This window comes from Petromyzon marinus, chromosome 36 (assembly GCF_048934315.1).
Source record: "Petromyzon marinus isolate PM22_M1 ecotype Great Lakes invasive population chromosome 36, UKy_Petmar_22M1.pri1.0, whole genome shotgun sequence".
NCBI lineage: Eukaryota > Metazoa > Chordata > Hyperoartia > Petromyzontiformes > Petromyzontidae > Petromyzon > Petromyzon marinus.
In genome coordinates this window covers 4,359,064-4,468,186 of record NC_133702.1, presented here as the reverse complement: position 1 = coordinate 4,468,186, position 109,123 = coordinate 4,359,064, and the positions used below count along the sequence as shown (strand labels likewise).

General features: G+C 47.9%; 3 protein-coding genes across 4 annotated transcripts; 2 read left to right on the top strand and 1 right to left on the bottom strand.

Annotated features, from left to right (window-relative positions):
• Nucleotides 1-9,047: 9,047 nt before the first annotated feature.
• MGLL (monoglyceride lipase) lies at nucleotides 9,048-49,308 on the bottom strand. Of its 2 annotated transcripts, XM_032966672.2 has the most exons (8): nucleotides 48,780-49,308; nucleotides 33,238-33,344; nucleotides 21,789-21,925; nucleotides 19,416-19,526; nucleotides 17,894-17,983; nucleotides 14,020-14,235; nucleotides 10,371-10,483; nucleotides 9,048-9,527 (listed from the first exon to the last, which is right to left on the bottom strand). In XM_032966672.2, exons 1-7 carry the CDS (start codon nucleotides 48,896-48,898, stop codon nucleotides 10,379-10,381), a joined length of 885 nt encoding a protein of 294 aa, XP_032822563.2. In that variant the 5' UTR covers nucleotides 48,899-49,308; the 3' UTR covers nucleotides 9,048-9,527; nucleotides 10,371-10,378. The 2 variants fall into 2 exon arrangements, with proteins under 2 accessions (XP_032822563.2, XP_032822562.2); XM_032966671.2 differs by having other exon boundaries at nucleotides 9,048-10,483; nucleotides 48,780-49,305.
• A 3,295-nt stretch (nucleotides 49,309-52,603) lies between these two features.
• Nucleotides 52,604-78,931, top strand: KBTBD12 (kelch repeat and BTB domain containing 12). Its single transcript, XM_032966673.2, has 9 exons — nucleotides 52,604-53,758; nucleotides 55,539-55,912; nucleotides 57,648-57,854; nucleotides 58,858-59,049; nucleotides 60,190-60,581; nucleotides 60,962-61,268; nucleotides 62,046-62,196; nucleotides 68,927-69,124; nucleotides 73,554-78,931. Exons 2-9 carry the CDS (start codon nucleotides 55,565-55,567, stop codon nucleotides 73,724-73,726), a joined length of 1,968 nt encoding a protein of 655 aa, XP_032822564.2. The 5' UTR covers nucleotides 52,604-53,758; nucleotides 55,539-55,564; the 3' UTR covers nucleotides 73,727-78,931.
• A 6,941-nt stretch (nucleotides 78,932-85,872) lies between these two features.
• On the top strand, nucleotides 85,873-102,916 carry SEC61A1 (SEC61 translocon subunit alpha 1). Its single transcript, XM_032966674.2, has 12 exons — nucleotides 85,873-86,091; nucleotides 89,121-89,188; nucleotides 89,896-89,961; nucleotides 90,379-90,457; nucleotides 94,734-94,865; nucleotides 95,400-95,509; nucleotides 95,950-96,103; nucleotides 97,221-97,381; nucleotides 97,956-98,153; nucleotides 99,584-99,775; nucleotides 100,581-100,657; nucleotides 102,410-102,916. The coding sequence occupies exons 1-12, from the start codon at nucleotides 86,085-86,087 to the stop codon at nucleotides 102,594-102,596; spliced, it is 1,431 nt and encodes a 476-aa protein (XP_032822565.1). The 5' UTR covers nucleotides 85,873-86,084; the 3' UTR covers nucleotides 102,597-102,916.
• The last annotated feature ends 6,207 nt before the right edge of the window (nucleotides 102,917-109,123 follow it).

Below are 109,123 nucleotides of genomic sequence, written 5' to 3'. Positions count from 1 at the left end.
CACGTGTTAAACACAGGAAGATGTGGGGGCGGTAGTACCTTGTACACTACATTGCCATGTATCTTGCAATTTTGGGCAGTGGGTGCACGATCTTGCCGAAGGCTCTGCTGTCTATAAGTACCAGCTATGCTGTACTGGTTGCAAGTGGGATGCTGTAATTGTGTGTGGTTAGTCCATGGGCCAGAGTGGATGCTGTGCATCGTATTGGTATTACCCAACACAGCACAACGTTACTTATAGACGTTATTTACACGGCAATGGAAGGGGCCGTCCATAAATGACGTCACGCACGTTTGGGGGGGTCAGACATTTGTGACGATGTGTGACGAGGAGGGGAGGGTTTGAGAAATGTGACGTCACATCAAAATGCGCAACTTTAAATAAATATAGAATTGTTACAATAACACTCCTACAACATCAGAGTGCAGCACCACATTAAATACGCACTACAATGACAATAGTTTAAAGCGATTTGAAGCATGTTTTATTTTCAAAATGTAAATATGGTTGGGGGGGGGGGGAAGAGCTTTGTGACGTCATATTTGAGGTGGGGCCTGACTTTGTGACGCCGTGTGATGAGGGGGGGGGGTCAAAAACCGTCCAAAATCGCGTGACGTCATTTATGGACGGCCCCTAAAAATGGAACTACAGTACAAGTTTAAATACGTTTTTTTTGGGGGGGGGGGGGGTGGGACTGCTTTTAGTGTTTAGTTTGTGTGTTTTTACCCCACACCTCCAATGGGCACGGTTGGCTACATACGGTGCGAAAGACATTCAACGTGTGCCGTTCGTGGTGTCCTGGAGCACCGCGAACGCAGCAGTGTGGGAGCAAGCAAGAGCGGTAGGACTCCGATCCTTGCTACTCCTACCGAACTGCATATCCCATCGTTAGCCACCAAACGCCTGTCTCTTCAATATCCCCTTCACAATCCAAGCGTCATCGCTATTTTCCCATTGTGATGGTGGCTAAGATGATAATCACGACGATGATGTTTGTGGCAACGACCTAAAAACAAACAAACTGAAAGAGCGGTTCTGCACGATTGATGTGAAGGTGATTGTCACAGTGTGACTGTGTTTTAGTGGCTCGCGACGTGTGTCTGTATTTTCGCGGGTTGTACCGCGTGTTCTTCGGCGCGATGTCCGACGTTTCGCTCCGCGTGCTGGGAGCTACGTTCGAGGAACGTCGTAGCAACACTTCAGTGGCCGTGCCGATCGACACGCAGTGAAAGTGCAACTCAAGTAAGTAATATAAAAAAAATAACTTTTTTTTAAACACGCTTTTATGAAATGTACCCTACTAGTAATGGCAGAGCTCCACGACTCCAAGAAGTGGCCCCGAAGCTTGCCATAACGTAAGGGGCCCGTGGTCAATTAGACCGAAGCCGAAACATAACATATAAAAAATAATGTTACAAAAAAATATATATTTTTATGATAGTATATAGTATTGTCATCAGTATGACATAAGTATACCAAGTTTGCAGTCGATACCACATTGGGAAGTGGGTTAAAATTGAGTTACAAGATTTGAGGATACGACAACAAACCGAGTGAGTTTAAAGAAAGCGTGTAATAATTAAAACTCACCGCAGAGCTGATGTGCGGCAACAGCAGCTCGAATCTGCGCAGTTTTTACTTTCTAGCGAGTCACGCGGTGAATGGTTTGCATGGGAATCTGGATTTGAGTGGGGTTATGTGGTGTATAATCGAGTGCAGAGAGTTGGGGGTTTTTTATGGGAAAGATCTGGGGTACAACTGAGACCCCCCCCCGCCCCTAACCTCAACTCTATGAGGTCGTGGAAAAAAAGCTGAAATTCCTGACCACTTGTATTGGCAGTCTGACTCAAGGGCCCCGCATATTCCACACAGTCTGTGCTGGGCTGTACAACAATTATAAAAAAAAAGCCTACAACGGGTTTTTTTTGTTACAGCCCGGCATGTATTTCATTAGCGACGTTTCCATGGAACTGGGGGTTCCAGTGTTTCAAGTTACAACAAAATGAACTCCACAATAACGCAAACAAACACGACGGGGGGATTGGTGGCAACGTTCGTTTTCTCTCCCCGTAATGTATATTGTGCGCAATCATCTGTAAATAAATACTGTACACGTAAAATAGGAGCATGTGGCACAGAGCGGAGACTTTTAAGTAATAAAAAAATGTGTTGTAATGTTTAAGGCTTACTTGGGTGTCTCAGAGAGGCTCATGCCGTGGTAAGAGGACTGTTGAGACCTTGAGATTAAAATCCAACTTTCGGCCACCCATGATCAACAGATGTGAATTGATAGTCTCAGCTCCAGTTATCGCTGACTGCATAGAGACGCCATCATATGTGTCTGATGTGGAAATTAACATTTTCAATTTTGATTGACCACATGATTAAAGAGTATTTATTGCAGTTCGTTGCTACAGTAGGACAGGTGAATTGACTTCAGAGGTAGTTATGGGATGTCATCTTCTGGGTAAAATCCCATGACACGGGGTGACGCGCTGGTCTGCGAAAGCTCTGAGCGGACATGTCTTCATTGTGACTCGATACAGACGATACGCTTGGCATGGGAAAGAAAATAGTAAATCGAATGTTTTTATAGAAAAAAAACATCAACAAAATGTCCCCCTATACAGTATTATATACCCGATAATGCTCTGACAAAATGAGAAGTTATATTTATTTTGCTTTGTTAAGTTAAATTTCTTTAAAGGGCCGTCCATAAATGGCGTCACGCGATTTTTGACGATTTTTGACCCTCGTCACACGGCGTCACAAAAAGTCAGACCCCCCCTCAAATATGACGTCACAAAGCTCTGCCCCCCCCCCCCCAATATATATAAAACATGCTTCAAATCGCTTTAAACTATTGTCATTATAGTGCGTATTTAATGTGCTGCTGCACTCTGATGTTGTAGGAGAAAACATTTATTAAAAAGTCTATTTAATTAAGTAGAACGTGTTGTCTATATTTATTTAAAGTTGCGCATTTTGATGTGACGTCACATTTCTCAAACACCCCCCCCCCCTCGTCACACATCGTCACAAATATCTGACCCCCCCCCCCCCAGGTGCGTGACGTCATTTATGGACGGCCCCTAAGCGTAAACACAGCGGGAATAAGTCATTGCGTAGGACCACACCGTGGTAACTCACTAGATATTGACCCCGCAGAGCAGCGGATGACTCGTGGATGACACCTGACTGGGATTAGGGCACACCAACTTCCGATCGTGAGCCAGCCACGTTGCCCATCATCGAGTGGGAGAACGTGAATACTGTTGTTTCAAGGTGATCTTCTTACCTGCTCGTTACCTGACGATATGGAGTGGCGCCAGTGTATCTACAAACACGGATGAATGTTTCGCTTTAAAAAAAACAAAACATAAACATCCTGAAGATTCAAAAACATTCCTCCTTGTTTGGTTGACATTTGACTGATTCCATCAACTTCTTTGTTGTTATTCTTGAGCATGAAAGGTAACGGCTTTGCCACGGCTGAGAAGGGAATGTGTCAAGACACACACTTACGAAACGATTTTTTCTTTATTTTACCAGGCAAGGCACACTCAGGTATATAGGTCTTTTTTTAGAATAGATCTGGCCACAAATTATATCTCAACGAAGTGGCTTATCATGTGGAAATGTATAGCAGCCAACTACTCTCAACGCGTGATGTTTATTCTAAACGTGGAGGGCAAAACCGGAGGACTCTGAGAAAAGTTCACGCGACCAAGAGGGAGAGAAAAAGAGATGACACCGCAAACTCCAAATAAACTCGCATCAGGGTCGGGATCGTACCCACGACCTCCTGCATAGCCAGGCTAGGTAGTTAACATCTCCTAGCCACCGGGGCACTGCTGGGTGGACAGAGCCAGGAGGGGAGATTTAAGAAACGTGCCCCTTGTTTGAACTGCTGCTCCATGAGGTCGGACCTGCGACGTCTGGATTGCAAGTCCAGTGTGCTGACCATTTAGACGGCATCCTCATGGTGCAATGTTTTTATATTCCCCACATATTCTTGTCTTTTTACATGGGAGTGCAGTAATCACCCTGGACCTATTGCGCTGTTTCTGTAACTTAATTTTTGCCACGAATGCTTTTCCAACGTAATTTGTCCGCGTCAGCTCACATTACAGAAAATATATTTTTCTGAACTCTGCATTGTTTACGTTTGTGCACCGTTTAGTATTTCTTTCCCAAACACAGTTGTTTTTGCTTTGATTTCGAATCGCTTGCTTTTGTTCCGATTAAATTTTATTAATCGTCGTCCACTACTTTACTTCTTTAGTTTAATGCGTTTAAATTTAGATTTAAAATTTAAACGCATTAATGCGTTTGTCATGTTTGTCACCCAGCTCCCCTCTTACAAATGGTGTTGTAAACTCTCACACGGTGAAACAAAACACACTTCAGGCTGCCTGCAACACGTTTATGTGCATGAATGGTGACGGATGAACCGGCTGCGAATTCTGCCCAAGAGCCGTCGTTGACTTCATCAAGATCCTCCCCACCCAGCGCGAGTCTTGGGCTGATGTTCGTTGCAACCCCCGGTCCTATTAAAAACTTTACTATCTTTTTTTATTTCACCATGGAAGGCGCCACTGAGCTCCATAGCTCATTTTTCAGAAGCGACCTGGCTATCCACAAATGATATCCCAAACGCAGTGGCTTATCATCACGTGGAAATGTATAGCAGCCAAAAACTCTAAACACTTGACGAGTCTAAATGTGGAGGGGAAAAGCCGGAAGACCCGGAGAAAAATTCACGCGATCACGGGGAGCGAGAGAGAGACACACAAACTCCAAATATATAGCAGCAGGCGTCCGGGTCGGGATCGAACCCACGACCTCCTGTATACCAGGAGAGGTAGTTGACATCTCGCCACCGCAGCGTCCACGCGAACTGATGATGGGCAATAGGGGCTTTGCACGACGTTGACATGACACATGACGTCGCGAATGGACTCTGGCAGAGACAAGGCAGCGAGCGGCAGCCTAGGGGCACATTCCGTCAAAGATACGGGAACCATGTGAACACGGCAAACAAACCCACGGCCTCAATATACCACCAGTACGAGGAGCCCCCACGTGTGGAACAATGATGGCAAGGGTGCCCAGATATTGATATAGAAAAAATCAACAAAGGTAAGGATCCAATGTATAGCCTCATAAGTTGGGGGAATGAACTGGTGTCTCTGGGTTCGTAGCACTAACCACATACATTGACATGCACAAAGTACACATTCAATCTGTTTGTAGCAAGTGAGGTTGCATGCATCTCCGATGAGCACGGCTAGCTACGTACGGTGCGAAAAAAATGCATGCATTTGAATAAGGTGATTTCCTGTTACTTAAACATGCAACCCCAGCAAATCAGACCGCTTTTATAACACACACACACGTGCACCCAGGGCGCATGGGTTTGTGTCGGTTGATTAGATTCACCCCCCCCCGTAAACAATGGTAGGCATGCAACGTTGGCCCAACGTTGCATGTCTACTGGGACAATTGTGTACATACGTTTGTAATGATAATAGAGCCTGCATGCGGTGTGAGTGCACTAGTGGCCACGAGAGGTAATGACAGGGGAGTCAGCCTGCAGTGCGAGTGCACTAGTGGCCACGGGAGGTAATGACAAGGGAGTCAGCTTGCAGTGCGAGTGGACTGGTGGCCATGGGAGGTAATGACAGGGGAGTCAGCCTGCAGTGCGAGTGGACTAGTGGCCACAGGAGATAATGACAGGGGAGTCAGCCTGCAGTGCGAATGGACTGGTGGCTACTGGAGGTAATGACAGGGGAGTCAGCCTGCAGTACAAGTGAACTAGTGGCCACGGGAGGTAATGACAGGGGAGTCAGCCTGCAGTGCGAGTGCACTAGTGGCCACGGGAGGTAATGACAAGGGCATCAGTTGTGAGTGCGAAGGGACTAGTGGCCACGGGAGGTAATGACGGGGAGTCAGCCTACAGTGCGAGTGAACTGGTGGCCACGGGAGGTAGTGACAGGGGTATGAGCCGTGAGTGCCAAGGGGCCGGTGGCTACGGGAATGATCGAGAAGGCAGCGTGGTCAGGTGAGGGAAGAGGACGGTGGAGTCTGTCGGTGGAGCGAGTGTCCAGAGTCAGCGAGAATGATCGAGAAGGGGGGCGTGGCCTCGTGTCGGTATATAAAAGGGAGATGCGTGGGAGACTCGGGGCTGTTGCAGTAGGGATCTCTGCCTGATGTCAAGTGAACGTGTCTTCAATATAGTGTGTCAAGTCGTCATTACACGTACGTAGAAGTGCGTAAGCATCGATTGGTATGTTGCTGTGTAAAGCGTTCACGTGACCCCTTCAGTCACTAGAGGCCGCTAAATTCAACAAATTTCAGTAACTGATTCTTTTGTGACCCTGAATTGTTGAAATTCGTTACATTACTGGGGGAGTGGTGAATCACTGAAACCTCGATAGGGCCAATATGACATGGACTGTTCAACACTCATTTGAAACTTCATGAGTAAGAGGGGGGGAAAAGAGACTTTAAAGTTACGGTCAAGTGACCCATTTTGTCACTAGTAACATCACTGTGACCCGCTACTCTCATACCGTTGAATGTAATCGATGCAGCGATATCACTTGAGCACCATGGCAGCCCCAGTGAAAACATGTTGCAACGTTGGTACCAACCCAACATTTCACGTTTCCCCGGAAACCATTGGGCTACTGTTTGTTTTCTCATCAGCAGATCCTCAAACTTAGTTTGAACCTGACTGAACTAAACTCGGAAGCAATACTGACAGCAGGCTCACGTTAAAATGGTCTCATGTCCAGATAAATAGCACTTGTTTTCGGCCACATGAAACCATTGGTTACAATTGAGTTGCAGCACCTCAGGTGTTACCAGTTTTTGTATGTACATTTAACTTCTTTCGCACCGTACGTAGACAATCGGAGGTACTTTGACCCATGGACTGCTACCAACTAGGTATGTGAAGGCCCGGTCCATAGATCGTGAAATATAGAACTACATGTGTATCATCAATCACATCGTCATCATCGGCAGGCGATGGCTGCCCAGTGTCCCTTGGCAAGCAGCAACATCTGAATGCAAATATCAACTACAATTATATTCTTGGTTCTTTCGGTAAAGTCACATAGAAGGGAAACAATAAAATAATAAAAATATAAAACAATAAAATTACCACGACGTTTCGACTGCAACACAAGCAATCATCATCAGGTGTGAAAACCACAGCAAGAAAGTTTTGTGGTTTTCACACCTGATGATGATTGCTTGTGTTGCAGTCGAAACGTCGTGGTAATTTGATTGTTTTATATTTTTATTATTTTATTGTTTCCCTTCTACGTGACTTTACCGAAAGAACCAAGAATATGAATCCCTGCAGTCACGAGAGCTTTAAATCAAAATCAATTGCAATTGTTTAGCTCCCTCTGGTGGATGTGAGCATAACGTAAACCAATACATCTGCAAAAACATTGATATGCAGCAAGTTCAGCACTTGGAATAACTAAAGTTCATAACAACTATGAAAATGTATGCTATCACTAATCAAGATATTTTCATTAACCAAACTCATTTTGAACATCTCTGAGAAAAGAACCCTCACGTCGTCTTTCCAGGTCGGAGTTCAGACAAACAGGGGGCACGGCCAAAGGTGTCATGGAAGATGGATCCATGATGTTGGAACTCATCTCACGGAGGGTCTGTCGCTGGTACCAGCGAGACGGCCTTGTAGGACGACGGTCGTGTGTATGTTGAACTTCTTCCGCACCGTACGTAACCAACCCTGCTAATTAAAGCAGTTTTAAATAAATTTGTTTTCAATCTAGGTGTATCATTGCCCCCTCCTGGCAGACAAATGTCTATTTGCAGGCGAGGTGCTGAGTCACCTTGTGCCCACAGGGACAGTTGCCTCTGGGGGTGCCCCCTTTCAAACGTTTGAGATGAGATGGGATGTGAGAGATGCCCCCAGAATAAAGGCCTCGATATGAAAAACAAACCATTATCGTATAAGCACAATCTAGATACAAATATTGTCAATATTATACAGTACCAGGAGACGGTGGTCTACTGAGTGTAGGGCCTGAGATGGATTGTACGGGGTAATGAGTTCCGAGGGCACGTCCATGGATCGCCTTAAATGTCAGTTTCTGTATCCATGTTTTGAAATTGATGCATTGTTACATACATTAATTAATGAAAAATACAATAGCTAAATATGAATTTGATTTCATTAAAACATACAAATCGTGTTTCAGACAATTGTTTACCAAATATCTCCGCTTTGAATATCAGCGATATGGCACAGCAGGCCGGATTCAACAATGGACTAAAAACGGCCCAAACAAAAAAAAATATCCCACCATCGCCTTGAAAAGATCCGTTCATGCAGCATCCAAGGAATGCTTTTGCCCGTCCCGTTAATTTACATCGATGCCGACGTTGCACACCGCAGCGGCAAAGCGCGAGACAACACGTGCGGTGGCAGCAATGCCCCGTGCAGGAAGCCTCAGCCACGGCACGCAGAGAGCGCCTCACTGCACGTGACTAGGTGGCACGCGTTGCAGTCACCTTGCAAGCGCTCCGAACTCAGGGGTGTAATGGTGAAATCGATTCGTATTAAATTGCGAATCTAAACATAGCCGATATTCAATCGTACGTTGCCATATGGGGGGAGCAGGCGTTCGGTAGATAGCACATGGGACTATGAACCATGCGCGTACCTGAGTTTGATTCCTGGCCACGGCTAACATCAGTGCTGCGTGATATTCGAATGTGTCCCCTGACCAGCGTGATGAAGTATGGTCAACCCCCCGCCCCCCCCATAACCCATCACTGCATTGGGAGGCTTGGGGAGGCCTTCATCCAGCGGTGAATTGACAAGACATTATTGTTATGGTGTTGCATTAATGGGGTTCATGTGACCCTTGAAGCCATTAGATGTCACAATGCGCTTAATTCGTGAACCTTGATTCACCGTTAACCCTTCATGCCTGCACGATGATCGCAGAAAGACGAGCCTTCGTAAGGATCCGGCAAATAAGATTCCACGCCAGTGCCGGTTTACCCTTTATTGCACAGTCCATGCACAGTCTGTGTTTTATTTTATTGTCAAACAAACGGACGCTTAGAAGTATTACACAGAGTAAAACACACGCGAGGAGGTTCCCTACACTGTGGTCAATCCGATAAGATACATTCAATAGACAGAGTTACACCGATCAAGTATGGGTAGTGGTACTTGGGTGCCTGGAGTGGGCTATAGGTGTAAAAAAAAAGTAGTGTAAAAATGGGCAATGATATGCAGTCTATGTATTTCACTAAAACATCGTAAAAGCTGCACATGCCTACGTGTATATCTAAGAACAGTACAGTAATTGTAACGTCACCTACTGCGTAGTCTATAGTTATTGCTTATATATAGCGACGGTTACATACAAAAATACAAACAGATCGTACACCTTGTTTTGCGTGAGTGTGTACTTTAAGTTTCCCGAGGAGTTATTCACTTCTTCGTCGGGCAGAGTCTTCTGGTCCTGAAAGACGTTCAATGGGAGAAGATCTGTCAAAAGGTCTGTCACCAGCACCAGCTGGATGGGCTGTTTGGACCGCCAAGATGAAGGAGTCTGCCGATCGTAAATGCCCGCGGCGGTTTGTATGGTGTGACGACTTGGCTAAGATATGCAAACATCCAGTTTATCTTAAACATCAGTATCGCCACTTTCAAAATGACGCATCAAGACCTTTCAATGGATATAATCAGAAAAGCAATAACAATCGTGTAATTCAGAGTGTGCCCGAAGTTCCGCGGACATGAATGATCGTGGCTCGGACCCAAGAGGCGTGTAGCCAAGCTTAGGTGTCCCTCGAAACCCAAGCATTAGAGGTGTGGGGCCTTTAAGAGTTGGGGCCTTCAAGAAAGAGGTACTGTAAATGGGTCAAACCTTCATGGAGATAATGTGGTTTTGTTAAGCAAACAAATATATATTTACATTCGTCCATTTGCCCGGTTGAGATATTTGAGGCGGTGTAACTGGTTCAAATTCCTCCGTGGTCATTTTTGCAGCAAATTATTTGAAAATCACTTTGAATGAGCCACCTGTGAAACAATGTACTCTCATTTAGCAATTAAAATACATTGATAAGCTTAAAATTTCGCCACATTATCTGGTACGAATTTCTGCACTGTGACCGTGAGACCTCGATAGGAACCAATTCCCGCACCTCTGATTGGCACGGTTGGCTAAATACGGTGAGAAAATAAGTTCAACGCACAATCCCCTGGAACCCAAACGCCGATGCCAATTTTCCCAGCCGTCCGGGTCAATTCCCAGGTCAAATCGAGACAGGTGGTAACGGCGGGCGCAAGGCTGTGTGACCTGGTTTGTCAGTCTGGCAGTCGCGCCATAATCCACTGCTGTATCTCCCGCAGCACGGCCTCCTTCACGTCGGGCAGCTCGCGGTGCAGCACGTGGTACGCGCCCTCGTACATCTGCAAGAGCCGCGCGCGCACACAAACACAAAATGCAAAGGTGTTGGTGTTCTACATGTCAACATCAGAGGGCTTGTGATTAAATTAAGTCAACTAAAACTAGAAGTGGCAAATCTTGACCCGGACATTTTTTTGCCTAACAGAAACATTTCTCACTCCTGCCGTCAATGACTTGCAGATTACGATTGGCAACTACAACCTTTTTCGGCTTGACCGAGGATCTAAAGGAGGTGGAATTGGCATCTATGTTCGTAATACTATTGCATGTTCATCAGCTCACTCCTTGTTTAAACAATGTTGCCTTGAAGGTTTGGTTCTCAGAATAACTCTCCCAAATAATCAAGAGATATTGGTAGTGTGCTGCTATAGACCGCCTAGTGGGAAGGATGTTGAAGCTGCATCTGCACTGAGAGAGCTTTTTGGGGGCCTCCCTAAAGGTGAAATAGTTTTAGTGGGTGATCTAAATTGGAATTGGCTAAACCCGCCGGCCGTGGCCACAAATTTAACAGATGAATTTAACCTGTTTCAATTAATAAATGTCCCCACAAGACCCAACGTAAAAAATTCGGGACAGCCAACTCTGCTTGACGTCCTATTGACAAATGCCCCTCACAATTTCGCACTGACTGGTGTTCTAGGTAATAACCTTAGTGATCACTCCTTCATTTTTGGGGTGAGATCATCAGCCAGACCCAAAGCCCCCCCTAAATTGGTTGAGAAGCACTCTTTGAGGCACTTCAGCACTCAGGCATTTACTAATGATGTGCCTCACTCGGATATTGACAAGGTCTGTGATATCCCCAACCTGACTACGTTTTGGGAGACTTTCAGGTACACGTTTCTCCAAATTCTTAACAAACATGCTCCGTTGGTTAGATTTAAAACTAAAGGCAAAGCTCATGAAAACTAGGGACAAGGCTTGGGCATGTGCTCAGAAAAGTAATTTGGTCAATGACTGGCTTGAATACAGGATTTTAAGGAATAGATGCGTCAAAAAAATATGGCATGCATAAAATGCCTACTTTTCCTCAACTCTCCTGGAATCACATGGAAATGCCAGGATTTTTTGGAAAACAATCAAATGTATTGAAAAGGCATCCAAAACAGACAATCTGCCCGTTGAGCTTAACCGAAATGGGGAATATATTTCAGATCCCCAAAAAATAGTTGACAATTTTAACCTTCATTTTTCTGAAGCTGATAATCTTTTTGATAATGTATTGGGAGTCACCCCTGCTCATGCAAATTCCTACACCCCTGTCCAAACATTAAACGAATTTAGTTTCCAGCCAATCCACGAAAGTAATGTTCTGAAACAACTGTCCTACCTCAAAGGGTCCTCCTCTACCGGAGCAGATAGTATTCTCGTCTTTGCTCTACTAACTGATGGTCACCTAATATACAAACCTATAGCCCATATTTTCAACCTGTCCATCAAAGAAGCATCAGTTCCTCTAGAATGAAAACATTCCTATGTCCGTCCACTTCACAAAGGGGGCCCTAAAGATGATCCCAATAACTATCGACCTATCTCAATTTTGTCCCCATTGATGAAATTTTTTAAAAAATTATTTAACTACCAAATTAGCAGTTTCCTGTCCACCAATAATCTACTACATTTAAAACAATCTGGGTTCCGAAAAAAATACAGTACCACATCTGCTGCATTAGACTCTCTGAATCAAATTTACAGTAGCCTTGATAATAAGCAGTACTGTGCCTGTATTTTTCTTGACCTGTCCAAAGCTTTTGATACAGTAGACCACAACACCCTGCTTAGTAAACTAAGTTGCCTCGGTTTTTCCGAAAACACAGTAAAATGGTTAAAAAATTACCTCTTTTCTCGCACCCAAACTGTATTCACAGATGGTTGGAGGTCAAACAGTGTTAAGATAACAAAAGGGGTTCCACAGGGTTCCATCCTCGGCTCCCTCTTGTTCTCTCTTTATGTCAATGACTTGGGCACTGACCTGGATCATTCCAGGGTAAATCTTTTTGCAGATGACACGATATTGATTACTGCTGGCCGCTCTCCGGATGACGTGATTGCTAAGCTCCAGGGTGATTTCAACAAACTACAACATCAGCTAGTTGCTCTTAAACTAGTCCTGAATACCTCCAAAACCAAGGTGCTATGCTTCTCACCGGGACTAAAGCAGGAAGTTATTTTTCCCCAATTACATTCCTTAAAGAATTATCAAATAGAGCAAGTCAAGATCTATAAGTATCTTTGGGTCATCCTGGATTCAAAAATGAATTTTGAAGATCACATTGATTATATTGGTCAAAAGACAAAAATAAAAATTGGTTTTCTGTATCGACACAAGCACTGCTTCCCCCCTATGTTCCGTTTGGAATTGATAAAAGCTATCATACTGCCTCTACTTGATTCCTGTGATATCGTGTATAAATCAGCCACAAGTACTGTACTGAAGAAACTTGATTCCATCTATCACTCGGCCTTAAGATTTGCATTGAACTGCCCATATAGGACTCACCACTGTGATCTCTACATTGGGTCAAACTTAACATCTCTTAATGTTCGACGGCTTGTGCACCAGATCTTATTTATTCACGATGTACTTACAAAAAAATCCGCAGACTACCTGCTGGATCTCCTCTCTGTTTCAAAGAACAAATTTGACCTCAGGTCTTCGCTCATTTACCAGCTTCACATTCCTTATTGCCGTACAAAAACTAGAGGAAGGGTCTTTGCTATTGATGCCCCCAGGGTCTGGAATGCTATTGCCAATAAACTGCAACTCGAATCACTACCTATGAGATCTTCACTCAAAACTGCTCTAGAGGAGTTGTACACCCCTAGCTGCCACTGCTATTCAGTGGCCTAAAATAAAATGTTTTGCTCCGGATGACTGCTGCAAAGTATTATCTGTATTTTTATTTAGTGTGCTGATCTTAAAGGTGCATTGAAAAATGTGATACTCCGACTGATGCTCCTGTTGTTGTGGAGTGACTCATGCAGCCAGCTATGGCTCTATGGTTTGGTGTTACATGTTATTTATGTAGTTTATTGTTAAAAATTCGGTCACAGTCCCTATGATCACTGTTACATTGCATTTATGGCTTTATTTTGGTGATTTCGAAAACGTCTTTTGGTTTGGCCATGTTTTTGTTTGTTGTAGTACGGAGTTAGACTGATGGCCTTAATCTAAGTTGTCTTGTGGTTGTTGTTGTTTGACTTGCATCCCACTGGGATTTTTGCACACAGCGTTGGTGTACGGTGCTTTTTCAGGAATATTTTGATGTTTTTTTCTTGGATTTTCTGTTTTGCACAGTCACACATAAAGTCACTTTAAGACGTTTTCTTGTTCATGTTTTTGTTTTTTTGTTTGTTGCGGTTACACCCGATTCAAGAGCCAAATGGCTCACAGGGCTATGCCCAAATAAATGGAACTGAAATGGAACTGAACAGACTGTTGGGGCAAGTGCCGTTGGCGAGTAGCACCTATGAAGGCCGGCACGGTACACGGATCAAGGGTAGGGTAGCCAGGGGTTAAGAGAAGGTCGTGCCTCACCCTGATGGTCTTGTCCGTGCTGGCGGCCTGGTCGTACAGCATCTGGGAGCCGGCTGGGTCGCACAGCTGATCCCTGCTGCCGTGCAGCAGCAGGAACGGCCACGACACGCTGGGCATGAGCCGCGCGAGGAGCGACACCGTGTGGAGCAGCCTCACGGCAAACGCCACGCGCACGCGGCCGTGGTAGACCAGCGGGTCCGACGCATAGTCCTCCACCTGCCGCACACACGCACCGACACACACACACACACACGCACACCGACCCACACCGACACACACACACGCACACAAACACACACGCACACACGCACACACGCACACAGACACACACCGACACACACACACACCCACACCGACACACACACACGCACACAGACACACACCCACACCGACACACACACACGCACACCGACACACACCGACACACACACACACCCACACCGACACACACACACCCACACCGACACACACACACGCACACCGACACACATCAACACACACACCCACACCGACACACACACGCACACCGACACACACACACACACACACAAACACGCACCCGCCAAAACCGACACGCACAGAGACACACACACCCACCCACACCGACACACACCCACCCACACCGACACACACACACCAACACACGCCCACCCACACCGACACACACAGAGACACACACATCCACCCACCCACACCGACACACACCAACACACGCCCACCGACACACACAGAGACACACACATCCACACACACCCACGCCCACCCACAGCGATGCACATCGACACACGCTCGCCCACACCGTCACACACAGAGACACACACACCCACGCCCACCCACACCGACACACACAGAGACACACACACCCACGCCCACCCACACCGACACACACCGACACACACTGCCATCGTTTTCACGGCCACTCTGCACCGAGCCGTGCCGGGCCAGAGTATATTAATAGTAATTTTCCCTGAATATTTGTACTCCCAGTGGCATTAATATTTGTTATGTATGTATGTACGTCGAACTTCTTTCGCACCATACGTAGCCAACCGTGGTAATCGAAGGTGCGGCCGAAGGACAACAAACTAAAACACAACAATCAGTTCTGAAGAAATGAGATTTCAATTTAGATTACATAAAAGTGTACAGCTCCCGTGGATCCTAATATCGGAAGAGCGTTCCAGACGGCCGCAGAAGCGCATCTGCAAGCGCGCGATGCGGTGACCATCTTTGTTCTATGGTCAGGCAATGCGAGAATTTGTTCTCCCCTTACTTCTGAACCGTCGGTCAAGTCACTCGCAATGCGACCGATCTCAGCAGATCTCGGAAGCTCAGCTAAGCTTGGATAGTGCGTGGTAGGGTGGCCACCACGAATGCGTACAACAGGTGCCCGAGGCTACCGTGGGAATACGTTGTCAGCAGAGAGCAGTGCAGAACAAATACACTCTTGTTCTGCGCTACGCTACGTCCGTGTTACTTGTCTTCACCAACCCACACTCATCAGCGTGGCGAAGTATGGTCAAATAACCCTCTCGATCTGCATGGTGTGGAGAAGTCATCATGCAGCAGTGGATTGTTCTTATTTATACCGTAAGGGGAATTAATCATTTGTGCCCAGCAAAGAGCGTTCGTTCGGGTGAGGATTAGGTGACACACTACTTTTGGTTCAATTTAAAGGGCATGCTGGATGGGCAACTATTTCACAAGTAACTCAGGAAAGTGGCATTAAATTAGGGGTTTAATTGAAATGCACGGATATAGACTTAGACGCAAAGAAAGATTCATTTATTACGGAAAAATATGATTATTCGTAAGGGGAACCAACATTGATTCCCCATTGTAAAAAATACAGTCCAGGGTACTTCAAACATTTTTTTAACACTTATATGGGACGAAAATAAATGTATGTTAATAGCTTCAAAAAGTCAAAGAGTCTCCACGTGTTCGCCATCGTTGTCAACACGTGTCTGGAATCTTCTCCAGGTGGTCTCCAGAGCCTGGAGGCAACACATTTCTCGTGGTATTGTTGCAAATTCTTCGAAGTGTTAACATTTTTTTGATGCACACTGTATTTACAAAATGTTGGTTCCTTTGGGGATAGAGCGGGCAGCTTTGTAGCAAAGTTCCCATGGCCCATGGGGAAGTGGCGAGAGGGCCTGGCTTCACTCTACCTCCCCGGCTCTCACTTAAGTCGTCACTTTTGGTCGGAGGGTGATTTATTTTGACCCAATTTTTACTCTTGTGCGGTGGCTGAAATACGTTGCCACGTTTCTGGTTTTCGTTAACAGCGTTCCCTCGTTGTACACGAGATTTCTACGCGTTATTTTGGCTATCCGTGAATCGCGTCTGGAACTCTACACAACTTCTGTATCGAGAGAGAAGGAAAGCGATGAGATAAAGCGACGAGAGAGAATGTAATGCGAGAAAGTGTTGAGTTAAATTGATGAAATAAAGTAATGAGATAAGGTAATTAATTTAGTAACTATTATGGAATACTTACAAATTTACTTTATTTTGACTTAAAACTTTTGTGACTGCAGGTATTCATATTCTTTGGTTCCTTCGGAAAAGTCACGTAGATAGAAAATAATAAAAAATAATACAAATAATACTAAGAATAAAAAATAAAAAATATGTTTTGATACATTTTCATTAATTATTATTTATATTATTTTATTTCATTATTTTCTATTTACGTGACTTTACCTAAAGAACCAAAGAATATAAATTTACTTTACGTTTACTATAGCCAATTTTTATTTATTGTGTTATTTTAATTTTCATGGAAGGTTATTTAATCAATAAACAATTATTTAACACTTTAACATTAATTTTTATTTACTGCATGATTATGGTAACCAATTTTTAAGCTATTATAATGTTCACGTATTTAATAGTTTGTTTATTAATTTAAGGTAATTCATTTGATAGGCCAACATCATCATCCACGCAATGTGTGATTCGCGAGCATCTCCGGAACGTATCCCTCGTGAATAACAAGGGAACACCGTACCAAGGTCTCCGCTTACAAAGCATCTATGAAGCATATATGGGCCTTCAGCTTGGCACATATTTACATTTGTAGAGGGGCTCTCTTGAACTTTCTCGAGGTGGGTCCCTGGCGCCGGTCGTGGCACGAGCAATTCACAGCTCTCGCCACGACTGGCGACATTGATTTCCAAATTGTAGATATGGAAGTCGTATTGTCTGCTGCTTATTTATCGTGTTACTTATATTCTCTGCAATCACAAGAATAATACATTCGTGTCCAGAATCAGAATATGTATTTATACAAGGGGGAATCCGATCAGCTCTGAAGCTCTGTTTCACAGATGTCTAGTAGGGACGGGTCAGATCGTTACAACAACAAACAGTGCAAAAACACGATAGGAGTGCAAAGTATAAGAAATGTAAACAAATAACTTAAAATATATCAAAATAAAACGAAGCAATTTTTTTTTAATCTTACCAGGTAAGACCCACTGAACTATTAGCTTATTTTTGAGAAGTGACCTGGCCACAAATAATAGTTCGACGAAGTGGCTTATCAAGTGGAAATTTATTACAGCAAAATAATCGAGATAATCTATTCGCATGTTTCGAAATGTGGAGGGAAAAACCGGAGGACCCGGAAAAAAAAATCCACACGACTACGGGGAGAACACGCAAACTCCAAATATACAGGCGTCATGATCGATGCCCCGACCTCCTGCATACCAGGCGAGGAGGATAACATCACAACACCGTAGCGCCAACGCTTAAATAAACGAACAATAAAGTATCATTATTGTCATCGTCAGCATAACTGTCGGCTGCCTGTTACACTTGCAGCATCCTCCGCACGTTGCGCACCCTCCACCGTAAATGATCTTACCTCTCTCGCGTCTCGGGAGAGCAGGGAAGGGTCGAGAGAACCCAGCGGGAAGTTTGGGCAAATGCAGCTGAAGAACTTCGCCATGAGCACCTGCGGGGGACGACGCACAGCGTGCAACAATCCGCCGGCGTTCTTCAATTGCGAGGCTCGCGGGTCACGGGCAGGCCCCTGGTGGCCTTCGGTGCGGCCCAAGACCCGCGGCCCCTCGACGATACACAAACAGTGAAAACACCCCCCATCATAATCATCATCATCGTGCTGCTGTCAAACCCCCACGATGGTTTCACATTTTGTTGATGACGACTTACCGGCGAAAGTGCCCTCACATCCCCACCCACCCCTTCCTTTCTGAAAATTAGTGAAGAACACCGCGGTGAAGTTGCAGCAAACTGCCGACACTTTACTGAACAGCAATTCCCCGTAAGGCGCTTTCGTTTGGCGGGGCACGGTCCAGCTCGACCGTGTCCTATCGCGGGAGGTAAAAGGCTATGGCCTGCAATGAAACTCGCGAATGCCACCGCTGGCTGAAGGACCTCCGCTCGAGGAATTCCCTCCACAGAGTGCTTTGGCCTACTCTTCCACGCTGGCCGGACGTCTTGGAAGAGGTGGCAGTACCCACACTTTATCCCACCCGCGTGCAAACCTGCCGATCGACGAAAAGTTGGTTTTACCCACGCGTCAGGGCTCATCTGCTGTTGCTGCACCCGAAGGGGTGAAATGTCGTCATCCTGGCTGTCAGCATCGCCGATTCCACGCCTCCATTCAAGTTCAGCATCAAGACTTCCCTGTCCAGGACTGATTTGTCTCTGCACCACCAATCGGCTTCATTGACACCTTGCCATACCACTCGTTCTCAGCCACAGCCCTCGTTCCCTTCTTCCTCGCTCCGCATGTTTCCAAATTGATTACTCCAAATCTCAGCTATTGTATAGGCGAGGGAAGACCTCACCACTAATATGCGTCTCCAACAGGAGCGATTTCATCTGTTTACACTTGGTAGTTTAGATATTAAGTCGAAACACCAACCACCATAACGAGCGTTCCCCCTAATTGTACAGCATCATGAGATGCGGCCTAATTTAAGTCACACACTATCCTCTTTGGTTCTTTCGGTAAAGTCACGTAGGTATTTCTACCCACGTGACTTTACCGAAAGAACCAAAGAGTATGGATTCCTGCAGTCACGAAAGCTTCAAATCAAGATTAAAATACACAGTGTGTGTATAGATACAGTATACATAACTGCTCAGTATTGCAAAGTATATTCGCACAGCCGTGTGTCAACCCATTGCTGAATTAAGCCCTCCGCACGCTGCCTTGGCCACGGGAGTTGTTAACTCTACTTCATTGTGCCGCTCTGTGCGCGTTCAGTGTGGCTGGAAGGCAGTGAAAGGGGACGCGCAGCCCGGGACCCGGTTCGGTCACCCCCCCCCCCCACCCCCCGCTCTCTCTCTCTCTGTGTGCGGCACAGCGAAGGATCACAACGAGGAACTGGGGGGGGGGGGGGGGCGGTGAGACCTGCCTTGCACGGCGTGGCGAACTCCTCGCTCATCTTCAGCAGGGGCGCAATCAGCACCACGCCAGCGAACTCAGTCGTGCGCTCGCAAGCCGCCAGCACCGATACGGCACCGCCCTGTGCACACACACGCGGGACACCGCACCCGTCGACCCCTTATCAGCGCCCTACCTTGTTACAGACCAATTCAGACCTTATTGGTCACCCCGTGGTGCCCTTACAAACCTCAACGTTCATCCCACAAAGTCCCATCACAAGGGAGAAACACAAACATTATTGTTTTTGCCCACATTGAAATGGCTGTACACAGTATGGATCTGAAAACTAAATTTCCCTGTACAAGAATCCAGGGTAAACCGTGTGGGTTGACAGGTATGGGACACAGATACTCCCTCACCTCACCTGTGTAGCCGACGAACAGATCGCAATCTATTACATCAGGCAATACGCCTCCTGCACTGCGGCTGTGACCGTGTGTCCGTCTATACCGGAGGGAGGGGTGAGCTATGATTGTCTTGTATTGTCGACTCATTCTGCATCGAACTATGACCCGTATTTAATAAGAGGGCCCTTGCCTAAAAACATCATGGCAGTTCTCCAACATGATAAGCCACTTCGTTGAGCTATCACTTGTGGCCAGATCGCTTCTGCAAAATAATATCATAGCTTAGTTGGTTTGACATGGTAAGGTAAACATAGTTTTATATAGATATTTGAAAGTGATTTAGTCACCTTTGCTATACGTTGCACTCCTATGGTGTTTGTTGTATCATTTGTTGTAGCGTCCTGGACATCTATGAAAAAGAGCTTTATAGCTCATCGGATTCCTCCAGTGTAAATACATATTCTGATTCTGGTTAAAGCAACCCTGACTTTGCAGATGAGATACTCCGACGAGACAAAGGCGAAAATAAATAAAAACATGCCTACTATGTTGACACTGCTGTCATGGGCATTGCATCTGACATATCCACGGTGGTAGCGCGTGAGGCTGTTTGCTGCAGAGCTTTGCAATTCGTATCTGGCAGGCCGTCCTGGTCATCGCCGCCGGTGATGCGTGAACCATGAAATACTCGGCGTGCCATCTGCTTCACACGTGGACAGTAAAGACCCCGCCACGTCACTGGACATTGTGTGCCGGCATCATCTTCCACATTTGCCGAGTAAAGAAAATATAATATAATTACTTGAAAATAACTCAATTGGAATCGCACTTCGCAATATCTCACCCCCCCCCCTTTCCCTCCCCTACCGTGGGACGATTACAGACTGTGCCTGTGGCACCACAGCTCAATTAGTATCACTCGCGAGCGGGCCGTGAGCTGAGAGCGATCGAGCGAGAGCCTCTACCCCTGCTGCCCTATATTTGGAGTTTGCGTGACCCCCTCTCTCTCTCTCTCTTTTTACGATCAGAGGAAACAAGAAGATGCTCGGTGTAGTCGGCACTTTGCTCCGTTCATCATTTCGTTTTTCTGTGTTTTTTATGCTTTGCTTTATGTAACCACCCCCCCCCCCCCTTTTAAATGAAAGACCAAACAAAATATTGTTTTCTTTTTTTTTCTGCTCTCCTTACCCCTTCCCTCTCTCTCTACCCCCCTCTCTGCCCCTCCTCTCTCTCAACCCCCCTCTCTGCCCCCCCTCGCTCTCTGCCCCCTCTCTTCCTACTCCATTTCGCGCTCTCTCTCTCTCCCATGGATTGTCTCCGGGTCCTCCGGTTCCCCCCTCTCACCCTCTGCACATTTAGAATCAACGTGCCCTTGAGAGACTATCTGGCCGCTATAAATGTCCACGCGATGATAAGCCGCTTCGTCGAGCGATCATTGGTGATGGCCAGATCGCTGCTGAAAAAGTGTTACACAGCTCAGAGGGCCTCATGTGGTATTTTTTTTTCGTTTTAAATACTGTAGTGAGTGAGCGAACGAGCGACCGAAAGGGCGAGTGAGCGGACGGGCGAGTGGGGTGTGTGGGTTGGGTTGTGTCAGTGTCGGATGAAGTTAGTGCGGGGCCTGTAGCACATGTTATAAAGGGGCCCTAAATATATAAAAAAAAACTAATAAATATTAAAACACAAATTTTTACCTCGGATAGTAAAGTAATCGCCTCTATTTATTTATTTATTTGCTATACGGCCAGATAATACGACAAATCACTAACCTTAAACACCCAGTCGTTCATAAAAGTTGAAGGCAGTATAGTACTGTAGTAATAGAGCAAGTGCAGAATCAGTGAACCGGAATTGATAGCTTGAAAGCATTTAGCGCGGGGCCCTTGAAAGTGCGGGCCCAGTAGCTACTGCATATGCAGCTACTTTTGCTACGAGGATAATCCGGCACCGAGGTTGTGTGGATGGATGGGCGCGTCGCCTCGCGTGCGTCTTGCCAGGGAGTGTCCGAGAAGGAAGCAGGGCAGGCGAGGGTGCGTGCCACGCACGCGCCGCACGTGCTGGAGGCAGTCGCGCACGTGCATGTCCACGTGGATGTCCGCCAGGCGCACGCGCGTGCTCCGTCCGTGACCCACTGCAGCACGCGCACAGCAAAGCGCACGCACGCGCGTACGTGTGCGTGCGTGTGTATGTGTGCACGACGTTCGACTTCTTTCGCACCGTACGTAGCCAACCGTGACGATTGGAGGTGCGGGGGAATTACAACACATTAAACGCAAAAAAGCAGTAGTAAAGAAATCAGTTTTCAAACGATATATCACGCGGGCAAAGACCTCCCGTGTAGCCTTAACAGACTGCTGGGGCAAGTACTGTCAGCGAGCACCTATGAAGGCCGGCACGGCACACGAGGGGGTGGGTGGCCAGCACCACGGCTGGCCGTCTTTATCTCCCGAGTGGCGATATTTACCAGGTACTCATTCGAAGCTGGGTCGAACTAGGGGAGGCCCACGACCGGTTCAGATAATCGCCACTGGTGTTGGCCGTGAGCGGAAATCGAACCCGGGTCGCCAGGTTTGTAGCGCAACGTGCTAACCGCTACACAACCGCTACCCAATCCTTCCCCACACACATGAATACATGCACATAACACCCATGAACACGTGTGTTTATGTGCACACACACGTTCACACATGCAGGCACAATGGCTTTGACATCTGAGTTCGTACAGTTGATATAGTATATCTAGAATAGAATGCCCAAGTCAACTAATGACAAAATATTTAATACCCCAAAAAAACAACTTACAGTGAAAATTCTACGTTAGATGATATATTGAAACAATACATAGCAAACGTTGTTTTAAATGTTACATATATATTCAATATTACAGCATATAGATATCCACGTATATTGTGCCAGTAGTGTATTGGGTTAACATTTAAGTTAAAGATTTCCTTTCCAGGAAAAATGAAAAATGGGACACATGAAATATGAAAATATATTGACCCAGAAAAATCCCAACGACTGGAATTTAACAAATGCTATTCTCAATCGGTAAATGTCTCTGCTGCAAAACGGACGGCGAGTCCAATGTCTATCCATGATGCTGACCGCATTGCTTGGATTCGTAGAGACAGAATCATCGGGCACCACTAGGCCTCGGCAGGGTAAGGTAATTTACCTTTTTTACCGGGTAAAAGGGTAAAGGTAAAAGTGTCGACATACCAAGGGGTAAGGTAAAGGGTAGGGTAAAGGTAGCGCGGAAGAATAACCCGGTAAATACCTTATTTAGCGCTCGCTAAAAGCTCTGTGGCGCAGTCCAAGGCCTCCATTTAACATTGGAATTATCGAGAGTATTCTATAGATGAATCAAGCGCTCTGCCTAGCATTTATCTGTTATAAACCTTTTTCACGTGTAGTACCCCAGTAATTACCCTGTAATTGGGTAATTTGTATGGGGTAAGGGTAAAAGGTAGGGTAAAGGTAGGCTCATTGCTTTTGACCTTTTACCTTACCTTGCTAAAGGGTTAAAGGTAAGGGTAGAGTTATTGTATTGTGGTAAGGTAAAAGGGAGGGTAAAGGTAGGCTCGTTGTTTTTACCTTTTACCTTACCGAGGCCTAGGCGCCATAGTGGCGAGATGTTAACTACCTCGCCTGGTATACAGGAGGTCGTGGGTTCGATCCCGACCCTGACGCCTGTTGCTGTATATTTGGAGTTTGTGTGTCTCTCTCCCCGTGGTTGTGTGGATTTTCTCCGGATCCTCCGGTTTTTCCCTCCACATTTAGAATCAACATTATGCGTTTAGAGTATTTGGCTGCTGTAAATTTCCCACGTGATAAGCCACTTCGTTGAGCTATAATTTTTGGTTAGGTAGCTTTTACAAAAGAGCTATATAACTCAGTAGGCCGCACCTGGTAAAATAAATATAGTTTATAGTTGAGTTTACCTCCAGCCATGCCAACGACCAGGTCACTGACGGGTTCCTTTACCCCACGCTGTGTTCAACTGCCAATATTGTGGAGTGCAGTACAACATTCCTCTACCTCCTCCTTTTCTCACATTGCTTCACTGTGGAACTTCCTCCAATCAACACTTTTCACAAGTTCCTAGAACCTTGCCTAATTCAGGAAAGGCGTTAATTCCTATATGATCTACTATCATTAGTGCTACAAGTTACAGGATTTTTAATTCCTTCCCATCGTCTCTTTTCCGAAATTCCCATAACCTTGCTCGGTTGACAGAAATGGATTGATTCTTATGTGATGTACTGTGCTATTATTAGTTCATTTAGTTGCGAGATGCTTTACGTCATAGCCCTTTGGGCTTTGGCTCAGTATCTGCGATCTTAATAATAATAAAAAATGAATCAAACCACGTGTTCCGTAAACGATCGACACAGACATCACCAGTCAGGAGGATGTTTTAACAATGTGGGGGAAAAAAATTGGGCCCAGTGTATGATGGGAACAAAATTGGAACAAATGAGAAAATTACGGGGTAGGCCGACTGAAAACCACCCGCATCTACAAACGACCTTGAAGAGACAAACCTGTAAATGAAGCGGTGCTGATGGAAATTGACGTGGACCTTGGGGTTTGGGCCTCACGCGACCTCTGCGCTGTAATGAGTTGATTAATGGTGGCGGGCATTCTCGGGTTGGGTTCTGTCACCCCGGCGCTCTGAAATAGCGGGCAGGACTGCCCCCGTTCGAGGAGCACGCGTGGTTGAATTTATGAACATGCATTACATTTTAAACTATGAATGTAAAGCGATATTTTTTGTTGTTAATCGTTGCAAAAAACTGATTTTAATTTAATAACGAATATAAAGAGTATATTATTTTTCGGATTGTGAGGCTTTGGTGTGTGCGTGTCCTGTTAATTGTTGATGATCTCAACAGTGAGTTAATGGTCTCAACCAATTCATCAGTGACTGCACACAACAACACCATGATGTTAAATTGCGTTTTTCACCACATTTTCCAAATGCCAACTCTTGAGAGAGAGAGAGAGAAAAACACCCCTAAGTTTGCCCAACGTGGCATCAACATCGCCACTGCATGGTGTGCAGAGACATTGCAGCGCCCCAGGTCACTCTCAGAAGTCCACGCGTGATGACATCGCCGTGCGTGCGTGGGCCGCTCTCAGTCACTGGGTGATAGCACCGCGCTCTGCGAGAGTTATGAATGGACACTTATTCCTCTTGTGACACCGTGGACGCGATTGTAATGCAAATTTCGAAAAGACAAATTGCTGAAGAGGGCCCAAGTGCAGGCCTACTCGGTTTCGCTCGAATATAATACAATATTTTTGCCGTTTGAAAAATTACGGAAATAGAAAATATGAATTACCTATCGACCCGACGGTTTGTGGGATACATTAGGTCTGATATTCAACGAAAACTAGAGCCGTGTTCCCTTCATGTCATCTAGAGAAATGCTAATGAACCAGAAATAAAGCGTAAAGTTATCTGTCGAAGGAGACATCACTGCGTCAGTGAGTGCACAAAGTAGCGTGGCTAACGATGATGAGCTATTTGCTCTTCAAAACTATGAAAATGTCACACGCATTATTCAAAACAATTCTCCAATTAAAAGCATGACACGCCTGCAATGGTCTAATTAACTGACAACTTCAGAGCTGAAATTAAAATGTATCGTTTAATTAATCTTAACATGACCTGAAAAAATAATACACAAAGATTGTATATGTTTACAAGTGCTTTGTAAGAGCGAACTGCATGCAGGAGGAACATTGTCCATGTGTGTTTTGTGTGTGTGTGTTTAGAGTCAAATCTAACCACTATTTTTGTGTGTGTTTAGAGCAAAATCTGAGCACTCTTTTTGTGGGTATGTATTTGTGTGTGTGCTTGTGTGTGTTTTGTGTTTGTGTGTGTGTGTATTTTTGTGTGTCTGTGTTTTTGTCCGGCAAAACAACCTCCCACCTCCTCATTGGTGCCCGACGGTAACGCTGTGGTGAGCAGTGCCATGGGGGGAGGGTCAATTTCGATTGGCCATTCCCCTCATGGCGATTGTAGCCACCACAGCGGCCAAAGGGAGCTCTGGACGGGTGTGAGAGGCTGGTAACCCCTCTATCTTCAATTAATTACCACTAAACCACGAACAAAATATACAACTAAGCTTGTGCTGGAGGCCCCGGGGGGACAGGCGTCTATGACGTCTCCTGGCCAAACCCCATTTGGCAGAGCCAGGAGACTGAATCCTTACCCTCGGGGTTCCTTCAGAAACAGCAAAAAACACTGCATGTGACCACGTGGAATGTTCGAACACTCACTGCGGAGGAGAGGCTGTCACTTCTCTGTCGGGAGCTGGACCAGTACCGCTTGGATCTCTGTGGCATTCAAGAGGTCTAGTGGACCGGCTCTGGCTCCAGCCACAATGAGGGGTGGACAGTCGTCTACTCGGGGCAGAAGACTGCCAAACAATAGGGAGTGGCTCTTCTTCTGAACAAAATAATGAAGGGAGCATGGAAGTGTGGCGATGAGGTGTGGGAAGCTGTAAGCACCAGGCTACTTTGGGCTCGCCTTTCCATTAACCAGAGGCGATGAGTGGCGGTCGTGGTTACTTATGCCTCCACCGAAGATGAACATCAGTGGAGGGATGCAGGAAAGGCCGATGAGTCAGATGCCTTGTATGACCTGTCACAGGTGCTAGCTAAAGTGGTTCCTCGGGATAGAAGTCATCCTGTTGGGTGACTTTAATGCCCGAGTTGGTCATGATGCTGGCACCTGTTCTGGAGTGATTGAAAGGCATGGGCCAGATCAGCTCAATAACAACGGTAGGAGGCTGCTAGATTTTTCCGGCATTGGCGCATCCACACAAGATCATGGATGCATGCCGGGTTCAAGCAAGAACATCTGCTTGACTATATAGTGATGGAACAGCGGATGCAGGCCCATGTCCTTGACACCAGGACCTACCATGGAGCTGATCTGCCAACTGACCATTGACTTTTCATCTGTAAGATGGGCCTGCCATTCTTCCACTCCGGTGGTGGGTGTACATCCAGGACCGAATTCAAGCCCATAGTCGCCTGGTCTCAGCTCACTGATGAAAGTTGCAAGCAAGAATTTCATCATTGCTTGCAGCTGGGGTTGGCATCGTCCCCCGCTCCTCCTGATGTCGAGGGGAAATGGGCGGGGTTTAGGACTGTGGCTCATGCAGCTTCAATGGCTGCTTTTGGTTCACGGTCCAGACCTCCCCAGAGACCCTGGCTGACAGAGGACGTGTTCAGGCTGGCTGAGAAAAAGCAACAGGCCCACTCATTATCTACAGCATCCCACGTCAGAGAATGAGGAGGCTTACCGCAGCCTTCGCTCGGAGGTTCGGAGAGCCGTAAGGCGCTGCAAGGATGGGTGGTGGTCGCGGTTTGTTGAGGAGATGGAATCTGCCTCAGTAGCCTGCGATCACAAATCGCTCTTTACTTCCATAAAAAAAATTACTTGCAGCACCATACCTATTACCATCATTAGGGTAAAGAACGGTGATCCAAACTCCGACCCCCAGGTACAGGTTTGCAGATTTGCTGAGCATTTTTGTGAGGTCTGGAGGAGGGGAAATCCCTCAGCCTGGAAAACATTATGGGGCAAAGTGGGGATGACCTTGCTGAGGCTGCTGTGCCTCAAATATGAGAAGAAGTCACCCCTGTGAGTGGCTAGCTGAGGTGCCGTCTGTTGAGGAAGTACTGAAGGCGATCCAGAGTCTGGGACTAGGAAAGGCACAGGGCAGAGATCATCTCTCAAGCGAAATGCTGAAGGAGGGTGGCGTTGTGCACAGATTGCCCTACATGACATCATAATAACAGTCTGGACCACTGGACGGGTTCTGCAGAATTGTAAAGATTCCCTGGTGGTCCCCCACTTTAAAAAGGGGAACCGCATAGACTGTAACTACAGGGGCATCTCATTCCTCAGTGTGCCGAGAAAGGTCCCGGCAAGGATTATTCAACATCGCCTTGCCAGGCACGCTGAGAAGAGGCTTGCAGAGCCCCAATGCGGTTTCAGGAAAGGGCGGTCCTGCACAGATGCCATATTTTCTGTTCGTCTGCTACAGAAGAGGTTTCTGGAATTCCAACAAGACCTGCATCTCTGCTTTATTGACCCATCAGTATGCCTGATTCTAGTTTGTGCTTTCGGAGTCCCTGACTCTCTGCTCTCAATCATTAAGGACCTTCATGATGCTGAGTGGCCCCGGGTAAAACTACCTGGCTGGGAGTCGGAGACATTCCCTGTTAACCTTGAGTGTGACAGGGATGTCCTCTGGCTCCCACATTATTTAGCATCTATTTCGACCACGTAGTTCGTGAAGCCTTCGATGGCTGTACCAGAGAAATTTCCATCTGGTACAGATACAATGGGAGGCTGATCGATGCCCGGGTGCGGTCAAGGGATGGCTCCCTATTGTTCAACCATGTTATGTATTTTTCGATTTAAAGCTTTCGTGACTGCAAGGATTCATTTTCTTTGGTTCTTTCGGTAAAGTCACTTTACCGAAAGAACCAAAGAACATGTTACGTATGCCGATGATCTGGTAATTACTGCTCACTCAGAGGAGGAGTTGGAGGCACTGCTTCTGAACCTGGAGCGTACCAATAAGAGGTGGGGTCTTACCATCAGCCCCACCAAAACTAAGCACCTGCCTGGGAATTTTGTATCATCAGACACTCCATCCCCTCACCTCCCAATTGGTGATGGGGCAGTTGTGGAGAGAGTGGATAGTTTCCCATACCTGGTCAGTGTGCTCATGACTGGCTCCGGTTTGACAGCAGAGGTCTCACTCGAATCAGTCGAGCAGCATTATATTTTCATCAGTTGCATAACGCTGTGTGGAAGCTACCTGGTCTGTCACTCCATACGAAGCTTCAGGTCTTCTCTGCCACAGTCATTCCCTCTATTATCTACTCTTGCGAAACCTGGACCCCCCTAATAGAACATCTTCGCCGGTTATAAACACTTAGGCTGGCCTGCCTACGATCCATCCTGGGTTTAACCAGTTTGGATGTGTGAGAAGCTCACAAATCCTTGAAAGATCTGTACAAAGTTACATCGGTGAGCTCCTCTGGCAGGCATGGCTACATTGGCTGTGTCATGTAGCCCGCATTCCCAGCCACCGCATGCCTAAACAGCTTTTGTTGCGGCCAGATAGATGGGGATAAACGGGCGCGGCATGGGCTAGAGAGGAGATGGAGTGATATGGTACAAGTGGATGTGGAGCTAAGTGGACTTGCCAATGACTGGTACCAGCGGTGTCAAGATCGGCCTCTGTGGAGGAGGCTCGTGAAGGACGCTACTGGGCAATTGGAGGCAGTCGCCCTCCAACAACAACGGAGGGTAGAGGAGTGACGCTCACAACAACGAGCTGAGCGCCGGATGGCTAAAACACAGCACGTTGGCACGGTCGGGGGCACAGGTGGTGCATCAGCCAGTCATTTCAGTCAGTCGACCCATGGCACCCGGGTCTGCCCTGTGACCTCCTTCCAGGGGGCATTCGACACTTGGTCGCAACATGCACATAGCCTGGCACAAGCACCGTGATGGCGAATGGCGATTGTTGTTGCTGTTGTTGTGTTTTTTGTGTGTTTGTGTTTAGAGTCAAATCTGACCACTGTTGAATATTAATGAAATGATTTCAATCCAGTCGCAAGAGCCACAGGAACAGCCGGGCTTGAGCAGTAGACACGCGTGTGACTCTTTGAGGTGGCCTGGTGCGACATTGGTGGCCTGGCGTGGCATTGGTGGCCTGGTGTGGCATTGGTGGCCTGGTGTGGCATTGGTGCCAACAATCCCTCACTTCGTCGAATTGTGTGACCTGGATTCAACCCCACGTTTCTGCCACCGCTGACAATGACGTGCCGCCGTTGGGAGTTGGAGTTGAACAGCACTGCCGCTGCTGCCTGCGTTCACCGGGAGTGCAATTGATTAATGGCAGTGGATGTAATTTGACTGTAATGCCTGATCGTGATGAATTCTCATTGTTTATTAAGAGGCAGGCGGTGTATTTCAAAATAACACAAGATGATGTTATTGATTTAAATAAATGCTGACTTTGATGTAGTGCCACTTTCTTGCAAAATGCATTATAGAGTTCAAGGTTGATAATTACAGATAATTACCGATCATTAATGGTGCAAATGATTATGGGTCTGTTAAAAAAAAATAATTTCCCACAAGTCATTATATTGAATAATCGCATAATTATTTTTAATTGGTAAAAATTGTCAACATTACTGCATTTTTGGGGAAATGAAATAAAAGTATGTACAAAGGCAAATTCGTTGGTTTTTCCGGCTGTGTTGTACGGCTCTCCGTTGTGGTTCCGAGGTGTTACCGCATGTTGTTCGGCGCGTTGTCCGACGTTCCACCACACGTGCTTCTGCGCGTTGAATGTCGTGTCAAGGAACACGTGAACCAACCCGTGAACGCGTAAAAAAAGCTGTTTACGAAGTTTGTCAACGTAGCAAGCCACACGTGCAGATGGGATCACACAATGAGATTCTATCCCATAAGAGGGTGTCCGATTATTCAAACAGAAGCCAGCGCCAACTTTAATTTGTTTAATCCATAATACAGTTTTTTGGGGTTAGATCGCGTAAATATAAATGTGTCCTTAACCCCGACACCACCCAACACAGCAAATTAGTAAAGGTTTGTCACCTAAACGGAACATGCTAATTCGTTACTAGTACAGCACACCGGTGTGTTGGAGAGTACATCCACAACATTTAAAATCTGAGTACGACGTTTCGCCAGTAATTACAACTAGCATCATCAGGCGACAGCCAGATGAATTCGTTTCTCAATTATCTGCAGACCCTGTGATTACTTATTGATCGTACTTCACAAGATAACAGCGTCAACTGAAGCAACAATTTTTTTTATTTCCCACCAAAGGTCGCTCACCGGGAGCAATGCAGTGCCTGCCCAAACCAGGGGGGTTCTGCAACCATTGTTTTTTAAAATACACATGTTGCCACACTATATTAGCTAGGCAAAAACAACAACACTGCCCTTCGTCTCCCGAGCCGGCCCTATCAATGAACTGCCACACAAATGGTTTGACAGACTGCAAATAGAGAGCGGGAGGCGCTGTGGGCGATGTGCCTATTACAGCAATGGCCTAAAAGGATGGATAAGGTAAGAGTTAGATCGACAATTGTTTAGCACCAGGACTGGGGGAAATTATGGCCCATAAGCTAGACACGGCTGATGACTTCGTTGTATTGGGCCTGCTGCCACGTGAGGCCTCGTATTTGGAACGGCCCTGAAACAATGTGTATCTGACGTTGCGAGCACCTTAACCGCGCTAATCGTGTTCTAGAGGGGAATATTTTTCACCGGGCAACGCGGTGCGTCTAATTTGTTTTAATTACGCTCGGTCATTTCTGTTTCTGCAAGGGCCTCTTTACGCTCGGTTATTATTGTATGACGCTAAGGCGTGTGTTGATGTTTGTACAATTGTGGTGACTAATTGCGCCTCTTCCGACAAGAAAGCCAGCATCAGCACTAAAGGTAAGTGAAAATAAAACTGAAGAAACAAATCTCTTTACTGTATGTCATTGTATTTTGTTTAATTTAGTATACAGTATTTTTACAATATACACTATTTCTTATTATTTATGAGTTTAATAATGCTTTCCTTTTTTTTAACCATAATTCGAAACACTGGCCGTATGGGAATTACATTCCTGTATAGTGTGCCGACTTGCGAACAATTCGACTTGTGAACGTGTCCCAGAAACTAATTATGTTCGTAAGTCGATTATTAATTGCACGTGGTGCTTAAGGAATATTGCACAGCTCATAAACGAGGTATTTAACGGTCGTAAATTAAACACATGCGAGTCAAAAACAGGGCAAGCGGAATATTATTCATAATAAAGGTTTTTGGGTTAGATCGCGTTTATTTATAAATGTGTCGTAACCCTCCACCACCTGACACGGCCAATCAGCAAAAAAAGTGTCACGTTGACAAAAGACAAATAATTCACTACTTTAGCCCACCGGTGTGTTGAAGAGTGAATCCACATTTACAGTTTGAGTACGACGTTTCGCTGGTAAATACATCCAGCATCATCGGGCAATTCGCCAGAATGGTAAAGCCCTCGCTTGCTCCCGGTTTTATATAGAGCAGCAGGGTGACGTCATCACTTAATTCATATCAGGTGCAGTGATTAGAGGCCAAGGGGGGGGGTATTGTAATTATATAATCGATTAGTAATCCGTCATTGGTTATGATTAGTAATGAGTTGTAGATTAGTAATTCTTTAAATCAAAATGTAATGTGTATTATTTAATAATACGCTTCCAGGCCGCACTAAGCCGATAGCTGTCAGAGCGATTAAAGTTATTCTTGTTCCTCTCAATTTCAATGGATTCTCTTAGTCTTTGCCAGTAATAATTAGTTTTACACACCACTGCAACATTGTCAAAATCAATTGAGTGTCCTTGTTGACAAGCATGTTCTGCCACTGCCGACAGTTGTGTTTGAGATAATTTAATATTTCTCTGATGCTATTTTAGTCTTACGCTGATGTTACGTCCCGTCTGCCCAATGTAGCAGCTGCCACATGAACAATTAATCCGATATACACCTTCTGTTGATAGTTTAGGTAATGCGTCTTTAGTGCAAGATACTAGTTTTTGAATTTTGTGTACTGTACCAAATCTTACTGTAATGTTTTGCTTTTGCAAAACACGGGCTAATTTGTCAGTTACTCCTGAGATATATGGAATTTTTATTGTTTTAACAATCTGGTCGCTTTCAGCAGTATTGCTTTGCGATCGTGATTTGGCATTCAGTGCTCTGTTAATTTGAGCATTATTGTAGCCATTCTGTCGTAGTGCGTCTTTAACGTGTTTAATCTCTCTCACTAGACTCTCACCATCTGACACTGTTTTAGCCCGATGTATGAGCGTCTTGATAAGAGTGGAATATTAATAAGTTAGGAACATGTGCGTGTAAGCTCTGTATATTAGTCTATAGGTGACATAAACACACGCAAATCCCAAGATACAGTGCAAACATGTGGGAGCGATACGCGCCAGGAGAAGTTACGTCGAAGTGCAAGTAAGCTCCGTGTTTTAGTTCAATAGGGAAGTAAAGAGGTGGAGAATGAGCAGCCTTCCACTGAGTGAAGGTTGTCTTTCGGTAGCAAGTCTTGGTTGATGGAGTGCAGGGTACGTGGAGGGGAGTAGAGTGAGATGCAAGAAAAGAGGTAGGATCGGGTGCGTAGGATGAAAAAGTGCGGTGGGACGGGAGAGGTGGGAGAGTGCGTTTAGGAGAGCGGAGTCATGGACGAAGTGTCTCGTACCTTGACCGTATCTGAACACGAGCAGCGAGCATATGAGAGAGCGGAGTGACACAGCAAGAGTCTCGAGCATGGAGCGTGTGGGAGAGCGGAGTGACACAGCAAGAGTCATCATCGCACCGTGGTCGTGGCCGAACACGAGCAGGGAGTGCCGAGTGAGCGTCTTGGCGAGCTCGTCGTAGCGACCGCAGTGCTCGCCTGCGCCGTGCATCACGCACACCAGGCCCCTGCACGCACAAACAGGCGGCACGCCGCGCGTCTCACGCGGGCCGCCACCTCGCGCGGCGATCGTGGCGATGGGCAGTCGAAGAAATACGCGATGCTTTAAAAAAATGTTAACACTTGTATGGGACTATCGTTTTTAATGGGAAAAGAACGGATGATGATCAGGGCCGGATTAAGATTTTGTAGGCTCCTGGGCTGCAGGTACTGTGAGGCCCCCAGTAATATTTTAAAAGGGAAAACAAAGTTAAAGAAAAATCAAATGTATTTTTACAAGGCTAACAACAAATACAAATTCAGCATTCACAAATGAAATCACTTTTCACTTCATCTCTGGAGGCCGCTCCAGCTGGCAGAGGCCCCTGGGCTGCAACCCCTGAAGCCCCCGTGCCTTAATCCGGCCCTGATGACAATACACTGTAACACGATAACAGATGTTATGTTAATAGCTGCAAAAAGTCAAAGAGTCTCCCAGGTTTTTCCCTTTTATTTGGCAACAAAACAGTTTCTGTTAAGATGTTAAAACACCAAAATGAAACTTTTTACAAGGAATCATGTCCGCATTAACCACAATACTTGTGGTCAGAATGCAAACAAAAAACATACTCTGATAATTTATGCATTGTCCTTGAAACTGATTGGTCCACACCGGAGACAGCTTTCTTTTGAGCCTCGTCTCAAACGGTGTTAGACCAGAGGACGCCAAAAGGCGCACACAACACAAAGACAATGCACGATCAGAGTAATGACAGCTCGGGTGAGCATCTACATCATGGGACCTCCTTTGCCAGTACAAAAATATGATAATAGGTTTTTCCCCTTGTTTCTCGCAACAAAACAGGTGTTAAGATGTTAAAACACCAAACTGAAACCCTTTGTTGCCAGAAAAAAGGGGAAAAAACTATTATCATATTTTGGTACTGGCAAAGGAGGTCCCATGATGTAGTCTCCCGCTTGTTCGCCATCATTGTGAGCGCGTGCCTGGAATCTTCCATCACATCTCTTGTGGTTATTGTGCCAAATTTTCAGAAGTGTTGACGTTTTTTTTTTCAAGCGCCCTGTGATCTTCCCGAGCAGACTCGCCCGACAGGGGACTTGATTCATGAATGGTCGCGTTATGGTCGCGCTGTATTTTTCGATTCCTTACGTGACGCCGTTGCGTTGGTTTGTACTTGCTACGTTGCTGTGCTTTATTTAATTTGCGTGTTGAAGTAGAACTTTAACACGCAGTAGGCTTTCGCGTCCAATATTATCCACAATGGAGGGGGGGGGGGGGTTAGATCGCGTAAATTAAAATGTATCGTTAAACCCGCCACCACCAGACAGCCAATTAATACGGTTTGTTACATGAACAGAAAATTACAATTCCTTACTTATACAGCACACCGGGTGTGTTGGAGAGTAAAGCCACAACATTTACAATCTGAGTACGACGTTTCGCCAGTAACTACAACTAGCATGTTGTGGATTTACTATTAACGAACTGGGACCTTCTGTTTACGGGACAACCCTTACTAATTGGCTGTGTCGGGTGGTGGCAGGTTTAACGACACATTTATATATTTACGCGATCTCACACCCAAAACCCTCTATTATGGATGTTGAACTTCTTTCGCACCGCACATGGCCAACCGTGCTCATTGGAGGTGCTAGGGGCATGACAACAACAAACATAAAAAAACATCGAGCAGAATTCGTCTTTTCTTTTTGTCGTCTTGCTGACCCAGATGACTCTTGCAGACGAGACTCATCCTGGTCTCTTAAGCTCTCACGGGGTTTACACAACATTTACTTTAACACCACACGTGCAACAAGCAAGATAGCACAACATCGTATTCCGAAACCTCTGCACAGCAGAATATGACAACATGTTTCTTGTGAACAACTCAGCACAGGATATGAATTCATCACAAAAGACAAAGATCCCCCGTATATCCTTCACAGACTGTAAGGGACAAGTGCTGTTAGTGAGCACCTTTGAAGGCCGGAGGGGTGTGTTAGCCAGCACCACGCCCGACCGCATTTGTCTCCCGAGTGGCGATGTTTGCACACCGCACCAGGTACTCATTTGAGGCTGAGTAGACCTAGGGCAGGCCCAGGCCCGGTTCAGATAATCGTCACCGGTGTTGGCCGTGAGCGGGAAGAGAAGTTGTGTCGGCGTGCGAAGCCACTGCAGCGCCGCTCCCCACAATAAAATGATCACAACCACACGCACACACACACACCCACCTGTGAACATCAACACCACCAGCCTCTGAATGCCACTCGCACATAATCACAAGCATCGCGAGTCAATGAGTCACTCTCTCACCAATGGCAAAACAAAACAAACATCGGATTGAATTCGCCAATGGACTTCATCTGCTGAATATCGTCTTGTGGTAATTACAATTTTTTTTAGATTGACCGTCATGCGAGGACCATTGCTCTCACGAAGCGGGGTATAGTAGGACAGCGGTTGTACTTTGCAGGAGACCGGAGCTCACTCGAAATGATCTCAGAGATAGCCCTGCGATATCTACTACCGTGGGCCATTCTCTATGCACGTTGTACTTCTTTTGCGCCGTACGCAGCCAACCGTGCTAATCGGAGGTGCTGGTGGGGGGGGGGGGACAACACAAACTAAACACAAAAATAAGTTTTAATAACTAACTTAACGGTCGTGTTGCAGAGACACTTATATCATCGTCGTACTGCTCTCCGTGAGAGTTCCGCCGAACGCATTTTTGTTGTTGTTGTTGTTATTGTCTCACGACGTCCGGAGCGCGATCGGGAGTTAATACAAAAAATTGCGTAAAAAAATCACAGAAAAAGAGCAGCCGACGGGTGTGCGAAGGAAGCGCAGCGCGCGGGGTTTCTTTCCCCCCCCGCTCGCGGTGCGAGACAACGCAGGGCGGGGTGCCGGCATCCTCACGAGCGAACTGCGCGAATTGGAAGAGCGCGCTGAAAGGAACACGATCAGGTCGCGACGCGCGTGAAAACGTTAAACAAAAAAAACACAAACACACACGCAACCCGATATTTGTGCTTCTCAAGTGATGGAATTTTAATGTCATGTTTGTGTGTGTGTGTTTTTTTATCCGCAGGCTTTGGAGACCATCAACTCGCCGCACTTGAAAACCAGGCTTAGTCTTGGGCACTCGCCTGGAGTCGAACCCCGAACCCCGGGGGTCTCAGCAGTGCCAGAGACGAAGATATATGAGTTTTTAGCAATATCCACTAATGGACACTTTCATCAACAGATAACGAAGCGAACGGGGCCTTGTTTCATATAGACGCCATCAACATATGGATGAACGTGTGTGGCTGTGTGTGGGTCTGCAGGGTCCCCCCTCCCCCTCTGACAAAGCTCTGATTAATTCCACTCCTTGGCAGAGCAAACATTGGAATGATGAGGGATTCTTATCGAAGGTTGCTGTTCAAATATGCATTCATTATATATAACGATTTACTGTAATCGGGGTCGCTTGCCTGTAACCCTTGAGGGGAAATGGGGCTCGGGAGATAAGCCATCAAAGAGTAACCTAATTTGCCGTGATGGTTTCTGTGATTAATTCATGGTGGGCATTAATGATAAAGTGTGGCAGCACATGGCATGAGTACTGTAACTGGGTATCTGCCACTAATACGTGAGGATGTTAGAACTCTTTGGGGATCGTGCATAAACCCGGCCTTGATTATCCGGACTGGAGCCAACATCTAAACCACATCTAGCTTAATAAAACATTTTTTTTATAGCTTTATCGGGGTATGAGCGCACGTGCGATTTCATCACCAGGTGTTGCTCGAGCCTCGCCTCCTCACCGATCTCCGTCGACAACAAAGGCAAACATCGAATTGGGAACGGTAATGCACGGCGTGTTGAACTTCCTTCGTGCCATACGTAGCCATTCGCGCTAATCGGTGGTGCGGTGCTGTGCGGAACGGGGGGGGGGGGGATAACGAACTAAACACAACAACAAGCGGTTCTAAAGAAATTAGTTTTAAATCTAGATAAATATAACACGATGGTCAATGTTACCAATAAGTGGAGCTCTGAAGCTCACAGACTGCGACTCTCCACCCACCCCTTGCTGTAGGTCAGGCGGCTTGTTCAGCAGCAGCATCAGCACAATAACACAGAGAGCCACTGATGTTAGCCGTGGCCAAGAATCAAACTCAGCTTTCTATGTTCAGAGTACAGTGCGCTAACCATTGTGCCACCGCTCCACCCTTCTTCGGCTATCTTTTGTGCATTCAGAGGGAATGTTGCACCGGTTGCACTATTTAGCACCCTCATAGTCAACTCGATTGGGCACATATCGCATTCCCGCACGATGCAGTAGGCGAGAGAATATGTGGCTTTGGGAAATGGATTTTCTGTAAAACTCTTGTTATTTGCAGCCTCAAAAAATAATTATTCCGCTAACAAAAAATACCACCACAACATCAAAGGATATGCCATCAAATGACGCGACTTAATTCATTGTTAAGGACATAAATACTGTGTTTTTTTAATGTGCACATCAAAGCGCTGTGTTTATGCATAACTTACGAGCAAAGCGTGCGGTGTGCGATTCGGCTGCCGGCAAGACTGGAGGCTGGGGGATTTCCTGGGGTGAGATTATTAGGAGCAGGAACTGCGCGTACGACTCGGAGGTATAAAGAGCGTGTTCTTGTGATGAGAATACTGAAATTGCACCGCACATATATTTTTTATTAAAATCCTGTACATATCTTTAAAAGCCACAACCGCTCTCTGTAAAATGATATGTAAGCAGAACGCCGTGCTGTCTCCACGTAAAAATGAAAAAAAAAAGTTTGAGTCTATCGGCCTCTCCAGAACGATATTATGCAGCAGCAGTAGCATTTGTTTAAACAAGCAGGCAATCTCTGGACTAGTTCAAACTCTTCTGTGTCTCGTCAGCAAAAGTGAGGCCTTGTTAAACCACCACTCCTGCTGTGCTACCAGACGGAGCCTAATAAAGTGTGCCTACTACAGGCGACAAACCCACGCTCACAAATCACCCCGCGAAAGCTCAGCTATTCATCGTCACTAGTACGCGTGTGTAACGGTGTTTTACAGAAAAATACGCACGCCTAGTTTTCAACATTTTTGTGCATTCCCCCCCCCCCCGACTGTTCTGAGTTTTTGCTTGGTGGATTTCGTTGTAGTTGTTTTATCCTGCTCTTGTCACCAGCTGTCATTGGCGAGAGCGCTCCATCCAAACAATGGGGCCCCATTGAAGGCGGCCCCCAATACCAACATTGTATAGAAAAACGCAAAATGAGTCTGTTAGAGTATGAAATGCCACCTTTGAATGTTAACTAGCCGTGGCCTTAATACACTCCGCAGGAGTTCCCGCTCTATATGCTCTTTCAGCTCATTGGTAACCCGCACCCCACCCACCATTGCCGATTATCAAGTGCTTAATGACCCTTATGGGACATTGGGCCAAGCAGATGTACTTGGAAAGATTGGGGTGGAAAAAGGTGGTAAAATTAGCATGAGGAGGCGAGCCGGGGTTGAGTGGAGTGCGGCAAGAAATCTGTCGACGAGCCACGCATGGCGCTCACCAATGAGAACTGGGGACCCTGGGGGTCACAAGAAGGCAGACACCGTCCCGTAGAGACACACAGAGACAGACACCCACCCGTAGAGACGCACAGAGACAGACACCCACCCGTAGAGACACACAGAGACAGACACCCACCCGTAGAGACACACAGAGACAGACACCCACCCGTAGAGACACACAGAGACAGACACCCACCCGTAGAGACACACAGAGACAGACACCCACCCGTAGAGACACACAGAGACAGACACCCACCCGTAGAGACACACAGAGACAGACACCCACCCGTAGAGACACACAGAGACAGACACCCACCCGTAGAGACACACAGAGACAGACACCCACCCGTAGAGACACACAGAGACAGACACCCACCCGTAGAGACACACAGAGACAGACACCCACCCGTAGAGACACACAGAGACAGACACCCACCCGTAGAGACACACAGAGACAGACACCCACCCGTAGAGACACACAGAGACAGACACCCTCCCGTAGAGACACACAGAGACAGACACCCTCCCGTAGAGACACACAGAGACAGACACCCACCCGTAGAGACACACAGAGACAGACACCCACCCGTAGAGACACACAGAGACAGACACCCACCCGTAGAGACACACAGAGACAGACACCGTCCCGTAGAGACAGAGACAGACACCCTCCCGTAGAGACACAGAGACAGACACCCACCCGTAGAGACACACAGAGACAGACACCGTCCCGTAGAGACAGAGACAGACACCCACCCGTAGAGACACACAGAGACAGACACCCTCCCGTAGAGACACACAGAGACAGACACCCTCCCGTAGAGACACACAGAGACAGACACCCTCCCGTAGAGACACAGAGACAGACACCCTCCCGTAGAGACACACAGAGACAGACACCCTCCCGTAGAGACACACAGAGACAGACACCCACCCATAGAGACACACAGAGACAGACACCCACCCGTAGAGACACACAGAGACAGACACCCTCCCGTAGAGACACACAGAGACAGACACCCTCCCGTAGAGACACACAGAGACAGACACCCACCCATAGAGACACACAGAGACAGACACCCTCCCGTAGAGACACACAGAGACAGACACCCACCCATAGAGACACACAGAGACAGACACCCTCCCGTAGAGACACACAGAGACAGACACCCACCCCTAGAGACACACAGAGACAGACACCCTCCCGTAGAGACACACAGAGACAGACACCCTCCCGTAGAGACAGAGATAGACACCCTCCCGTAGAGACACACAGAGACAGACACCCACCCATAGAGACACACTAAGACATGTACCCTAATAGAAGTGCTGTTGGTGAGTACTTGACTGTGTATAAAAGGCAAAAAGCTCATCCATGAAGCCTTACAGACTGCATTGAGTAAGTGCCGTTAGCGAGCATGAAGGAGTAGCTTGGCAAGCACCATGCACAACACAACCACCTTTGTCTTCCCAGTGCTGATGTCCGTATAAAGCACCAGGTACACCTTTACACTAATGTTGGACATGTAATCGATTGACCATAATTTTAAAAAATACGCGTTGCTTTCACTTTTACTGTTTACAAAAAAACAATCAGCACAGTCGCCAAATAACACCGTGGCCTTACGAGAAAAACATATAATGTGACGTTTCGGGCAATGGCCCTTCTTCATAGCGCAATGCCCCGATTCACAAATGCGATGGAGACGTCACAGCGATACACGCGGTTATCGGTGGTTGACCACCTGCATGTGAAATTACAGCTGTTGCTCTGCGTCTACATCAGCCACACAGAGGAAGTAGCAGTCTGTCAGTATCTCCCGTCTCGTCTTCTGGCTCCCGCCAGTAAAGTAGTCCTCCTTCTCTGCCATTCATTGCAAGAGTTACGGTTGGCAATGGAATTCAGGCTCCCGGATTTGAAATTCAGTTTGCCGGATTTGGAATTCAGGCTACCGGATTTGGAATTCAGATTGCCGGATTTGGAATTCAGGCTCCCGGATTTGGAATTCAGATTGCCGGATTTGGAATTCAGGCTCCCGGATTTAGAATTCAGATTGCCGGATTTGGAATTCAGGTTACCGGATTGAGAATTCAGATTGCCGGATTTGGAATTCAGGCTCCCGGATTGAGAATTCAGATTGCCGGATTTGGAATTCAGGCTACCGGATATAGAATTCAGATTGCCGGATTTGGAATTCAGGTTGCTGGATCTGGAATTCAGGTTGCTGGACTTGCACTAATCATGACGCCACCGCTGTCGCACACACACAAGAACTTTCGCATACAAGACAAATATCCCCCTTATAGCCTTAACAGACTATTGGGGCAAGTGTTGTCAGCGAGCACCTATGAAGGCCGGCACGGCACACGAGGAGGTGGGTGGCCAGCACCACGTCCAGACCGCCTTTGTCTCCCCAGTGGCGATATTTTTACACACCGCACCAGGTACTCATTTGAAGCCGAGTCGCAGACACACAAACATGTACATACATCCTCTGTTCAGCTTTGTAGATCATAAGGACAATTGCTGTTAATAATTTAGTATTATTTATTATTTTTTCTATCTACGTGACTTTACCGAAAGAACCAGAGAGTAATCATTTAGTACTTAAGAAACACAAGCAGGCATGCCCATAAACACACACTAACATTCAGGCACACACACGAACACACAATCACACAATACTACAATACACATGTACACACGTAAATACACACATTTTCTCAAACAGACACACACGGAAACACAATCTGACAGTGACACACTTCTAAAAATACCCGAAATATAAAGCTTTCTATGTATAGTAGACTGCTGGGGCAATCCAAAGGGCTCCAAAGCACGTAAGTGGGCGCTCCCAAAATGCGAGTTTGTTTCCGTATCACCGTTCACATTTTCGCAAATTTATTTTCAAGGTGAACTCAGACAAGGGGACCACAATGCACTTCTTCAGGAACTGCTGATGGTGTTGGTTTTTGCTGTTGTTGCAAAATGGCCAAAAGGCCGATTCGCTTGTTGCACGCTTTTTTGTGAGTGGTTTAACAAACAAAAAAACTCACGGGCCAAGGGCCCTGAGCGATCGCCGATCGAGGCCAGCAAACCGGTGCACGATGGTAATCGGTGTGGTCAGCACCATGCGAGCCACGTGTCTCCGCAGTGCTGTTTTAAACAATTAATCGGGTACCCATTTAAGGCTGAGTCAACCGAGAGGAGGCCCAAAGCAGTTAGAGACATCACTTCGCCACTGATGTTAGGCGAAGCACTCACTGCTGCACCACCGTTTAACGCATACACAAGGCAGGCAAATGTTGCCCGTATAGCCTCAACATGATGTTGGGGCAAGTGTTGTTAAGCGAGCAGCACCTTACAAATTGTGAGCAAACACTCCTACACACGCTGTCCAAGTTTTTGCTCTGAAAATGTCTTGTCTCGTTTTAGCCGATGCATTGAAAGCCCACAAATGTATCCATTCTCTTTGGATCTTTCGGTAAAGTCACATAGATAGAAATAAAATAAAATAAATCACTACCTACGTGACTTTACCGAAAGAACCAAAGAGTATGGATTCCTGCAGTCACGAAAGCTTCAAATCAAGATTGTATCCATTCATCATTTTAACGCAGGTTAAATTATAGGGTCGTGTTTGCATGGCAATATCATTCGCATTGGAACCATACGCCATTCGGATAATTTCTAAACTAAACTATATATTTTTTTTATTTTACCAGGTAAGGCCCACTGAGCTGTATAGCTCCTTTTTTCAAATGCGACCTGGCCACAAGTCATAGCTCAACAAAGTGGCTTATCACGTGGAAATGTACAGTGGACAATTACTCGAAGCGCGTGTTTCTAAATGTGGAGGGAAAAGCCGGAAGACCCGGAGAAAAATCCACGCGACCACGGAGAGAGACGCAAACTCCAAATTTTCAGGCGTCAGGATCGGGATCGAACCCACGAACCTCCTGTATATCTGGCGAGGTAGTTAACATCTCATAGCCACCACGGCAATTATTTTGTCCCATCACTGTCTTGGAGAATCTTGACTCAAGACAGATTTATAGACGCATATAAAATGTTTCGTTGTAATTTTAAATTGAAATTTCTGTATAGTTGGGGTGGAACAAATTACCCGTCTGATGAGTCAACAAATTTCTGCAATACGGGGTCGCTTCTCAATTTAAGAATGTTTAAAAATTTGACTTAAAACTTTTGTGACTGCAGGAATTCATATTCTTTGGTTCTTTCGGTAAAGTCACGTAGATAGAAAAATTATAATAAAAATAAAGCGAATAAAACCACTAATGTAGACTGTAGCCTGGTTGTTAACCTCGGTGAGTGTACTGGCAGGCTGTAATGTAGACTGTAGCCTGGTTTTTAAGCTTAGTGAGCGTCTTGGCAGTCTTTAATGTAGACTGTAGCAATGGTTATTAAACTGAGTGAGCGTACTGGCAGTCTATAATTTAGACATGCTTTGGTTCTGTCGGTAAAATAATAAAATTAGAAAAATAAAATGCAAAAACCACGACGTTTCGATCACAACACAAGCGATCGTCTTCAGGAGGTTTTTGCTTTTTATTTTAATTTTTCTATTTTTTTGTTTCTATCTACGTGACTTTTCCGAAAGAACCAAATGATTAAGAATGTGTTCCGTGTTTAACATTGCGGTGAATGACAGCGCCTCTGGCGGCAGCCGCAGGGGTCACGCGAACCTTACCACACGCAACTTAATACGAGCCAAAAAAAATGTAAACCCCCACATCGATCTCTCCAAGCAAAATTCGATGCAAGTTTCGTGAGCTTACAATTTTTTTTTATATTAATCTTCTGACTCAATGCATAAGCCGCGCTCTTAATTAGCAGCATTTATATTTTAGACCCTGGTGAATGCACCCTTAGCGTGATCAGTGAACGGGAGGCTACTGCAGAATCAAAAACTCAGATTGATACGAACTGGTCTCAGCACCCAGTGAGGGGCTATTGACGGACGTCTCCCGCTCATCTGTTCGTACAGCATCTGTTGGACATCGCAGCTACATGCAGTGCATCATCACGCGCGCACGATACACAAACTACACACACGAGCCAAACGATTTATGAAGCAGCCCCAAGCATTGAACAGAACGACCGTGTACACCACGTGCGTATTACCGCCTGTGTTGATGATGACACACTATCTTATATATGTAAACATCTAAGATTAATAACACCGCAGGGTGTCCAAAAATTGTATCATCCATTACGAAAGACATTATCAGCGAGGTCAATACAACTACAAAGACAAATAACCCCCCCCCCACCCCCCCTACGGCATGCCAAGTGCTGTTAGCAAGCACCTATGAAGGCCGGCACTGCGCACGAGGGGGTGGGTGGCCAGCACCACGCCCGGCCGGCCGCCTTTGTCTCTCCAGTGGCGATGTCTGCGCTTCGTTTAAGGCTGAGTCGAGCTCGGGAATGCCGTAGACCGGTTCAGATGTTGGCCCTGAGCGGGGAATCCAACTCGGCACAGCGGGTTCACGGCGCAGTGCGCTAACCACTGCATCGCTCACCAACACCCCCCTCCCCGCCCACCACTAAAACTGGACGCATGTTATCTCGCACAAGTCTCGTCAACCTAAAAACGACGACATGGGCGACAGTCGTCGCCCTGTCGAGGTTTTGAAGACGGTGCCCCAGTTGGTTCCACCAGCATCTCGAGGCTGCGATTGTTTCAAGATGCTTCTGTGATGCTGCTGCTGAAGATCGATCTTGTTTGGTTGAAACCTCAACGACAACAACAACAACAACAAAACCCTTACGAATTTGAGAAACGTGTTGACAAAATGTCAAGCACGCAGTTCGAGCTGCCCGTCTAATTTCACTTATTCGATCATTATAACGGATGATCACTCCTGTAAATGTTTTATTTCAACCCCGTACTGACTTATTTTTGTCGGGTCCTGCTCTGGGTTTGTTTGGCCAGTTCCTGTCATGTCACCTATTGGAGTGGTTCCTTACGATAACAATGTAGAATTTCCATCATCGAGCTCAGAACTGATGGGGGGGGGGTAGATAGCCACTACCCGATGATCGATGGAGCATGGGGGCATATTGATGTGTGGCCGCGTGTGTCTAAGAGAGCGTCATGATTACAACATTATTATGGATTTGTGATTGCACGAAACATACATCAATTTATGTATGAATCGATGCTGTTCGATTCATATATGTTGAACGGTGTCTCACGGGTTCACGCGACTCCTTACAGCCACGAGTGGCTGCTACATTCACCGCAATGTTTGCGTACAAACAAATGAACTCTTGGGCGAATCATTACATCTCTGTTGTATCTGCAGATGTACACAGATTATGTAACGTGGCTATCTAATAATTTAGACGATTAAGTTCGAAGTAAATATTTATGATTTTCTAGAAGGGGGGATAAAAAAAAACAGACGTTTGGCATAAACACCGTCCAGTCTACGCTTATCATCAGAACAATACAACGAATATATTCAAATAATAAAGGGTTTTTTTGAGTTAGATCGATCTAACCCAAAAACTTTGAGCATGAATAATATTGGTCACGAAAGCCTACGTGTTAAAATGAATATATTCCCATTTGTATCCCAAATTCATTGCCTGCAAGGGTGATTGCTTTCCACGCATCGAACGGGGTCAGCCTCACGTTTCTAAATCGCTGAAAGTTTCGCGCAAACGCTGACAAATACTGCACAATCGCCGTCACCATTGAACCCAGCAAGTTCGCCTCTCGCGGAGTTGAGGACGGTCAAAACTAAAAAGTCAACGAGCAAAGAGCCCTGCCGCCGCTCATCGGTGGTGGGGTCGTCTCTGGACTAATGCGGGGGTCACCGGTGCAGCAGAGGGGCCTGGCCCGGATAAAAAAAAATAAAGAAACACAGCCAAAGCAAAACAGATGCAAGCTACGATTTGTAACGGGCGTGAAGACGTAGGAGGTATCGACTCCTTGAACAGCCTCCTCAATTAATCCGCCAGCGTGCCTCAAGTTCGGGGCAGATGATCATGTAACAAGGCAGGAATGGGTCTTGGATGGGGATGTATCCCTTATTTAAGTATTGATCAAAGTAATCCGAAAATCGGGATGAAATATGACATTAAGGATGATCCGAGACAAACAAAAAGTGTTTGTGTCGAATTGATTCCCCCCCAAAAAATGACGAAATTGTAAATTGCATTAATTGCATTTCCCTCACTTCCGTGCGTTACCTCAGTTCCCTGCTTCTCCCGCCAAACGTGGCGCGGCATGAGGCGACGTCACTAATGTTAACACAAAGACGCGTTGTACATTAACACAAACGGGAAATTAAAAAAAAAATTGTCATTTGAAAGAAAAAAAAAAATCAAAAATCAAGAAAAAAATGTTCATATCCGAAACTCATCCCTCGTGATGGAATAACAAACTTCAAATGTTTTTCATCTTTTATTTTCGCGAGCGCGGTTAACCTGCAACCCCCCAGGTAACCGAACCTTAACCGCATTGCACACGCCATATACACAATGCCCCATTGCTCCCACACCGCTGCGTCTTGCTGTGAGCCTAAACAAATCGCTAACGTCCCACGGGGCACGCCTCACTTCCTGCACATTTTCATCGCATAGAGGGTGAGACAATGCGTTCACCCGTGACATTCACGTGGGGAGCTGTGGTTCACATTCATCTGCACCCCCCACCCCCCACGTCAACTCCGCTTAGCGTTACCGCCGAGAGGCAAACACCGTGCGGAGCCTCACGCACCGTGCAGAACATCACACTCCGTGCAGAACATCACACTCCGTGCAGAGCCTCACAGTTCAGAGCCTCACAGCGCAGAGCCTCACAGCGCAGAGCCTCACAGCGCAGAGCCTCACAGCGCAGAGCCTCACAGCGCAGAGCCTCACAGCGCAGAGCCTCACAGCGCAGAGCCTCACAGCGCAGAGCCTCACAGCGCAGAGCCTCACAGCGCAGAGCCTCACAGCGCAGAGCCTCACAGCGCAGAGCCTCACAGCGCAGAGCCTCACAGCGCAGAGCCTCACAGCGCAGAGCCTCACGCTCCATGCGGAGCCTCACAGCGCAGAGCCTCACGCTCCATGCGGAGCCTCACGCTCCATGCGGAGCCTCACGCTCCATGCGGAGCCTCACGCTCCATGCGGAGCCTCACGCTCCATGCGGAGCCTCACGCTCCATGCGGAGCCTCACGCTCCATGCGGAGCCTCACGCTCCATGCGGAGCCTCACGCTCCATGCGGAGCCTCACGCTCCATGCGGAGCCTCACGCTCCATGCGGAGCCTCACGCTCCATGCGGAGCCTCACGCTCCATGCGGAGCCTCACGCTCCATGCGGAGCCTCACGCTCCATGCGGAGCCTCACGCTCCATGCGGAGCCTCACGCTCCATGCGGAGCCTCACGCTCCATGCGGAGCCTCACGCTCCATGCGGAGCCTCACGCTCCATGCGGAGCCTCACGCTCCATGCGGAGCCTCACGCTCCATGCGGAGCCTCACGCTCCATGCGGAGCCTCACGCTCCATGCGGAGCCTCACGCTCCATGCGGAGCCTCACGCTCCATGCGGAGCCTCACGCTCCATGCGGAGCCTCACGCTCCATGCGGAGCCTCACGCTCCATGCGGAGCCTCACGCTCCATGCGGAGCCTCACGCTCCATGCGGAGCCTCACGCTCCATGCGGGGCCTCACGCTCCATGCGGAGCCTCACGCTCCATGCGGAGCCTCACGCTCCATGCGGAGCCTCACGCTCCATGCGGAGCCTCACGCTCCATGCGGAGCCTCACGCTCCATGCGGAGCCTCACGCTCCATGCGGAGCCTCACGCTCCATGCGGAGCCTCACGCTCCATGCGGAGCCTCACGCTCCATGCGGAGCCTCACGCTCCATGCGGAGCCTCACGCTCCATGCGGAGCCTCACGCTCCATGCGGAGCCTCACGCTCCGTGCACCACAGGCAACCCCCCCGCCCCACTTCTGTGTAGACTTTAACAGGCTCGGCGAGGCTGTGTTGGGTAAATAGTTCTCATCATTGTGAGTGCAGTTTGTTGACCAGAGTTCTCTTGTGGAGGTAGTTAGACGGGTGATGTTTTCTTCATGACCAGGTGAGAGTCGAGTGAGACTCGAATTCGTACCAGCGTAGGTCCTGATTTCACACCAAATATGTAGTAATATAATTCACACGATTACGTGTAATAAATGTTCAAAATTACAGTGACATATTTGGAGCATTTTTATATTGCAGTGGTGTTTGACAAGGGGAGAAAATAAAGGCAACCAAACCATTCACTGCAACACACACAACGATAACTATATCTTTGCCATTTCTCATACTCTGGTCATAGAACACAAAGGAATCCAAGTGGAGTTTGGTTTTGTTTTAGAGCCGCGACTCCCATTCACAGCTGCAGAAGCGGGAGTGAAATATTCCACAATCCCTATGGCAATGGCGCAAATATCCATTGAGCGATCACACTCGCCAACCAGCAGAGCGATACTCAATGACCGGGTCGTTACCCCGGGCGTGATGATGATGGTGGTAATGATGATGGTGATGATGGTGATGATGATGGTGATGATGGTGATGATGATGATGGTGATGATGGTGGTGATGATAGTGATGATTGTGATGATGATGGTGATAATGGTGATGGTGATGATTATAGTGATGATGGTGATGATGATGATGGTGATGATGATGGGCCGAGTCAACCGCACCGGCTGAGACTCAAACTCGCGTACCTTCCATCTGGTGGGTTCGCGCCTTGTGACCTCTGCACCTACTTGCTGGATAAGACTCCCCCCCCCCCCCCAACGGTATCGATACCTCCTGAACGATATCCACAAAGGAAATGAGACAATGTACGGATGGAGGCGACGGAGCCACTCACCTAAGTTCGCCCCCTTGCCCCAGGTCGGGCTCCCAGTAGTGGCAGTGCAGCCGCAGTCCGTCCCCATTGGTGATGAACGGCTCCGGAACGTCCTCCCAAGCCTCGCCCGGAGACATCATCTCCCTAGCACGGTTGGCTACGTACGGTGCGAAAGAAGTCCAACACACGGACACACACGCATACACTCTCGGGGCGGCACGCTCTCTCCGGCACGAAGACAGCGTCCCGAGATCGCCCTTGGTGTCTCTCCTCTCTCTCCTCTCTCTCTCTCTGGTGCGCTCCCGGCTCTCTGACCGCCGGCTTCTGTTTGGCACTACACTTGGAGCGCGCCACTTATAGCGCTCCCCGTCGCCTCTCTCTCTCTCCTCCTGCCTCTCCCTGTCCTCCTCCTCCTCCCGCACCTCCACACTCTCTCTCTCTCCCTTCTGCCGGAGCTACAATGCCTCCAGGTTTTGGGCGAAGGAATTGGAAATATTAGCACGAGTAAATAAAAATAGTGAATTCAAGGAGGGATAGGAATTCAACAAAGCGGGGCGGGGAGGTGGGGGAGGGGGTCCTGTTCCCCTGGAGGGGGATGCCTCTGTGGGAAGGGGGTCGGTGACATTTCCCTCCGCCCCCCGAGCGCGCATTTACAAAGCAACATCATTCTTTATTATCCACGTCATGACACCAATCTGAAGAATCAATCTCAATCACATGCCCCCCCCTCCTCCCCCGTTACCTACAACCGGGGCGACATTCCGCTCTGAAATACTTGCTTTTGAACGTTGCGTTTTCATATCCGGTGTAACATATCGTGGCGGCACGAGTTCTCGGCGTGTGTATCAGGGTGATCTAGTAACAACAGATGGCCGTGACCAGTTGGGCGATATTAAACGAACTGAATATATTTTTTTATTTTACCAGGTAGGGCCCCACTGAGCTATATAGCTTTTTTTTGAGAAGCAACCTGCCCACAAATGATAGCTCAACGCAGTGGCTTATCGTGTGGGAATTCATAGCAGCCAAATACTTTAAATTGAAGACTAATGTTCGATAATGAGGACCAAAGAGCCTTGAATGTTGGTGCAAATATAATTAATTACTGTATACGCGAATAATGCTAAATAACACAAATCTGAGAAAATATGCGAGCCCCTACAAATGGCAGTCTGGGTGGTTATTAAGTTCACTCACATGGAAGTCTCAACCTAAAGTTCTCTCCATTGCTATAAGCCTCATGTGAAACACAATGACGGGTGGCCTTGAATACCGGACTAATTCAGTATCGGGGTGCCCCAGTATCCTCGCTTTTTAAACGAATGTTTTTATTTCCATGAATAGCAATTTAAATTCCATCTCCACGTCGGCCCACCGACATATTTGATGGCGGCACTTTTATATAAATGATGGAAATTCCACACTCCTATGGCACTCCCATGTTAGTCTTGACCACCAGATATTTTATTTTCTTAATGATCAATGACATATTTTTTTTTTTATTTACAGGGATATCTTCACCGCATCTCAAACCATTTTGTCGTAGGTTCTTACTGAGGGCATCTGGCCATTAAAAAAAAACATTTTATGTATGGAAGAATACGAAAATACCTCCACAAGCATCAACCGACTCTCTGCACTGCCTCCTACACCACTCATTGTTCTGCAGCGAGATGTCTCCTGCACGGCGTGGCTACCATCTCCACACGGTCCACCCACCCGCACCAATAATGCAACTTTAACAGGCAAGGCAACATCGTTGCCTTTCGCATTACAAAATACTTGAGCAGTTGAGCTTTTTCTGTTACTCATCCACATTTACATTTCAATTTGTGTTATTGGTGTCACGTCATCGGACATTTGGAACCACCTTGTGTCAGAGAACAGTCCTGGTCGACGACGTCACGTAGCTACTTTTAAGGTCAAGTCTCTTTATCCTTATTCCGTATGAAGAGTAAGAACAAACAATATTATCACTTTGGCAAGTCAATAAAAACAATAAAATCATTTTTCAGGGGCCATCATATGCCAAATAAAGTAAAAAATACATAAAAAGTATTTGGTGTTGTGTGCATTCATCGTTAACCAAGCTGAGACCGTAAATTCCCGACACCTGCTCACACAATATAATCATGGATGGCTGAAACTTGCAGCATTCAAACCCAGAATCTAAGCGTTTGTCTGCTTGGTGTCTCTGACACAACATCAGCCCGATGAACCACCTGGTCACCTCCTATACCGTGGTGAAAATGGGGTGGCTGGGCAGATAAGAGCTAGAGATCGGCGTGCTGAGCCAGCAACGTTGAGATTCTGGGATGAAAAGCTTGGCATCGACTTGTGATTAAAATCTGGTTCTCAAGCGTCGTGAATTGGTGATAGTCCAAGCAACGTTACCAGTCACTGCACAAACAAATAGCCGCGTTAAATTTGGTTATGGATTAGTACGGATAAAATTTAATCTCTGAGAATTACCACGATCGGTTTGACTGTCATGTGAGAAGTATTGACTCTCATGTGACAGTGTGCGTGGCAGAGTGCTGATCCTTACTGTGTGTACCAGAGGTCATTTGAAGGGATTTCAGAGATTGCTCTGTGATACCCACTTCTGTGGGCCGTTCTCTAAGAGGAAAGAGTTGCACTACCCTACGAGACATCCAAAAGGATATTTAATCTCATGGCGTCATGCCCATGGGACAATGGGGTTACATTTGGGGACACATTACAAAGGAAAGTAATTTAAAAAGGAAACAAGTGAATACATGTAAAATGGCAATCCTGTAGATGGCCATCTTGCCCCACCAAGTCAACCCTCAAGTGTGATTCAAAATACATGGCATGTTCCCATATTAAATGAAAAGGGTGGTCATAAATATTTTAAAATACAATGCCTCTTGCGCGTGAAATTATATCACGTCCGTCCCCCACTTTACCATCCCCACCATCGCTGTCAGGTGTCATTCCACAGATTGAATCCCTTTTTTGGGAATTCGTGAATGTGTTTGTTTTGGAAATCAAACGGCGCAGGCAACTGTTGTAAATGCAACAATTTTCTAACCACTCCACGCCCCTGCCAATAAATTCTGGGGGGGGGGTCAATGTAGCATGTTCAAGTGGCTGCAGGGCTTACATGAATCAAGCAACGTATTCTACACACACCACACACGGATTGAAAGTCATTGATTCTTGCCAGCTCTATTGGACGCATGCATCGTGGGTGAAAGAATCGACTTTAATTTATGAATCGATGCTACATCCTTAAAACTATGGCAACCATCTAGAGCAGAGGAGGATCTTAAAACTTCCCAAGGACGGTCCAGAAATGTCAAGCCTTTTAAATGAGGTTTTTTTACATTCACGTATTTTCTCTGGTAAAAATCAATAACGTACGAATTTTCATGGTCTCAATGGGGTAGCGATTGCTCTAATCATCCGTTCTCCTGTTGTATCCGCGCTAGCCAGATGTTAACTACCTCGCCTGGCATACAGGTGGCCGTGGGTTCGATCCCGACACTGACGATGCCTGCTGTATTTTTGGAGTTTGCGTGTTCTCAATCCCCACGTGCATTTTTCTCCGGATCATCTGGTTTTCCCCTCCACATTTAGAAATATGCATTTAGAGTATTTGCTTATTTCATTGGGCTATCATTTGCATCCAAGTCGTTTCTGAAAAAAGAGCTCATTGGGCTTTACCTGGTAAAATAAAAAATATATAGTCTATAGTTCAGTTTATCCGCCACTGACCGAGGACCTAGAGTGATTGTTTTCAGGGGCTGGCTGAGCGGCTGGGGAGGACTGGCGTTATACTGCACGTGTGATGTACAGTTTGTGATGCTGTATATCCGATTGGTATGTTGTATTAGAAGACACTGTGCCGTTACAATGTATGTTGATGGTTTTAGCCACACAATGCATTAGCAGCAGCTACCCGCAATGTTGTAGGAGGTATGCTATGCACAGAAGTAGTTTTCGTATTTCGTGTGATGTTCTGGAGACCTGTCCAGAGACTGCTACGCCGGTTGCAACGAATGAGGAGTCTTTTGAAAACGTACGATATGCGTGTAGTTTATTGGCGAATGGGGTTACATTCGTGACAACATTTCACCTTTGATCCCTAATTTCTGAGCAGTCTAGCCTGGGGGGCGCTGCTTAATTATCAGCTCTTCCGTTTACCAGGTGCATGATGATGAGACTCCAATTAAAATATAAAAAAAATCCTACACCTTATAGGTCGATGCCATTGGGTAGGTGAGTGTGGGGAGCGGCAGATTGTCTGAACCGGTCGTGGGCCTCCCCTAGGTCTACTCAGCCTAACATGAGCACCTAGTGCCGTGTGTAAACATCGCCACTAGGGATACAAAGGCGGCCGGGCGTGGTGTTGGCCACCCAACCCCCTCGTGTGCCGTGCCGGCCTTCATAGATGCTCGCTAACAGCACTTGCCCCTACAGTCTGTTGAGGCTACACGGGGGATCTTTGTCTTTGGGGAAGGAGTGAATCCGTCAACCCAAGTTCGATTCCTGCTCACGACCAATATCAGTGGCGAACATTTGAAGCGTTCCTGTGCCTCCCCTAGGTCGACCCAGATTCGAATGAGTACCTGGTAAACATCGCCACTAGGGATACAAAGGCGGCCGGGCGTGGTGCTGGCCACCCACCCCCTCATGTGCCGCGCCGGCCTTCATAGGTGCTCGCTAACGGCACTCACCCCCAGCAGTCTGTAAAGACTTACACGGCGGGGAATCTTAGTGTGTATCCGGTGTTGGTCAACGCAACAGCAATGCGAATGCGAAAACAGATGGCACGCGCCCTGTTAGTAGCCTCATGCCAACCTCGCTGATCTGACACCCTGGGGGTGGGTGGGTGGTGTTGTCTGCGCGTGTATGCCCACGGTGTTTTTTTATTTTCTCGCGCGAGAACGAAAACGTCCTACGGACGCCACTCGCCGCGTGCGCTGCGAGGCGCAAGGACTCAGCAACACCGCTGCGCCAGGAGGGACGAAGAGGTAGGGGCCCCAATGCGGGTGCCGTGGACACGCGACGCTTCATAGTCCACAGCGTCGATGTTGTTATTATTCTGTCCTCCTTGGTTCTTTTCGGTGAAGTCACGTGAGGTAGGAATACAATGAAATAAATCACGACGTTTCCATCGCCACACAAGCGATCGTCATCGGGTGGGACAACTACGGCATGAGAAAAATTACCCAAGAAAAAAAAGCTACGTGACTTTACCGAAAGAACCAAAGAATATTGATTCCTGGCGTCACGAAAGCTGCAAATCTCGATTGTTATTCTGTCCCCAAGGTACGGAAGTCGGGAGATTCGTACTGGTGGTGGTTGTGGTGATGTGTATTCTGTGCGCCACGGGGGGCGGAGAGACAAAGACGGCCGGGCGTGGTGCTGGCCACCCACCCCGCTCCGCGTGCCGTTCCGGCCTTCATAGGTGCTGCTCGCTCACAGCACTTGCCCCGAAAGTTTGTAAGGGCTACACCAGGGGGATCTTTGTCTTTGTGCATTGCTGCTTTCCCCAATGTTACACGATGCCACGCTGCTTTTTTGGATCACAGTCGTTTACGGGGCTCGTGTGATTGTGTCCTTGAGCTCCTTTCACGCGGTGGATGATGATTCTTATACTGATATAAATGTTTTTAAAGCGTTTTAAGTTTGAGCGTTCCGAACCATTTCCGAGCCAGCAAAATCGTAACCGGGGCTGTTCTGAACAAGAAACCCATCCCTGCCACGCCGTATGTACGGAGCCGCAGACAGAAAAGTGTTCATTATTTTTCATTTGCGTGCCCACTTTCTTTACCAGGCCGGGTAACGAACAGATGATTATGTTAATCGATGTAATTCGATCGCCGTTTTGTATTGCGTTGTTTTTTTTAAGTTGAAGTTGCGTTGTGTGTGTGTGTGGCCTGCATGAAGGCTAGCTGTCTCTGGCTGATCTCGTGATGGTTTAATGTTACAGCAAACTGCCCCAGTGCATGTAGAATTTATTTTTAGCATTGGCTGTTGCGTATCACATTACCCAGCCCGAGTATAACCGTCCAGTCACCTACTCACCCCTCCCCTATTCTCTCCTACGCGGAGAACTTCAACTCGCCCCGGGCTCTGCCAAGTGGCCACATAAAACTGCTATGGCCACGTGAGAATCACATGTGTTTCCAAAATTGTTTCAAAGCAGTTTAATAATAATACTACTACGACATGATTTTTTTTTATTTACCCAGGAAGCCACACCGAGTCCAAGCACTCTTTTTCAGGAGAGTTCTGCATCGTTTGTTTTTATGTTCACATTAAAAAAAATGTATTAGTAGATTAATAGTGAGTGTTTATATGCATGTGAGAGGAAACCGGAGCACCCGGAGAAAACCGCACGTGTGCGAGGGGGTAACACTCTATCCCAGGTAGAGAGTAGTCCACATTTGCTGTTACGTCGACTGCTGGCATGCCAGGGTATGGCACGTCGACGCCCAACGGGAACGGAGTTTCGTAAAATCTGCGTGGTGATCCACCAACCCTGGCCTCCACAGTGCTGGATTACCTGCGTGTGCCACCACCGTCCTTTCCATTCTCAAATGAGCATAGCGATGCGATCCACGATGAAAATTCCACGTTACTGTGGCAGGCGTGGTGTCTACACATAGCAAAACCTCTGTTGACATCGGACAAAGTGGTACTTAATAAATGTGTGTTTTTTTCCGGGTTAGATCGCGCAAATATAAATGCGTCGTTAAACCCTCCACCACCCGACCCCGCGTCCCCACCCCAACCGCTGGAGCGCAGGGCTTCTTTCTCCCCGAGGTTTTGGCATGGCCCAGTCGGGAGTGCATCGCGAGCCCCGGCCGGAGGTGCCCGGGTCGGAGGCGAGCGACGGGTGCCGCTCCAAGCACGGCCAGTACCTGCTCGAGCAGCTGGCGCGGCTGAGGGACGCGCGCGAGCTCACCGACGTGGAGCTGCTGGCGGGCGCAGCCTCCTTCCCGTGCCACCGCGCCGTGCTGGCCGCCTTCAGCCCCTACTTCCGCGCCATGTTCACCTGCGGTCTGGCGGAGTGCGTGCGCCGCGAGGTGCGGCTCCACGACCTGGCGCCCGACAGCCTCGCCGTGCTGCTCGACTACATGTACACGGCGCGCCTGCCACTCTGCAACGCAAACGTGCAGGCGAGTGGCACGCCCCCTGCCCCAACACCACCATCACCCCCCCCTCGGGCCCCCCAGCGCTCCGACACCCCCCTGTTCCGTTGGCACTTCCCGGCCTAGTCAAGGCGGGGGTCCTCGCGGTGCAGGGTGTGTCCCCCCCCCCCCCCCCACTGGCCGTTTGCCGTGCCGAGCCGGTACCGGAGCCGTCTGTGGGGCCAAGCAGGGCCAGGGGGCAGGTTTTGCGAGAGAGGCGTTCGACCGCGTGTGACGCCGGTCGGCGGTCGGTGCGCCGTGAGGACGCCGCGGCGCCACGGTGCCGCGTGCGACCGTCTCCGGCGGCGTTCGTTCGGCGGGGCATCATCAGCGGCGGCCCGGCTCGGCTCTTGCGGTGGGAAAAACGGCGTCGGTGCTGTCTGCCTCCGACCCGCACTGACAGCGCGGTGGAGTACGGTCAATAACACTCCGACGACCCGCACGGTTCGGAGGGAGTCCCTCAACCCAGCAGCAGATTGGCGAAAGGTGCTGTACATGCCCTGGTCGCAACCACGATTCACTTTGATGCCAATCCACTCGGATCAAAACTTTTCCCCAGCCATGCCCCATCCCACGAGGATCCGGCCCGAGATTTCTAAAACGCCGGCGAGCCGTGAGCGAGCGATGAGAGTCTCGGCGAAGCCTTCTCCAGATTTGTTGTTCGGAATTAGAATCTCTATTAAGGCCCGAGGAATCCCATGCGCTATTATGAAGTAAAAAAAATAATCACAGATGTTCAGTAGTCCCCACAGATGTCCAGTTCATCGGGAGGCTTAAACAGTCGCGGCCTGACGTTGAAACTCGGATGGGACGTTTCGTTGCGGGGAGTGGCGGGGGGAGGCACAAATGAACCACGATGCCTCGCTGATCTTGTCAAGCAGCATAAGCCATCACGCGAACTCCGGTTGTCATCCTCGCAGCAGCGGCGGCTTTTGGCTGACCATCGAACAAATTCGGTCGCCGCATCGCGCGGTTTCACACGCGCTTCTGCGGCCGTCTGGAACGCTCTTCCTTCGAGAAATTAGGAAGCCACTGGAGCTATGCACTTTTATATCTAGATTAAAAACTCGTTTCTTTGGAAACTGCTTTGTGTGTTTAGTTGTCCTTCCCCTGCACCTCCGATTAGCACGGTTGGTTACGTACGGCGCGAAAGAAGTTCAACAACATACATAGCGGACAAGCAATGCCCCACGATATATCAAGTGGCATACTACGTAAGACTTATTTATTTTGAAGCCTAAATAGAGTTCCTTCAGACTATGGAGAGCTATTGCAAGGGAGACAGACCTGGGGGCAAGTGCTGTATGGCACACGAGGGGGTGGGTGGCCAGCACCGTGCCCGGCCGCCTTTGTCTCTCCCAGTGTCGATGTTCGCACACCGCACCAGGTACTCATTTGTGACTGAGTAGACCTAGAGAGAGGCCCAGGACCGGTCCAGATAATGGTCACTGTGTAATGGTTACTGGGTGTTGGCCGTGAGCAGGAATCGAACTCGGGTGGATGGGTTCGGAGCGAAGCGCGCCTACCGCTCGCCAAGTTCAACAAAGACAAAGATCCCCCGTGTAGCCTTAACAGACCTTTGGGGGCAAGTGCTGTTGGCGAGCAGCACCTATGAAGGCACGGCACGTTCGACCCACAAAGGCACACGCACGTACGCACGCACTCTTGCGATACGTGCGTTCGTGCCGGGGGGTGGGGTGGGGGTGGTTGTGTGCGAGCGCAGAGCGTGGCGACGGGCGCGTTCCTGCTCCAAATGGACGGCGTCTTCGCCGCGTGCTCCCGCCACATGCTCGACAACATGGAGGCGTCCAACTGCGTGGGCCTGCACGCGTTCGCGCGCCAGATCGGCGCCGAGCAGTTGGCGGACGCGGCGCACGACTTCCTGCGCCGACACTTCGCCGAGGTCTGCCTGCACGACGAGATCCTCGAGGTACGCGAGCGAGCGAGCGAGCGAGCGCGCGTACCGTTGGTTCCCCTCCTCCTCCTCCTCCTCCCTTTTGTTGTTGTTGTTGATGGGTCAGATCGCGCAAATATGAACTGGAATAGGTGGCGCGCGCACGCACGTGTGTGTGTGTGTGTGTTGAACTTCTTTCGCACCGTACGTAGCCAACGGGGCTAATCGCAGGTGGGGGAAAGCAGCCTAGGCCATGGCGAGATGCACACTGGACACGTCGTCTGCCAGGCGTGGACACATTTAGTCCGGCGAATAGAAATGTGTCGTCAAAGCCGCCACCACCCGACGCGGCCGATCAGTAAGGTTGAGTCACGTGAACACAACGCGCAAGTTCGTCACGACGCGAGCACGGTGACGTTTCGCCCGTCGTTGCCTCGTGCAGGTCACCGAAGATGATTGCTTTCGCGTGCTTCAGTGGGAGTTGGTTCCAGCGAAGGGGAGCGAGTAGGGAGTAGGAGTGCAATGAGGTGGGGGGCAGACCCATGTCTACATAGGGGCCTCTTCGGTCGTCCTCCTCGTTTCTATTCACATTTCTCACCACTCCCCCTCTTTGGGGCCGTCCATAAATGACGTCACGCGATTTTGGACGATTTTTGACCTCCCCCCTCGTCACACGGCGTCACAAAAAGTCAGACCCCCCCCACCTCAAATATGACGTCACAAAGCTCTGCCCCCCCCTCCCCCCCAAAAAAACATGCTTCAATTCGCTTTAAACTATTGTCATTGTAGTGCGTATTTAATGTGGCGCTGCACTCTGATGTTGTAGGAGAAAACATTTATTAAAAAGTCTATTTAATGAAGTAGAACGTGTTGTCTATGTTTATTTAAAGTTGCGCATTTTGATGTGACGTCACATTTCTCACCCCCCCCCCGCCCCCCTCGTCACACATCGTCACAAATGTCTGACTCCCCCCACCCCCACCCTCCCCTAGGTGCGTGACGTCATTTATGGACAGCCCCTCTCCCCCGTTATCCGCAGGTCAGCGCGGATCAGCTGGAGGCGCTGATCTCGTCGGACGAGCTGAACGTGTCGCGCGAGGACCCCGTGCTGGACGTGGTGCTGCGCTGGGCGCGCTGGGACCGCAGGGCTCGCGCCCCGCACTTGGCGCGGCTGCTCGCACGCGTGCGGCTCACGCTCGTCAGCCCGGACTGCCTCAGCGAGAGCCTCAAGGTGACGACGTCCCCCGGGTGACGTCGATGCTTGCGAGAACGATGATGACGACCACGATGATGACGACCATGATGACGACGACGATGATGATGACGATGACGACGACGATGACAATGATGATGACGATTAAGATGATGATAACGAAGATGATGATGACCGTCATGATGATGATGATGGTGATGACGATTAAGACGATGACGACGACGATGACGATGGAAGTGCCATTGCGGCGGGTGTTTCAACGACCGTACATCCGTGCAGACACACCGGCATGCCGGACGATTGTGACACTTTCAGGCCATGATGCACTACGGCAAGGTTCGGGCAGTCATTGCTTTACACTGGCCTCCGTGCCCGAGTTCTGTCCGTTTACCCTGCAGACTCTGTGTTCATTTCCTGCTTTACAAACACGGCGGCACATCGGGATCTACGGATGAAACGCGTCTTACAGATGTAAATTATAATTATTATTATTGCTTATCAATGGGAGATCTACGGTCCGTGTTAAGCGCACATTGTCGCTGAGATGAATCTGCTCGAAGTGGCTCATCGGAAGGCGCGAGGTCAACTTTTGGTGAGGATGCGTCGAGCGGCGTGCGGCGGTTACGTGCTGTCCAGCAGCAGCAGAAGCAGCAGCAGCAGCCGCAGCAGCAGCAGCAGCAGCAGCCGCAGCAGCAGCAGCAGCTGCAGCCGCAGCAGCAGCAGCAGCTGCAGCTGCAGCCGCAGCCGCAGCAGCAGCTGCAGCCGCAGCAGCAGCAGCATTTGCTTAAACAAGCAGGCAATCTCTGGACTGGTTTCAACTCTTCTGCGTCTCGTCAGCAGAAGTGAGGCCTTGTTAAACCACCACTGCTGCTGTGCTACCAGACGGAGTCTAATAAAGTGTGCCTACTACAGGCGACAAACCCACGCTCATAAAACACCCCCGATAGCTCGACTACTCATCGTGACTAGCACGCGTGTGTAACGGTGTTTTACAGAAATATACTGCACGTACGACGAATTTTCAACACTTCCGTGCATTATTATCCCTCCCCCCCCCACCACGATTTTGAGTTCCTGCTTGATGGATTGTTTTGTTAGTTGTACTCGCCAGACGCCAAGGCTCACAAATGGAACTCTCTCTCCCGGTCGCGTGCTCAGAGGAGCACGGTGCTCGTGAGCGACGCCGCTTGCAGCCACATGGTGTCCGTGGCCCTGGAGTCGGTCGACTCGAGCCGAGCCACCGTCGCCGTGACCCCCGGCGCCGGCCTCCGCTACGGCATGGAGACGTCGGACGTGATCGTGTGCGCCGGCACCGACGCACGTGGCGTGCGGTCGCGACGCCCGGGCTACGCCGACGCGTGCTTCTGCTACGCGCCGGCGCTGCGTCGCGCGTGCTACGTGGTCTGCCCGCGTCAGGGGGAGGCCCTGGCGGCCGTTCGGGCCGGCGTCGTCACGGCCGACAACGACATCGTCCTCGCCGGGGAGGCCGGCTTCACCAAGGCGGCGCGCCGCGGGAGGGGAGCGCCTCCCGCCGGCGTCGAGTTCGTGAGGTGAGGGTATGGACGAGTGGGCTGGGATGGTGGGGTGGTGGTGGTGGTGGTGGTGAGGAGGAGGAGGTGAGGGCGTGGTGGGGTTGGTGGTGATAGAGGAGGGTGGGTGGGTGAGTGGGCACAGCTGGTGGTGCATCTGCCCAGTCATCTCAGTCAGTCAACCCATGGCACCACCTGGTTCTGTCCCATGACCTCTTGTCAGCTGAGCCTGGCACAGGGGACATCACCGTCACTTAGTGGCGGATGGCGGCTGTTGCTAGACAGGAAGCGAGGGATGAGTTCGGCGGGGGAGAGGATTGAGCATGGAGGAAGGACTCATGACGGGTCCACACCGAGCACCTGCGAGACACGACGGCCGCGCGTGACTGTGGCTGCGACAGGTACCGTGCGTCGAGCTGGGAGCACGTGTGCTCGGCGCCGTACCGCGAGCTGTATGCGCTGGCGGCGGCGCGCGGTCACCTCTACCTGCTGGGCGGCCAGGTGCAGGAGAAGCAGCGCTACCTCGTCACCAACGCCGCAGAGCGGCTGCCCCTCCCTTCGTCGGGAGGAGGTGACGGAGGAGGAGGAGGAGGAGGAGGGATGACGCAGCAGTGGCGCAGTGTTTCTCCGCTGCCTGTCATGCTGGCCTCACACGTGGCCCTTACGGTCGGCAGTTACATCTACGTGATGGGAGGATGGACACCGCAGGTATAAGGGTAACATCAGTGTCAATTCACTCATTTATGCGGGACCCCCCCCCCTCCCCCCTCTCAGGCTTTCCTAGATTGGGCCAAACATTCTCACGCAAGGCCGTGACGATAAAATTCACGAGTTTCAGAAAGAGTTTTCCTCGATAAATAATAACGTCACTGGATTATTCCTTAGAATGATGGTGAGGTCAAGTAAGGACTTGGAGGCACAGGTACGAGGGGTTGTAGGGAAAAGGGGGAAATGAAGACACCGAGACATCGGAGTGGTGTGCAATAACAGATCATCTCCGGGAAATATCGGGAGGATTAATTAATGCCATTATTGTGGTGGTGACACAGACTTTTAACGCAGAGGAGATAATGTCCCGAAATGGGATCCTGTCGAGCGTCATTAACTCCACCGAAATTCATTATTTCTCGTGTGAGGATAAAAAAAAAACCTAATTAGGTACGCAGAGTCGTCCGTGAAACTTTTTTCTCTGAAGTTTGCGAGTTCAAATTGTGGCCGAGCGTGAACTCAGCCCACCCTGAGTTAACGCTCGGCCGGTGACACAAAGAGGATGCCCCCTCTGGCAGTGTCAACATGGAATGTCCACCAAAGGGCTAGCAGCGTCGTGCCATCGGCTCGTCGCAGGGCTTCCCCCCGACCCCACGCGGCACGCCCCTCGCTTGTCGCCACCTCGAGAGTCGGCGACGCCCAGACACCACACGGTGGGATCCAGGGTGGGGGGGGGGGGTGGTGGGGGTGGCGTTTGTTTGAATTTATCGCCCGCAGCTGGAGCGCCCGGACGAGGAGCTGGAGCGGCTGAGCAACCGCGCCTTCCGCTACGACTCGGAGCGCGACCGCTGGCAGGAGCTGGCGCCCATGCGCTTCTCCCGCTACCGCTTCGGCTGCGCCGCCCTCAACGGCGAAATCTACGTCATGGGCAAGTGCTGCGCCGGCGAAGGTCACCTCTCCTCCTGCCCCGTGTGACCTTGTCACGGGCTGTGGGGGGCAAGTGCCGTTAGCGAGCTTGTGCCCAATAAAGACCGCCGCAGCACACGTCGAGGGCGTGCGGTCAATACCGCGCCCGGCCACCTTTGTCTCCCCCAGTGGTGATTTTTACGCACCGCGCTGGGGGTACTCACTTGAGGCTGAGTCGACCGAGGGGAGGCTGAGACCCGTTTCGGAATATCGTAACTGGTGGTTGACCGTGAGCCGGGAATCTAACCCACGTCGCCGGGTTCGTCGTGCGACGTGCTAACCGTTGCACCACCGCTCCCCGCAGTGCGTGTGCAGTATTGCACACGCACGTACGCATGCACAAAGATCCCCCGTGCAGCAGTGTTTTGTCGAATTAGGTGAAAACCCCAAATAAGAATGTGATCGTTGTTGTACATTGTTCACCGTGGCTGAGACCATGAACTTGCTACGCTCAAATAATTAAGTTAATCACAGGTGGCAGCCTGGATTCGAACACGGCTGCATCTTGCGGCTGATTTGTTACATTTATTTTACATGCGCAGTATATCTCTGCGAAACGATGTGGCATTGAAAAAAGAAGCCCTTTAAATTATATACATACAATCACATTTCAGAATACGGTTGATTCTCGGGCGGATGAAACCCTCATTCGAGCCCAGGATCTCAGTGGTTTCGGCCCAAGAGATCTTGACCCCCTTGAACCACCAGGCCACAATTAATTTAACATTTGATCTGCCGAGTCCTGATCAGTTTATATGACCATCCCGGTTTCAAACGCTTGGGATGCCGAGCCCTTGGCTGTCCTTAATACCCCAGTGGCGTTCGTCCTGCAATTCCAGTCTCGCATCGCCTATCCTAGTGCTTAAATTCCCATCAAAGGAAGACCCCGCTTATGCCCTCCCCCTCCACCCCCCCTCCAAGCCTAAGCTTCAACCGCGCAATTAAATGCACCTCCTAACACCGCTGGATATAACTGTTGGAAAATTGCTGCTAAACCGACCGGAAAATCAGTTGCATTTTTTTTTTGCTAAATAGCCAACTTCTGAGAGTGAAAATCCGATATGATGCATTGGTGTGCCGCTTTCCCCGTGACAGTTGGACACTGATGAATGGGGGCGACTCGGAGCCTCCGTTCCGCGGCAGCGACGCGCAGCCGGAAAGAATTTGCGCGGCATGCGGTGTGAGCTCGGCGTGCGAGCGTGCGCGCGTGTGCGTGTGCTCGCGCGCACGTTTCAGCGTGCGGTGTACGCGGGACATTTTCCAGGGCGAAAGGAAGCTAAACCGCACACAAACGGTGCGGTCAGGTCGCACGCACCGGCGGACGCAGCACGCGGAAGCGACCCAGAGCCGCGAGTTCGTTCGCGATGAGCTCTGGGGGTACTGCATCGAATGTTGCTACCAATGAACGCACGCTTGGGTCGTTTTGTTTTATTTGTGCGTGTTTTTTTTTTAAAGTAATCCAAAGGTGTTAAGCTAAAGCTGGAAAAAAAAATCAGTTTAGTAAAACATCATTAGCCTATGCTGGGGTGATTATCCGGGCACGTTTTTGGGTGCGACTGACATTTCGGCTGTCCACGGTTGATCCCAAAGGTGCCGTAAGTTGCAAGCAGCGACACGCGAAAACGACACGCGCAAAAGAACAACAAACACTTGCAAAAAACGCATTTCGAATGAGCCGCGCCGTTGTCGTGACACGGCCGGCTTTTCGAGCCCGCACGACGATTACACTCCACGGTGATCGCTGTTTCTCGTCATTTACAGATTTGGCCCTAAAATGCCGACCAACCCAAACGCGCGCACCACAAGCGTGCTTCAGCCACCAGCGCTGCCGACAGGCACTCGCGTTGGTTGTGCAGCCTAGCTGCCACGCGCTCACCACACAACCGTGGTGCCACGCGGACGCTTGCCGTACTGTGCACCTGCACGAACTAGGATTCGTCTGCTCTGTTCCAAACTGTCCCTGCGAGTCATGTGCCCCGTCGCACGAGCACTGCCGACGAAGCTCACCGGCAGGCGCGCCGTCAGCGACAAGTTTGGTTCGCGGTTGCGGGGCGATCAGGCACGGACAGGCGCTTGAAGCTTCTGCCGGGTTGTCGTTAACTCGAGGTGATGGTAGACGCCGTTACAACTCCGTAGGAACCCCCCCCCCCCCCTCTTTCAAAGCGCGAGAGCGGCATCCGAGCCTGGGGGGGGGGGTGGCTGCTCGACTGAACTCATTAGCCGCCGCGCGCTCTATTTCCGTCGGCGCAATGACTCCAACGCGTTTTGCTGCGCGATACAAAGTCAAACAAGAGGAGCGCTTTGATTGCAGGAGCCTGCGGGCGTGTGTGTGCGTGTGCGTACGCGCGTGTGTTTGTGTGTGTGTGCGTGTGGGGAGCGGTAGTGTAGCGGTTAGCGCGCTGCGCTATGAACCTGGCGACTCGGGTTCGATTCCCGCTCGCGGCCAAGACCAGTGACGATTATCTTAACCGGTCCCGGGCCTCCCCTAGGTCGACTCCGCCTCAAATGAGTACCTGGTGCGGTGTGTAAACATTGCCACTAGGGAGACAAAGGCGGTCGGGCGTGGTGCTGGCCACCCACCCCCTCGTGTACCGTTACCGGCCTTCATAGGTACTCGCTAACAGCACTTGCCCCTACAGTCTGTTAAGGCTATATAGGGGATCTGTTTTATCTTTGTGTGCATGTGCGTGTGCTTGCGTGTGCATGCGTGTGTGTGCGTGTGTGTGTGCACGATTAGAGCGCCGCGCTGTCGTTCACCCTGCATCTGCGCGAACATTCGACCGGACTCGGCGGTTGTGGCTCATGTCATATTTCATCGATCGGTCGAAGTTGCGTGATCGTTCAAACGTGGTAGCAGACCTGGAATTCAATGCGCAACGAATTCTCAAAAGCGGTGGCCGGCAACAATGAAACATAACTCCCCCCCACCTCCCCCCACCCTTTTAAGTAGGCGACTCAGCCACGATAATTTTGCTACGGCGGCAGATGGTGCACTCCGTCACAGCTCAATCCACTGCTGGTCGAACGCCTCGGCCCGGCACTGTGGTTCTTTCGCCACATTTCACCATGCTGGCCAGCGTGGGTCATTGAGGAGGGGGTGGAGAGGGGGGGGGGCGACGGCGGGGGAGGGGTGGCACGGATGGGTTCAGACATCACTCGCCGTTCGATGCCTTCGCGTGAAGGGCACTTGCGGCTGAGCCGCATCCTCCGCGTTTACCGCTGCACTCGCTTCGTCGCGACGCTGTGCCACACGGGACCTTGCCGCAGGAACAACGAAATGCGTGTTGAACTTCTTTCGCACCGTACGTAGCCGACCGCGCTGACCGGAGGTGCAGGGGAAGACAAGCAAACTGAATGCAAAAAGCAGTTGTCAAAGAAGTGGGTTTTCAATCTAGATTGAAGAGCGCATAGCTCCGCTGGTTCTCTAATATCGGTGTGGGAAGAGCGTTCCAGACGGCCGCAGAAGCGCACCTGAAAGCGCCGCGCGATGCGGTGACCGTCTGTGTTCGACGGCCACCCAAAAGCCGCCGCTGCGAGGATGACAACCGGAGTCCGGAGTGTCGCGTGCTGATGGTTTGTGCTCCTTGACGAAATCAGCGAGGTATTGTGGTTCATTTGCGGCAAGCACTTTGTGTGTGTGATGAGTGCCACCTTAGAATGTGTTCGTTCGGCACCACCCGAAGCCAATGCAGCTCGGGGAGCATTAAACGGACGTGGTCGGATATTGCAGGGCCTCCCTGCCTCTCGCCCCCTCCCCCCTTTGTAGCCTGGGCCCACTGTGGTCCGGTGCAGTTTCACCGCCTGCGCACTCGAAACCCACACCACCACGGCGAACGAGACGTTGGCGCTGAATCTGTGGCGGCGTTTGCCGGCACCAGGGGTTAACGGCCCCGTCGCAGCTCGTAATCAGTGCAGCATTGTGTGCCCGATTTTCTGACAAACGGGCGTTTGATGAGTGGGTGGCGTTTGCAAAAAAAAAAAACATGAAAACGCAGCAATGAAGCTTAGTTTGCCCCCCCCCCATTCTCCCCCCCCCCCCCCAATTTACACTCCCCCCCCCTCAACTCCCCGAGAGCTGCAAGAGAGGGGGTGGTGTGGGGGGGGTGTGGGGGGGTGGTGTGGGGGGTAGTGTGGGGGGGTGGTGGTGGGGGGGGGTACCCCAGGAAGATTAAACATATTCCACCACCCACGAACCGTCTCATCCCACAACCCCTGGCTCATAAATCACCGCAACACGTAAACACGTCAATTAGGGGCTTTTATACCGGGACAACAAAGGTTCGTGTTTGGTGTTCGCACGGCGCGTCTAAGCCAACGTTATGGCGGCACACCGGTGGCGCGCGGTAATTTCACAACAAATATCGCGACAATTATTTGTTTTTCCGCGATTCTCAATCCCCCCCACCACCCCCGGGTCAGAAAATGTTGCGGGGTGGTGGTGGTGATGGTGGTGAGTCAAAATCAGTTCTCGTGATGTCGTAAGGGGTCGGAAGACGTTCCCACGAGCCGGCTGAACACGAAGGGTCACAGTCTGTCGCCGAATGGCAGCACCCAGCCGTGACCACGCTCGGCTGCTCCGTGTTCTAAAGGCAACATTTGACTCCTCGTGCCCTCGACTTGGTCGGACGGTGCCTCGATTCGTTTCCGGAATAACTCCTCGGCGGACGGTGACATCAAAAGATTATAGACTCGGGGTGGTGTCACCACCGCCACGTTCCAACGGGAAAGCAGCTGCTGAATCGAAGTGCAACTTCTGATGGGGCGTCTGTCCGCAGCTCACTTCATGGGCAACAGCGACACCGTCAGACTGCTGTATGAGGACCGCTGTGTTATGCTGCACCGGTGGACCGCACATTCGTCCAAATGCCCACACTCCGCGGAGGTGAAGCAGTGACGGATTAAGTTAGTGCGGGGCCTGTAGCATATGATGTTATAAAGGGGCCCTAAATAAAAAAAAACACGTAAACATTAAAACACATTTTTTTACTTGCATAGTAAAGTAATCGTATTTTTTCATTTGCTATACAGCCAGATGATACGACAAATCGCTAACCTTAAACACCCAGTCGTTCATAAAAGTTGAAGGCAGTATAGTACTCTAGTAATAGAGCAAGTGCAGAATCACTGAACCGGAATTGATAGATTGAAAGCGTTTAGGACGGGGCCCTTGAAAATGCGGGGCTACTACATTTGTAGTAGTAGCTACTACATTTGTAGTAGTTGTAGTTACTACATTTGTAGTAGCCGTAGCTACTACATTTGTAGTAGTAGTAGCTACTACATTTGTAGTAGTAGTAACTACATTCGTAGTAGTAGTAGCTACTACATATGCAGCTACTTTTGCCACGAGGATAATCCGGCACTGAGGTGAGGGCGTGTGAGGTTACATCATGGCCTGCGATTACAATGCCACCAACCCTTTGACGTCACTTCGTTCATTCTGCTCGATCCTTTCCCGGCTGTCAAAAAAAAACAAGTCTCTGTTGAAATTCGATGTATTATTTGAACTTTGTTTAAATATATAGATTATAGAAGAACGTCGTAAAGCATCGTAAATACATTGTCAGCCGTGAACGCGACTTAGCAACAGAGCAGTAAGGCTGCACTCGCGGCCATGACGGTGGTGGAAATTCCACGTTCTCATGACAGGGCCAGCCTGTGCATAAAATGACCGCTATCATTAAACAATTAAAAATAAATATTGACAATATTTATCAAATATATGCACCACCGCTCACCGCTATTGTTATGACTACAACTACGGAATTGCATCCACTAGGTTTTTATTGGTGTGTCTCTTTAATAGCCTGTGAATTATCTTGCTTCGTATTGTGCGTACGCATGTTATACTGAACTTCTTTCCCACCGTACGTAGCCAACCGTGCTAATCCATAAATAAGAGACCGTCCATCTTTTGCTTCACTTGTTTCGTAGATACATCCGTAGGCGGTGTGCCCTGAGGTTGTCTGACACGTTAGAAGCCTGTGTTACAAAACAATAAATCGTCCAGTCACTCCGCCGTGCAGGTCGCTGTGTAATGGTGGCACCAACGCAGCGATGATAATTATAACAATCAAAGACAAACCACTGTGGGCTGCACTCCCGTCAACGGAGGAGGAATATCCAAACTACACCAACTCTCTCCCCTGAACTCATGAAGTCCTCTCCAAGCTGGAAGACCTCGACGTTAGCGCTCATGTTTGTGTGACACTGGGGAGCGCTGCGCTACGAACCCGGCGACCGGAGTTCGATTCCCGCTCATCGCCAACATCAGTGACAAATATCTGAGTCGGTCAAGGGCCACTATTAGGTCGCCTCAAATGAGTACCTGGCGTGGTGCGGTGCGGTAAGCATTGCCACGAGGGAGATAAGAGCAGTCGGCGTGGTGCTGGCCACCCAGAATCAGGATATATATTAATACTGGAGGAATCCTATGAGCTATACATTTTTTTCTCACTGATGTCCAGCATAGGAAATCAAAGACCACCCCTTCAAAGTGCCGTGCCGGCCTTCATAGGTGCTGCTGCTCGCTAATGGCACTTGCCGCAAAAGTCTGTTAAGACTACACGGGGGTGATCTTTGTCTTGTGTGGCGTGCCCCCCACCCCCCTCCATACCCACCGCCCCCTCCCCCCCCCAAGTCTAAACGAGAGTCTCCCTCTCTCTCTAATCGGGGGTTTGCTCTGAACGCAGGCGGCATCGGTTGCAAGGGACCGGACCGGGGCCAGACACGGCGCTGCCTCGACTCGCTCGAGATCTACAGCCCCGACGGCGACTTCTGGAGGGACGGACCCCCGCTTCCCTCCCCGCTCCTCTCGCTCCGCAGCAACGCCTCCAACGCCGTCGCCGTCAACGGCCGCGTCTTCGTGTGCGGTGGATTCAACTCCCCCGGTGCGAGCCGCTGGCCCTAGAGGGTGGGGGGGGGGGGGGGGGGGTGCTGGGGCTCCCGCGTCGGGGTCGTTCCCCAGGGGTCCGATTCACCATCTCCCCACCAAGGTTTTCGGGTCTCGCGATCACGGATGCGTGTGGCGGTGGTAGCGAGCGGGGTGGATGTTGGGGGGGGGGAGCTGCACACTTCTGTATGAGATGCACGGCTCACTAGTTGTGTGTGGGTAGGTGGTGGTGGGCAGGTGGTGGTGGGCAGGTGATGGTGGGCAGGTGGTGGTGGCAGGCGGTGGTGGGCAGGTGGTGGTGGGCAGGTGGTGGGGAGCGGTTGTGTAAGCGGTTTGCGCTACGGCGTCCCGAGTTTGATTCCCGCTCGCGGCCAACACCGGTGACGATTTTCTGAACCGGTCCTGGGCCTCTCCTAGGTCGACTCATCCTCAAATTAGTACCTGGTGCGATGTGTAAACATCGTCACTGGTGAGACTAAGGCGGCCGGGAGTGTTCTTGGCCACCCAACCCGCTCGTGTGCCTTGCCGCCCTTTAAAGGTGCTCGCGAACAGCACTTGCCCCAACAGTCTGTTAAGGCTACACGGGGCATCTTTGTCTTTGGTGGTGGGGGGGGGGGTGACGACGCCTCCAGAGGACATCTGCCACGGAGATGGAACTGATGCACATCAGTCCACGTGCCGGAATGTGGCTGATCTTGTCAGATATCCGAAGCTCAGCAGTCGTTGAGCCTCGACAGTTCTGAGATGGTGGAGGTGTTGGAGGCTGCGGGGGCGATGCTGTAGACAGCAGTTCAGAAAAATCCATGATTGTGGTGCACGATACTCTCTCGCCCGCGCTCCCTGTTGTCACCAATCCGCACTGCCCAGCACGGTGAAGTATGGTCATTTAACCTCCATTACGTGCACGGCGCGGGGAGGCCCTCGTCCAGGAGTAGACTGGCAATAGGGCTGTAAATCGCACGGTAATTCTGTTGATCTCAAGGGGCTATTGTGTGCACCTTCCAATCGGCAGAGCATTCTGATACCGCGATTCAAACCACCAAGGAGTGTGCCACCTCCACTGAGGACGGCACGTGCTCGGGCCTCCAGCGAGCACGTTACGCCCGAGTGTTGCAATTTGAATGAACGCAGTCTTAATTAACGCCACTAATGCACAAACAGTAAAATATCTCTATTTGAAGCTTTCATGACTGCAGGGATCCACACTCTTTGGTTCTTTCGGTAAAGTCACGCAAGATAGAAAATTAATAGATCACGACTTTTCGATCGCAACACAAGCAACCGTCATCAGGTGAGACAAACACGGCAGGAGAACTGCTGACGCAGGAGAAAAATCTCGTCCGGCTTGCTGTTAACGATGTTGTTTGTGTATGGGGGTCGGCGCTCGCACGAGAGTCAAGGACATCTGCGCTCGCTGATGATTTCGCCGCTGAGGCAATCGCTGCTTCTTACAGTTCAGTGAAGTCAGGATAATTAGGTCTCCCGGTTAATCAAAAATATAATTAAGCTCTTTTTTCTTTTGTTTAAGCGGGACGTCCAAACTCAAAGGTCAGCGCACAAAGTGTTTACTTCTGCGGCGACAGCGGCGGCGCGTGATCGATTGCTCTCATTTACCCCCGCCCCTCCCCCCCCACTGCTAAAACACGACGTTAAATCACCAGGCACAAAAGGGCTGCGTGGTACCTGAAGATAGTGTCCAGGTCATGACAATCGACCACCTCGGATAGCCTCCCCCGCCCCGGAGTTCCCGGGTTTGAGCCCCGGGGCTCGGTGTCTCCAATGACGGCCATCTGGAGCAAGGCGCGGTGGCCACGGAGGGCTTGCGGTTGTAACCTGAAAATGTTGGAACAATCTTGGGGTAGGAAATGACTATCTCACGATACCGGAATATGGGAGAAACATGGGCAAATGGATTGTCTTGAGCGGTGTGTTGTTACGCTACTGACAAAAATAAAACACGGGGGGCTTTTGATGTCCCGGTAAGACGTACAGATTTCTCAAGACAGCTGTCTTAAAAAAAAAAGAGTAAAGAGGACGATCCTGGGCAGACGAGGCCAGTTTTTAAGTCGATTGTGTTGAACCCGGTGAGGACTCAAGAGAGACCAGGACGGGCAGAGTGGTTTGCAAGAGTGAGCTGTGTCACCAAAATTGACAAAAGCAATGAACATAAAGAAAATATATATATAGAATGTGGAAACCCATAATGGAGACTCAAGTTCTCCAGCGTGTTTAAACTAAAACTAAACAATTTTTTTTTATTTTACTAGGTAAGGTCCACTAAGCTATGTAGCTCATTTTCAGACGCGGCCTGGCCACAAATGATCGCTCAACGAAGTGGCTCATCACGTGGCAATGTATAGCAGCTGAATGCTCTCAACGCACGTTTCTAAATGTGGAGGGGGAAACAGGAGGACCCAGAGAAAAATCCACACGACCACGCGGAGAACACGCAAACTCCAAATATACACCAGGCGTCAGGGTTGGGATCAAACCCACAATCTCCTGTACACCATGCGAGGTTGTTAACATCTCGCCACCGTGGCGCCCAATGCATTTGTATGGGGAATGCCTCCCAATTCCTTGAGCTAAGAATGCACGGCAGGTCTGGTGAACACCTGAACAGGTTGGCCCGTTTAGTCATCGAGTCTGCTTCCTTGCCCGTTCCAGCGCAGCGCCAGCTCACCACTCGCGTTGTGGCAGCTGCCTACACTTGAGTGCCTCTGCCAAATCGTGTTACGCCTTACCCACACACGTGTACAGCCCTGTTGTCAATCCACCGGCTGCACGCTGGCGTGGGTGTTATTTGACCACACTTCACCACGTTGGTTCGTGCCGGTTGGTGAAGTGGGTAAGTGCAGTGGTGGTGAGTGGCGGGTGTGTGGGTGTGTGGGTGTGTGGGTGGGTAGGTTGGGATGGGGGGAGCCCAGGATCGGTTCACATGTCACTCATCACTGATGTTAGCCGGAGCCGGGAATCAAACTCAGTTCACTGGGATAATAGCGTAGCGCTCACACCCCTGTTGCCACCACTCCTCTGCGTATTCAATTATTTAGCGGCACATAAATGTCTCGTGCCGATAATTCCCCATGTGTGCCTAGTTCGGCACTGCAATGCTATTTCCACATTTTGATATCCAGTTCCGTGCTGTGCTCGTTTCTGAACTTAAAAACGAAACTATTTTTTATTTTATTTTACCAGTTAAGGCCCATTGAGCTATATGGCTCTTGTTTTCAGAAGCGACCCGACCACAAATGATAGCCCAACGCAATGGCTTACCGTCGTGTGGACATCTATAGCACGGCCACATGCTCGATGCGCTTGACGTTGATTCTAAACGAGGAGGGGGAAAAAAACCGGAGGACCCCGGAGAAAAATCCCCGGGGACCACGTGGAGGGAGACACGGAAACTCAAAAAATATACACAGCGGGCGTCATCGAACGCACAAACCTCCTCTGTACCAGGCGAGGGAGTGAACGTCTCAACCACCGCGGTGCCCCCGCGATATTTAATAATTCAACGGCATTCCGTGCCTGCCTCGTTTGGCATTGCAATTCCCTCCCCCCCTCCCGCCACCACAATTTGTTATCCGCTTCCGTGGTGCGCTCGTTTCTAACTCGGTTCTCGCTCGGTGCAAACGACCGTGAGCATCAATGGACTCTCGGCTCTCTCGAGAGGTCAAGGACGTGATGACGGTCGTGGCGTTTCGTTACCGGTTCTTTATTTGTGAAACGTGCGAGAGCCCCATTCAGGATGAGTCTGTTATTTTTTTGTTTACAAGAGAGATCTGGCGCATCATGAACGTGAGACCAGAGTCGTACAAATATACATGGCACGTGGACAAACGATGACGCTATAATAATGGCAACATTGCAGCTAAAACATAAAACCCAAAACAGCTTAATCAATAAAGGGAAAACACAACAAAGGTTAAATACATTTTGAAATGTCAATAATATATGGATTTATAATGACAGGCCAATGTTTAAAAGCACTTAAATTTGCATGGTCCAGACCGTGATTTAAATTGCAAATTTAGATTTTAAATGGACCAGGAGGGAACAGATTTGAAATGCAAGACACAAGCAACACCGTTCCATGCATGAGCAGCATCGTGGCACAGGGAGGATATTATAAATGTCGTGTGATGACAATGGCAATCATCATGATTGATAATGATTATAACAATAACAATGATTGATAATGATGATAATGGCAATCATAATGATTGATAATGATGATAATGACAATCATAATGGTTGATAATGATGATGACAATTATGGCGATAAGCCACTTTGTTGAGCTATAACAACGACCCAGGTGACAATGACGCCAACGACGGCCACGGCTGCGATGACCCCTGCGATGACCCCTGCGATGACCCCTGCGATGACCCCTGCGATGCATCGCAATGACTCTCCGCCGCAGACCGACACGAGGTCATCCAGAAGGACATCCTGGAGTTTGACCCCTGGGATGGCGGCTGCTGGACGGTGGTGGCGCGCGACGTTCTCATGCACAACGACTACGACACGTGCCTGGTGGCGCGCCTCAACCTCCGTGACCTCATCCCCCCGCCCCCCGACCTCGTGGAAGCGTGACCCCCCCCCCAACCAACTCACCTCTCTCGCCCCCCATGGGGGGGGGGGGGAGCAGCTGATTTTCAGCCGGGTCTGACCGGGTCGCCAACCTGGACACTATCAGTTTAATACGCAGTAGTAGGGCTTTCGCGGAAACATTATCCATGATATAGGGGGAGTTATATCGCGTGAACAACAATGTGTCGTTAAACCCGCCACCACCCGGCACAACCAATTCGTAAGGTTTGTTACGTTAACAGAACATGACAATTCGTCACTAGTTCAGCACACCGGTGGTGTGTTGGAGAGTGCTCGAATTGTAAATGTTGTCGGTTTACTCTCCAATACACCGGTGCACTGAACTAGTAACTAATTGGCGCACTTTGTTTACGTGACTAAACCTCACTAATTAGCTGTGTCGGGTGGTGGCGGATTTAACGACACATTTAATATCGACTGAACAATATTGACTCCGCGCCTGCCACACGACGCGTCCAGTGCGCTCCTCGCCGAGACTGAGGCTGCTTTCCCCGCACCTCCGATTAGCGCGGTTGGCTACGCGCGCGGTGCGAAAGAAGCTCAACATACACGCAGACACTGCAGACATGCCACCGATGCCAGTTCACCAGCGAGACGGCAAATATTCTTGCGAACAGCACACCACATCCGCCGTGGCTCTGGCCATGGCTGTAGCTACGAGTCACGGTGCCTGCTCCGTCAGTCTCCCAGCGAACCTGGGAAATGTTCTGCGGGGAAATGAAGACCCGCTGGCGTCGCTTACCGCCCACCGCTGCCCCGTACGCTCCTGGGTGACGTGGAGACTTTGCGGGGAGAACATCGCCCTTCTGCTAAGGCGGACCTCGCGCTCGAGTAAAATATGTGTCGCTTGGGCGTTTATGGATCTCCCGGCTTATTGGATTTTCGCCGCGCTCAGTTTGGCGGTCTTGCACCAGACTTTTTTTATTTCACCGAGCGCTTCAGAGTAAGTGCCACTCGGCCAGTTCTCCTCCCGAGCCAACCTGGTGCCGTCCTCAGCAAAGCCATTTCCCACAATCCTCTGGGAAATTGTTGGAAGATTTATATATAACATTATATATACACAAAAACACTTCGTCGTTTCTACTGAGGGGAGCTCTCTCATTTCGTGTTTTGAGACATTTGTAAAACGTTTCGAATCGGCGATGTTGATGCGCAGGCGTGCGGGAAGGGTTTTTGTTTGTGCACGCCATGCTAATTCGGCACACACAGGCTTGGGTAAAGATCACACGTTGAACGCTGCAGTGTGTGTTTGGAGCAAACGGATGTTTAGCCAGAATAATTATTAGGTAGATGCAGAGGCGCTACTACTTACGGGAGGGCGGGGGTGCGGACCGCACCGCGTGACACCATCAGAGGGGGTGACACTAAAATGACTCTCTATACAATTTTTGTGCAGTGGTTCAGCAGAAATGTATTATTTTTTTTACAAGAAAAAATATCCCTGTAGTTAGTTATAACAACAAAAAAACATTTTTCGTAAGCCCAGCTTACATGTACTGTATCGATATACCTACAAGGATAAAACTCTATGCTAACTTACTTTTTTAACCTTCTAATGGTACTCCGGTCAGAGCTGTCACTGTTATCCAACTGCAGTGACGCTTCGAGTCACGTGGTTTCGTCTGCACGCGCTGCAAGCACGTGCTGTTGTTTTCGTTGCTGCTCGTGTTTCTGTAGTCGCTGATTTTGTCACATTTTCTGGTGTTTTAGCTACAATATTGTGGTAATGAGTATTTGTGAACCTATGTCAATAACTTTTTTGTGAATGAAGTAGTAATTAAGGGAAATATTGTAATTAAAGGTGTAATTAAAATGTTGCTAGTTGTTTATGTCACTACTATTGCCATTACATTCAGTGACATACGGGATTTACGATTTACGAGTAACAGTACAAAAAACATTACTAAGGATTCTGTATGGTGTGGTACGGGTGGAGGTCCATGAGGGGTGACACCATGAGGAGTTACGCACTGGGTGACACCAACCCGAGTGAAGCCACTGGGTAGATGGATATTTATATTCAACTTGTGTGCACAATGCAATACTTGAAACAGGTGTGAAAATAACAAATACGCATATTGTATTTTTTTGTGTTTTGAAAGCTGGGCCATAAAGAGGAGGGGGTATTGAATGGGAGTAGGGGGGCGTATTGTATTTCTTGCATACAATGGGCAAGGGTTGCCACCTCTGAGGTACTCACGAACTGGGGCAGAGCACGCGAGGAAGAAGAGGACCTCACTTTACCGCAAGCGTGGACAACACGTAAATTAATTGTCCTGAGTGGTGTGTTGTTATTATTATTGCGCACTGGTCAAGAAACAGGACTTTTAACGCCACGGAGAGAATTGCAAAAAAAAAATTCCCCAGGAACGTCTAACCCCTCGAAAAGGGAGAACGATCCTGGGAAATTTAACACGTAGGCTTTCGCGACAAATATTATTCATAATAAAGGTTTGTGGGCTAGATCGCGTAAGTATTAATGACCGGAAGCAGGTGGATGGCTTCACTTTTCTGGCAAATCGCCCGATGATGCTGATTGATGTAATTACCAGCGAAACGTCGTACTACTCAAATTGTAAATGTTGTGGATTTACTCTCCAACACACCGGTGGGCTGAAGTAGCAATTAATTGACACGTTCTTTACTGTCGCAAACCTTACTGGCTGTGTCGGGTGGTGGAGGGTCACGACACATTTATACTGACGCGATCTAAGCCCAAAAACATTTATTGTGATCCTGCGGAAATCGGGACAGGTGGCGAACCAATCGAACCTACGGGCTCAATGCAAAAAAAAACACAGCCCACTCGTGGCGGTGGTGGTGGCCCTACGTAGACATCCGTTACCCACTCAGCTACCGTAACGTCTCTCTGCTTCGCGAACGCGAATTTAAATGCGGGGGCCCGGTTTTTCCCTCCCCCCCCCTCCCCCAATCGACTCCCTCTCGGTATCGCAGCGTATCTGCCCAAGGTCAAAGTCGACGACCTCCACCACCACCACCACCCCCCTGAGTAGAGGAATTACAATAATTATAATAGTAGTAGTAGTAATACATCGAGTGCTCCCCGCGGAGAGCCTGAGCAACGAGGCAGGCATACACCACGATCGTGAAGACGACCGATGGGGATGTGAATTCCAGTTTTTTTCACTCTCTCTCTCTCTCTCCCTGTCCGCCAGTTATGGCCAGGGCTTGTGCTGTGGAGTGAGACTAATGGATTTCAGAGAGGGGAGGAAAATAAAGCTTTGGCACCTGTGGAAAGAATTAAGAGATGGTATTTTTTGTTGTTATTTTCTGAAATAGACCAGCCCAGGATGTTTTCTCTGCCCTTTAAAAAGTAATAAAGTATGAGGAATTTTAAAAATTCAACCGTGCACTTTCCTCCACATATTACACGTTCAGATTAAAGACGATGCTGTACGATCGGTTTAATATTTCATTGCGGGTGTATAGAAAGGAATGGCTTTCATCAGTCCGGAGGCGTGTGAAGGATTACCAGGCACCAGATTGAGTTCACAGAGACGTCGCCAAAGAGAAAAGCCATTTTCTCCTCTGTCACCCATTGCAGGAGCAAACCAGCCTCCAAATCCTGCTTAGCTTCTCGAGATGTGACGATTCCAGGCTGAGGTTCTTAATCAATGACCCGTGAGGGCTTTTGGCAAATATGAACCCGTCATAAGATGAGGAGGATGACCAAATGTTTAATGATATGAAACATATATACCACCATGGCTGGTGTACACTGTAAAGGTGTTATATAAGGTATTTAAAGATGAAATTTGGACATATATATTCGAGTCTTTTATCATAACTAAATGTGAAAACCAACATTTTAGTATTTGGACTTCCAAAAGGTATGACCCGCAGGTTAATTGGATCCACTCATAGGCCAGGGTCTGCCTCGATTTATCCGTTAAAATATCAAGTCATTCATGATGCATACTTGGTTTATTTTGGGTTAGAGCATGGAGGCATCATGTCAATTAAAGCCATGCACCCTTCAGCACCTAACATAGCCAAACAACTCAAGTTGTCACCTGACGCCAATTGCTTTTGGGTCCCCCCACCACCTACCCACCCCCACAAACTGGTGGAATGGTGAAAGCAAGAACGACTTTGACAATTCTGTTACAACGTTGTCACATTGCACCTTACACGGTGATCGAGCCCGAAGGAGACCAATTGTTGCTTCATAGTTTCTGTCTTGAAAGTCAATGTGTGAATTTGAAAACAAATAATTTTGTTGAGTGTGTGATGCCAAAGCCGAAAGAAAGCTGGAATGTCCTGCTCCTGATCATTATATATATGTGTAGTGACATCGCTGGATGTCACTGTGCAGTGTCGGCCCCCGAGAGGCACGGCGTGCGATGTAGCAACATCGCGGACACCAAAATGGTGTGGGTGTAGTACCGGCCCTAGAGGGGCCCGGTGAGCGCTAATTGATAGCGCTGGATGGCACTACGCTTGGCGTGCAGTGCCAGCCCTACAGGACAGGGTGTGGGAGTGCCGGCCGTAGGAATGGGGTTACTAAAGGCCATGGCACTCTGGTTGACCCGAGAGGACACGTGACCAGTAGAGTCTACAAAAGGGCCCAAGTTGGGACTAGGGGTGGTCACGTGGTTAGCATCCATATCCTTAAATTTCGATTTAAAGCTTTCGTGACTGCAAGGATTCATCTTCTTTGGTTATTTCGGTAAAGTCGCGTAGAATGAGAATAAAATAAAACAATAAAATTCTCACGACGTTTCGGCCACAACACAAGCGGCCTTCTTCAGGTGAAGGAACAAAAAACTGTCGGGACGACAGAGTTCCAGAGAATTGTATTGTTTTATATCATTATTTTATTCTCATTCTACGTGACTTTACCGAAAGAACCAAAGAAGATGAATCCATATCCTTCCCGAGGATTCTGGAAGGTGGTCGTGGCCAAGGGCAGAGCCAGCCAGAGACTATAAACCGGGTCCCCCAGAGGGACCGGCGTTGTTGTTCATCCTCAAGAAACCTTCGTCTACGTCCTACGTTCTACCGAGTCTCCAACACGTGGACCTGGACCCGAGTTGTGGTCCCGGTCCGTAGTAGCAGTTACGTTGTAATTAGTGTAGTTAGCCTGGTGGTCACCACCATAGGTTGTTATTCTGTTAAGGGGAAATTACCCCGTGTGTTGGAGTTAAATAAATGTGTTGCCTCCAAGTATACGTCTGCGACTCAGTTGAACTCACTACATATGTCTAATTTTTACATAAAAGCACGAAAAGACAGCAGGGTCACGTTCGCCACCCCCTTACAGTAATCATAGTCAATTAAGCTTTCGGTATGTTTTTTATAGGTTTATACATAAGCTTTGGGTCTCCAAAAATAAATATCACTCCTTAAACATGCTTTTCCTCCCAAGGTAATGTTTTTTTTTAAAGAATATTCATTTAGAATTGAATGAGGTTATGGGTAAGGTTTTTTTTCTCCAACAAATGAATCTTCACGGGTGGAATATTTTTTTGTAATGCCTCGACATTTCCCGCTTGCACCTGCGCGGAAATTGACCACGTGCATAAATCTGCCTCTTAAAATGATGGGCCCCTGAAATATCCCACGCCGACTGTGTTGACACGGTGCAGATATTTACATAGGAGATGTATTGGATGGCACCAGATGACAACCCCCCCCCAAAAAAACACACAACAAAGGCGGAGTAGAATTTATCTTGTCGAACGTTTTGTGAAAGATTTACTTTCAGGAGGTGACGCATAATGCTCGTTTTGTATTATCGCTTCGACGAAAGGCAGCAATTTATTACGTTGGCGCACTAAAACGCAAATATTGCATGTAGATGGCATTGCCCGAGATATGGTGGTGAGTGCACAATCTCTAGGTCGCCGATTCGATCTCCCGGTGTGGCAGTTGGGACAATGGGCACATTTCTGGAATGCCCCTTCCCCTGTCTACTGCCCAGCAATATAATTGTTTACACCACGGTAGATTTGGTGTGTCGCTTGGGTTAAAGTGGGTTCAATTATGAGTACTCCCACCTTTTCCAAGATGTCAGGCCAGCTTGGAAGAGTAGGCCAAATTCACTCTAGAGGGGGCTCTCTCGGGTTCCCTTTCGTGGAGACCCTTCTACAAGCAGTGGAGTGAGCAAGCAATTTCCAGGGGTTGCACATTTCCATTTCCCCTCGAGATTTGACGTGGTATTAAATTGTTGCCGGATAAATGACAGAAGTCACTTAATGGAAATGGTGCAGATATCTTAGAGACCCAGGGGGCCTCATAATGGCTACACCAGATCACCGAGCCTGAACCAATAAAAAACGTGCATTGGAATCGGCGGTCACCAGTGAGTTTTCAAGACAGGTTCCGGTGCAAGGTGCCGTCTTGCAGTCTCAGCCCGCTCATTAATGACTAATTATAATTTAAAGCCCGTTGTCAAATCACTGATGGAGTCGCCCCCCACGCAGTGTCGGTCACGAGGGTTATTTGACCACACTTCATCACGCTGGTCAATGCAGGTTGGTGAAGGAGTGGCCCAGGACCGGTTGAGATTAAAGCTGATTATTTATTATGATATTCTTCTCCACTGATATTAGCAGGTGCTTGCCACAAACGAACCACAATACCTTGCTGATCTCGTCAACGAGCATAAAACCATCACGCTAACGCCGGTCATCCTCACAGCGGCTTTTGGCTAAGCCATCGAACAAAAACGGTGAACGCATCGCGCTCTTTCAGATGCGCTTCTGCGGCCATCTGAAACGCACCTCCTTCCGAAATTAGCAAACCACTAGTGCTCAGCACTTTAATATCTAGGTAAAAATACTTTTTTTTAGAAGAGCGTTTTGTGTTTAGTTTGTGTACTTCACCATGATGGTCAATGAGCGCTGGTGAAGGCAAGGAGCACAGAAGTATATTGCAACAATGGATTTTGCTGCATTGGCCTATTCTGACAAACACATTACCCAGTCCCAACCTGATGGGTATGCTGGTCACCCATCCAAGCACTATACAGGCTCAATTATATTAACCTAAACACTTATTTTTATTTTACCAGGTAAGGCCCACTGAGCTATATAGCCTTTTTTTCAGAAGCGACCTGGCCACAAATGATAGCCCAATTAAGTGGCTTATCATGTCTAAATCTATATCAGCCAAATGCCCGCAATTCATGCTTCTAAATTAGGAGGGAAAACCCGGAGGACCCGGAGAGAAAGCCACGCGACCACTGGGAACACATTCAAACTCAAAATATACAGCAGGCGTCAGGGTTGGGATCGAACCTACGACCTTCTGTATACCAGGCAAGGTAGCTAACATCTCACCACTGCAACGCCCAACTCTGCTTATTTCCCAACATTGCAATCTGAGTGATTTGGTTATCGACAAATATTTACACAATTGTATAAACATAAAAAGAACAGCATTTGTGGAATTATTAACAAACAGAGATATCACGAGTTAAAACACAAATGCACTTTGCACTAATGCATTGTATGAGTAGAACACTGGCAGGCAAGTCGCAGATCGATACAAGGTAATCGTGCTAAAACAACCGTGCAAATTGAAATACGAGTGACTTTCCAGAAACACGTTAATTTAATTCCGATACTCATAAATGTTCTTTTTACGAAAAAAAAATTGCCCCCGAAGGCACCCACAACTCGTTTTGGTTCGTTTTTCATGTTTAACTGCGATATTGGTTGGTATCCAAAAGTAACACGAGGAGCACAAGCAAGCCAGGCACGTGTAAGTGTGCAGATTGGAGCAATTGGAATATTTAGTTGGGTACAATCATAGGGTCACAATGATGCCCTTCATCCAGGAAAGCCTCACTGAATGCCAAGCCACTTTTTTCAGTATTGTCTTGAATTTCAATGTTTTCGTTAATTCGCGTTTTGCCTGTGGGACAAAACTAGAGTCATCATAAGCATCATGAGCCGTGATCCATCCACTGCTGGATATCGGTATCCCTGATGCCAGAATGAAATAAAATACCATACCCCCGAGAAAACACTCAAATAAGGAGACACCGCTTGAAGGTCCATAGATTCAATTTATGTTAGAACATATTCTAATATAACACATTCAAAGGGTATTATCTCTGCGGTGCATTAACAAGAGGCTGCAATAATAATGCAGCGGGTGAACTCTGGATCTGGAGGCAACAAAAGCTCAGTGTCAATGTCAACCTCATCATCATCCATGATCAATCCACTGCTGGACGAAGGCCTCCCTAAGATGTCGCCATGACTCATGGTTCTGTGATGTAACGATCCATCTAGCAGCACCTGCTCAGGAGCTGAATTCATTGCTCCAGCTCAGCAGTGGAAAAGGGCGTCATGCCTCCTTCGGCTACCACTCCACAGTTAGTCTCGACCACCATCCATAATTCCTTATTATGATGTCTCCTGCCCAAGCCTAACTCTCGTAAAAGTCAATATGGTGAATGTAACTGGAGTATATCCTTGAATCCACGTGCTCCTCTTTCTGCATCTAAAACAGGATTCAAAACAGGCATCTCTCCACGCTTCTTTGTGGACTGTTCAACTATTATTCCACATCACTGTTCCTGTTTCTGGCTTGCAAACGACTTAAGAGCCCTGTTTCAAGCTGCACTAAGATTTGGGAGAAAGGCATGCGACACTGACCTGACATGTGGAACACACTAGTCACTCAGGTGCACCCCCTGCCACTTAGAGGAGTTTGACAGGCAAGTGCTATTAGCGAGCACCTATGAAGGCTGGCACGGCACACGAGGGGTTGGGTGGCCAGCAACACCCCGAACCACCTTTGTTTCCCCTGTGGCGATATTTACACACCAAACCAGGTACTGATTTAAGGCTGAGTCGACCTAGGGGAGGCCCAGGACCGGTTGAGATAATCGTCAACTGCTATTGACCGTGAACGGGAATCGAACCCGGATTGCTGGGTTCGTAGCAGCAGTGCGCTAACCACTGCGCCACCACTCCCCAGATACTGACCTGAGATGTGTAACAAACTACTCACTCAGGAGTCACACGGGCACACAGTCAGTAGGTCACACAGAAATTCCCCTGAAATAAAGATGAACAGTGTTTCCTTGCGCCAGATGCAGCCAGCATTGCATACATCTGATTAAGGGCTGGCTGCATACCATTTAATAGCCACACCTGGGGCACAGTTATAAACTGGAATGCTCAGCACACATCACGAACTGGCAATAAGCCAGTCACTCCGATAATGGGAACATTCTGATTGCTTAGAAATTGGCGCGTTGAAATAACCTTCTAAAAATGAGCATTTGCGCATGACGAAAGGGTAACCTTAACATTTGCATAATCACAACGAGGATATGGAGGTAAACCCTTCACTACCAGTGAAGAACCAAATTCAAGAACCAAATTCAAGTTTCAATGTTATCTTGTTTAAGCAGGTTTGCAGCATTAGTCTGCTGGAGGGGGCAATTATCGCAATGCATAATCCCAATAGAGAAATTTGCTGCTAATTTTCGAATTTGCGCTGCAAATGCATACTCTTGCAAATAACATCGGGGGATCTTTAACGTCAAGCGTGAAGCAGACGGCGCGAAAAATTACTGTCAATGCACACCACACTATTAACCAGGGCGGCCGCTGGGTTGGAACCATGGACCTCTGCAACAATCGGCAAAACGCACTACCGCCGGACTAATGGCACTTGTCCACATGGCTGCGTGGTTGTAGAGACATTGAACAAGTGCCTCGGTCGGAGTGGTTGTTTGAGTATACGTCACCAAGTTGGTCCGTGCGGGTTGGTGACCGATTCAGATGTCACCCGCCATTGATGCTAGTTGAAGCTGGCCGAGATGGACCTAGAAGCGTCCCAATTAGGGCCCTAATTCAGTATTCTTTATTGCAAGGCCCACGGGTCACTGGTGGCCCCTGTTGGCTTTTCGTGCGGTCCCTGACAATACACAAATGTGAAAACACGCCTTGCATGCGGTGTTGCGCGCTTCACACTGACGCCTTATCGGCGAAAGTGGCCCCCATCTGAACACTCGTGAAGAACACTGCCCTAATCAATCCCTCTGGCAAATAGCTTGTTTGCCCGTCCAAGGACGGAGGCTGTAATATTTATGAAAAAAAATTGAGCAGAGTATAATTGTATCTTGTGTAAATTTAACGGCAGTGAATCTTGCACAAAAGTATGTCATCAAACACTCCACTGCAGTTCACTGTAGCACTGCATTAATGGAAGTGAATCTGCCACAAAACGAAGTCATAAAACACCTCACTTCATGTCACTGTATCGCTGTATATAACTGACCTTCAATTTGTTCAAATTCATTGCTCTGATACTTTATTCTCTTCTGCTTTCGGTCACTGGGGTTGAAATAAATTGGAAATTAGATACAATATCTGGAAAATCACCAAGAAATGTCTATTTTACCATAATGTAGAAGCATAAATTAGAATTACCTTTTGTCTAAAGTGCTGAAGGAATAAATAAAGACACCAAATCCACGTTTTTGCTGCGTATAATTATTTAATGGATTCACGTTCAATAAAGAAACGTCAAACTTAAAGCGAATTGCGATAAAAAAAGATATTTCCGCTCGACCTTCTGCGTGAGTCTAAAAATCCACCCGCTCATGAATATTCATGAGGGGGGGTGCCGCATGTGGAGTGACGTCACGCGCGTTACACACAGACATTCTTGGCTCATCATATTAGTCATAATACCATACGTCCCTGGTCACTGGGAAAGGGTGAAGGTTGCTGGATTCAAAGCAGTGTGTTAAATATCGCGCCACCTATCCAACAACACTCCTACAACATCAGAGTGCATCGCGCAATTAAATACGCACTACAATGACAATAGTTTAAAGCGATTTGAAGCATGTTTTATTTTTAAAAAAATGGAAATATGGTTTTGGGGGGGGGGGGGGCAGAGCTTTGTGACGTCATATTTGAGGGGGGGGGGTCTGACTTTTTGTGACTTTACAAGTTTGCCCTGGCTTTATTGCCTTGGTGATTCACAATGCTTGCTTTGCCCATCAGCGATGCAAGGGTGACACCTACAGGCTTCGAATGGGAGGGACAACTCTGTTACGAGTTGGCAATAGTTAAACCTGCTGTGATAACTCAAGAGACCTGCAAAAGTCGTAATTTTTTTGTCTATTTGTTTGCGTTTCTCCCTTGTGATGGGACTTTGCAGGATGAGATGTATAAGGGCATGGGGTGACCAATAAGGTCTGAATTGGTGTGTAATGAGGTAAGCACCGATAAAGGGTTGACAGGTATGAAGGCTGGTGATGGAATGACAGCCAAAGGAGTGATATCACTCACAGGCAATGGACAGCACATGTGTTCTGCAATGATGGTCATTACGCGAATCGTAGCCCATTATATTACCCTAAGGCGATCATTAACGACTGTCGGGTTTTATTGGTGCACCGCTGTCAACGCAGCATCCAACTCATCTACACCAGAGGAATCCGATGGGCTACAACGCAATTTTTTCCACAGACGTCCAAATAATTTAACCGTGGAGACGGGCGCTTTGCTGCGAGGATATCAACAGGGATGTGTGTGGGGGGGGTCTTCATCCAGCAGTGGATAGACCACGGCGTAGCGGTGGCAAATCGCCACTAGGAGCTTCCACGCGGACCAAGCAGACACGTGCCGCTATGAGCCACGTGTACACGCGGCGGCCACGTGGCACGCCAATCGGCCAATCGGAGGCGGTGTCTTTAAAAAAAAACCAGGCCGTGCGTCCGCGCTTTAAAGAACGACGCCGATTGGTTGGCTGGATGGGCGCGACAACTTAATAGCGGCTCTAATTTAAAAAAAATTACCGACGCCTCCACAAAAAGTGGTTCTGTCGTCGCGAAACGTCTGACGCCGCGCTTCGAAGTGAAAAAAAAATCGATCGCGCGTCCGCCGTCGGCTGTGGTGACGTGCCACAAGCGCGCAACGTTGCGCGGACGGCGCCTCTGCATTTGGTAGCGCGGATAGGCCGCGAGGGTTGCGCGTCGCCGCCTCTCATTGGTCGAGGGCTCGGGTAATTCCCCCCCACCCCACCCTCCTCCTTCCTTCGCTGCCTATTCGACGCTCGCCATCACGTGACTCGATTCGACCAATCGGGGGCGCACGCGGTGCCCGATCGATAGTGGGGAATTTGAGTGTCGGCATCGCTGACGTAGCTCCTTCTTTTTTGTGTGTTGGCCACGGATTCCATCCCCGGGTTCAGGCGGCGGCGTCGGCGGCTCCTCTTCTCCCGGTCTCTCCCTCGCAAGCCACCGTCGAGCTAGCCCGATCACGTCCCCCACCACCACCGCCGCCGCGTTCGCTTCGAGAAGGTTGACCAAGAGCCCCCTGAGGGCGATCGACCGACCGACATGGGCAGTGAGTAAACCCCCACCAACTCCCTCAAACCTCTCCCGACTCGCGTCTTCGCCCCGTTCATTAATCATCATTATTACGCGTTATTGTAATCGTTATACACTTATCCGCGGATGTGTAATATGTGTATACAATGTGTTCATAGTTGAACGAGTATTATGGGTGTGATACGTAAGGGGATGAAAGGAAGACTTTGAAGGGACAGTGAGGCCTAGCTTCCACCATAAGGGTCATCCCTTGTGGTTTATTGGTGCGCTCTTTAATTTTAATTTATAATTGCTCGCAGGCAAATATAATGGGGTTTAATGCCGTCGTCGCGAGCGGCGTGCGATTTGTAATTGTTTGTAGCGTTGTAATTGAGAGGGTGAACGAGATCGTGTTAATGTCATAATTATAAATGTTACTGTTCAGTAATTGGTAATGTATGATTTATGCTATTAATGTATTCTGACTTAAAGTTGATTGGTAATGCATTGAAGTCGCGTGATAATTGTGAGGGTAATGAAGATGATGTTCGAATGAATATATGAAGGCTGGATCCAGAAGAGTCCTTATGGTTATAACCTGATGTGTTAATATTCGTATAATTACCATTAACATAGTTAATTGTTGGAATTATTGAGAGAAGAGCGTGCTTGAGAGGCTGATTGAATGTATGGCCTAGGCACCTTAAGGTTTCCTGTTAATATTGATTATAATTGTAATACATTAAATGTTCTTGGTTCTTTCGGCAGTCATTTTTTATTATTTTATTATTTCACTTCTACGTGACTTTACCGAAATAACCAAGAATATGAATCCCTGCAGTCACGAAAGCTTTAAATCGAAACATTAAATATTGTTAACGTATGATTATAGTTAATTGTTAGTACGGCATTATAATTGAGACTGACATGTTAAATGACAGGTTAAATGGATTTGCGGCCAGAGTCCGTAAGGGTCCTTGATAATTAGTGATTATAATTGTTTTAGGCATGTTATGGTGAATATTGTTCTATGGGCATGCACATTATACAGTAGTTAATTGTTCTACTGTAGTTTACGTATTATTAACGTGGGTCATTGTTAGTGCGATCATGGCTAGGGTCAACGAGAGGCTGATTGTGGGGCCTTGGTTCCATTAGGTTCCTTGTTAGTAGAGATTTCAACAATGGTGGTACCATGCAATGTATTATTGCAGAATACATTATCTGAATATGTAAGGAGAACGAGACGTTTGAATTTGGGACCCGCAGCCATAAGGGTTCGTGTTAATTGGTGGTTTTAATAGAATCGTTAAAGGTTTATTTTACGGTACGTGAATGATTATTTTAGTAATGTTTCAGTATATTTATTGAAAGAAAGGTTTGAATAGACAAGACCGTCTGTTTGAATGCATATGTAGCCTAGATCTTTCAAGTTTCATGTTAATAGTGGTTTTGTCATCGTTTTAAAGCTAATGTATTTCCCATTACAATTATGGAAGTAGATGTATCATGAATTATTAATCTTAATTAATAAGCAAGTGACTATTATTATCATCAACTTGATGGTGATAGTTGATTCGTTTTATAATTGAGAGAGTGAGAGGATGTTGGAATGGATGCGGCGTCGGTCCATAGGGAATCATAATGGGCAATGATAGAATTGTCATAGGCCTTTAGTCGGTCATTGTATTATAGTGAATGTATCATGATCGTCATAGTTAATTGTTACCATTGTAATTGAGAGCTAATAGAAGTAAGGCTGTTTGAATGAATGTGGAGGCTGGATCTGATCTGTAGGGGGCGCGGATTACCAGTGACGAGTGATCTTTATCTTAATTGGTAACAATGCCTGAGATTGCACGAGATGCTCTTTTAAGGGCACATGGTTAATAGTGGCCATTGATAATGTATTAATGTTAGTACATGCACGGTACGTTTTTTGTCAGTCCACTGTGTTCGTCACTGCAAGGCCCTGTGGTCCGTTGGCGGCCCCCTGGTGGCCCCTGGTAGCCTTTCGTGTGGCCCCTGACAATACAACTCGTGTGAAAACACGCCTTACAGGCGGTGTGGCGACCCTTACACTGACGATGGCTTGTCAGCGAAAGTGCCCCCCCGAAAATTAGTGAAGAACACTGCTCTTGGCCTAGAGGGTCTTGGGTTTACTTGACCCTGCTTTACCGAACTGGCCGGTTACAGATTGGTGAACGCAGTGAGTACGGTAGATACGTGGGAGCATATTGCATTATCACAATGGGTTTTGCTGCACTGATTAATGTTAGTATATTAATTGTATACATTGAACAAGTGAGTGACCTCTTGAAATAATTGTGTGGCTTATGCAGTGGTTCATGTAAATAGAGGTTTAGTTATAATTGATGTGGTTAATTGATTGTTAATATTATTGTTAGTTATTATTACCAGTGGTTATGTCATTGGTAAAGTTGTAATTGAGATTTTGCGAATAAACGTGGTAATTGGGTCTATTTTTAGATGCAGGGGCGATGAAATATTTTGTCATTGTTACAACTCATGGAAAGTTAATATTACTATTGTTAATTCGTTATGAATACTATTGTAGTTAACCCATTAAAGTTTGGAGTAAGAGGATGGAATGAATGTGGAGTCTGTCTCTTTGCTTGTGGTCAGTTATAATAACGGTCAGTTAAACTGCAGAATTACATTTTAAAAAACAGATTATAAAATAACTTAAACAATTTAACATCATATTACAGCCTTATCACTTGATTATATTTGCAGTGCATGGCCATGCATGTCGCAAGTGGTCATGGGTGTCCGAATTTGCCCAAAGCCTTTTAGTTATTGGAGCCTTATACAAATATCCTGGACTTCGTGGTCAATATTAACACTGGGAAGCCGCAGGCAGGCATGCGATTGTTGGACCGACTACCCTGTCATGTACTGTACAATCTTGAATAGGCACTCTCTAACAGGACATGTATGAGCAGCTGATCCATGCCTATAGCGGCACGGTTATGCAATTACATCTTTTATGAATGGCCATCCATATTTTATGATTCAAAGCCCGTGGTTCGTGTTTTCCTGCAGTGAAATTCCTCGAAGTGATCAAGCCGTTTTGTGCGGTTCTCCCGGAGGTCCAAAAACCAGAACGAAAGGTGAGTGATCCAAAAAACAATACCAACATGATGGCGGTGTGCCATTGTCTTGAGAGAACCTGATTGTCTGTGCCGTATGAAAATCCACTTCTTGCCTGGCAGCTTAGACTTGCTTGATGGCATTTCTCTGTTTCATGTCTTAATATAATTTTCATTGGAACTTTTGTGTTATTTTGTTAAATGGCAGAGGGGAGAATGCATAAAGAATACCAACTAGAGTTCTGGGCTTAAAAAAAAGAATACATGCTATCAGAATAATACTATATGTTTGTGTAGTTGAACAATAATATAGATAAGTTGGTCCTATGCTCGGTGTGTAAAGTGATTTGTGTGGAGGCTCTTGACAGTCTTGATTATTCATGGCCATTCTGACGAGGATTTTACTCAGCAGTTTGCTCACTTTTTAGAAAAATCATGTTACTGGTAAAATCGCAGAGCTGGATACTTGGTGGATAAAAAAAAGCGACTTGCAGCAGTTGGGCAGTATGTTAGAAAAATATTGACATTGTCAGAGCTTATGATTGCTGTGGGAATGCCTTTGCACATAAGCATCTGTTGGCAGCTTCGGCATAGTGGAAACTGCACAGCATTGTGCTTTGTAGATTGCAAAATGGTAGTGTTTGTATGGCGTTTAAGTTTATGGCCTCTGTGTCCAAGTCCCTGCGATCTGGTGTAGTGCCAACCTTTTGTGCGATGTACACCCACAGATCCAGTTTAGGGAAAAGGTGCTATGGACAGCAATCACCCTCTTCATCTTCTTGGTGTGCTGCCAGGTGAGTGAACAGAAGTCTTGTATGGGGGTTGCCCTGTTCTCACAAAGTTTGTTAATCAAAGCACACGCTTTTAATCACGTGTTATTAAGTGCATCCATTTGTCAATCACTGCCGAAAGAAAGCTTCCCCATTCCACGTTCGGTTGTTTTGGGGGGGGGGGGGTTGACCAAACTGTACTGCTTATCTTTGCAGTGGAAGGGTGGAATTAAACTGGTTGAGATGTCATTCGCCATTCATGATAACCGTGGCCGCTAATTTAACTCGGGTCGCCGTGTTCATAGTGCGGTTTGCTCTTGCTTTTTGTATCTATTGTGCTCCGCTTAATTACTGATAGCAGTGGCACAATGTTAGAAATGCTTTCAAGTTTATTGAGAATGAATGATGACAATGATCTTAATGTGCTTCGTTCATTTGCAGATTCCTCTGTTTGGGATCATGTCATCAGACTCTGCAGATCCCTTCTACTGGATGAGAGTAATCTTGGCATCCAACAGAGGTAATGTGACCTCAAACTAATAACTAATGAGCTATTGTGATTGTCCTGTGGATATTACAATCATGGCTCGGGGGGGGGGGGTGTAAATATGAAATCAGTGCTCCCCCATGCTCGTTGGAAACCATTTTGACCTTGATTGCATAAAAGTAAAATAGTTAGTGAAATGCAGACCTATTAGACTTGAAATGCATAAATACAAAGACAAAGGATGTCCCATGAAATGGAGGCAGCAAAAGAGAGACCACCGGCAAATTCGGCAACAATCGGAATATTTTCTGGCATGGGTTCATGATGACGGTTCCAAGCCACTCTTACATCTGGAAATAAAATGTGCAGATTCCAGAGGCACACAAATGGCAAGCTAGTGACTACACACGAATGGGAAATGGGCTCGTCAAAGCCACGTGTGCAGTATGATGAAGCAGTATAGTAAAATACAGTGAGGGAAAAAAGTATTTGATCCCCTGCTGATTTTGCACGTTTGCCCACTGACAAAGAAATGATAAGTCTATAATTTTAATGGTAGGTTTATTTGAACAGTGAGAGACAGAATAACAACAAAAAAATCCAGAAAAACGCATGTCAAAAATGTTATAAATTTATTTGCATTTTAATGAGGGAAATAAGTATTTGACCCCCTCTCAATCAGAAAGATTTCTGGCTCCCAGGTGTCTTTTATACAGGTAACGAGCTGAGATTAGGAGCACACTCTTAAAGGGAGTGATCCTAACCTCAGCTTGTTACCTGTATAAAAGACACCTGTCCACAGAAGCATTCAATCAATCAGATTCCAAACTCTCCACCATGGCCAAGACCAAAGAGCTCTCCAAGGATGTCAGGGACAAGATTGTAGACCTACACAAGGCTGGAATGGGCTACAAGACCATTGCCAAGCAGCTTGGTGAGAAGGTGACAACAGTTGGTGCGATTGTTCGCAAATGGAAGAAAAACAAAATAACTGTCAATGTCCCTCGACCTGGGGCTCCATGCAAGATCTCACCTCGTGGAGTTTCAGTGATCATGAGAACGGTGAGGAATCAGCCCAGAACTACACGGGAGGATCTTGTCAATGATCTCAAGCCAGCTGAGACCATAGTCACCAAGAAAACAATTGGTAACACACTACGCCGTGAAGGACTGAAATCCTGCAGCACCCGCAAGGTCCCCCTGCTCAAGAAAGCACATACATGCCCATCTGAAGTTTGCCAATGAACATCTGAATGATTCAGAGGGCAACTGGGTAAAAGTGTTGTGGTCAGATGAGACCAAAATGGAGCTCTTTGGCATCAACTAAACTCGCCGTGTTTGAAGGAGGAGGAATGCTGCCTATGACCCCAAGAACACTGTCCCCACCGTCAAACATGGAGGTAGAAACATTATGCTTTGGGGGTGTTTTTCTGCTAAGGGGACAGGACAACTTCACCGCATCAAAGGGACGATGGACCGGGCCATGTACCGTCAAATCTTGAGTGAGAACCTCCTTCCCTCAGCCAGGGCATTGAAAATGGGTCGTGGATGGGTATTCCAGCATGACAATGACTCAAAACACACGGCCAAGGCAACACAGGAGTGGCTCAAGAAGAAGCACATTAAGGTCCTGGAGTGGCCTAGCCAGTGTCCAGACCTTAATCCCATAGAAAATATGTGGAGGGAGCTGAAGGTTCGAGTTGCCAAACGTCAGCCTCGAAACCTTAATGACTTGGAGAAGATCGGCAAAGAGGAGTGGGACAAAATCCCTCCTGAGATGTGTGCAAACCTGGTGGCCAACTACAAGAAACGTCTGACCTCTGTGATTGCCAATGAAGGTTTTTCCACCAAGTACTAAGTCATGTTTTGCAGAGGGGTCAAATACTTATTTCCCTCATTAAAATGCATATCAATTTATAATATTTTTGACATGCATTTTTCTGGATTTTGTTGTTGTTCTGTCTCTCACTGTTCAAATAAACCTACCATTAAAATTATAGACTGATCATTTCTTTGTCAGTGGGCAAACGTACAAAATCAGCAGGGGATCAAATACTTTTTTCCCTCACTGTATGCGGCATCGTGTGCCTAAGCTAGGTTAATCATATACAGGCTAAGTGATAAAAAGACAATTTTGTTTCTAAAGCACATAACTCAAGAGCATTGTCGCTTAGCAAAATATTGCTACGATCACATTGTAGGAGAGACCACATTGTAAGAAAACTCGCTCGGCGTTTGACTTCCATTTTAAATTAGGCAATCGTGAAAGAATACCTATTTGTGAATTCTCCCAATGCCTTAAACCTAATCTATAAGCAGCTCTTTGAAAACAGGAACTGTAGGTTACAATACAGCATACTTGTTTTGCTACCTACACTTTTATACGTGCTTTATAACACTGTCGGCATTGCAACCAAGACCAGTGCCTAATTAATACTGCTTCCTACAAGAAGGTAAATCTGCACCTTGGACCCAAATAAATGTACCTTCAGTACCTGCTGTTCTTATTTGTTTTTTAGGCTTTGCCCTTGTCACAATTATGGAATAACAGTGCACAAGGATCGCACTCGCGTTTCTGTTTTTTACAAAGAAACTGTGACTTAAGTCAGAGGTGGAATTGTAATGACTTGGCCTAGACTGCAGAGGGGATCCGTATCGGTCAGTGATAGACATTTTAAGGGTGTGGATGAAATAATGTTACATGCAGTTTATGCTGAAGCACTACTATCACATGTTTCAGACTGACAAAGATGTCCCGTGTAGCCTCTTACCAAACTGTTGGGGGCAAGTGCTCGTTACGACCACCTATTAAAGCCGGAACCGCTTGAGAGCTTTTGGTGAGGCCACCCAACTCTGGACCCCATCACCTTTGTCCTCAGAGTACTGATGTTTACACAATGCGCACCAGGGTTAAGCTTTTAAGGCTGAGTAGATATAAGGGAGGCTCAGGACTGCTTCGGTCTATGTACGTTGCTTTTAATATTGTCTGTGACTCGGACTTGGCGGATTGGGTTTGGAGCGCAGTGCGTTCACCACTTCTCCACCGCCCTTGCAGTGTTTTGTACACGCACAAACACACATTAATTGCAAAATATATCCAAACGCTCAAGTATACCAAATTCTCGGAAACATATGCTAGCGAGTGCGTACATATGTCTCGTGTATGTGTGTGTATTAATTTCACCTGCCCAAGTGCGATTTGTTCTCTGGCTGGCATCTTGCCCAGTGCGGGCGAGTAAAGACCTGATGGGTTTTGAAACGTAGGCAAATGAGGCATATCCGCTGACGTTGCTCAAGCGGAAGTGTCTATCGGATACTTGGCATTCTTCCACATTCTCTGCTTACCAGTTTAATGTTCCTTAATCTGTGACGCTCGTTGAGTCTCACGACGTGCTTTCAGGATGGGTCCCCCACTTGGGGTTTTGTTGCCAATTCTTTATGGTTGTTTACACAATGGGAGGGAATCTTTTAAGTACCCAAAAAGCGGATTCAGAAACCATTTGCTATACCGCCTTCGCCTTGCTACCTCACCTAACCTGGCCAGCAGGTTCAAATATACCTTGCCTCACACATGTGCGTAACAAAAATGAGGCGTCAGCACAAAATGCTAAATGCCATCGCAAAAACACAGCAAGTGCAGCTGAACCTACACACAGATGCGAGGCAAGTAGTGGTGGTGAGGATGCACGTGCAGAGTGAGGTCAATTTTATTTGATGTCGCGTCATTCATGTAAGCCGTAGCCCAAAATGTTGAGCATTACATATTCAATTTACAGCAAAAATGTTTTGTGAGATGATGCACAGATAAACAAAGTACAGAGGTGAAACACACCATGAACCAGGTGGGGTGACAGTAAATTCTCAACCTCCGGACATCAGCACAAGTCCAGAGAATAATGATGACAGTAGTAGTTTGCAAACTTCTCCTGTGTCATTCATGCAAACATCACCCCGAAGCAGATCCCAGCTGTAGGCAGCAGTAAAGAAGAACGTTTGTTTGTGTGAATTGAAAATTGAAAGGGAGCTGATTAGACTTCTGTGTAATTGGAGGTGAAAATTAGTTAATTTGCACGTCTCTGTGTGTACGACTAATTATGCCACGCAACGCCATCTTAGGCGTGAGTACAATCTCGAGAGGCATGTGTTAATTTTTTTTTGTTCTTACAAAACCAAAGGTCAGACAATACAAAGAGTTGGTACAAACCATATGATGCAACTCGACTGACCCGGAATCATGACATTTCATGCGCTCACAAATCTATGTATTCTGTGCAATGAAGGGCATTGTGTACTGTGCGGTCACCTGCAGGAACCCTGATGGAGCTGGGCATCTCGCCCATCGTCACTTCGGGGCTCATCATGCAGCTGTTGGCTGGCGCCAAGATCATTGAGGTCGGGGACACGCCCAAGGACCGCGCGCTCTTCAACGGCGCCCAGAAACGTACGCTGGACAAGTGACACTGACAAGCCCCCAAGGGTCAATCTAGCGGGGGCCTCGCGCAATCGTGTCGGGTGGGAGGAGTTGTAATCACAATGTGTGGAGCCCCTGGTTGAGCTCTACTCGCGCTTTTCAGATGGGCTTCTGTGGCCGTCTGGAACGCTCTACCTTTCGATATTAGGGAAGCCACTGGAGCTACTCGCTTTTGAATCTAGATTGAAAAGTAATTTATTTAAAAACTGCTTTTTGTGTTTAGTTTGTGTTGTCCTTACCCCGCACCTCCGATTAGCACAGTTGGCTACGTACCTTACATACTGCCAAGTCAAATTAATTTGAGTCACACTTGGTTGTTGTTTGGTCTGTTTTTTTAATGTACTACATTTGGTTATACTCGGCACAGTAATTGTTGGTCTGACTGATGAGTCCATGTTTGTCATTGTCCTGCGTCACGGGTAGAATGTTTGAGTCATACCTGTTGGCTGCTCTATCTGGTTAGTACACGCGTGTTAATTGCCATCGTGGCATCTTGTGTCGCAGTATTTGGAATGATCATCACCATCGGGCAGGCCATCGTGTACGTCATGACGGGCATGTACGGGGAGCCTTCAGAGATGGGGGCTGGCATCTGCCTCCTCATCATCATCCAGGTATGTACACGTACAGCCCTTTTTAAAAATCAATCCACTACTGGATTAGGCCCATTCTACGAACGCGACTGTACTTCACCGTGCCGGATAGCGCATGTTAATGAAGGCGGGGAGCACACACACGTTGCATCATAATACAGTACAACAATAGATTTGGCTTCACTGCCCTCTGCCGACAGTTCCGTGCATGCTCGTCACCCACCAGTGTGATCCAGGCTCAAACCTGCTTAGCTTCTGAGGTCTGACGAGGTCGGGCATATTTCAGGTGATTTTGGTCAAAGGTCTTCCATTTATCCACACCTCCGATGAGCACGGTTGGCTACGTACGGTGCGAAAGAAGTTCAACAAATACATACACACATAGTATATTACAACAATTTGAATTTGTTTGAGTGATTTACATTGCTTGTTCGTGTTGAATTTGCTTGTGATGCTGGCAGTTGTTCGTGGCGGGTCTCATCGTGCTGTTGCTGGATGAGCTGCTCCAAAAAGGCTACGGCTTGGGCTCTGGAATCTCCCTCTTCATCGCCACCAACATCTGCGAGACGATCGTGTGGAAGGCCTTCAGCCCCACCACGGTCAACACGGGCCGAGGTGTGTGGGCACGCTGGGCACACACACACACTTGGTGACGTTTACCCACCAAGCAACTATTCTTCCTGGCATTTTCCCCACTCGCGTGGAGTCTGCTGTCCTGCTCCTTTTGACTCGTTCTTGTCCTGGGCCATCATCTCCACGTCCACTCTGCAGTCCTTCATTTCCCGGTTTACCAATAATGACCTCTTTCTAGGCCTGCCCTTGGTGCTTCCTTGTTAACTATTTCTTCTGCCAATGTGGATTTTCTTGCTCCTTACAACATGGCTAGCCTTCAGTTAACTTTCTTCTCGTCTCAAGATTCCATGCTTGCTGTATTCCTTCTCTTCAATCCAGTCTTGGCATAACTGAGATTCATCTTGTCATCTTCATCTCTGCAGTATACAACAGCTGCTCCTCCTCTGGTTTTTATAGTCCAACGTTCACACCATATATTAAATATACAGGTTCTCTCAAACTGTTCTTTGCTATTCTGTGTATTTAATTGATGTCTCGATGCTGACTCAACATTAACTACGTTACAGCGACTGGAAATAATTGAGAACAAATGCATGGACAACCTGAATGTTTACAACTGGCCAGATAGTGCAGTGGTTAGAACGTGTGGCTCAACATTGGAAGGTTGTAAGTTAAAATCCGGTTGGAGGACAACTCGGCCTTTCCTACCTCCACGGTTAATAAAATAATTACCGCTTTGTGAGAAATTATCAGTTGTCTTGTGGGTTATCAGTCGTGCCATATGCATGTGGATACTCCACCAATAGGTCGGTGCTGTGAAGTCGAATGGTAAAGCACTTTGTATGGTCAACCATACAGTTGCCGCTTCAGTGGAGACTTTGGTGCAAAAGATAGAAAGAATCGGTGTCTGATTTTCGCATGTAAAAACATTGGACAACAAAGCATGCAGGAGGAACTAGTAGAGGTGGATTGACAGTAAAGATGGCCTTGAAAGATTAAAACGTAAGTCTACAGGAGGTGATCGCCACAGGCAGGGAAAATAACTTCATTCAACCTTCCTGTCAGCTGCCATGCCATGACTGATGGAAGGCAGGTAAAGAGACAGAGATGTAACGCTCTGTCTGGCATGGTTCCCACGTGTTCCGTCTTACGAACACAGGCACGGAGTTTGAGGGTGCGTTCATCGCGCTCTTCCACCTGCTGGCCACACGGCAGGACAAGGTTCGCGCGCTCAGAGAGGCCTTCTACCGGCAGAATCTGCCCAACCTGCACAACCTCATCGCCACCGTCTTCGTCTTTGCTATTGTCATATACTTCCAGGTAAAGCCCCCTTTCCCATTTGTCTTTGTATGTCTTGTTTCCTTTGCCAGTGGCTTAAGTGTAGGTTTTTTTATTGAGCTCACCCATTAAGTTGCTCTGGGTGGTGATCGTAGGCCAGTTAACCCTTTCTCCTTCCGTTGACGTACGTCATCAGTTTTTCTTTCGGTCCTGTTCCGATTGACGTACACGTACTTTGTCGGTACCGAGGCTCCCGCAAGGCCATGCGGGGGAGGGCGTGTGGCACAGTTTGGTGCCAGCTATCATAGAGAGTACGGTCGTGTCGCTACAGTTCTCTGCGGTGAGTACAATGTCTTTAAAAACAACGGCGCTATGCCTCTCATGTCACCGTGCACTTCCAAGATTCAGCGGTGAACGGGAACGCACCCTGCAATTTGCAGTTGCCTCGGAAAGGGTCAAAATGACGATTGTTAGATGTGGTGATGATGCCGATTCACAACTTATTGTTGATAACGATCCTGCACGTATTGATGATGACTGTGATGCTCGACGGGTGGTGGGAAAAAAAAACGCCGACGTTTACGAACCACCGCCATCTTTGCTGTTCGCCACTCAGGGATTCCGCGTGGACCTGCCCATCAAGTCCGCGCGCTACCGTGGCCAGCAAAGCACCTACCCCATCAAGCTCTTCTACACCTCCAACATCCCCATCATCCTGCAGTCAGCCCTCGTCTCCAACCTCTACGTCATCTCGCAGATGCTCTCCGTGCGCTTCAGCGGCAACTTCCTCGTCAACCTCCTCGGCACCTGGGCTGTGAGTTTTGCCCCGAGGCCTTTGCCGTGGCCACGCTTGTTGGTTTTTTTACGCACGTGCCCCGTTTTGCTTCAGGCAAAGTTATTACCCGTTTGTGTGAATAAACCTGTGGGAATAGTCGGAGAAGATACGAGCCTCTCGTTTGCCAAGGCTAGGGAGGTTTGTTGTGTCATTTTTGTAAAATGCGTTTGCACGCACGCTGAAAGTGCATTTAATATTTTTTCCTAATATAACTGCATTATGTGCCAGTGACATGAGTTCAAATTCATGCCATGGCTAATATCGGTGGCGTGACATATCTGATCCGGTCCCGGCTCCCCCCACTTCATCAACCCGTACTGTGACCAGTCTGGTGAAGTGTGGTCAAATAACCCCCATGGACTGGCACGACATTGCCAGTGCCATCATTCCAGTAGCGTTATTGGCAGTTTTTTTAAACATTAATAAAACTTTCTGTACAGTTAAAAAATACTGCCTGTTCTCCGATTGACTGGCTGTCGATGTGAATGTTGCCTACATTCACTCTACATGGTAAATGTTCTCCTCCTCTCTCTGCTCTGAAAATTGTCCTTTGCCCAGAAGATTAGCTCATCCATTTTTCTCTTTACAAGGCAATTTTTTTTGTGATGCAGGTGGTCATTTTTTTTATTTTGAAAAATAAAGTTGGTAAAGGTTTAAAACGTTTCAATACAAATCCACCGACGTCATTGGCAGCAGTTCTGTATGGTCTGTTGTGACAGCCTGGGTCAATGCTACCTTTGTCTTCTCATACCTGCCTCTCTTACAACCAATGTGTACAAAATACGTGTGTGGTTGTGATGGATTGATGGTAATATATAGCTATTTTATATATTTATGTGGATAAATAAACCTCTGTTTATTAATTCTTTCTTTCGTATCGTATTTTAAATCCAATCGGCTACGTTTATAATTGCTAGTTGAGTTTGGAATGCCACGTGATGGCGTCTATGGTTAGCCAGATTCAGTCAATTTGTACCCCCTGCACATCACCGATAGTGCAGGTTGCCACTATCGGTGATGCGAGTCGATGGCTTGAACTTCTTCACAGTCCACTTCTTAATTCCCTATTTATGGAGGAAATTTTATTATTCGATGCCGCATTACCAGTGGTGCACAAGCATAATTCACAAAAAATAAATTCAACACGTTCTTGAATAACACCGCCTTTACAATATATAATAGGCGACATTTCAGGCCCTGGCCGTTTTGTAGACTCCTATGATATTTTTTCCTTTCAGTCCTGCATGTAGGAGGAAGCTGGACAACCTCCCATGTCGTGGCTCTGTAACGCGGTGTGCAGTGTCGTCACGGAACCGATTTCTGAACGAGTAATTTATTTCATTCACCTATTCATTCCTAACGAACTGAATGTTCCGTCGACGCGCGGCCATGCGTGCGCCGCTGCGTAGGACGTCGGCGGCGGTGGGCCCGCACGCTCGTACCCCGTGGGAGGCCTCTGCTACTACCTGTCCCCGCCGGAGTCGCTTGGCAGCGTGCTAGACGACCCCGTTCACACGGTCATCTACATCATCTTCATGCTCGGCTCCTGCGCCTTCTTCTCCAAGACGTGGATCGACGTGTCGGGATCGTCCGCCAAGGACGTACGTTACGCGCGGACGGTTTTTACATCCGCGCGCGCCCCTTTAGCTTTCGGCGCGTTCTGACTCGATCCGGAAGGGTCAGAGAGTCGTAGGCGCATGCTCTCGAGAGTTGTCTGGATTTCTTTCACAAGCAGTATGAGCGTTAATAATAGTAATGATGGGTTGTTTTTCATTCGTACAGATATTAGGCACGTTTCTTTCCTTTGGGTTAATGGTTGGGAAAAAAGTTGCAGCGTTAATAAAAGTACTAATGACATGGACTACAAAGGAAGGCTATTGTAGTCTTGCATATGGCAATGTTCCCGAGCTGACTTACAAATAAAATGAGATAGGAGTACGAAAGACAATAACATAAATAATAATTTCTTTCCGAATTCAATTGTGACTCCACATAACGGAAAATGAAATCGCGAGCATGAACAGTGACATACATAGTTAACTGGAAAAAGTGTACCTTCTGACTAAAGGATCGACTTGGTTTAATTTAGGCAACTGCAGCTTCAGGAAAACTGCAGCTTCAGCAACCTTTTTCACAGCTGCGTTAACGTTTTACATTCTCCATCGATTACAGAATCCTCTTTCGCGATGCCGCCTCAATGTTGGCCACATCTGCTGAAGCACAGCCCTATGAATACGATGTTATTTTTAAACAAACCAGAATGCTAACAAAAAAATTGTTGCAAAATTGTGGTGTTGCGAGCAGCGTTTTACACACTGCACTGTGAACCCAGTGATACGAGGTTCAGTTCACTAGGCAGAGTTAACCGATGCACCGTACCTTGCTTTCTCCCCCTTGCGTGTGCAGGTTGCCAAGCAGCTGAAAGAGCAGCAGATGGTGATGAGAGGCCATCGTGAGCAGTCCATGGTGCATGAGCTGAACAGGTAAGGAGGATCGTCTCTTATGTCCTGCGGGTGGTGCTGTGCTGCTGCGTAGCAAGTCTAGTTTGTCAGCCTCCTTGGTCGTCTTTATCGACCATCGTCTCATGCAGCTGAAGCTCTGTCCATTATTTTGCGGAACCGAGATGAGTAGCTACACACCGAACTACTTAATGCACACCAGACTTGGTTCTCAAGAGTCGTGTAGTTTATTATGTTGTAGTAATTGACCAAGAAGAGCCTCGCCGAGTCCGCGATTCCTTCAGACGGTTCCGCTCGGTGCGTTCAGGCCAATTCGACCTCAAGGAGTGTTTTGTGGGTACAGGGCAAATATTTGGAAATAAAAACCGAAGCTTGGCATAGGTGGGCCCTTAATCCACTTGTACGTGTCTCCTGGCCACCTCGTTCTCGTACAATTGGGAGTCGCAAATCTGCGCAACTCGCCAGTCCTCTGGCCCATAGTGTACTGGGTTTGTAGGCGTTGTGCTGTCATTCGCAGCTGAAGGAAGAAGGAAACTTAAATTAACGGCTGCTTTCGATTGAAAGCTTTCGTGACTGCAGGGATTCATATTCTTGGTTCTTTCGGTAAAGTCACGTAGAAAGGAAATAATAAAATAATACAAATCAAACAATATAATAAAACAATGAAATTCTCACGACGTTTCGATTGCAACACAAGCACAATCATCATCATCATCATTGCTTGTGTTGCAATCGAAACGTCGTGAGAATTTTATTGTTTTATTTGTATTCTTTTATTACATCCCTTCTACATGACTTTACCGAAAGAACCAAGAATATTAACGGCTGCTGTTTGGTAGTTTTTGAAGATACCTAGGGATGTGCATCGCGTCCCGTTTAACAGTGAAGAAGCTTATTTAATGAGAAAAATACTTTTAATTCGTGACTGCATGACTTTCATGTTACTGCAGCATAGCGCCCTCTTGTGATAGCACAGGTAAGCTGTCTATTACTTCTTTACCCCAGCCCAGCGGTTCCCAACCTGTGGACTGTGGACCCCTGGTGGTCCGCGAGGCTACTACAGAGGGTCCGCGAGGAAATAAAATTAATAGCTTCATCATTACCAAGGAAATGTACACATTTAAAATAACTAGTGGCATGTGGTGGTGATCCGCGAAATGTTTTGAATTTGAAAAGTGGGTTGCACACTCGACAAACTATTCAACTATTTTTTTTGTATTTCACCAGGTAAGGCCCACTGAGTTATATAGCTATTTTTCAGAAGCGACCTGGCCACAAACGATAGCTCAACGAGAAGTGGCTTATCATGTGCAAATTTATAGCAGCCAAATACTCTAAACGCATGTTTCTAAATGTAGGGGGGGAAATCGGAGGGCCTGGGGAAAAATCCACTCGACCACGGGGAGAACATGCAAAATATACAGGCGACATCAAGGGTCGGTCGGGATTGAACCCACGACCTCCTTTATACTAGGCAAGGTTGTTAACATCTCACCCGAGCCCCATCACCGCAGGTCAGGTCCATGGTGGTCGCTTCTGATAAAGAGCTTTATAGCTCAGTGGGCCTTGCCCGGTAAAATAAATAAATGGTTGAATAGTTCGTCGAGTGTGCCGGAACCCCTTTTCAAAGTAAAAAGAGTTAACCGTTTTATAGTTTTAAACAATGTGACATCCGATTCTTTTGTGGGTCTCATCGTCTTGTGACGATCGCGCCGCGCCAAGCGCAGCGCCGCCACGTTAACGGATCCGTTGCCCGCCGTCCATTCTCTGCGACAGGTACATCCCGACTGCAGCCGCGTTCGGCGGACTCTGTATCGGAGCGCTCTCCGTGCTCGCCGACTTCCTGGGGGCCATCGGCTCGGGCACCGGGATCCTTCTGGCCGTCACCATCATCTACCAGTACTTTGAGATTTTCGTCAAGGAGCAGAGTGAGATGGGCAGCATGGGCGCCATGTTCTTCTAATACGACGGTGGGCGGCGGGGGGGGGGGAGATGGCGGGAGATGTGATCTAAGAATGGGGGGGGAGGGAAGGGGGGGTTAGGGTGGGAGAAGCAGCAGCAGATGGGGGGAAGAACGTGGACGTATCTGGTCCTGCACCTGGGCAAGTGGGGATTCGGCCAAATGTTTAAATTGCGTTTGTATCTGTCATTGTATCTGCCTCCATTGTGTGCGTGGAAAAACAAAATAAAAGTAAATAATCGTTACGCTTCACTAACATTCACCAATGTATTTAATCCTTTATTTTGTTTTTCTAAATGGACAATAAAGGATTTGGAAATTTGGTTATTTTGTTCATGATTTTTTGTCACGTTGCAAATCTACAGAAAGGACATTTTACGTGCGGTATTTCCTCATTCACACCCATGTCACCATTTGTAGCAAAGTACACGGGTGTTTGGTATTGCTTGGCATCTGCTGCTGTCACGGGGAGCCGGCGATGGGGGAGAAGGCTTGAGGGCTGGGTCAACAAGAGAAGGATGTGCAAGGCTGTGGACAAAGGCTTATCAATGTAGAGCATTTTAACGTAACTTTTCTGGCATTTGTAAAACAGATTTCACCACTTCGTCCCATCATATTTAACTCGCAGATCCCACTTGTAATCGCGATATGGACTGCCAACTCGCTGTCGATAGGTTAATTTGTTTCTGTAGTGTGATCTTTATACACACGTGTTGTTGTCGGTCTGAAAATGCAATCTGTGTAGAATGTTGGTGGGAAATAAATGGTTGGAAGGAAACACAGCAAAGCTTAGCAGCAGCAAGATTGTCAGCAGAGACTGAAGCCATACTCAGGACCTGTTAAACGCCTTGTGCTCTTGCACGAGTTGGGTCATGTTCGATAATTAAAATAGGCCAAATATACACAACGTATAACATGCGCCTACATACATGCCATAGTCTAAATGCAACTTATAATTTTTTTGTTGATAATTACGTTTTGGAAACTCTTTACGCGTCTCCTTCCAACAGTTTTCTTTTTTACTCCACTGGCTGTGGCCAAAAGAGGATACGAGAGACCCCTTGGACAGTTGACCAGGCATAATGTGTCTGTGTTTTACATCTGGTGGCTTTGATTTATCATCTAACTCTTGAATTTTGTCTGCTCTGATTTTAAATATTGTTTGTTATGTAACACCCCCCCCCCCGCCTTCATTCTTTTCAATTGTGGTTGATTGTCACACCGTACACGTAATAGGATCAGTTAATAATGGCTTTCCTGGACTCTCATCAGTATGACAGACATGCATTGACTGAACTGCAAACTGCCCACGCTCACGTAATTCCCCCCCCTCCCTCCCCATAACACATTTGCAGTTTCGGAACGAACTTTGCTGTCTTACAGTATTGCTGGGTGCTTTTATTTTCTACGCGAATTGCATTCGCCACTGCCCATTTCAACGTCCCAAGGCAACAAGCGTGCATTCAGTATTGTAATACACGTGATGCATTTCGGCGTGTTTTGTATGTATGCATTTACAACCAAAAAAAAAGCTGGAATGTGTGTTTTTTGCCTTCAGTAAAACGCAGAGAACTGTGCATTCAAAACGTCAAATAAAACTCATTAAATTCCCTTAATTGTTGAATGTAATTGCCGCATTGCTAACACGTGTGGAGTGGCGATGGCTTGGCCAGGTATACATTCAGCAGGAGACTGGAAGTGGATAATTATAATGACAATGTGTGGGCTTGGTTTAAAATGAGTGGCGTGGCACGGAGTCATCACTGGCACAGGTAATACAAATAGAACCGGTCAGAAGTGGAGCTATATTCCCAATAGCGGAATAGCCGGTTCACGTGCGCAAGGAAGACCAAGGATGACGTGGATATATATGAAAGCGTGGACGAGGCTTGCGTTGGAACACGATGAGGACAGTCGAAGACGGTGGTGAAGAATTGCCCATGGTGCGGCCAACCCTCGCATCAAGGATGGCTGAAGACAAGGACTCGACCACACATACGGGAGATCATTTGTCCAAAAGAAAGTGTGCCAGTGTTTTATTGATGCTGAACAAACGGGGATAGCCCTCGAGTTGTAAAATCCAGGTGGTTGAGATATTTTGGTCTAACCTCGCTATTTTTAAGTCCCATTCAAAGTGATTCATGAGATGGCCACAATAGCGTTATGTGGCTAATGCTGTTTGGAGTCGGCACTGCTGAGATCATGAATTTGAATCCAGATGACCCCTGGTTAAGTTGAGTCTCAAGTGTCGTGAGTTGAAGTGCTTTGCTTGGTCACCAATTATATCTAAGAACCCCCCACCCACCACCACCCATCCCTGGCCCCATTAAAGTATACTTTTTTTTTACAAAGTAAGGCCCATTGAGCTGCACAGCTCTATTGCAGAAGTGACCCAGCCACGAATGGTGGCTCGACGAAGTGGCTCATCATGTTGGAAATGGAGAGCATTTTTGTAAATGTGGAGAAACGGCCACGCGACCTCGGGGAGAATTGGCGTCGGGGTCGAACTCACGACCACCTGCGTGCATTTGTCCCCTCGCCACCGTAGTGCCCTGAAATCGGTTCCGTGGATGTGGTTTTGGGTCGTACCGCGTGTTCTGCGTGATGTCTGACGCTTCGCTCCCAAATGTTGGAAGCTTCTTTAGGAACTAAATACAGTTATTGGGAGCTTCAGGAACCGATTTTAGTTTGGCTCTTGAAGAACCCCCAAGGACGTGGAGTGAAACGTTGGACTTGGCAAAAAACATGGTACAACCTGAAAACACAATTGAGCTATACAAAACATCTGCAAAACCCCTATAACACAGTATTACATTTGGTTTTTAATTCATTTGTGCCAGTCCATGCTAAATATTTTTTGTATATCAGTTTGACATGGCAATGAATAACATTTGCAGGGCATATCAAAAGGCACATCACCTCGTGTGGATAAGAGGCTAATTGAAGGAACTATTTACAATTTCTTTGGTTCTGTGACATCGTGTTTCCTAATGCGGAGTGATGGGCTCGCTCATTTCTCCATGAGTTACAAAACACATTCCTACGGAGGGAGCTGGTAGGAATGTTGGGTTGCTCGGTCAATGGCCAGGGTCAACGGCGGCGTGGTGTATTCCGCAAATATGCCCGACTGTGAGGGTGGGCACAAGCCGGCGTGAGTAGGTTAAACGTTGAGTTTTATAAGGGCACCACGGGGTGACCAGCCCCTCCCCACCCCCCACCCAGCCCCACCCTCCCCACCCAGCCCCTCCCTACTCCCCCCTCCCCACCCAGCCCCACCCTCCCCTCTTCACCGAGCCCCACCCCTGCGAATTTTGGATGCACGACGGACAGACGGACACAATAATCCCCTGTGGGCTGGTGTAACCAGGAGGTTCCTACCAGTATTAAATTCGTTCTTGTCTTCTGACAACATGAAACCGATGGCACAATTGGAAAAGGGGGGAGATTTAAAATAAAGAAATAAATCAAACTGACTGAGTGAGCGGCAATTAAAGTTCACCTCTGCTGTCTTGACAATGATGATGTGATACGATCTGCAGTCAAAAGTCCATCACGCGCTGATAGTATCAACCATAAATCAACAGGTGTTCGTGCGGCGCGAGGGTGGGGGGCATTTTACATATGAATGGGCGCCTACAATTCCACGTGATTGATGTGAAAAGATGGGATGCACGAGATGCATGCAACAAAGAGGGTCCCGGAACCCACAGATGCTTTCATTCTGAAGAAGCCAAAACGGGGATCTACAATCCCAACATTCGCTGGGTCAGGTGAAGGTCACGCACAGCTTAAATTGGAATTCTAAATTGAAATCTGTTGATAGCGCAATGTGGCTTGATCGGCTTGTAATGATTAATGACCCTTGCAATTCGATTAATTGTCAAGTATGTATGTTGAAACTTCTTTGGCACCGTACGTAGCCAACCGTGATAATCAGAGGTGCGGACTGATTCGGAGTCACAATCCGAATCGAATTTTTAAAAATTTACAAGACATTGTAAATGTTAACATCTGAGAGTGGCAGCAAAGAGCACATCAACTAAAGGCACGCAAATCGAAAATAATTATCACGCCTGATTTAAAGCATGGCTCGTGATGAGAATAGGTTTTCCCCTTTTTCCCGCAACAAAACAGGTGTCTGCATTAACCACAATACTTGATTCTTGTAAAAGGTTTCAGTTTGGTGTTTTAACATCTTAACACCTGTTTTGTTGGCAGAACAAATGGGAAAACCTATTCTCATATTTTGGTACTGGCAAAGGAGGTCCCATGATAAGAATTGATTTTAATCCATGGATTGATACATCGCTACACCCTTACTGGATAGGGTAGGAGAGGAGCAATCATTAATGTCGGTGGTGAGTTGACGAGAAAGGTGACTTCACTTACGACCACAGGCTTAATTAGCACTAACTTAATATTGCAGATGGTCAATCGGTTTGTAGGCAGGAACTGCAACTTTGCCATGCGTGCACAATGCATGGGTCTTATGTATTTGTTCTTGCTGCACATATGGTACATGTGTTGATCCACTGCTGGATGAGGGCCTCCCGACACCGTGCGAGTCGTAGCGGTTATTTGGCCATGCTTCACCCATGCTGGGCAATGTAGGTCGGTGCAGGTGGGGAGAATATAAATACAGAAGAATGACGTTGCTGCACAGTACTCTTGCCAACTGCAGCCGATGTCAACCTGCTGTGCAAGCATTGGCCAGGCTCAAGACTTGCTTATCTTTCGAGATCCGATGCAAAACAAGTGCATTGCCGGTGACTTGGTCATCAGCTTGCATGTCTAATTTGTGCCTATTTTCGACGTTATTCTGCCAGCTCAATTTGTTGCGTATTTTTCTACAAAATAAAGAAGATTGAGTCTGAATGGGCGCCGTAAAAGAATATAAAGTTCATGTATTTTGTGTGTAAAAAAAAACTAAGGTGTAAAGTGCTTATGATCAAATCACGCTGAATGTTCCAAGTTTCATCAGATCTCGGAAGCTAAGCAGGCTTGAGCCTGGATAGTGCTTGGATGGTTAACGACCGTGCAAAACCAGGTCACCATAGGGCTGCGTGGGGGGGATCGGGGGGGGGGGATCGGGGGGGGGGGTGGGGATCGGGGGGGGGGGGGAGCAGTGCAACAAAATCTGTTGTCCTGTACTTCTATGTTTCCACATGTTGACCTTCGCAAACCCACACTGATAAGTATAGCAACGTACGAGCAGAATCTAAATATTTGTTTAGACTGGAGTAAATCCGATTAGCTATGAAGCTCTTTTTTACAGATGTCCTAGTAGGTAGGTTAAATATGAAGTCCCAGACTTACGAACACAATTAGCTCATGAGACCCGTTCGTAAGTCGGAACACAGCAATTAATTGTATTTAAATACCAACGCACACAAACACTCCCAGCGCGAGTCGGACTCATTGACATCTTGCGGAGAATCGCTCAGTTCGATAAAATTGTGCTACCGTTCAATTTGCAACTGAGTTATCGTTTTAAGTCAATGTAAAAAAAACTATTATATCATGGAAGCTGGTTCCTAAGCGCAGGTGTTCCTAAGTCGAGGACTGCCTGGAACGACCTGCACGGCGCGGGAGAAGGCCTTCATCCAGCAGTGGACAGAGACCAAAAGGGCCCTACACGTGAAGATGAATTACGGTTCTGCACTTAGCGGAGCAGCGAGGATAAACCACTGCGGAGTACCGGCGGCGATGAGAATTCGTGAATTTATTTAAGTCGCGTTTTCTGCCTCTCGCTCGCCTTATCTCCAGCCAAGGTCTCCCCCCCCCCAAAAAAAAAAAAATTCGCGTGCGCAAGCCGAGGCCATAAATCAAGATGCCTGGAGCCGGGTAGAACCGAAGGCGGGGGGGAAGGCGAAAAAATAAATAAAAGGCGGGAACAAAAGGATCGGTTTATCTGGTGGCGGGCTGGCTGGCAGGCAATTTATTTTGCTGCATGCGTTAATTTGGGGGGGGGGGGGGGGGGTGGAGGGGGCGAAAGCTGGCCGACAGGATAATGCATAGGTGTCGAACAAAGTTGGACGATTATATGTGGAAGTAGGTAACCTGTTTAGCAAACGGATACCGAAAGACCCAAATAATACAAAGGGATGACGTTTAAAATTGTGCACGTGGGCACACGGACGCCGCTCGCCGCGTGCACGATGCATAATGCAAACGAGCTTTTGAAAGCCCGTTGTTTTTTTTATTGACAAGAGCGTTGTGGTTACATCTCGAAGATGTTTGCGATGAGATAGCGTGCATATCTTATTCAGGTTTTGGGAAGATAGTGGAGGGGGGGGGGGTTGGCAAGTGTTCCCTCAGACTGATTTTGTGCGCTGTTATCAGCATTATAAAGTTGCGAGGTGTTTAAAATCCCCATTACAGATAGGGGTTGTAATTGGCAGTGGTAAATTTACAGAACGTGTCCTGGTATCCATTGCCAGGGTGTCCATTCCTGTTGGGATTTAGTGGTGGTGGCGGCCTGCAAAGTTGTCCTACAAAACTCCACTTGATTCCCTTTACAAGGGAGCTTC

What these genes read in the sequence shown, in the direction of transcription:
- MGLL (XM_032966672.2), bottom strand. Translation starts at nt 48,898, where the DNA reads ATGATGTCTCCGGGCGAGGCTTGGGAGGACGTTCCGGAGCCGTTCATC. An exon ending in TCCTTCTCGGACACTCCCTG is followed by an intron (nt 19,527 to 21,788) that starts GCAAGACGCACG and finishes GTGTGTGCACAG; the next exon opens with GGCGGTGCCGTATCGGTGCT. An exon ending in TCTCCCGAGACGCGAGAGAG is followed by an intron (nt 14,236 to 17,893) that starts GTAAGATCATTT and finishes TGTGTGCGGCAG; the next exon opens with GTGGAGGACTATGCGTCGGA.
- KBTBD12 (XM_032966673.2), top strand. Translation starts at nt 55,565, where the DNA reads ATGGCCCAGTCGGGAGTGCATCGCGAGCCCCGGCCGGAGGTGCCCGGG. An exon ending in TGCACGACGAGATCCTCGAG is followed by an intron (nt 57,855 to 58,857) that starts GTACGCGAGCGA and finishes CGTTATCCGCAG; the next exon opens with GTCAGCGCGGATCAGCTGGA. An exon ending in GCCGGCGTCGAGTTCGTGAG is followed by an intron (nt 60,582 to 60,961) that starts GTGAGGGTATGG and finishes TGGCTGCGACAG; the next exon opens with GTACCGTGCGTCGAGCTGGG.
- SEC61A1 (XM_032966674.2), top strand. An exon ending in TCTTCTTGGTGTGCTGCCAG is followed by an intron (nt 89,962 to 90,378) that starts GTGAGTGAACAG and finishes GTTCATTTGCAG; the next exon opens with ATTCCTCTGTTTGGGATCAT. An exon ending in ACCTCCTCGGCACCTGGGCT is followed by an intron (nt 98,154 to 99,583) that starts GTGAGTTTTGCC and finishes GCCGCTGCGTAG; the next exon opens with GACGTCGGCGGCGGTGGGCC.